This window comes from Carassius gibelio, chromosome A6 (assembly GCF_023724105.1).
Source record: "Carassius gibelio isolate Cgi1373 ecotype wild population from Czech Republic chromosome A6, carGib1.2-hapl.c, whole genome shotgun sequence".
Taxonomy (NCBI): Eukaryota; Metazoa; Chordata; class Actinopteri; order Cypriniformes; family Cyprinidae; genus Carassius; species Carassius gibelio.
In genome coordinates, this window is record NC_068376.1 from 19,691,251 (window position 1) to 19,835,429 (window position 144,179).

Consider the following 144,179-nt stretch of genomic DNA (forward strand, 5'->3'; position numbering starts at 1 on the left):
AATGAGAAGGTGTGTCCAAGCTTTGTGTGCCTGTACTGTATGTATGTATGTATGTGTATATATATATATATATATATATATATATATATATATATATATATATATATATATATATATATATATATACTTACTAAATAAATTAGTGTGTCTCTATTTCTATTGATCAGTGACATTACATTAAGTTGAATATAAGGTTTTCATGTCTATTTGTTGATGAGCGATTTATGGACACTGTAATATTTTCAGATTTGTGGATAATTTATATTTAATTAGCAAAGAACTATTCCATTATTAAATTTATTAAGATCATTCAATTTGATTTCATAGTGCTGCTATTAAGAGATATTTTCTATTGAAATGTGGGCAATTAAATATTTAGATATTCATGTACCTTTATATAAGTCATAGAATGAATGTACCTTTAGACAAATATTGGTTCTCTGTCATCAGATCCTCTCTTCTCCTGAATAGGTACTGTTAAGTGTTCAGGAAGGGTTAGGAAAAGCACAAAGACTTGCTCAGACTTCACTTCACTTCACTCTTTATCAGGCTATCGGGTTGAGTCTGCTGGCAGCGTGTTTTTGTCCAGTCACACGAAATCTGGCACAATCATTTGTGAAAACAGAGCACTGGGTCTCATTACTGTTCATTCAAAGTCATTCTAGAACATTATTACCTTGTAATGCAACTGGATTTAAGAACAATAAAAGCTGTGTTACCATGTACTGGTCACTCCTGGTGTTCTGGACACATTATGGATTAATGAGCTCCTTCTTGTGTCCTTTCTTTGAACTGCAGATCCTATGCATTAATTCATACACACCTTATAAGAAAGATTTGTATATATTTTTTCACGTTTTGGAATGAATTAAAACTGCATGGATGGCAGAGCTGAATTTCTTGTCTTTGCTGAAGTGCACCACCCAATGGAGAAGTGCATCAGTCAAATACCGCAGGAGTGTATGATATGAGCATTTTTGGTTTAAATACAGAGAAAGGGGGAGACTCTTACAGTACATGAGCGGTGATCCTGGTCCTTGACTCTGTGTGTGCTCATTCAGGGAAAACACTTTAGGCTCACTTACTGATGTACACGAGAAATTAAAGTATCACATACAGCTGGTTGCTGGCTTCATTCTGTCACTCTCTATTCACATATACATCTCCCCCTCGCTCTGTTTCTAACTAAACTCATTTTACGCCTCTTTATTTCATGCTGTTTTTACGCTGTGAAACAAAATGTAGATTCTAATTGTTTAAAACAGTTTGGTAAATCTTTGTGCGTAGTAATTGTACACTTCTAATATAGTAAAAAAAAAAAAAATTGGTTGATTATTGTGAGAATTCATACAGTAAGTGCAAATTTTAACTGAATTGGTCAGGCAACACTGGAAGCTGAACTGGTATTTAATTCAAATGTGTTGTTTTGCATAGGTCCATTCAATTAAAGTGAATATATATATATATATGTGTGTGTGTGTGTGTGTGTGTGTGCTGTGCTGCTTAATTTTTATTGATGAACAGAGAGTTCATAAGAACAGAGTTTATTTAAAAAAAAAAAATTGGGGGTAATATTAGTTGAAAGAATGTTTTTTGGGTAATGTTTTTAAAGACACTTTTGATTAGCTGACCCTAAAACCTTGAACGGTAATGTTTATGAATTTGTTATATATATATAACAAAAATCTGACTAAATCGAGACAATTGAGCAGCTTGCCGCAACACTTTGGTTTCTGTTCTGTTGATTAAAGCCTTCTATTCTTTAAAATTATTTTTCATAACTATCAGTTTTGTAATATTTTCGCAGTAGCCAACTCTCAATAACCATTTTATAATGTACAGCCATTATTAAAGGAAACACTCAGTGTATCCAGAAATCACTTGCAAATCACACCAGCAAAAATGCCGTCAGTGTGAAACAATGCAAATCTGTTGTTGCAGCTGTGCAGCTGTTTCTCCTATTTATGTGGCACAAAACAAACCTCAGGGTATAAGAAAGAAGTGAGATTTTGCGGATGGGGTATTCAAAGTGTGTGTATGTTGGTATGTGGGTGTGATGGCTTTTGGCCAGGTCCAGTAGAGTAATGGAGCAATTGATTGCTGATCGACTCCACATCACTAAGGACACTTCTTTCTGTTCAGCCAGTGCATTATACATATTTTTATTTTCATTATGGCCACACAAACCCAGATCTGCAACCACCACCCACTCTGTGACATGTAAAAGGAGTACAATGAGACTAAAGAGTTAACTTACCATACTCGGTAGCCTGTAGTTGTGATGGAAAAAGTCGCAGAGAAGAAAAGGAATAAAATGACCTTAATCTGAAAAACTACAGCTGAGACAGTGAGTGGGGAGAACTGAAAAACACGTGATCAAGGGTGCAAACACAACAGAGTTGTGTGGAAAACCAAATGGATGGATCTTCGTGAATCAGCGAAAACACAACCTCTTTCTGAAGGTCATCAGAGGTCAATTAACGCCTGTAAAACAAAGAGTGAGGAGTGAAGGACAGGCTGAATCTCAGTCATTTCATAATTCTGCTATAATATGATGACCATACTTTCTCTCCAAAGATGTGAATAAAATAATATAGGCTATATCAATATATATATATATACACACACACACATATAATATTTTTTTAATTTTTTAATGAAACTACACTAGTACCTACAGTTTCCCACTCAATATTATAGTGGCTTTGATCCAAAAGCCAACATATTACCAATGGTTTATTCGCCTTTTTGTCACTTTTTATTTACATCCATTGTGAAGAGGATGGTAAATCAAGAGGATAGATAAAGAGAGGGGACTTTATTCAGGGTAGATGCCATATTTATTCATAAAAACAAGATGTATAATTCAATAAATGATACTGTTGTGTCAATCATTCAGCGGATGCAAATATGTATTCATAAAATATTTTATTGAAAAATTCAAAGAAAAGTGTTGTGGAAAATATATGACAATTTAAGTTTTCATTCATGCATTGAATATTGTGTCTTATGGTGTCTATCCTCCTGACTAAGGTTTGAACCCACAACATTTTAATGAGCAACTTTTAATAAGCAACACTGTTACTTCTCAAACCATTTTTTTTTCAACCCCTCAATTCTTCAGCATCCAGACCCCCAGAATGTGCAGTTTATTGTCATTCGACACCTACACAAAAACACTGCCTTTAGAAATTTTGTTTTTAATTTCTTTCAGGGTTCCAGGACCAATTTACACCCAAACCCAAAGCCAGAGGGAGTTCCACGTGTACACTGTTTAGCTGTAGCCTGTCAAGCTGGGACGTGATTGACAGGAACTCTTTCCACACACTAATTGGCTGAGTGGGAAAGTCTGAAAAATCCAAATCTTCATAATCAGGCACGGTCCAACATTAGGAGCCATTTGTTTGTTTGTTTGTTTAGTTTATTCTCGGGTGCACGGAAAAAAAAATCGCGTGCGTTGCAGATTTTCTCCCTGTGATGGCATGTTTTTCGCTTTGTCTATTCAGCACACAGCGTGTCAGCGTGAGTGTGCGTGCAGGCGCGCGCGTCTGTGTGTGTGACAGCCGGTTGTGCAGCGGCGAAGGGTCGCTCACTCACCATCTGCAAATTGCTTTTTTTCAGCGGGTCGGTGCTGCGCAGTGGCTCCGCTCGCTGTGTGGGGGAGCCGTTCCGCAGTAATGAGTTTGTCGGCGTTTGGGGAACGCGCACGGCGCGCGCCCTGGGTCACTTATTCAATCCTGAGAGCGTTCTAAATAATTATTAATACCTGCTAAGCGTTAATAGAGCTTCATAGGCGATTCATCAAGCTGTCGATTTGTTTTAGGGGTTGTGACATTTTGTGTCTTTGATTTCAAACACGTCCAATAAAACGTGACCAGCGTGCAGACCTCTAGGGGATGCTTTTTTTGCAGCCTATCGAAAATGGCCATTATGAATTAAATTGTTAAATTAGCTTTCCATTTGACAACTACTATAATGTGTGAATGATATAGGCCTACATATTGCTTTTGATTCTTGCTGTATTCTTTCAAATAATTTCAGCATATGTATGCCCACATCTAAAATTAAGTTTATGCATGTGCACACATTACAGTTTGTACACATTTCCAAAGTGCCCTCAGGAGTGTGTGAAGTGCATTGTGTGTGTGAGAAAGTGCCTCTGCCTCTCTTGTAAACTGAGCCATAGAGACGCTGACTACAGGGGAATCTCATCGGCAATGCAGCCTAGACGCCAAAGAACACACTACCTCTTCCTCTCACTCTCTCTTCCTACTTGCCTCTGCCTCTTCTCCCCTCTTTCATTAAATACACCTTGGCCTAGGGCTGCCACCTTGCAAGATCAAACTTGTTCCTTTTGGTACCATCCATACATCTTCAACGTAGAGTCACAGAAAAACAGAAAAGTGTATATTAAGAAGACACAAAGCAGGCATTGTCCTTATTTAGACTATTCAAATTCACTTGTGCATTAACAGATGTTAATAAATGAATTCAAATAAATATACACATGTCATTAAGAAGAAACACAGTGTGTGCATGTCATTCTGGTTCATGGTCGGGATGAAGTGATGGCTGTCACACACATTGTCTCCTCTGACAGAGCAGAAATGAGAGGAAGTCAGGAGAGGAGTGGGGGATGGGTCTGAGGGCACGCTGAGATTGTGCTTCAGTCTGGGACGCTGCCTAAACTGAACAAGAACAGACAGCATCTCAATGGCCACCTCATGCTCTAACCAAACATGGCCTGTTGTGTGCATAGCACAGAAACATGACAAATGTCATGTTTAGCAACTCACTGTGTCAACCAGACTGAATTTCCGTTTGAGAAAGATACATGCCGGACCTCACGACTTTTAGTAGAAAAAAAAAGCATCATTGTCAGTTATACAGTACCAATGCTTGCACAAAAAGACAGCAGCAAATAAAAATGCTCCCTTGGACTTTTCAAAAAAAGAATGAAACAAAAATGATTAAAGTATTAAACCACTTTATATAGAACAACATCCTTTTGTATTTACACATTACAGAAAAAAAGTGATTTAGAAAGAAAAAAAAAACATTTTCTTTTAAATCAATAGGCCTAACTTAAAGTTTTAAGAGAGACATATTCTTGTATGATTTGGGCAAATATTCCAGACACCGCTCGTCAGAGAACCTTTTTGCTTTTTTAAAAATTGCTCTATAGATCCGCCACACTTTGTTTATTACCAGACAAACAAAATGCATGTTAAAAAAAGCACAATTGGGATGATGAACCCCAGTGTTTCTCCCTTGGTTTACTTTAAATGAGCTGAACGGCATAACACTAGACCAACTAAGTCACACATACAAGAATACAGGTCTCGTTATTCCAACAAAACCTTCACCTGATGGGTTATTCAAATTGTATTAAAAAGTACAAATTATTGTAAAAAAAAAATGAAAAGTCAAATACAGACACTATACAGAGAACATGAAAAGGTCAATACTGGTCAAAGTAACACTGACAGAGAGTTATACTGACATTTTGGTTACAGCAATGTGTAAAAATATCTTTTGAACATTTGGGATTTAATTGTATTAATCTTCATATGCTGGGCGAAATGGCTCATAAGTGGCAGACATGATGGAGAAAAAGGAATGCAACATTACGCCCACTGAAACATATCAACTTCAAGTCATGCCAACGAAAGTGCTGGACTTTAATATACTCACACATTTGAAAGCATTTTCATTGCTCTTTTCATCAGTGTGAATTAATGGTTCTTTGAGAGAGAGCAGACAGCATGTGTGATGGGTGTTTTGTAGATTTGCATGTAACTGATGTAAGAGAAAAGAACCTGTACCTTGCCCATTCATGCATGTATTAAATCTGATATCATCTGAGCTTTGAAACTGGTTTGTCTCTGACATTAAAAAAAAAAAAATATATATATATATATATATATATATATATATATATATATATATATATAATAATACAATAAATGCCAGAAGCAAAAGAGGTTAAGAGAAACACTAAGGGACTAACCATCCACTTTAGACTTTAATACAACAACAGGTGCAGAGGGCCGGGTAACTTCAACAAAAAAAGTTCAGCCACCAACAGGCTGTTGTCATCTTCACATAGATTATGCATCTGAGAGAGAGAGAGAGAGAGAGAGAGAGAGGAGAGAGAGAGAGAGGAGAGAGAGAGAGAGAGAGAGAGAGAGAGAGAGAGAGAGAGAGAGAGAGAGAGAGAGAGAGAGAGAGAGAGAGAGAGAGAGAGAGAGGAGAGAGAGAGAGAGAGAGAGAGGCTGAAACAGCTTAGAACCCCGAAATTAGAAGATGAGGAATCTTACGTTCTATCACATCAAACTAATCTTGTACAGTCTAGTTCAAAGCATTTAGTAGGCTATTAGAAAGCAGTTTATTCTGATATAATAATAAAAAATTGAGGAACATTTAGTGCAATGTAAGGGGAAATTAGTAAGAAGTTGTCAGTCAATGTCAATGATCATAATACTGTCGCGAAGTCTGTATAACCTTAAGCAGTCAATTGCGGCTCAAACTATTACAATTAATTAGAGTTTAAAGTTTGCCATTGTGAAAAGAATTTGCCATCGCATACTTTTAAGCTTCATTTTATTACACGGGTAAACTAAACAGTGATCGCGAGCTTTTAATTATCATCGATTAAAAGACAAAGTGTCACTCAAAATCATTTTTTTTTCTTACTGGTCCAAACATAATAGGAATAAGGAAAATAGTGTGAAGAATATAAGAATAAAATTCTTATTTATTTTTGCTTGTTTGTCTAGCCTACGTATCTTTCGACTTTCCTCTAATAAATAATTTCCTTTTAAACGGGTAAACAAAAACGTTTTAATTTTGTAAACGAATGTCACATAGGCTATCAAGCAATTATGAAGTTGTTCATTTTCGATTGAAAATAAAAATCACCATTACACATCAGTATTAAACCTCTGTAGTTCATAGTATCAAAAATATTTTTTGAAATAATTTTTTTCAAATGTAAACATAACAGATTGAGCTTTTGAAATGGTACGATTCGCCATATGCGCATTGAGGCACTTTATATAAGACACAAATCATTCCTTGCCTTATTTTTATTATTTGAATTTAATCTGTCATTTAAGACAAATAGATGTCATTGTAAAAATAACATTTTGTTTTTGGTGTAACAGGAGATCACATATTTTAGCCGTGAAAAGTGATTGGAAAACAGGCTGCTGCATTTGACAGGAGTTTTTATTAAACATTATGAAAACAAGATTTTGAACAACATTCCATTTCGAAACATTTTGGTTTTTTATTTAATGACACGTAAGGACATTTATCATTTCGATAAATAAATAGAAATTATAGGCTATGTACAGTTTTTCTTCAATTTTACTTATTTTTTTTTTTATTTTTTTTACATAAGACAGCACACGTGACAGCACATATGGTTATGTAACCTCAAGCCGCTGTGCCTCAAATTAGACCAATAGACAGAGAGATTTCTTCATAACGAACTGTATCATAATTCATAATTTAACCGAAGAAAAAAAAAAGCCAATGTTAACAGTGGTTTCAGGCGAGATATCAAGCAGATACTAACCCAGGTAAAGGAACATACCTGGACATCTTATTTTAGAAGTCTGGACGATAGATCTGTTAGGAATCTAAGCATACAAAGGTAGGAAATAATCTGAAAACTGATTTATGACATTTCACGTGCATTAGATAATCCACTTTGGCAACTTCTTCATTTAGCCAGAACAAGATGGGCTGTATTTCAACCTCAAATGCGCATGATTATTTATAGAGAAGTTTGCACACAAGCCCTATTAATGTGGAATTATATCCGCATTTAATCTCTTGACATCTACCTGTAGTGTAATTCAGTATGGTCGGTAGCCTATTATCATGACAATGTTTTAATGCAAAACAATAGGCAACTGCTTTATACAGAGTATGCTACAGTTTTATTATGTCACAATAAAAAGTTAAAACAACCATTCTTGCCCTTACGAAGCTTGACATATATTTGAAGTATGTCGTTCATCATCCAGTCCATTAAGACATATATATCTTTCTTCAAGAGGTGATCTTAGTTATGTCTAACCAGTTTTCTACATACCTTCATTTATTCTGAAGTACAAAATTCACATAATCAGAGCTTCTGTTAATTGCTTTTGAATTTGGTGCATAGAATATTAGCAGCAATTAAAGACCTTGTGTTTATATGCACTTTAGATCGACTATGTCCACCATAACAGCAATTCGATTAACACAGAGGAAGCGAAATGTTATATAAATCCCAATTCTTCGAATCGTAGTGCAGTGGACTTCCTTTGAAAATGTACGTATTCAATAGGATGAGAATATTTGTTATTTGCATGCTACTACATACAAACATTGTATTAAGACGTTTTAAATAATCAAGCAAAAAGGACTTTAAAAAGAAAGTTAAATTAACACACCATTTGACCTCTACATATGTACAAGTGGGAATAAATAACTCTGGCTCAGGTCGGTTTTTCCCCCTTTGTTCTTATTCTGTAACTTTTAAACAACAGCAAATAAATGCAAGGACGGATTTCATGTGGTTTCGCAGGTACGCCTGAGTTCCTTCAGATACACGGCTTGTGTCGAGCAGATGAAACGAAAAGAGAGAAAGAGAGAGAAAACAGAGAGTGGTTAAGGGCCATGCTTTTCATCCAAGTGCTGTATGAGGAAGAGAGAGAACTGGCGCGTTTGGAGTACCATACATGTCCCGCATGCAGGATTATGGGGTAATGCAGACTTGAGCAATGCTTGAGGGCCCTCGACGTTCATAAAGTCCCATCAACCTCAGTTCTTGACTGAGAAATGTCAAGAATGTATTGCCATTCACCTTTCTTTCTAATAAATGTTTTAATATGATTATTGTTCCTTGCAAGGTCCCTTCACAGGCTGGAGTTTCGTTTCCAGTATGTTCTCATCGCCATTAAGACTCGTAAATCCGCTTAAAAAAAAAAATAAGGAAGCAACTGTATGTTTAAAAACGCGTCGGACTTTGCAGTTGACCTATTAAAAAAAAAAAAAAAAAAAAAAAAAAAACAGAATCCAAAGCTGATAGGTCGTTGAAGGTTATGCGTGATCCCATATTTAGATCGGAGGTGTTATGAAGTAGAAGGGTCCGTGCAGTAGGCCTGTCTCTGGAAGATAGTCCTAACATTACACTAACTTTAAGACTTTTATGGTACAGTACTATATTTATACAAATAATGCGCGAAGACTATAAATATGTCGCTGTAATGTTAGACTCTACACTCTCAAAAATAAAGGTTCTTTAAAGTTTCATTTTAGCACTTTAAGTTCAGCAAAGGACTTGCTTGTCAGTAATCGTTTTGGCGGTAAAAGTGGGCAGTTCTTTGGAAAAGAAGTGCAGGATGTTACATTATGGGTTCTCGATTTGCACATTGGGTTTTGGGTTCTTCAAAACACCAAACAGATGTTTCTCTAGAGTTCCTGAGAATCAAATATTTATTTGTGGAACTTAAAAAGGTTGTCCTATGACATCAGACCTTTATTTTTAAGAGTGTACGATCTTAAGTGGACATTGTGAGTAGGCTATTTAAAATAAGAACTGCAAATTAAATTCACTCTGAAAAACATACAAATTAAGGTTTAAAAAACGAAAACGTAGGTGCGGGAAAAAAAGTCTTTAACAAGAATCACTCTCACATGAAGAATTCCGAGGAAGTGGTTTTTCCGTGAGTGCCGCTGGACGGGTCCCGAGTGTTGCCGCCGCCGTTAAATGCTCGGCTCGCGAGCTTTTCGTACTTCTCCTTGTACAGGTCCCGCTCTTTGATCAAACGCGACACGTCTTGCTTGAGTTGCTCCACCTGGCTCTGAAGCGTGCACTTTTCGCTCTCGAGTATGTGGCGCTGCTGCACGCGCTTGTAGCGGCACGACTGCGCATAGCCGCGGTTCTTCAGGGTTCGCCGTTTCTGCTTGAGACGGATCACCTCTTCTTTGCTGAAGCCTCTCAGTTGCCGATTCAGCTCGCGCACGGTCATGCTCACCAGCTGCTCGTCTGAGAAGCGGTCCTCGAGGCGCGCGTGCGCGTGGTGGCCGTGGTGATGATGGTGGTGGTGGTGCACCGGGTGGTGGTGACCGTTCGTGGCCGTCGAGAGGTCTTCTCCGACGTATTGCTGACCGCGAAATCCCTCGTAGGGCTGGTGGTGATGGTGGTGGTGGTGCGCGTTACCGATAAGCGCTTCCACCGCGTCCTCGGGCGTCAGGTTGAGGGCCTCTGGACTGATGTGATGCTGGTAGTTGGGGATCCAGTAGAGATCTTCCAGCTGCGGTTTGCCCGATGAGACTTGGTTGTTGTTGTTGCCACCGTTGTTACTGTTGACACCATTTCCGAGGTTCTGTCCAGGCTGCGATCCGGGACTGGGGGCACAGAAACTGGGCGAGGAAGGCACCGAGGAGCAGGGTGTGCTGATTGGGGTGGAGGATAGCGAGCCCGGGGGCAGGCGGTGGCAATAGCGGTCGGCCTCCGGGGGCTCTTTCTTGACTTCAAACTTCATGAGGTCGAAGTCGTTGACATATTCAATAGCCAGGGGGCTGTTGGGCAAATCTGCGCTCATGGCGAGATCGGTGGCCATGTCAGTCCATGCGAAGACACCTACCCCAACAGCCAAAGCGACACGCGTGGGTTTCACTGGGATTATAATGAATAGCCTACTGATGAAGATGAAATGGCCAGGGTTTAATACATTAGCACGAGCTTCTATTTATAGTGCAGCGAGACACACATATGCCCATGCATGTAAATGAACTTATACACCTGCCAGTTTGCCTCTTGTTGACAACTTATCCCAGGTCAGATTCACGCGTTAATATCACTGGCCAGGGTGGCAGAAACTTGAAACTCGTGAACTCAAAACCACCAACCTGACTTATCCTCGCTTCACCGTGTTAAAGCTTACATGGAGTTTCAGAGAAATCGTCCTTTGAGTAACAGAGACTTCAGATATCCTTCTTCACCTCCTTGTTTTAAGTCCCGTTCAACTGGAGGCTGTGAAGTTTAAGCTTACATGGGAAGAAGGCGAGAACTTTCCTCACATGTCGCAGAAAAGTCCGCGACACAACAAATGCGCGCGCATCAAGTCGAGAAGACGTCAGACTTTACCTCGAAGTCCAAAAGGAATGATGCTGCTGCTTTTCTTTCTTTCTTTTTTCTCACAGTCACCAGCAAACGCGCACCGCAACAATGTGCGTGACAAATCTCAGTGTAAGTTCCTCTGGTGGGACGCTCCAAAGCAGCTCGACGAAGGATGCGGAATTCTGGCTGCTAAATTCACCTCCCTCCGCTGTCACTTTTAAAGTTAGATGGACTGCTGTCACCGTTGCTTTACGTTTACGACTAGAGCTTCCTTCTGCACTGTTGTCCACCGCTAACACGCAGTATCACTAAAGCACTGAAAGGGGCAATGTATACCACTTTATAGACATGAAGCGTCCCACCCAGAGAACGGAAAGGACCAATGGGAGGAGGCGTAGCAGGAGACATATTCCTGTAGCAAAGCATCTGTGTAGCAGCTGGGCCGAACGCGCTCAACCGCCCCCTAGCGACGCCACCCCCCGCAACCGCACGTGGAAGGTGAGCGCGAGGAAAGGCAAGAGGCCCTGCTCATCTTACTTAGAAAATGTTTATTTAGAACAGAGCAAACATTTCTTAAACGTTATATGCAATGCAAATGCTGTAGGGATAACTTAAACACATTTATAAAATGGATTGTACAGGTTAGAATTTTCTTGACCAATTTAATTATGTATTTCATAGACACACATTAATTTATTTTTAAATGATCATATAATTAGATTGATTTATTTGAACTAAAGTCAGTCTTATGAGAAATTGCAATAGGCTTGCAACGAGAACAAAATTAATACAAAATTAGAGGACAATTATGACACAATAACACAATGTTTGCTCTTTTAACACTTTGCTACAGTAAGTTATTTGCTCATTTAAAAAATGTAAATGTGCTTCAGTAATCTCCAGTGCAACGACAATTATGAACAATTTAAACTAACTATGCGTAGGCTATTTCACGGAGCATCACATTTCCTTTCACAACGATTATTTATTAACAATTAATTATTTGTTAAGTTAGTATTTATTTATAAAAGCGTGCTATCGTTTAGAATCCAGGAGATATGACATATGAGATACATATGAGATGCACATATATAACCTATATATATATATATATATATATATATATATATATATATATATCCCTAATGTGTTTGGACAGACCGTTTAAAGTTTAAATTTATTAGATAATTATGTATTAAACTGCATATTTCCTTAATGTGTTGTAACCCCGTGAACAGTCATTCAGTGTATTGATCTAATAGGATAACACACACGCAACTTTCCTCCCCGCTTATGACCTATAGGCAGTGATGAACTCAATAATGCGTGATCCAGCAATAAAATCAATCCACATTTCCGCCGGATAAGGAAAAATGCTCAATTTGTGCGGATGAGTTAATTATGATCCGCCTCGCCCGTGCCAGCCACGCTCCAGATTTCTTTAGCAATTAACCTCTAATTGCATCTCGACTCATCTGCGCGGATCGACAAATAATTAAGCTCCACGCAGAGCGCGCCTTCATCACCACAGCATATGTCTTATTCAGACGAGCCAGTCTCGCGCAGAAAGAAGTACCCAAAGAAGAGGGTCAGTCTATTCGAGGCAAAGTCCTTATTGCAGTGTAAGGATACAGAGGAATGTAGATCAATATAAAATGTTTGAAATATTTAATAGTGCTTTGTTAAAAAATAAAAAATAAATACACGAGGAGGAGAGACACTAAAAGGAAAGGTTCACATAAAAATGAAATTTGTTGAAATTGTTCTCATTTCAGGCCATCCGAGATGTAGATGAGATTTTCTTCGTTTGAACAGACTTGAGTTATTTATAACAACATCACTTACTCACCAATCGATCCTCTACATTGAATGGGTGCCATCAGAATGAGAGTCTATACAGCTGATAAATGCATGACTCCGGTCCATCAATTAATACATTTTTTTAACTTCAAACTGTTGCTTTTGCATAAAATATGAGTTGTCCATCTATAATATTGCTTTCTCCAGTGAAAAAGTTGTCTCATCTGAATCAGGAGAGAGATATGCACAGATCAAGCACTGTTTACAAGCCAAAACAGTTCTAAACAAATATCTCATTTTGATGTGAGAGAACAGTTGATGGACTTTTCTTTACTGGATTTCGAAGAATTATGGACTGATATTTTGGTCAAAAGTGACGGTTTAAATTTCAAATTGATTATTTTTTTTTTTTTTTACAAACACGCTGCTTTTCACTTCATAATTGATAGCCTGGATTATTTGTGGATTATTGTGATGCTTTTATTAACTCTTATTCTGACTGCAGATTATAAATTTGTGAAGAAGATATATAAATGTTACATTACTCCAAATATGTTCTAGTGAAGAAACAAACTCATCTACACATGGATAGCATGAGGGTGAGTACATTTTCAGCAAATTTTCATTTATGGGGGAACTATTCCCATAATAACGGTGTTTGACAGGTCTTTACTTTGCACTACTCACTCTGTAACTGGCTGAGAGGCTTAATACTTGCCAGTTTGATTTAATGTATGTGTATTTTCTAGGCTTCAATATTAAGATTAATTATCAAAATAAAATCTGCTGTATAACTTACATACTTCTTACTACATCCGAGACCTCTGCTAACTTTATGTAACATGTTAAGACTTTCTTTCCAGGTGCCAATGAGTGAAATACGGACACGCTTGAGGCTCAAATCTGCCAACGGAGGGGAAAAAAGAAAAGCCAAAGAGGACGGGACAAATCATATCAAGGTATTTAAAGATGAAGGTGCGCTAAGTCATTATGGAGGTTTTATCAAATAAGCATGAGTGGACCTCAAAGTCCAAGCTAAGCAGTCTGCTTTGAAAATGCCACATTTAAGAAGATCTGCCATCGTCCATTCAGTGATCGGAGGTGGGTGGGTGTGATGTGGCCGAGGGCTTGAGACATAAATTTTGAAGTCAGGGCTTTCATTGTGCCTTTGCATATTGGGAGTTAGCTGCTGGTGCAATTCTACCGATTTAAGCAAAATGGACATCAGCACGTCCAAGGAGTAAAAGAGTATGAGAATGTGGAAGAGAGAAGGGGGGTTTGGACTAGACATCTGTGAAAATGACTGAGACGGATTTGTCCGGTTAACCCTTCTTTAGCCAAAATTGTTGAGAGTTGCGAGGTGGAGTAGGGGGTTATCGGAAGAAGGTTTGGAAAGGAGGTTTTTGTGTACCTCAGAATCTCACAAATGCCTGTTCAAAGACTCAGCAGTAATCATTTGACTACATTCAAACTAACAAGTATACAAAGTTCTATGAAGTTCTCAGCGAAAAAGTGAGTTAGACAGAGCAAGATGACAGAAAATATAAGCATGTTAAGTGTTAAAGAGGAAAATAGACTGATTCCTTCAAGAGAACCAAAAAAGTTGAAATGGACAAAGGAAGAGATTTTATAAAAATGTACTAAAAATGGCATACAGAAATAAACCACAAGCAGAAAGATTAGAAAAAGACAGCAGCATGAAAAAGGACAGAGGACAGATATACTAATGACTACTTGCACAGAAAGTATGATCTTTATTGATGGGCTGGAGTCTTTGCTGAGCTGTAACAAGTTTGTCTTTTTTATGCCTAGGCGATCTATAGAGGTAGAGAAATATTACACTTGACCTTTCATGCTTTCCTTTTCTCATTCAAGTGAGATTTTCCTCGAAAAAATGTGAATGTGTTTCCTCTTTTCTCTCTCTCTCTCCTCCTCCATTCTCTTTCACATGTGCTTTTACTAAAAATTGAAATATTGATCTTAATTAGAGTTTGCAGAGCTCAGCAGCTCGCGTTGAGCTTTGAGACAAGCGGCAGCAGACATCTGTCTAAGGCACTTACATCTTCGCCGTCGGAGCGAGAGAACGAGCGGGAAGGGGAGGGTGAGAAAAGAAAGAGTGATTGCTACTTGGATTTCTCTTTCTCTTCCCATGCAGATAACAGAAACTGGTGAGTGACCATAGTTAAAGAGCATCATGAATACAGATGTGTGCATCACACCTCACATTTTTTTCCGCCCTTCTGTATAAGTCATCTTAAGGATTATGACTTTACTGTACAAACTCTGTAGTTTTTTAGTTCTATGGTAAATATTTAGGGGTTATTTTGTTTGATATATGTATTTGTATGTTGAAGATTATTCTGCATAATGCTGCATCTGAGACTATGAATGAGAAATTCACATTTGTTTTGGCACCTTTAGAGATGACAAGATTATAATAAAAAAATCCTGTACACTAACTCTAAACGCATGTATTGTTTGAACTGTAAAATTGTTTAAATAATCATTTTAGGGTTTTATGCATCATGTCTAGGTAACAAAGTTGCAAATTTGAACTTTACACAGCAAAGGTTAGTAAGTTGATAATAAAAGAGAACACTGACTGATGCGTTTTGTATATAATTGTGTATATTATTTGAGTAGTAAAGTTGTTTAAATTGTTATTTTAGTGGTTATTGTAGGGTTTTAGGCAAGTTGTAAACTGGACATCAAACTGCAATGGCTTGTAGCTATATATTTGAAAACATGAGTATTTTAATGTTAACATTGCTAAAATCATTTAATGTGAATTTTTTCAATCATAGTCTCATGTATGACGAGTTAATTTTATGGTAAACAACATTATGCAATATATTCTTAAGTTTACTCTCGTGTTAATACTTGTTAAACCTGTGAAGTTGCTTAAATTGTAATTTAACAGTTATTTGAGGGTTTTAGGCATTATGTTTAGGCAAAGTTGTAAAACGGGACAAAACTTTACATAGCAAACGTTAGAAAGTGAGTCATGTTAACATGACTAAAATCATGTAAACCGATGTTGTTTGAGACTTGTGGCTATATATTCGAATTTGAACCCAGACATTCCTTTAAAATAAAAATAAAATCTGACAGCAAGAGCTGCAATGCAAAATAGACAAATAAGCTAACAGGCGTTAGGTGATGTATGACAACTTTAGTTGATTTTACCACCCCCAAATCAACATGCATTCTTGTGAAGTATCCCTTCATGCATGATCGATTAAATAGGGGAGAAAGATAGACAGAAGTCAGATGAGGGAGTGTTTTCCTTCCCTCCATACCTCTATGTCATTGTAAACGTGGCTCGCATCATGAGCATGGCCTTTATCTCGTTAACACGGCGGCAGGCTTGTCAGTGCCAGCGAGTGTGTCGTGTTCCGCAGCGAGACCCTCGCCACGGTGTATTAATGCCTCCTGTCGTTGCTGCCGGTGACTGTTAACCAGGTTTCCCGTCGTGACCAGCAGTCGTTTGTCACAGAGCACGGAGCACGACGAGGCCTTGGTTCAGCGGAGCATTAATAGTCTGAATATCAGCAGTCTCCGCACAGTAAGGAGCGTTCAAGGGATTACGGCTCCCATCATCCCCTCTGTTTAACACTCAACATACTAATTACATTATCAAATAGAGAAGAGGGAGAGGAGGAGGAGGAGGCGGAGACAGGCTCATATACGAACGGATCCTCAATCAAATCATGCATTTTGGGAAAAGACAGGCAGAAGAAAAGGAAAATGACATTGTCAGAAATTAGTTGTGATGGATTTGGTCTGACAGCAGTTAGAGAGGAAAAAGTGCGAAAAGAAGAAAAATGAGTTTTGAGGAGTGTGAGGAAGGCATAAGGTTTTTTTTTTTTTCGTTTTCTATAGATTCTTTAAGACTCAATTACAGTGACAGACTTGCAGCCATGAGCAATGTTCTTTACATCCACCTGCCTCACAACACGTGTAGAGAAATGCCGATACTTTTCACGTTAAATCATGTTATTCAGAAAACAACTTGGGAGTGAAGTGGTTTGTGATGTTATAAGGTTTAATAACTGAAAAATTGGTTAAATATGGTTAAAAAAAACTGAAAAATGTAAACTTATATATGCAAACATGCTCGCAAATAAAGACACAGTCGTGCAAATCACAAAGCATTTTATTTAGTAATTTTTTGAAAATACATGTTCACAATACATTCGAAAGGATACAATTTATTTGCATAACAAACCACTACAGAAATCGTAGTGGCTACAGAACGTCTGCAGTTTTTCAGAACAGTATTTGGTTATAATGCATACATTCAGTTCTGTAATAGTGAACACTTATGAACATATTCAGAGAAATGTTAAAGGAATTCTTAGAATTGCATTTCTTGAAACCAAACATATGACTTCACACCAAGAAGTGGCTGTAAAACTCTCAAATAAAGATGTCTTTGTAAACCATTTAGTAACAGTTTAGCAGAATTTCACAATTTTAAATAAAAATTAAATAAAAAAAATATTCTATGGTGTATTACCATTACCAAAACCCACCATCAACCCTCCTTTGGCAAGCTTTCTGTCTGTGTTGTAGATAACAATCGTGGCTTGATATGTAGTTTCTTTCCTGTAAAAGACAGAAGAAAGGAGAGGAAAAATTCCTCTAGGAAACAGTCATTTTTCATGTTTTTAAGGAAGTGTATTATGATTTGGTTCCACAGCAGTAACTGAAGCTAAAAGTGAAAGAAGTTGAAACGTTGATTTGTAAAAACAAGACAGAAAAGAAATGAATAGCACCTGCTATATAATGGCAGGAGTAGCTATTGTTCTGTTTTAACTGATAGAGGAATGACACAGGAAAGTGTGATTGTCTTAGGGTGAGTGATAGCACAGAGTCGGAGGGATAAAGAGAAGATGCAGGCAGTGATGCATAGAGTTATGGGCTAATTTTTGCAAAGCAGAGAGAAGAATCGTCAAATTCATTAAACCTCATGCTATGAAGTTTTGAATTTGAGAGCAGTCTGTGTGCAGCAGATGATTTCAGACAACAGGTTAAGAAAGTGACGTGAAAAGCCATGGTGGTTTGGTGGGCACCTGTGCTATTCTGAGACACAGGGCTGCCATCAATGATCCCAAAGGAGAACTGATCTGGAACTTGGCATGAGAGATATAGGAAGTTGGCAGAGGGATGTGCGTGTGTATAAAAAGCATAAATTTGTACAAATACCCAGACATGATGCAGAAATACACATACCACCACTTACGAAAGCTTTGGAAATGCAAGGAAACACGTTTAAGTGTTCATGTATAGAGAGAAGAGAATGAGTGTATGGCATGCTTCAGTATGACCATATGACTCTGAAAAGACACTGTTAGGATGTAAAGTCAGATGTTAATCACAGCAGTTTCTGTTCCGCTGGAACTAATTTAAGAAAGGAAGTTTGAAAGCATGGGAAAGGAGAAGACTGGACAGTTGAAAAGCGTTCAGATGGATTCTAAAAAGTTAGAAGCAGTTTCTCAGAACCTTTAAAAGAAGCTGATCATTTCTTGCTGGAAAATGACGTGTGTGTGAGGGCAGTATATCATGTTTGTCTTTTTGAGTGTGGAGAGAGAAAGACACTGTTCCATAGGGTGCGGCTGGTGTGTGTGTGTGTGTCAGGATATAGGGGCCCCTCTCCTCTAATCCTCTCAGTAAGACTGACATGCCAGCTTCAGCTGTGCCTGTCCTTAACAACAAACCTAAATATTAGTAACCCTACAGTAAGTATTATATACCTCATGCAGCCCCTCTCTTAAATAATATCAACCCCCTCGATATTATTAACCCCATCACTGCGTATTGAGTAACCCAACTATGTACTCCATAAATATTTATTACCTCCTTGCTCTTTATATAAACAGTGACCCCAAAAAGTATTTGGACTCTTAAGCCACACTTAACAAGCCTATTTTAAATTGATATCAGTATGGTATTGCAATGCATTAGACACAAAAACATAAATCCAAGTGGCATCTGCAATCAAATTTTGCAAGACTTTTTCTTAGGATTAAGTTGATTTTTTGGAGCCATATATTTCTAATGACTTCTATTTTTGGTGTGCTTATCAAGTAATTTCCTAATTTCTTTCACACAGGCATCCAAGCAGAGTAACAACAGACGTAGTTATCCGTCACATTAACTTTGGACATGAAAGTGCCCAAAAACATTTAATCTTATTTTTTTAATAACATAATTATAATTTAAAACCTAGGAAATGCAAGTGTCTTTTTTTGTGTGTGAAATGTTTTGTTATCTTTCTTTAAAGGAACCACCTGGTTTTATATTTTACTAATGCAATAACATTTATACATGAGCTTAAGTGGTCATATACTTTGGGTGCCAATTTATGCATCTCATCTAGTATATGTTACAATTATAATTTTATTTTACACTGAAATTGTTTTCATCTAAAGTCCTCTAGACATGTAAGTACACACCTTTGGCATGAGGGCCTGCAGCAGGAGGGAGCTTTGGGGTTTCAGGGTTCTCTGACATGTCAATAGAGCTGGACAAGGAGATAAAGGAAGGCAGCTTTTCAGGACCCGAGCTGGACGGGCCCTCATCTGCCTGTATGGACTCTGTCTGAAGAGTCTGAACATCATCTGAACTGAAAAACACCAAAAATTATAAGATTCTTATAAGATTAACAAGATTTTATTTAATTTTCAAATTAATTTATAAATAATCTGCATGCTTATGGGAGATTAACATGGTTATTCAGGTCACTTCCCTATAATAATATATTTAAATAATCATAACTATAATGTTTTTGTTTTTTTAACTGAACAGAAAGGAGTAAGAGAACACCTCTTCTCTTGTATCAGTGACAATTAAGAATCATAATGCTATATTAGTTCCTGATCCTGACCTCTTTAAAATGTCTCTAGTATGGGCTTTCTTGGCTGGTCCAAAGCTTGCGCTAGAGCCAGTACTTTTCAAGCTCTGTCTGTGGTGCAACTTGCATTTGGATCCATGGGGACACACGCCGGTACTGGAGAAGTCTGGACACGCCAGTGTGTGTTTCTTCTTACACTGTGAAGACAGCAAAACATTCATGCTTTATTTCTTTATATCCAGAGTGACAATGGATGTTTAATGGATTTGTTATGAACACGTGGGACACTGTCAAGTTAAAATCAAATAAAGATTTCATGTGTGCCCCACTCTGTAGGACTGCACTGAAATTAGCAAAAATGAGTGTTTGTGCGTGATCACACATCAGTAGGTGCATGCATCTGATATGTGAGAGAAGGTGAGCATGTGTTTGTGTGTGTAAGTGAGAGTAGGTGAGAGTGTCTGTGTGCCTGTGTAATTTGGGCGTAAATTGGTAGTTTAATTCTTCGGGAGACCCGATCCCTCCCACCTGTCAGAGGAGCTAATTATACCTCACTATGGGGTGAGGAGAGCGAGATGTGTGTATAAGTGAGAGAGAAAGACTGGGCGAGTGTGGGGCATGCTGCTCCAGAAATAAATAGAGAGAGTGAGAGTGTATGTACTGTATGTGTGTGCTGAAGGGAAGGGTGGCTGAAGGATCATGTGTCCGGGAACACTGTGGACTCCCTGTCAACCCCTGGGGCAGACTGTCCAGAGACACTTTCCACAACAGCGATCAGGTCAGAGCCTCAAGCGGCCTAAAATCACCAAATTTACAGCTATTAGGAATTATTTTTTGGTGCTTGGAAATGAGATACATAAACTAAACAGTTTTTGTTAAATTAAACCCCCAGGGACCGTCCACACAGAAAAAAAAAAATTTTGTAATCCAGCTGACCGACTTTTTAAATTGTTGCACATGTGTCATATTGCTGTTTTTTTTTTTTCAATGTCTAGTAACACAGGCACCACATTTTTAGATTACCAAAATGCTTGTCAAGACCCCTAGTAAAGCCTTAAGGTAAATAAATCCAGTGTGCCCTTTAGGAGGTCAAAAGCACAAGATAGATATGATACAGTCAAGATGAAACAAAACAAAAACAAACCAAACTCACACTCATACCAAAAAACAGAAAGAAAAAAAAAACATTGGAGTTTGTGTCATAGACACTGTAACTTACTACGTAAAGACATGTATAGTGTGGCTATGGAGTCTTTTTGTACTATTATACAAAAAACATTAAACATGTATATATTTTATCTATACACAAACAGTCTAGTGTAACTGGATTTTCATGAAAAAAAAAAACCAATGGATCTGGGTCTCTAATGTCCTCTAAATCATCCTATAGACAACATCATCACTCACCACACTCATGGCTAATTGGCCCAATTTGCTAAATCCCTTGCCACTTGAATTCAGTCGATTCCAATTCCACCCCATTTCAGAAGAGCATTTGGGACCTTTCTTTTTTTAAACACCCATTTGTTTCTTGTTTGACTGATAACATCCATGTCAAGCTTTAATCATTCAAAGGTCTGGTGAAGGCAGATAGAACCCATGTGTAAATTGTGAAAAATTACAAGCATTGTGAAGTGCGATAATCTAATCAAACTGCATCTGTAATCTTTAAGGGGTCATATGATGCTTTTTTTTTTTTTTTAAGATCATTACTTTGTTATTTGGTGTAACAGAATATGTTGACTTGCTTTGATGTTCAAAAAACACGTTTTTCATATACTTTACATTATTGTAGGTTCTCTATGCCCCGCCTCTCTCAAACTCTCTCATCGTTTTCAAGTTCCTTCTTCCGACAAGCGCAGTCTGCTCTGATTGGCCAGCTGACCCAGTGCATTGTGATTGGCCGATCACCGCAAGCACTTAAAAACAACAACACTTAAATTGCCTCTGCTATGTTGGGCCCCAATATCATGGCCAATATGGCACATTGCATCTGCCCAGGCTGTTTTTCAGTTGAATTTACCTACTATCACACTGGCCTCTCTGGGGCATTTATAATTCAGCAACATTGACTGCCTCCATCGAGTCTACTCTCGGCTGCCAACAGACTATTTGATGCACATTGACAACTTAGATGGCCAGAGCTGGTTAAATTCACCATTTCAGACTTTCTGGTTATCTGCTATGCTACACCCTGAAATTAGGTGCAAAATTTTTAATCCGTCTTTTAAGAGGAAAACGTTTTTGGCTATTAGTTATCAAGCTGCCACAGTGGCCTCTTTACAGTGACTATTTCACCCAGTTTGCAAGGTTCATGACATCTTTTTCAGATCTTTTTCAACAAATCTTTTTCAAGAGCTAGAGCTCAAGTAAATAATATTTGGATTTCCATATTGCTGTCTTTATATTCTTTTGTTGAGTCTTATTATTTGAAAGTGCTGACATTTTGTTCCACAGCAGTTTATTATTGTGGTAGCACTGACAGATTTACCTGCCTCTTTTATCCCCTTTTGAAGTGGGAGGAGTTCTTGGCCAGTACAATCCAAAGTTTATGAGATCAACTCATAACTTTCATTTTATGGACAAAAACAATTCAAAAGATGATGACAGCAATTTCATTTTTGGGAGAAATATTAGTAAACAAAAATATTATAAAATAATAATGTCTACACACTTCTAATAACGTGTCGTATACATTTTATGCTTTTGCTTACATTATTTGCATTTTTGCTTTTGCTTTATAAATTAAAATGTAATTAAATATATTTACTTACAGTGCATTCAGGCTATCAATTTTATATTCATGTGTTCCCGGGGAATCGAACTCCCAATCTTTCACTGAAAGTTTTCATTATACTTTTCATTATTGATAATAATGATCAAGAATATAGTCTATACACTTCTACCAACATTTTATTATTTAGGATAAGCAAGCAAACAGTCCTAATCCCATTCCTTACATTCCCACCAACATTCAATTTCTACAAATTAGTGGAAGCTCCAATATGAAAAGTATGGGTGATATAAATCTTATAAACTTATAAATTGATTGGCTATTTGGAATCATATCTAATTAGACGAAAATCCCACTGATGGGAGGTGGACGCAGTACTGCGAAGGCTCATTAACTTTGATGTTCACAATTATGATCTGGGCAAAGAAAACACCAAAGAGTCCTCCCCAACTACGCTCTCTCATCCATTTTAATTTACATAAAAGCAGCAAAACAGAGGGAAAAGAGAACAGTGTGAGAGGGAAAAAAATAGAAGTGGTTGGAACATCTCTATATCAGTGCAAGTTAACAATTTTCCACTTGATTTAAGAAAGGCTGGGAAGTCTCTGGGGCCTATTAGAAGAGCTTTCTACTGGCCACAAAGCAGAAAGAGTCAGCACATTTTACATTACTGAGACAGAAAGCAAGGAAGAGAGAGAGACAGCGAGAATGTATGGTGGTGTGAGCTATGATAAAGAGTTAGGAAATGAAAGTAGTGACAAAGTGATAGAGAGATGAGAAGAAGAGAAGGAGAATCAAGAGAAGAGTGATCAGGATGAGGTGTGAATGGATGTGCCCAGCAAACAAAAGAAGAAAAAAGGACAGAAAAACATGGGAGATGACAGTCAGAAAGAGTGAGCCAGAGAAAAAGAACAGAGAAGGGAGAAATGAAGTCGATGAGAGTGTGCTTTAACCCTTGCTCTGCTGGCGTATCCATTGCTGGCCTCTCTCCTGTACTGCTGTCATCAGCACTTTTTCATGTCCATAATTATGGTGTGCTATCCATCATATCTAAGACAGTGCTTTTGGGACGGTGCAAAATTACAGACCTAAGCACTTCAGCTAATAGAATAAATATTAAGATCTCTCTTCTTATATATTCTCATTCTCACCCCAAATATTTAAATGAACCCTGACAGCGAGAAAACGCATTTGTTACGATGAAGGGAAAGCAAAGAAGAACAAATGGATGGGGAAAAAAACAGAGTGAGAGACAGACAGAGACAGAGAGAGAAGATGGGAGAAGCAGAAAACGCTGCGGAGAAACAATTCATTAGAATGAGACAAATCCTAGGAGGAAGAAACTGATGGGGCGACGATGAAATTTTTTGTGTATCCTTGAACAATGAAGGGAGGCATACTGTCAGTTTAAAATAATAAATCACTTTTGTTTTGGAATACATTAATTGTTATCTCAAAAGCTTCCGGTTTTAAAATCTATAGCAAAATGGTAGTACAGAGGCACTCATTAGTTATTTATTTGTAGACATGGCAGTTGTCTTGGACTTGTCTTGGAAACTGTTTGATAACAGCAGAAAAACAGAGATAATAATAATAATAGTGTACAGAGATAATTATTCGGTTGGTCGTGTGATCTCAATATGGACACTTCCACGAGGCGACCCACACCATGAGACATTAAAGTGCTTTTATTAGGCTACTGATATGACAAGTCTTCTGCTGCCAATGCATATGAATTGTTTTTGTATTTAACAACTTGTTTGGTGTCAATTTTGTTTCTAATATCAATGAACTGAACCTTACTGTAAAGTGTTACTAACTTTTTTTAAATAAAGAAAAATAACTGAATGCACTGTTAATAGTAAATTCGCTGAAAATGTACTCACCCTAGCATATTGTGAAGTGCAAAGTTGTGTTTGTAATACAAAAATGTAAATAAAAATTGTTGATTAATTGAATATTTTTTTTCCAGCTGTTTAAACTCTCATTCTGACAGTACCTATTAAATACAGAGGATGCTTTGGTGAGCAAGTGATGTAGTGCTAAATTTCTCCAAATCTGTTCTGAAGCAACAAAATCATCTACATATTGGATGGCCTGAGGGCGAGCAAATTCAAACTTTTTGGGTGAAGTATTCCGTTAAGCTAACATTTCTTAAATATAACAAAGAACAAGACTAGCACAGGTAATACACTGTCATGATACAAAAAACAAGAATATAATAAGTACTACAATGTGACAGTGGCTACACCTGTGTCAGGCAAGCAAAGGTTTATATGCTTCTGTATGGCTTAATGAGACTGAGGGACAGGTGTGATGGGGGACAACAGAAGCATGTGTGCGTACACGTGTGGGGGGCAAAGCTGGGGTGAGGACATAGGTCACGGATGGGTTGGATCCTGCTAGATTAAGGGTGCTTGGTAAACACATTTGTTAAATGTGGGTCATGTTGTCCTCTCTTGTTACTGCCCTCAATATGTCACTCACTCACTCACAAACATGGAGGAAACCAAATGCAAATGTCATGCACCATGATGAAGGTTCAGAATAACGTTAGGAACACGGTCAACTTTTTGGAGCTCTATTTAAATCTCTTTCAATAAAATCATCACCAATAAATGACATTCATTCATTAAGACATATAAAACTGTCATCAACTGCAAAGCACTTTAATCCAACAAATGTTATGAATGTCAACCTACATGTACACTAAAATAATGAAGACCTTACAGCATCTATGTGGATGCAAGTAAAAGTGAGATAAATTTAGTTGACAGCGATGACCTGAAAGTTGAACCACAAGTGTTATTTGCCAAATGCTATTCGCAGTTGTTCTCTCTCCATAACAGCACCATTTACCACAAAATTCTTTGAATACATGTGGGTACTTTTTCAATGTTTTTTTTGTTGTTGTTGTTGTTGTTTAACTTCCCCTCTAAAATAAATGATACAATAAAGTGTTATTGATAAGGAAAATATATTCTTTAAACATTTCTCTCAATTCATTTACATAGTTCAACTCATTTTCATTTTTATAGCAAATAATATTGTGTCCTGTATAGCTGGCATTACATCACACTAAGTATTTCAAGGTTTTCAAAAATAAAAAAATACAAAACGGAAAGTAGGTGCTTCTCAAATTAGAAGTAATTCAACTCAAATTGTGAAACTTGTGTATTAAATAAATTCAGTGCACACAGACTGATGTATTTTAAGTCTTTGGTTCTTTTAATTGTGTTGATTTTGGCTCACATTTAACAAAATCCACCAATCTCAACAAATTAGAATACTTTATATTAACAATAAAAAGAATAATAATAATTAAAAAAAAACATTTTTAGTTCATTGTTGGCCTTCTAGAAAGTATGTTCATTTACTGTACATGTACTCAATACTTGGTAGAGGCTTCTTTTGCTTTAATTACTGCCTCAATTCGGCATGGCATGGTGATCAGTTTGTGGCACAGCTGAGGTGGTATGGAAGCCCAGGTTCTTTGACAGTGCCCTTCAGCTCATCTGCATTTTTTGGTCTCATTTCTCATTTCCCTCTTGACAATAGCCCATAGATTCTCTATGGGGTTCAGGTCTTGTGAGTTTGCTGGCCAGTCAAGCACACCAACATCATGGTCATTTAACCAACTTTTGGTGCTTTTGGCAGTGTGGGCAGGTGACTTTGGTTTTCAAAAAACAAAATGGACCAACACCAGCAGATGACATTGCACCCCCAAATCATCACAGACTGTGGTAACTTAACACTGGACTTCCAGCAACTTGGACTATGAGCTTCTCCACCCTTCCTCCAGACTCTAGGACCTTGCTTTCCAAATGAAATACAAAACTTGCTCTCATCTGAAAAAAGGACTTTGGACCAATGGCAGCAGTCCAGTTCTTCTTCTCCTTAGCCGAGGTAAGATGCCTCTGAGGTTGTCTGCAGTACATGAGTGACTTAACAAGAGGAATACTACAACTGTAGCCAAATTTCTTGACATGTCTGTGTGTGGTGGCTCTTGATGATTTGACCCCAGCCTCAGTGCGTTCTTTGTGAAGTTCTCTAAAAATCTTAAATCCAGTTTGCTTGACAATCCTCATAAGGCTGGGGTTCTCTCAGTTGGTTTTGCATCTTTTTCTTCCTCACTTTTTCGTTCCACTCAACTTACTGTTAACATGCTTGGATACAGCACTCTGTCAACAATCAGCTTATTGGCAATACATTTTTGTGACTTACACTCATTGTGAAGGGTGTCAATGATTGTCAGAGACCATTTTGAAGGCTCAGGAAACCTTTGCAGGTGTTTTGAGTTGATTAGCTGATTGGCATGTCATCATATTCTAATTTGTTGAGATAGTAAATTGGTGGGTTTTTGTTAAATGTTGGCCAAAATCATCACAATTAAAAGAACAAAGACTTAGACTACTTCAGTCTGTGTGCACTGGATTTAAAACACAAGTTTCACAATTTGAGTTGAATTACTTAATCCGTTAAGTAATTAACTTAATCGAGTCGATTATTGCATATACGCATTATGAGTCATTTTTGCCTGATAACCCTGAAAATAACTTAAATTACACTTTCAGTTTTGATCGTACAGATAAGAGCAATACATCAATCGAATCTGTAAAGGGTCTACTTTTTTGCATAGGTGTGCTTGTCTGCAGCCTTTGTCTGTGCTAATCTTCATTAAGACATGTGTAATTAAAATGAACTGTAACTCAGGAAATACTCAGCGAAGAGACATGAGAGAGATATCTATAGAAAGCTTGATATGTCTTTTAAACTAAACACGTACTGCCTAAAACAAATATTCTGTGATAAAGTAATCCATTTGAAAACAACGCGATGTCCGTTTTTCACGTCTCCCTTCATTATCTTCTAATGCGACCATGCCCCAGCGCTGAACGCTCTATTCAGATTCTAATGCTTCAAACTGAAGCGTGCGGCTTGAATACGCCCCACAACAGAAGACAACACAGCGAGACTGTTCTTCAAGTTTTTTATTTTACTGTTAGCTTTGCGATGAGAGGAATAAGACATAATTCACCCCAAAAAGATGTGATGTGGTTGAGAATTTGAGATTTGGATTTCCTCAGAAAAAAAAGAATCAAGCACTTTATTCAGCAGAGATCATAAACATGAGTAAGTCTCTTTTTATTTATTTATACACTTCCACTAGTTTTTACATAACGTGTTAACATTTTACTAATTAGACTTTTTCCAAACTATAATTCCTGACTAAATGTATAAACAAGTGAAACATTATGAAGTTTCAATAACAATACTCACTACTATACCATTCAAAAGCTTGATGTAAATAATATAAATGTAACAAATAAATGTAACTAACAAATGTAACAAACAATGCTGTTCTTTCAATTTATGACCCCCCCCCCCAAAAAAAACCTGAAAAATATTTTCAGCTCTTTTCAAAATTAATAATAATAATAATAATAATAATAATAATAATAATAATAATAATAATAATAATAAATGCTTTTTTTTTTTTTTGAAAATCAGATTAAAATAATTTCTGAAGGATTGTGTCACTGGAGTATTGATGCAAAAAATTCAGTTTGAAAGTCAGCTTTGATTGTTCCTAATAAACTGTTTAACTGCACTCGCAAGTGGATATTAAATTATGTTGTGGGATAATTAAATATATTCTAAATAAACTACAAACATAAAATTACATACATTTATATTGTCCTCACATTCTTTTTTGTAACTCCTCCCTCTCAGTGACACAGCTGACTGAAAAGCTCATTATGCAGCTCATTATGCGGGTCTTTGTCTTCTCAGGTGTAAATCAAAATGATATTCATGATAGTTGACGCCTACTCACATATGACTTTTACCAACAAAAAGTGTCTAAGAAAATGTTATTATTATATTATTATTATATCAAAAAGTATTCAAACTGCCCCTAAGTGAATTTTCAATCATGTGTTTGCATAAAAATAATTGAAATGTCTTACCTTATCTCCCTGTGGGCAGTAGCCTCGGACAAAGTCTTTGCACACATCGGCTTTGCGAGACACATAGACATGACTGTAAGGACAGCTACTGTTATTACAGATCCCCTTCAAAAAGTACGAGCACACAGGCATCTACAAAGAAAGAAAGAAACGACGATTTTAAGAGCTAGAAACCAAACTTTAAAGCTTGAGTAACCACAAACATTAAACCAACCTCCAGCACTGAACAGAATGATTGTTAATGAATATGGTTAGTTTGAGAAATCAAATTGTAACGATATGATCTCCATACTCATCGGGAAGAAGGAGGCGGGAACCGGCGGACAATCAAAATCAAACTTTAATATTCAAAATAAATACAAAACAACGCACCAGCCCCTCGCGGACGACTGGTGCGCGCAAAATAAAAAGCAAACATAAAATAATGTCCCAGGCCTGGCCCTCTCTCGTCCTTCACTATAGTCACTCCAGTTTTATATCCTTCCATCTCCTACGTGGGACTCGATACCGGCGGTGGGGTGCAGGTGCAGCTCATCTTCAATCACTATACCTGGCCTCACTCCTCGTTCCCACGCCTCTCGGCCCCGCCCCACTCGCCACACAAATAATTTATGAAAGGATAAAAGCAGTAACAATACAGTTTAGCCTTTAAATTCACTTTCTAACAGATGTGTGTCAATATAAATTAAGTGTTGGGAAAAAGTAAGTGAGTTACAGATATGGCACCTGTATTATATCACGCACATATCTATCTATTGAAGTCCCTGTCAAAACACGCATTTATCACACATTGTCTAATCAGTAATTATGTGCATGTGTCAATGGCACAGATTTGCACCTACTCCTTGTGAATATAATCTGAATGTATGAATAATCTGAATGGGACTCAGTGCTCTCTGGGTTTAATATATAATGTGAGATTCGCACACAAGTGAGAGGGGAGCCGCTGCCCTCTTAAGTGGAATCTAATTTCCATGGGGGTCATATCATTTCTGCTTAATTAACTGCAACAGAAATATTGACCCAAGTGGGGCGTCGTACCACCTGCATGATGTGTTTATGTGCAGGGGAGGGGAATGGATGCTTAGTAACCACTCGGGTAAAGGGGTTTGGGGGTTGGGTTGGGGGTCTTGTTCCTCAGTTATTTGGAAGGGGAGCTGGATCGTTTTCAATTGCAGTCGTGATCTCAAGCCATGCTTCATGGCATAAACATGGATGACACAGGGTGCGGGGTTAGATTGAGCCCCAATGCTTCTGGAGGAATAGGAGAAGGGGGCTTTTGGGGTTTGGACTAGCAGGTGGGGATGCACTGCGATGAGGTGGCTCTACTCCTTTAAAACAAGCAGACAGCTGGTTTCTTGGTGGACTAGAGGGGTAAAGCGTGACGATTGTCACAGGTGCAGTGATTCGGTGTGTTTGTATGTGGGGGGCGGGGGTGTTTGGGGGTGGTATTGGATGAGTAGGGCCTTGGAAAGAATAAAAGCAAAAGTCTGAACAAGTGTTAGTACATGAAAAGAGGGAGAGAGAGAGTGGAGCAGAGAGAAAGTATGTGTGTTTTACAGTAAATGATATACTCGCAGTCAATTTATTTTTCATTCTTCGCTTAGGGTTTAAAAAAAAATAAAAATGAATGTTTTACACTTTATAGAATAGATTCCTTAAAAGCAATCAGCTTTAACATATTACACATGAAAAACAGAGTCAGTGTCATTTTCAATTAGAATTTTAACTTTCATTTCTACTGGGAAGCAGCTCTCCAGTGTGTTGATGATTTTACTCGTGATGTCTGACCTTAACAGACGCAATAGAGGAAATTAAGTTTTCTGTGTCAAAGGTGGCGGAACAATAGCAATAAAATAACAAAGGTCGCAATAGTCGTTGGAAGGTGTCGGAAGTAACTTCGTTCATTCTGGCAAGCTGATTTGAACTCCTAAAACAAACTTATTTTAGCCTCATATTGTTTGAGATGTCACACCAGTTAATTCAATTTTGCTATATAATGAGCTTTACAGTTTACGAAGTTTAAAACAAAACTCCCTTTTTTTTTTGACCAGTAAATGTTCATTACTTTTCCTGGACATTTCCAGTCAACTGTAATTACTGGATACTTGATCTGCTAGTGTCGATCTGCAGCTGAATCATTTAGAATACTTTGTGAATTAAAGGGTATTAAAGGGTAGGTCTAATGCGATTTCATGCATCCTGACTTATTTACAGGTTAATAGTGAATATTTCTGATATCTCATGCTAAACATGGCCAAACCTGCACAGGACTTACTCAAGAAGGTTTTGTCATTTTGTTTTTAGACCACAAAATCAACAATGTCACCAAAGAAGTGTGTTTTTAATTGTGAGGGAAAGATAACCTTGTTCAGCTTCCCAAAGAACCCTGCGTTAAGAGAACAATGGATGCAGTTTGTTTCTTCGGTGTGGCAACATAGTGCATCGAACAGATGACCGTTACACAAAAGCTTTGCACATTCAAGACTCTTTAGCCCCTCCCATGGCACAGGAGCTTGACTCTTTTCAGACGAGTGGGTTAACAAGGTGAGGAAGCAAACTCTGAGACCAAAGAATCTTGACCATGAAAAATATGACCATACCCTTGTGTGTGCCTGTCTGAGATGGGTAGGTAAGAAATGAGATCGTAATGTTCACTTCAGGAGAATCTAGACTAGTATATAATGGGTCACATGTTGCTTCAATACTGATCCCATTTCCACCTGTGTCCATGACGGCAATGCCTAAGCAAAGATCTCAAAGAATTTAACGCAGGAATCTAGTCAGATTGCCTCACAGATATTGAGACTGTAACACACCATCATAACCTGAGAGAGAAAGCTAAGAACCTGACATCGTATCTTTAATTATCACCCCACAGGCCAGCAAGCCCTGAGAGTAACCTGATACTACCACATTTGGCCAGTCATGACTTATGTTAAGAATCTAATGGATTTATGCATACATCCAACTGTCAATACTGCCCTACAAAGATAAAATACAGTAGCTGCACATTTTATGTTTGAGTTACGGATGAAATTGGGTCACTTAGTTTAAGATCTGCTTATCTCAGATAAATCTGGTTTAAATATGAAGAAAACAATTATAAAAACTTACACCATCTGAACAAAACTCAGTCAAAACTTCGAAGAAGCATTTTGATTATCTAAACATGCACTAGATTGTTAACTTTAACTTTTTGTTTAGCATTGTACATTAAAGTGTTCAGTTTTTTGAACGCATTTTTTACAAACAGCTCGTTAGAATGCTTAAATGATTTTTTTTTATGCTTTTGATAGAAGATCCTTTAAAATGTATCCTAAAAACGTACCTTCTCTTTGGCTACTTTATGCGAGAAAGGACAAGTCCCATCTGTCTGCTTGCAGGTGCCTCGGAGAAACCTTGCAAAAAAAATACGTTTCATTTGTTTAAAAGTTTAAAGTTTAATTTGAAGCTGGCTGTCAAAGAGTTAGACATATTGTATAATGGGAGAGTGTGCACAGATACTCAGTACCTGGTGCAGACGGCCACTTTGTCAGGGTCATGGATGTAGGGGCAAGTGTCGCCATGATTACACTTGCCGAATCGGTTATAGTACATGCAGTACTGCTTGGCCTTCTGTTTCTTCTGTCGGGCCTGCCGTATTATAGCTAAACTCTTCTGTACAGCACGACTGATATACATAAAAAAAAAAAAAAAAAAAACAGTAAACAAATTGGCAGTCCTATGTTTTCTATTGTTATGCACCTATTACGATACTAACCTGGCTATGTAACGTGTGGCTGATGTTCTTCCCTGATTACCAGTCGAAGAAACATATGGATTGTACCACTCTCCTATAGTATAGAAAAAATAAAAATTATAGAAGATGACTCAATACACATCAAAAGACACATTTTATGGAGGTGTATGACTTTGTTCTGTAAAACACAAAAGTAGGTTTAGCAGTGCATAACAAAGTATACTCTGTAGTCTGTTTGCCACACAAAACTCATATTTCATATAAGTCTGATGGGCTATTTTCATGATGGTTTTGTATTACTTTTTTAGTGCTTTTATGGCATTTTTTTTGGCACTTGACAGTCCCTGGTCACTTAATGCTTTCAATGTATGAATGAAAAGAGCAGAATTAACATTCTGCAAAACATCACTTTTGGTTTTAAATTCTTTGGTTTTGTGTTTGCCAATATAAAGCCAATATAAAGCAATGTATTATGTCTTTGTGAATGTAATGTAGATATTATAGCTTGAAGTGAGCTGTAGGTCAGTGCTTGTTTGTTCGTCTTGCCTCATCCAAGCTAGTGCACAAGCATATTTATTTATAACAAGCCAGACTAATAGCATGTAATTAAAGGTCAACACATTCATTGGTAGTGACGGAGGCCAGCAAGTACAACTAAGACAAGATACCATATGCTGTTTATTTCTACGTCAGGGCCTGTCAACCATAGCCAAATGGCAATCTGAGAAACAAGTAGATATAAACACTGTACTTTATGCAGCACTGAGTGATACAGCAATGAGGGCAGAGCACAAGGAATTTAGGATCCGAGTGCATGTGAGAAATGGCTCGCTGGCTATGTGGGATGCAATTGTGAAGTCCATGTGAAAATGTCCATGTGGTATTAACTGTACCAGACTTGTGTGTGGTGAGACTACAGTTTGTTGGGGAGATCATAAATAGATGAAATGTGTGTTTGTGTGGAACTCCTGTCACAGAGCAGGGGCTGATCTTTAATTCCACTTCTGACTAGGGCTTTAGGGTTTAATCTAGGCCATTCACCATCTCTCTCATTCTCTCTGTGTCTCTCTCTCTCTCAACCTGTAGCCAGTGACAGATGACAGCTTTATTATTTCAGAAGGCGACTTCTAGCCCCCTTCCACTCTCTTGCTGGACGGGTTGATAATCTGGAATGTGTACTTATAGACAATAGATAATATATACTGGCTCTTGAAAGCCTACAAAAACACAATTGTAATAACTCTGGGGCACTTGTTCATGTGTGCAAAAAAAGTGGGCAACACACACTTCAAATGTCATTTTTGTGTTTAAAATATTAGCAAACTAGTCAGACAGTGTATATTGAAACAGGTAACGATCTCTGCAAAATGGTTACCTGGTCTACTGTTAGTTTTGCAGGTGGTTTGAGTGCGAGAGAGCTTATTGGCCGAGACGCTGTATAGCATTCCGCCTATCCATCTCATGCTTCGTCCGCTCCACTGCCTTTCTGAAGCTGTCCTTAGTCGATTCTGCAGAAGGATTCTGAATAAAAAAAATTGCAAATAGACTTAGACAAATTACAGAAACATTTAAACAATAATTTTAATCCACATTTTAAATCAATTAATGATAATTATAATATATATATATATATATATATATATATATATATATATATATATATATATATATATATATATTTATATATATATATATATATATATATATTGCATTGCAGCAATGCAATGCTGTTTGATAACCGCCAGCAGAAGAACAGCGAATGGCGAGAGTTCTGAGTGCAGCAATGCAATGCTGTTTGATAACCGCCAGCAGAAGAACAGCGAATGGCGAGAGTTCTGAGTTGCGCACTTGAAAACAAAGCCCACTACTAGACAGTGACCGTGTGTTGATTCTAGTGTTGTCACGGTACCAAAATGTCAGTATTCGGTACAGATACCAGTGAAAATCCACGGTTCTTGCTACCTAAGCAAAACACAAAAATATGCTAATAAAAAAAAAAAAAAAGAAAATTATATATATATATATATATATATATATATATATATATATAAACTTTTGAAAGGCAGTGTATAAAGTAACTATAACTTTTCAAATAAACTTTATTCCAAAACATCAAGGAAAATGTGACTTCTTAAGATCTGCCTTCTTTAAGAATCTTTGTTTAAATATATCATGTCACATCACATTTCGGAATGAGGGCAGCAAGGCAGTTATTCTTTTTTCCCCTCTTATTGTCCCTTCTTCAACACCCCTTACTAATCTCATCCTCACCTTCTCAAACATTCCCACACTCTCTCTCTCTCTCTCTCTCCTGGCTACTGTGTCACAGCACTCTGGTAAATTGCTCCTTTAATGGAGGGGACGAGCATGTGGAAATGGAGAGAATTGAAAAGAGGAGGAAATCATTGAGATAATTGCCAGGGCATGAGGCCAGAGCAGAGAGACTGCCCCCCAAACATACTCCTTGATGCTTCCTCTCCCTCTTAAGCACACACGCACATGTGTAAAGGACACATCTCTCCTTCTTATTTATTAGGAAATATATGTGCAAAATGAACAGAAATACATTTAAATGCTTCAAACCTATTAATGATAATTACTTCTAAAAATAACTGCAAGTGTGTTTTCTTGTGTAATAATTAAATAAGACCTATTCACTGCTACACATTGACAACACTTCCGTCAATGCTACATGCTTATTATCATACTAAGTATTATAGATCCAATACCATATAGTCTATCCCACCTTTCAAAGGATATATTTAAGACTGACTGTGGGGGCAGTTCTGTGTGAAGGTGTGTATGAGAGTAGCTACTCTGTATTAGGAGACATGAACTTTAGTGCAAAACGTTTCGAGAGCCCAACAGCAAATCACCTCCAACATCAATCTACACCCAATACAAGAGCTTCAACTACACAACCTATTGCCTCAGGCCAATATGTCCAACCCCAGCCCACACATAGAGCACAGCATCAACATTGAGCCTGAACACTCCTACATACACAGAAAGTATCACTAGCTTCTAGACAAACCCACATTGATAACCAAAAGACCCCATGAACTGCCATGTAACAGTACTCTTAATAGAAATAAGATATAAATAATCTTCTAATACTGCTAATTCATTTTTTAAAAACAAATTCCTAAATGAGCACGCATATACAGACAAACAAATAAATAAATGAATCTTTTATTTTTGGTTACAACAACGTCTACTTTCACTTCTGTTTTGCACTTCCACAGAAGAGAGGTTTGTGTTATCTTGTGATGCAGCAATATGGCTTGGGAACATCCTTCAATGTATATACGTCAATGGGGTTTTATTGTCCATTTTAGAAATTAGAATAATAATAGCAAACCTTTTCTCAATGAGCTTCCAAAGCTTTCATATTTTAAAGGGATAATTCACCTAGATATAAAAATTCTGTCATCAATTATTCATCCTTGTGTTTCTCTAAAACCCATAAGACTTTCGTGGATCTTTGAAACACAGAAGAAGATCTGTTTAATGAATCCTGTGATTTGTCACTAAACTGACTACCCATTCCTCCAAAACTTTGTAGAGTAATACAGCTAAGCTTTTTGGGGGTAAACTAATAATTATCCATTACACTCGGATGTATCTAACAAAATAACAGATCTGTTGATTTTTCAGTTTTATTGTGACTTTAACAAATTCACATAGAAGACCAAAGTGTCGAACAACCTGTAATGCATCTACGTCCTTTTAGCTGTAAGAGCATATGTCATACATATATCATAACCCACAAAGGTCCACAACGGCTCGGCAGCTGTGGGAGCCATAATGAGGCGTAATGGGAGAACAGTTGCTGCCCTCATTGGAGCTCAGGCAGGGCACCCAAGAACCATAATGGAGCCTAATGTAGCCATGACAAGGACATGGAACATGCGAGGCAGTTAACCCCAGTCATACTGAGCCCATGTGACAAATGGATAAAATATATTTAGCCTAAACTCGGAAGCAGAGTACATGTAATAGCATGCAAACGTTCCTCCACTGGGTTTTGTCTAAGAGGAAGTGAGGGGAAAGCTGTAAACACAAGATGCCTTGTGACCTCTTAAATCTCCTTTTTAACTCTGGAAAAGATGGAAATAAAAGTAAGAAAGAAAGCAAAGAGGAGAGCTCCATCATCCTTGGAGCTCTCAGCCAGTCGTCCTTGACCCTTAAACGGTGATACCTTATCTTCAGCAAACCGGCACTCTTTAAATCACAGGTCACCACAATATACATGCTTTTAGTTGCTGTTCTGGTATCAGTTATGTTTGTGTTTCCTGTTGCCGCAGTAACTCAGGCTGGAAGGCGAAAGAGCTGATCCTATATCAGAGGCAGAGGGAAGTGGCAATGCTAATACATGGGGTCTGGAGGGACATATCACATCGTCCCATGTATCACTTGAATGGCAGTGGGGAATTATTTTTATGGGACACACGATGGGTTGTAATTGCACTGTTAGAGTAGGACGTGATTTAGCATTTAGGGGCTCTGACCCTGAGGCTATGATATTAAAAGTTCTTTGTGCTCTTTCTGAGGATCTGCTGGGGGATATGAGAGAAGAAGTTTTTACTGAAATCATGTCAGGTGCACCGTTTTTTTTTTTTTTTTTTTACAGTGCACCTGACATATATATATATATATATAAGACCAACTTAAACCGACAGATTTAACCCAAATTGTCAAACACTACTGTCTGAACAAAAACAATACTTTTAACAAATTCAACAACATTGCTGAAATGTTAAAGGTTGGTGAATTCCCAGCATGCATGACACCATACATAAAGTATATAATTATTGTATGACTTTTTGCTGACTTTTGTTTAAACTTCAGTTGTTGTTTTGTCATTAGTGTTAGTTGTATACTGTATACTGCATGTATATGTATATGTATGCATGTATATATATATATATATATATATATATATATATATATATATATATATATATATATATATAAAATACAAAAACACACACAAAATGGGTAGAGAAAAGCGTCTTCTCCTATAAAATAATCACATTTTGTTGCTTTGCAGCATGAAATGAAGCTGGACACAATTTGTTTTAACCAGCTCTATTTACTAAGTGCAGCTTAAAACATCCAACTGAAAGCTATAACATTAAAATGTCAGTTTAAAAAAAAATAAGGAAGAATTCAGTTGGAAGCTGAGGATTTTGTTGAACCACCTTTAGCTTTAATTACAGCCTTTAGTCTGTTGGGACATGTCTCGGTCTCTGCTAACTTTTTTTACATCTAGACTTTGCAATATTTGCCCACTCTTCTAGAACAGAACTGCTCAATCTTCAAGTCATTTCACAGTTTTTCAATGGAGTTTAAGTCTGGGCTCTGACTAGGCCATGTAAGGACCTTCCCCTATTTCTCCTTAAACTGCTGTATGCTCCATAGATGTACAAATTGCCCTAAAAAATCTGTATTTTCCTTGAATTTTCCTTTATTTTCATGTCTGAAATAAAGGGAACAATTTCTATATGATGATTTTAAGACAATAGCTGAGAACCTAAAAATCAGACTGCATCAAAGTGCACTGATTTAAGATTTTGCTAAAAAAATATTGTGCTTACATTAAGGATGCATGAAATGTAAAGCTGAATATGCTGATGATGACCCATACCTCAAGGGGCCGGAGCGAATCTGTGTTTTTGTCCCTTTAATTCATTCTGTCAAAATAAACTCTTTTACAGCAAACATCTCTGAGGCATCATGATTTTTATCACTCCCACTAGACACGAATCTCTTTTTTGCTAGTATGTGGCATATTTAGGGGGCACAGTAAGCAAACATCAGCAAGGATGAGTGCGGGGGACTTACACCTGTGTCAAGAAAAAAAAAAACCATCAGTACTGGTGCATGTGATGGTTGAGGAAGAATGCATATCCTGGCCAAACAATTAGCATGAGTTAAAACTTCTTAATTGTATATTTAAAAAAAATCTACTCCGACAAGTTAGCAACATTCACCAGTCACTTTCAATCATACAAACTATTCTCACATAAGAGCATGTGCATGCCAGTATGTGTCTTGTTGGGTTTCGACCGCAGGGTGAGCACAGATGAAGGAGAGAGCGAATCAGCACTCCGGCAGGGTGATTAACGATGTGACTTTTGTTTTGGTGACGGGGAGGAATTCACAGGCCGCACGGGCATTCACAATAATGCTTGTCTTGTCTATTTGGCTGCAAAGAAAGCATTAGTAAGCTCATCCTGAAGAATAGACAAAAAGAGTTACCCTTGAAATGAGCTAGCTGGTTTCACTTAACCAATTTTCCTTGTGTAAATGAGTTTTTGCTTGTAGCAAAGTAGATAATGAAGGATACTTAAGTGATAACCGTATTAAAGACTATAGACAGAAAACATCTAAAATGTTTGAAAAAAAAAAAACTGCTCAAGGACAGATAATTGGGAAAAAATGAATAAATGAAAAATAAAAGGGGAGAGGACTGAGAGACAGATGACATGGTCAATTAGACGGGTGTCATGAGGGTGGGAAATTAACACTTGCCACCAGCCAAATGCTGCTATTTTTTGCAACGGCGGGTATTTTTGCTTATTATTCCAGACATGTGGCATGTTTCAGACTGGCCTATGACAATAAATGCTTTTGCTTCGTAACATATTTGATTGCATCTTAAAATACTTTAAATGTAAAGTTAATGTGAGGCAAATCTCTATCACTGTTTGGATCTTGATTGCCATCTGCAAGTAATGCACTTTGCTCACAGCACTGTCTGAAAACAACAAATTAACAAACAAAAACCTTCTGCTCTCGCTTTTGTACTACACTAGCTTATACTTAGCATAGTGGTATTACAGATGTTGTTGTCTCTGTGGTCAAAGGTCTGTGGTCAATAAGATATATATTTTAATAAAATTATTACTTCAATAAAGTCTGCATTAAATTGAAAACAAAAAAATGACAGTAAAGACTTTTACACTGAAAAAAACACCTTATTTTTTATTTTAAACAAATGTGGTCCTTTTGAAATTTCTATTCATTAAATAATCCTGAAAAAAAAGTGTATTACAGTTTTCATAAAAATATTAATCAGCGCAATCAATTTCAACACAGAGTAATAATGAATAAACAATAAATGTTTCTTGACTACCAAATTAGCATATTACAAAGAACTAACACTGAAGACTGGATTAATGGCTGCTGAAAATTCAGCTTTGCCATCACAGTAAGTAGTGAATAATTATATAAAATGTATATATACACAGTATATATACACAGTATATATACACAGTATATAAACACCAACTGTGAACAGAGGTGGTCATTTTGATTAGCTCAGCGTGAAAAAAAGCTTTCCTGGAGCATGTTAGTCCTTGGTAGTGCAACTGAAGCAAACAATCAACTATAGATGGGAAGACATGGTCAAAAAAACTCTGGGATAAAGTCAGGAGATGGATACATACAATTTCAAAGGCTTTGATAATGGCTAGAAGCACAGTGAAAACTATCATTAAGAAGTGGAAGGCATTTGATACAACACAGACCCTCCCCGGATCAGGACGTCCATCCAAACTGGATGAAAGAGCCAGGAGGAAACTGGTCAGAGAGGCTACCAAGAGACCTGCAGCAACTCTGAAGCAGCTCAGGAAATTATGACAAAGAGTGTGACAATGATATCACAATGTCTCCAAAAATGTGGCTTGCAAGAAAAAAGCCACTCCTCAAGAAAGGCTGCATGCAGTCAAGACTGAGCTTTGCCAAAATGCACCTTGAAGATTCTGAGGCAGATGAGACTAAAATTGAATTATTTGGCCAAAACACCAAATTATATGTCTGGCAGAAATCCAATACAGTTCACCATCCAAATAACAGCATTCCTCCAGTAAAGCATAGAGGTGGTAATATCCTATGGGGTGTTTCTCAGCAGGAGGGACTGGAGCACTGGAGTCAGGATAGAAGGAAAACAGATGGGCAGATGGGGGAAAATACCATTAAATCGATATGAGCCTGTCGCCGAAAATTGCCACCGATATGACTTTTTTTTTATTTTTTATTTTTTTACAGAAGATATAATTCTGACAAAATTATTGAAATGGTGTAATTAATTGGTTTGTCCAGCAAAGCGCACTCCATTGTTTGCTAATGGCGAACTTGATGAAATGCTTTAAAGCTTAAGTCTATGTAAAACCACTGAAACTTTGAACACCCAGAGGATCCCTTCAGCTCGAGTAACCCTCTTGAATGCATATCTAAAAGGCCCCATTTCGAATGATACCACCCGTGGTTAAATGAGTTGCTGAGTTACAGGTGGTTAAATTCGCGGTCCGGGGACTGATCTAGCGATCCTGGGGGGTACCAATGCACGGAGGGAGGCATTCAAGAGGGCTCGTTGAGCTGAAGGGATCCCCTTTTTTTGATGGAGATCCACCGGCACATTTGCAAGATAGTGGCACCAGTCAACACTTTCCCTTCAGTAAGGAGGTTTCTTGTTCAGGCAGCATTCAAGCACGTCTTATTCGAAAGACTTCACATGAAATTCCACCATGATTCCAGTTCAAAGGGAATGTACGCATTACATTCAAAGGGAATTAAAGCGCACGAGACATGAATTTATATTGTATTTATTTACAGCAGTAGGGTAGAGCGGGGCACAAAGAATTTCTCAGTTAGTGTAAATCCAAATATGGTTCAGAATAGGGCTGGGCGATATATATATAAAAGATATTTCGATATTGTCAAAATTTTTACGATATTCGATATATATCCCGATATGTTTGCATTTGCATTTAAATAATAAAAAAAAACATGATTTTCTTTTGCCCCATAAAAAAAAAAAAACTTGCCTTTCCTAACTAACGAGGTCTTATTGTAAAGTGATACCTCTTGGTTTTTATAGTTCTTTTGCACTTTAACGTGTAAAACATTTCACTTTTATATATCTTTTTGTATTGCTTTGTTTTAAATGTTTCGTTATTTTTGTTATAAGAAAAAAGTTATTTAACCTGTTATACTGTATTATGAGCACTTTTCAATACCGTGATAATACAGTACCATATATCGTGATAAAAGCATTATCAATTAACTGCAACAGGAAAATTAGATACCGGCATATCCCTACTGTAGTACCAGTCAAATGTTTGGACACATTAATGGGAAAGTTTCCAAACTTTTGACTGGTACTGTACTATAATATAATATACACAAAGAATATCGGCCAATATATCTATATTGGCCATTTTTTTTACCCCCTAATATTGGTATCGGCCCCAGAAAACCCATATTGGTCGGGCTCTTGTTATTATCTCACATTGTATTACCACTCAAACATTTCTGGGTGTTAATATCTGAACTCTTACTGAAGACCTTGTCTTTTAGCACTCTCAATTCGCCTCTCTTGTTCCTCCTGTTCTCACTTGTGATACCCTCCCTTCTCTCCCAGAATGGGTGGATGAGACGAATAGAGAGATGATAAACAAGAGAAGAGGAGAGGGGAGCAGTGCTTCAGCATATCCTGTGCTGATCAATACTAGAGCACTAAACCTGATGAGGGCCACGCGGGCCACTCCACCCACACTGAGAGAGTGCAGGACCGCACGTGTGAGAGTGAGTAGACCAGCGATATCAATAAAAGTTTAATAAAATGTGAAGATTAAAACTGTTCTTTTTTTCAGAAATTAACAGTGGTATTATACAGGGGGGAAAAGCAGGTATTATAACACAATAAATGTATTAATGTTGGGGTCATAGAATTAACTGGAAAACTAATCAACATTATGATTAATAATGTTTGATTAAAGGTCTCATCACTCACATGTAAAAAAAAACAATTTACTGCTGTATAAACAAATAATAGCAACAAATGAATTCAGTTTAATTAATCAAATATTAATTATATGAATGTACATATATAAATTAAATTCCAATAATATAATATGAATTAATGTTGATTTAGTTAATATTATATGAATCATTATTGATAAAAACAAAATGAATACAATAATATAATTAACATTTGTGATTACAATATCAAGAGATATATAATTATCACAATCATTTTATTGTAATATACATTTTAATCATTAGTTTAAATACTATACTATTATTTAATAATATTCAAGTAACACTGGAGTAATGGCTCCTGAAAATCAAAAGAATAAATTAAATAAAATAAAAAACTGTAATTTTAAATAGTAATAATTCAAATGTTTCACCCTTTTTATTAATTTTTTTCTCAAATGAATGCAGTCTGTTTGAAGATTTATTTTAAAAAGCAAAAAAAATAATAATTCAGTTTAATTAACCAAGTTTTTATTAAGTATTTTAATGTACATTTATTTTACAATTATTTTACAATTAGTTTCAATAATATAGTATGAATTAATTATACTGATGTTGATAATATTATAAGATTCATTACTAATATAAAACATTAATATCATGACAAAATTAATATTATTAGAAGAAATATAAATACCAGAATACTTTGATTAATTTAAATAATATATTAATCTTGATATTGATAATATTATACGCATCATTATTAAATATAAATATTAATAATATTAATTCACATTCATGTTTAAAATATCAAGAGAAATAAAATATGATCTTAAGAGGTGGCCTGTTGAGCCAAGTCCAAGAAGAACTGAACTCTACTTTCACAATAATAAATGAGAAAATCAAGAAAAGAAAGAACAAAATGCAGAGTACACAATGGGAGGAGGGCAGTTTGTATGCGTATGTGTGTGTGCGTGCATGCATGCTCGTGTAATTTATGCCCTGGCGTCCATGCTTTACGGCTTTCTTAATTCAACTCCTGCTACTATTAATGTAGTTAATGTTGAGATTATATCTATTTTCTGGTGGCTGCCGGGGATTTACGAGGGCCTTTTCTCCCCCACCCGGTCCCCTCAAACACTCAATCACCTGACACAGCTGCACTGCTGACTACACACTCCCACCGCTCTCCAGCTCGCTGCGCCGGACGCCGGGTCAGTGCACCGAAGGGTGAGGGGCTAAAGAGCCCCATGTCTGTCTGCTCATGTGTGAGACTAAGAGGGGCTCCGTGCTTCTCCTGCTTGAGCTCTTGGGTGGTGGACTGTGTTTGGCCATCTGTGTGTGTGTGTTTGCTAATAAGCATTTTGTGTGGCCATTCTTTAGCTCTCAACTGGTACATTGACAACATCACCGGTTCAATAGCCTTGAATTGCATGCACTGGTAAAAAGCATAACTTAAATGCACCACAAGTCGCATCACATAACAGCGTAAATGTAATGTCTGCCAAATGTGTAAATATAAGTATGTGACAGATGGCCATAGTCTAAAATACTCTAAAATAAGCATCACCAACAAATGAATGAATGAATGAAAGAGAGATGGATCATTAAAAATCTTCCCTTATCTTCTCTACACTGCATGCTATTTCTCTCTCTCTTTCTCATTTCTCTCTCTCTTATAATATTTCACAGTGCGTCACAGAGGTTCGAATTGAAAATCCCTTGATGAATCAATATTTATTGCAGGCAGCTAAATGAATGGCGGTAAGTCACCACAGCTCAAAAGAAGTCTGAAGCCAAGCACGCGTCTCACAAAATCTGCATTACACAAATGAAGCCCCACAAACACACACTCGCTTATCCATTAAAAACCAAAGAGCACTGCCCTAGCAAATCTAAATGAGATGAATGAAGTATCATTGACCTGCACACAAAGTTGCAAAGATGTCTATGTTGCATAATATATAATATTTTAGTTGGTGACAATAATAGTTTATATTTTAGGGTAAAATCTGGATACCTGTACAAAGCGTACAGTATTTTGTAATTGCTCTAATTGGTTCAGATTTCTTGATCAGCGGGTTATCACTATTTTAATCATCTTGTAGAGAGAGAATACACAAACATTTGTACATTTGAAAAGTATTTCAATAAAATGAACTGCAAATAGTCCTTCAGATTAAAAAAAATAATTTCCAAAAGTAAATAAGCATATATACATATACCCATCTATGTGTGTGTGTGTGTGTGTGTGTGTAGTTTTGATCAAAGCAATTAGGCTATACTTTCAGTATGATATTCGTTACTTAAGTAAAAAAAAAAATACCAAAATAAAAAAATACTAAAAACCTATACAGTACATAAACCATATTGAATACTTGTGTGCAGGCCACTGAGGTCAAAATGTCAGCATCTCTTCAGTAATGAGCTCAGATGAGAGCCTGACCTGCATCTATTTCAAGAGCTGTTACATGTCTGCAGACCAAAATGTTCTCAACTGCCATGTGATGACTACATATATCAGTAGTTTTACTACATGGGACACAGCATTATGTTTCCTTGCTATATAAAATTCAATAACATATGTTTAAGTAATATATGTGTGTTTATATATATATATATATATATATATATATATATATATATATATATATATATATATATATATATATATATATATACACTCACTAACTCACTCACACGTGCGTGTGCTCTTGTTTTTGTGGCATATCAGGACACAACTCTGTATAATGACATGGGTATGACACAGGTATTACAAGGAAAGGGTGACTTATGAGGACATAACCCATGTCCCCATTTTTCAAAACGCTTATTAATCATACAGAATGATTTTTTTTGAGAAAGTAAAAATGCACAAAGTTTCCTGTGAGGGTTAGGGTTAGGGGTAGGGTTGGTGTAAGTCCATAGAATATACAGTCTGTACAGTATAAATACCATTACGCCTATGGGATGTCCCCACTTTTCACAAAAACAAACGTGTGAGTGTGTGTGTGTGTGTGTGTGGTTTGATTATCTCTAATCCTTTGCTCATTGTTCTCAAATGAGATAAACACATATGCTAAGCACATATCCTCAAGAAACTATTATTAGCTCTTACAAAATGAACAGGGATAACTACATTAGTTGATTTAAAACCCATGGACATAAACAGATCAGCTCCCCCAACTTTCTCTCTCTCCATTAACAAAAAGTTACAGCTGCTTAAGCAGCCAATCAGATATTCAGAGTGATATCATGCACTGAACCTGCTTGAAAGGACGAGAAATAAGTGGTTTTGTTAAGCGCTATCCAATCAAGGCAGTGTAAAGCAATAATCAATAAGGTAAAAGAGAGCAAGAGAGATAAAAGAGAAGGTTATTTTGTTTAAAGTGGCACCCTTCTTAACATAAAACACCTATAATCCACACTCTCTTTTTTTATACATGGCTAAGCCAGGCCCACACAGTAGGGGGATTAATGAAGATCATTTAACTCTGTAGATAAGAGGGGAAATAAAAAATTTACACCCATATGCATGAGTGCTTCATTTACGCCCTTAAGTGAATAGGATTTTTTTTTAGGTGGCCCCTTATCAGACTAAAGCTAATGCCATACAGACACAGCAGTGACCCCTCTTCCTTCTCGATGTCTTTCCAAAAGCATTCACAATCCAGAAGCTTTCCAACATCTTTTAAATTTGTTTTAAAGGCTCATAATGTGTGAACAGAACCACAGTGGAGAACTAAACACCTCATATTGTGCAGCAGCCATTCTCTTTCACACAAAAACTGCTAGACTGCACAGACATATCAAATAATATGTTTGTCATTTGAATCTAAGCTTCTGCCTCCTGCATTAACACCATTGCTTAAACACTGTCTGCGGCACCTATGCTAACTGTTAGGTCATGGATTTAAAAGGGAAAGCTAACATGCCAATTGTAAATCAATGCAAATTTTAATTACAATCTCCTGTTCATCTATTTTGCATATCACTTAGGGGTCGTTCACACAGAATGTTTTTTTTTTTTTTTTCAATTGACTGTATTTCTTTTAAATGGTTTATCTGTTAAAAAATGTGCTACAATATGACTTCTCGCTCAAAAAATAATAATAATAAAAAAAACTCTTTAATTTTCTTTCTTCTCTTCCACTTACCTGTGTCTCAGTTTTTTAAATGCAAAAACAAGTTGTGTGTGAATTGCCCATTACCCTTAAAATAAAATAAAATAAATGTTACATAAACAATTTCAAGACCCCATTAAAAGCTTCTATCTCAGTAACTACCCTCATGTCCACGCGAACATGTGGGTCATCCCGTAGAACATCTTTATGGAGTAATATTATGGTTCCAGTAATAGATTACCATGACGAGCAGCACCTTCTTCTCTGCCATCATCAGGGTTGATGAGGCAGTTAGTTATGGTTCTATGTGGCGTTATTAAGGGCCAGGCGGTTATTTAATGATTTATTAAGCACTGAGACACTGATAAAAACACTGAATGTCAACAGAGAGGTTTTAATCAGTCTGGTAATTGGTTGTGCTGGGCTGAGATTGTGAGCGGGATGCACGCACATGTGCAAACGCACAATTTATGATCGAATAAAGCCATTGAAATGAGCATTGTTGAAGTGGAGACAAACAGGAAGTGGATTAAGTGCTGGTCATTTCCACCTTGACCAGAAAAGCTCCCATCACTTACCTGGAAGAATGTACTCTCTTGACCCTGTAGGTAAGAGCAGGGTTGTGGTGGATTGTATGCACTCTGCGTGTGTCTATCTTGTAGTGTGTTTTGATGATCCTATGTGATGCCGGGCTTCGCACTGACAAAGAGAAGGGGCCTGCAAAGAAACAGACAGATCACGGTAGGGAATTACTAGTTGACGTGTCACTTCACTGATCAATAATTTTTAATCACCTAATGATGCCCACATGAGCTATTACGGAGTCATTAGTTAGTCAAACTATGGTATGCATAAACTCTGGTTAGTGATAGATACTGTTTATATTTCACATACGCACACACACACACACACACACACACACACACACTTTTACATAGTAAAAATGTGTTTGGTATCTTGATAACTTGCATTTGCAAAATTGGCAATTGAATTTACATAGAAGTTGCAAATAAAATAAAGTAAAAACTGTATTTACAATATTGATAGAGATTATTTTCTTCATTTTTGACAGACTGAAGAAATAGCTTGTGGTTTCAGTGATTCAATCACAATGTGTCTTGGGTGCAATTACCCATGGCTTTTAATGTGGTTAAGTGTTATCGATTGTGATTTGATCACTGAAAACCCCTGATATTAATGCCAGGTCTAAAGGGAGTCATTGCTAGACATAAAGATACGCCACTGAACACAGACAGAGGGTGTCATCTAAACTGGCTCTGTGAGGTCTGAGTCTTCCTTCTCCATGGGACACACACATTTAGATATACACCCACTGGTGCACACAAACTCTTCCTCTGGCAGGTGCGCTCCTTAATAAGCTGCACATGGAAAAAAATGACTGAATAACAAAGGCTGAATTTTTATCAGCCTAATAAATCATATCCGTCTCTCCACCCCAACCCTTTCTCTTGCTCTCCCTCTAAGTCTTTTTCCTTATATAATTTCACAGATCCACCAGATATGTAGAGGAAAGGATGCGCGGGAGAGAATAAGTATGCTTTTTATTTAATTCTTTCTCTATTCATTTATTCATCATGTTGCTTTATGAATGGCTGGGATGAAGTGACATGCATGCATGCGGGTGGAGTAAAAGATGGACTCGGCATGGCAGCTTTCGCTCATTGCCGCTGTACACTAGAGCTAAAAACCTTAAAGATGTATTCCCAGCAGCTACGATTTCGTATGTTAGACAAGCGAATGGGAAAATGGAATTACTTCAAGATTTTAAGAAAACCATAGAGGGTTAGTGGAGGAAAGATACAGAGCTGAATGGCTTTGGCTGAACGTTTATTTTACAAAAAAAAAAAAAAAAAAAAAAAGAAAGAAAGAAATTTATTGTTTTGGTAATACACCTTTCCCTGGACATTTAAACATCTACTCTTTCCAGGGTTCAGTGGCCATTCCATAATGTTATAAAAGAAACTCACATTTCCTGGTGCAATAGAAAACCTTCCTCCTTTTATTTATTCCATGTCTTCTACTCAAGGGAATTCTTCTCCATTTATCACTGGACCCACACACACACACACACACACTTCAGTATCAGCCAGGGAATTCATCTTCGACAAACATTTACCAATTATCAGATCCCGGCCCAGTATGGCACACAGCAGAGGGATGTGTCCGACTGTATGACTGTGTGTAATACAGAGGATCCTTTATGAGCGTTTATGTCTGCTTTATGTGATGGAGTGTTTGAGCAGTGGATTATATGACCAGACTACATAAGCGAGGGGGCAAATGTAATTGTGTGTGGGCCTGCGACATGCGGTCGTGTATGTGAGGCTGCAAGATTAGTTGTCTGGCTCAAAGTCACTTTTTCACACTCCTCTCATCTGTACCGCAGATGTCGGACCTGCCTGCGTCCCAGCAGATGACAAATACGGCTTGTCAGAGAGCTTGTGTCTTACACAGCCAGCCGTATACTATGCACTTCGCTGTACTATTCCACCTTACCTATTGTTCAATGATAGCACCACAGAATTTATGCCACCCATGTCTTTGTGTGCGGCCGGTTTAGTGTAGTACTGCCCGCTAGGTACCAAAGCAGAGGCTGTGGTCCCTGTCACAACCCTTTTATTGATGTGTGTACTCGCAAGTGTGTGTATATGTGTGTGGTAAAGGCCTGTCAGTGGCCTATTAGAGAGAAGATTGAGACTCCACTCGGCACAGACTCACTCAACCAACACAACCTGCTGGGCTTTACAATCAGGCCTGGGGACTCATCCATCGCCTGCTGACGCACCAGCCCAGCACCCGCGGCTTTTCAGACGGCCGATTATTTACTCAACTCACTTCGGCTTCAGCGCAGCGAGCTCACACCTTTATCTATCCCTCACTGTCACACACACACAGACTCATTTTTCTGGCAGGTTCCCATGTTATTTTTCTTTCTACCCTCTGGACTTTACGTTGAAGGGCTTGTGATAACTGAGTGGTGATGTTAATGTTGAAAGGAAAAGCTTTTTTTTTGGAAAACTACACCTACACATACACTCTTGGAAAGTACATGACTGTCACCAATTTTAAAGTTGCCAGCTATTCAAGTTTAGCATCTCAGATGTTTGAAAGAATGGAAGGCTAAGGTAGATAGATAGGTAGGAAGGAAAGAAAAGCAGAAATGTGCAGGGAGATAGGAAATGAATGAAGGAGGAAAAGAGGGAATGAATGAAGATGAAAATAAGGAAATTAAGGTAGGCAGGCAAGTAGGTAGGAAAGAAGGAAAAGAATGATGTTTGAAATGAAACGAAGGAAAGACAGGAAACAGGATAGGAAGGAAGAAAGGTATTTAAAGCAGAAATAAAAAGTACATTTTTAAAAGGACAGAAAGAAGGATGAAAGGAAGGGAGTAAGGTAGGAAAGGGTCAGACCAGACAGGCTTGTGGGCAGCACTCCGACAGGGAGAACAGTCGCTCTTCGGCCGACCTAAGTTCAAGCCCTGACTTGTGCTCTTTTTATTCCCGTCCCCTTCTCTCGTTCCCACTATACATTTTCTCTGAACTCTATTTACTATCCTGTCCAAATAAAGTAAAAAATGCAAAAAATACATGTTTAAAAAGGACATGAAGGATAAGAGCTGGGGAAAGGAAGGAACAAAAGGAAATACAGACATTCAAGCTGCACTCCTGTGCCTAACGTGTTCTCTGAAACTGAAATAGAGCAACTCATAGCATGATAACTGCTACAGTATTTATTTCACACTTTGTGGAATGTTCCCTACACTCCTCATCAATGTTATAACAGGGCAGCAGTGACACTCTGCATCCTCTTAGGGATTATCAAGCCGTGTCATCTCATGTTCTCTGATCCAGTCTTCAAATTTGACAACTAATTCCGTTTAACAGCAGTCCGATTCTTCACCGTTCCATCTCTGTCACATCATTAATCTCATTATTGACAGCGAGAGATACCCCTCCTGCTTCTGCAAGCAATCCCCTAGGGGCTCATCCTCTGATTCCCAGTGGGACGGCACAGCTGCCATTAAATGCTTCTCCGGCAAACCAGCAACACTTCACACTGCTATCAAACTAGTGTTATGGCAGCGCAGAATCTCATGGGACAGAACAAGTGTGGCAGAAATGGAGTGTTGCATAGCTCTGGATCATTCTCTTGGCAGGGAATGGATCAAAGGGGAATGTGAGTTGTGGACTATTGTCTGATTGTACTCTGCAAGTCTATCTTTCTCTGAGCAGTTGCATCAGTGATTCTAAGTGCCAGCTGTTTAACAGGCAGTCCTTAAACCATATTTAAAGGCAGTGTAATCATATCATAGTTGGCAACAAACACAAGTTCAAATGGAGACAAGGGGATGCAGTTTAACTCCCCCAGTTGGAGACCCTGCAAAGAAAATACTGTTAAAAACAGAATTGGTATATTTACTTCACTCAGGCCCGCAAACAGTCTGTGCTATGTAATTTGCAGCAAATGCCGCTGATGTCCACATACTCTGGGGCTCATTCACTAACTGTGGGTATATGGATGAATTAGTGTGTGAAATCTGCATAAGAACAGTTTCACAAACCAGTCACGACTGGCTGGCTGGATAAAGTAAAGGCTATGTAGAAAGACCTTATATATAGGTTTGGGACTGCTTTATGCAAATGACAAAGTTTGGAGTACAGAGTCACTCATTTAGCCTACTGCAAATTCATTAGCAATGGAACGAAGATAGGAACAAATCCTATCTTTTTTTTGCGAGTATTTAAAAACGTAGAAATAAAACTCAAATTTAGACTTTGTCTGGGTGTGTGCTTACATATGTCATGCAAGTAAACAAATCTGTGTAATATGGTGACATTTGCTCCCTTGAGCAGAGTAGGAGGAATTAAGAGGAACAGTCAGTGTATGACTGGAGGGAGGCCACTGCACCCCGACCCAAAATACCAAGATGCTTCTTTTCAATCCTGGCACAAACTACAGAGCTCATCTGAATGTACGTGTCTGCGGCTTTTAGGTGAAGCGTGCCAACAAAGATCTCTCCCCACCTCTGAGACCTGTTGTTCAGCCAAGTGTTTGTGCATGTGTTATGGATGGGATGCGACCTTGGGAAGTTTTAAAGTGCAGAAATATAAGAAGAGCCCTCTGAGGCTCAGAGGATCTGCTAATGTAGACAGACACATAGCAAGATGGGCAACAAAACTGTTGATGTACTTTGGAGAGATCCGATGAGAGACAGGGTAGAAGAAGAATCTCCTCACCATGAACCAAGGACCAGCGGACGGCTCCGTGGTGCCATACCAGCCAAAATCAGGAAAGGCTCAAGTGTCGCCCACAAGGCCAGGCCTCATCAGTCATTGGTACCATGCTATCGTCACGGAAACAAACAACACATTAACACACATAAATACTCACCCTGCTTCTACATCAACTGATGACTTGACCCAAGATGGCCGGGGCTAATAAGAGCAACCCGATCTGCTTTGAGCATCCCTGACTGATTTTAAATCCAGAAATGGAGGTTGACAGTCATAATTCAAAAGTCTGCTGCAATTTTACTTTGTGTTAACATTTAAGTTACATTTGGATTCAGGCTAGAAGCCTTTCATAGGCCGTCAACACCATCGAGCTTGCATCATGGAAATGTTTCCATATTCCTAATGTTTAATCCATTGGGATTTCAGCATTGGTTTCTCTCCACATGCACGATGTTGTGTCACTGTTGGTTAGAGACCGAACAGGAAAAACTTGAATGTGTAATGACACCAGCTTCCTTACATACAGTACTGCTGTTTTCATCAAGTCATGGCATTAAAGGCATGAATAAGAGATTAGCTGAAACCATTATGACCTTGCCCTTAGTCTGAGAGCACTGGACTCTTATCTAAACAAAACTGTGTGTGTGTGTGTGTGTGTGTGTGTGTGTGTGTGTGCGTGTACACACACACACACACTATTCATATTCATGTTGGTTTGATGTTTTATGTAAGTTTATGTTTATGTAAGTTTACTGCAACTAGTAAAAATTAATGACTTTTTCACCTTTAACATGTGCGTGTACAATGTCCTAATTCATATGCAAATTTCATCAATCTTAATTTCAATTAATATCATTATGTTTGGAGAGACAAAACAACCTTTTACAAGCAGTAGCTTGCAATTTCACAAAAAGATAACTTTTAAAAACAAGAAAATGAATGAACAAATTAATGCTAGATCAACCTGCACTGATGAACAATAGTCACTGAGCAAATGCAACAATCTGATCCCAAAAAATTATATATATATAAATATATATATATATATATATATATATATATATATATATATATATATATATATATATATATATATATATATATATATATATATATATATAATTATTATTATTATTACATTTACAGATCCAGACAAAGAAAAATAGCAACTTGTCATTGACAATCATTAAGTCCCATGAGATTCATACTCCAAGGAAGTGCCTCAGGGTTGTGACAAGGTCAGACTCAGAGGAAACAAATGTTGAGCCAAAGATTCAAAGAGTTACATATTTATGTCATGCATCTAATGCACAAGTGCCAAGTACAAAATAGAGCACTGGGGATCTGAAACCATACCCATCACGGCTGAGAGCTGTATATCTTTTGAGAGATGGAGGCATGTTTATAAAAACATGGAAGCATGTGCATCTAAAAGGTACACAAAAATAGGGAATACAAATTTAGCAGACAGAAGATTATACTAGATATCCAAGGGTGTGATTATGCCATCTGTTGACAACAGAACTACATCTATTCACAGAATGAACATGAGTAACTTACATGTGTGCATTTGTTTGGTGACAGAGTGAATAAAACTGACTGATGCATTCTGGTTTAAGGGAGTATATCCACTGAGAGCAGAAGACACTCTCACAAACTCTAACATACACTTCACCTGTCAGCCACCTGTCCGCTACCAAGGACACCTAAGAGTCTGGACAAAACCCTGGGCGACATTCTCCTTGCAGGGCATCATTAATCACTGGGTGTGAATAAGTGTGCTGCTTAAAGGAGTTGGTGTTTGGCTGTCCATGCTCAATCAAGTCTGAGCATTTGACTGACTAAAAAACTTGGGTTCCACTCACTGAGTGAGACATTGAGTGTGACCGAGCAGTCAGTAACCCTGTGCTTGTGAGTGTCGATGGCTCCCTGAGTGACTTATGGAGGTCATGAAAATGTCATTGTGGTAAACACTCACCTAGTAGGAGGGGGAGAAGCTTGAGATGGTCTTGAGGGCTGAGTTTCAACCAAGCAGGATCGTAAATTATGGCAATTGGAGCCAATGAGGCCTGTAATCCAATGATGCCTGTCCTTCTTTGGAGTTCGAAATATTCCCTCCGTATTGCACTGGGTTTGACATCAGTTACAGCAAACTTAAATGATTCTCAAAATCACTGACGCTTGCTGTTCTTAAGCCACCATATTTGAATAAAAGCTTTCCTCACACTAAGCTATCATACTGTTTCAGAAGGGTTGCAACTAACATTTATTTTGGTAATCATTAATCTGCCCATAATTCTTTGTTTAATCTGATTTAAAAAAAAAAAGAAAAAGAAAAAAAAAAAGAATTTTCTTTTCTTTTCACATTTGGTGGGTTCAGAGTAATGTCAAATTTGAAGACGAGCAAGGTGAGGGAGTAGTTTGACTAAGAAGACATTTAGTCATTTTAACAATTAAAGGGTTAGTTCACCCGAAAATGAAAATTAGCCTGTTTTACACACCCTCAAAGAATCCTTGGTGTATGTGACGTTCTTCTTTCAGAAAAATCCAAGTTATATTAAAAATTGTCCTGGCTAATTTCAATAGGGGTAAAGCATGTGTTAGTTATCAATAGTTCAGAAGAAATTAAATATAGAGCGAGTGAAAATACAACCCAATGAGCTGTTAATATAAAGAAATATTACTGCCGGGATATTATAGCTTTTTTCAGATTTGTATTATATATATATATATATATATATATATATATATATATATATATATATATATATATATATATATATATATATATATCTATCAAGGTCAGTCTGCTCTGATTGGCCAACTGACCCAGTACACTGTGATTGGTCAAACACCGCAAGCACTCCGGAAATGTAAGACCCCTTTCCATAAGCTAGCTTCATCTTTCAAAATAAATGTAGTTTAAAAATAAATGTGCTAAAAAGACAGTTAATAATGTCCTTAGTTTTACCATCAGTTCAAGCCCGAATGGGGAACAGAGTCAAGTGACAGACACAGTGATGAAGCTCTATGTGTTTGCAGTACACAAGCCACAGTTAAAACAGCTGACTCCACTGGGATGTGACCATCTCTCTCTCTCTCTCTCTCTCTCTCTCTCTCTCTCTCTCTCTCTCTCTCTCTCTCTCTCTCACACACACACACACACACACACACAGCGCGCAAAACTCCGCATTTGAACAGTAAATAGCAAATACTTCCACTAATAACAAAACATACATGATTCAGAAGCGCCTGATTGTGGTAGCAAAGTCAACACTAACTGCGGTTACTGAAACCATGCCTTCTTTCTTTGCGTGAACATTTGGGTTGCATTACGCAAATATTTCCTGTGTGTATAACAATATCATGATTATCCCTCAACATGCTATCAAACAAAGGGCGCAAAAATCAGCTCACTAAAGGTTAGGTTTCACAAGGGAAAGGTCAGTGGTGGACTGCCAGGCTCAGTGATTGCAAAGACATTTCTTGTAGGCCTGGGCTATAAAACTATCGATATTTATCAATGGTACACCTTCTTCGATAACAACAGAAAAAATCTTAGGCATGTGCTATGAGTGACGCATACAGCACACAGAAACAGAAACACATGCTGAAATGTGTGCTGTGCCTGCGATGAGGAGAAAATATATTAGTCGAATTTAAAAGAAACATTTATATTTGAATGCAAAAAATAGTCAAATCAAATGTTAGGTGTGCTTTAGGGAGCATCATCAGTGGCACACGAGAAGCAATAATGATGAAGTAACGTTTTTGCATTTTAATGTTTGATGGTCTAGCCCATGAGACGCACAGTTACTGCATTATTCATTCAAAATATTAGAGAACTATAGTAGCTCAATGCGTAGAAGATATTGATTAGGTTAAAACCGAAACCAAGCCATTCACACAGAACGCAAATTCAACGCATTTTTTAGACGGACAAATATGACTGCTGCACTCACTTCTCACACAAGAGGGCTGCATTCCACTCCACTTTTAGACAACCACTCACAAACTTCCTTACGCACTTCCCCTCGGGGGAATCCCTGCTGCCATTTTGAAGTGTGTTCCACTTCCCAAACTGGACGGGGGAAGTTTATATGACAGATCCTTGACTCCCTCGATTTTGACCAAGCAAGCAAGACACGATTACGTCATCGCATATCCCGTTACATTTATCCCCATCCCTAACAAGTCTATAATATATAAATGATTTTTTTTTTTACTTTTATAACAGCCCAGGAATACCTATATACTTATAGAATGCTGCACCAAACAAATTCCACAGGGGACAAAAGTAAATAAACCAAATGAATAGCTGATTGCACTCATGCACTGTAATCACTAGGTGCGTTTACATGGACACTTTTTGCTTTACGAATTTGAACGTAGTGTTTACATGAATGCTAAATAAAGTGATCTGGCTGAGTGATCTGGCTGATATGTACGTTTATATGTCACAAGCTTCTGAACGGATTTACTCTTTTGACATGCGCACACTGCATGAATATACAGAGTTTCCCCACTGTTGTTGCATTCTGTTACTTTGGGTTCTAATTAGGTGACGACCAGCACATAAACTGTTGTGCAGTGCTGCTAACTTTAAAAAAGAATATATGAAAAGTGCCCCTTCCTGCACCAAAAACCAGTGCTGAGAGTCTTAAACAAGAACTCTGGTGGAATGTTGTCCTTCTCCACTTCACAGACGCTGAGTGAAAGATGAGTTTTATAATAACAGGATACTTATGTCACTTTATTAGCCACAGCTCGTTCCACGCGACATATTATGCTATTTCAATGTCACTGTGCATGCACAGTACTTTCCAGATTCGGTTTTCAATCCGATCAAGTGTTTACATGTTCTCTCGCTCTGATTACAAATTTTAGTCGGATCTGGACAATTCAATGTGTCTTTTTTTCTATTCTGATTGTGCTTCTTGTCCTATTAAGATCGGATTAGTAAAGTCCAAGTAAATGCAGCTAATGACGTGCATCTGAGTAAGCCAGTAAACGAGATGGAGGGCAGTTTGCGAGTGAAGGACATAAAAAAAACAGAATACAGCAGAGATGAATTTGTGGAGGTTTATTCCTTTTCACTTTGCTCATTTTTTTTTAAAGGTAATCTGTGTAATGGCCGAATTGGTTCTTGTTTTAAGTAATGCATAAATACATGTTGCTGTTTTGTTCCTAACGGTTTATGCAATTTACAAAATTCGATTTGATTCATGAGAGTTAATTTAGATGTAATGCACTTTTTTTAGACTGTTATTTAATTGCGTTGACAATTTAATGCACTGCATCAGTTTGCTCATTGCACCCTCCTGTGGCCTATTTAGTCTGCATATAAAACATTGAAATTACATATTTGTTTGATTTTTATTTTGTGTTTGACTGTAAAACAAACAAAAAGTACTTGCTGATTGTCTCAAGCTGGGTTCATTTAAAAATACAGTGGTTAAATTTAAAAAATAATAATAATTATATTGCTCTTATTTAAAAAAAAAAAAAAAGGTTATAAAAATGTCAATAATTATCTATCCCAAACAATATGAATCATTATATTGTTGATACATTTTAAGCTATAATCGCCCAGCCCTACCATCTTTACACCTAGACCTTTGAGTGTCAAGCAGGTATTAAGAGGACAAAATATCATCTCAAGTCTCTTCACTTCTCTTCATCACTTCACACTCCACCTTCCGCTCTGACTGGCATTGATGCCAGCAGTTGCTGTAGGCTTAATTGATCCCTCTGGGTAAGGCTGGCACGAAAGGGAACAGGCATCTGTTCCGAATATGCAAAGAGGAGAGCACCTAACCGCTGGAGCAGCTGCCCTCAATGTCACCAGGACAACTGCAAGGGCGTTGAAAAAGGGTAAGCCACTGACCTTCAGTTTATTCACACAGCTGGCCTCAAGCGTGTCATTCGGGAGGAGTTCCTACCAGATTTCTCACCAGGGCACCTGCAAGGCATAGGATCTGTGCCAGGCAATGGCAAATCTACCACATTTTTATAGGGAAAGAGAGGGAACACGAAAGAGTGAGAGTGTCTAGTCACTGTTGTAATCGAAGAGGCTTCGCTTCAAGTTGGTCATTAATATCCACAAACTCGTTAAGTCGAGAATGCCATGAAAGGGGATCTGGGACATGACAAGTGTCCTGGCAGGACAGAGAGAGGGACAAATCACTGGCGCTTAAAATAGGCCAGCTGGTATTCACTAACCCTAACCGCACAGCTGCATCAAGGAACAGTATCATTTAGACCATAAAAAGATCTCATTACATATCACACAATCAGTTAACAAGTGTAACAGTTAAAATTAACACTTTAATTCAATATGCAGCATGAAACTAAATACATTTTTCTATTGTTTATCCCATCCGACATTCATACCTGCCAAGTTGAGGCCTGTTATAAAAAAAAATATAATAATAATAAATTGTGTTTCTCTCAATGGTATAATCTGTGGTCGGTGCTCCATTTGAAAAGGCCATGATTTATGCAACATTAGATTGGACTGACTGTCGCATGCCATAGGACTTATGATAGGACTGCCTGACTATATCTATTAAACAGCTCAGATATAATATTAACAAATGCTATATACACCAAATCAACAAAAAAATTATATATATAAAGGATCCTAATGATGAATCGCACACCAGTTGTGTGAGGAAGGGACGATGCAAAACATTTAACCACTGAAGCCACTAGTGTTTAAGATTGATTGACCACTACACACAATCAATAGTATGCCATCCACCTAAAAGGGAGACTCTTCCGCCTCAGTGCTTCACACATGGGAAACAGCGTTAATGTTAACATGGGATCTGCTGTCACTTTTTACATTTACAGATGTCCCAAAAATTTGCATTAAAGGTGCTGTAGGGAACTTTTGTAAAAAAAATATTTTTTACATATTTATTAAACCTGTCATTATGTCCTGACAGTAGAATATGAGACAGATAATCTGTGAAAAAAAATCAAGCTCCTCTGGCTCCTCCCAGTGGTCCTATTGCCATCTGCAGAAACTCCATCGCTCCCGGTAAAAAATAACCAATCAGAGATGCCGTCCGTAACTTTGTTTGTGTTCAAAATGTCGAAAAATGTATATAATAAGCGAGTACACCATGAATCCATTTTCCAAACCGTGTCTTTAGCTTGTCCTGAATCACTAGGGTGCACCTATAATAAGTGTTTATATTCGGACTATTTTAGATTGCTTCGGGGATACCGCGGCGGAGTAACCCAGTACCTTTGTGATTCTTCATAGACATAAACAGAGAGAAGTAGTTCCGGCTACGATGTTCTTCCGCAAGACGCAAGCAGTTCTGTTTATTAACCGCTAGAGCGTCAAAAGTTCCCTACCGCAGCTTTAATGCTTTAGCCAGCCATACTGCACTGATCAGTGGTGTACCATTTGCCAGCATGATATCAAATAGATACCACTCTACAAATAGAACTTACAGAAATTGTAATAGATGGTTTTTATGAAGATTATTGTGATGATATCTAAATGATAGCCAATAAGAAATAATACAAGGTTATAACGTTCATTACACATTTATTGCTGAGCTTTGTAAATTTTAAGATGATTAAGAAATATTCTGGTTTATTACACGAATACACCATTAAAAGGCAATGACCAGCATTGATTTTATATGTTAAATGTTAATATAATTTATAGAAATGAAGTAAATTTGTATGTAATGAGTGATGTGAGTGAAGTTGTTAGTGAATAATTTCGAAATCACCCACCCAACAATAATGAGCAGACAGTAGGAGGAGACAGTAGAGAAAGTATATTTGCAAAGCCTGATCAGATAAGTGACTATCACTAACCAGAATAGAACCCAAGTTGCTCTACAACCACCGTGACAGGAGACAAACTAGCTATTTCCCACAAAGAAACTCACCAGGGACAACAGAAAATGAACTGGCCCTGATCAATATCATTCATCTCTCTCGCTCTCTCTCTCTCTCTCTCGCTTACAGAGAAAAAAACAAACAAATGCACACATACTGTAACACACAACATGATGTGCAAAATCATAGCAACAAAAAATAAAAACAAACAGGTTGAGGTTTTCTTTTCTTTAAATCTACATATGTTATAAAATCCCCATTCATAACATATTACACAATTGCAATCTTAAAAAGTGATCACATTGTGATTTCTACATTAAAGGAAGTTTTTTTTCTTCATGTCAGTATGTATTGTGATGTTACTTCGAATCTGCATGATAGACTTCTTCTGTTGGGGAAAATAATTAAAATATTAATAATTATATTCTGAGGAATTTTCATGCAAATTGTAATGTTTAGGCCTATAATGGTTGGTTCTCTTTTTATACTCCACAGAGAGAGGGGAGGGACAAAACAAACAAACTAATGATGATGTATAAGAGTGACATAGTAGATAATTTCTTTCCTTTTTATAAGGGGGTGAACATTTCTCCATTTTAAATTAAAGCATGTATAGCAGTAAACTTTATTATATGAGAGACACTCATGTAACTTGTAAAAAAAACTAAAAAAGAAATAACAATAAACAGACTAAAGACACTCGTCTGTTAACATTTAAGAAGTTACTCTGGAAGACAAATTTACTAAAGGATTCGACATATGACCTTTACAATCTTTGTGTGTGTACTACTGACCAAATCATCAAGTGGTTTAAATGATCAATGGGCCCTTGTAAAAAGGCTCCCTCTACATGTGATGATCAGTAATGGAAAAAAAAAGATAGCTCACACATTTAAACCTTAGCAAACATAAAAATATTGTTTTTGTCCCTTAATATTAATAACAACGTTTGCCACAAAAAAAGCCTTGATATAAGATATTTCATACTTGGTAATACTGGATATAACAGAACTATATAATACAAATCATGTTTTTTATCTAAAAGAGAAGTACCTATGATGAGCTTAACTACAAAAGAAAAGCAAAGACATCGAAAATGAAAAAAATCAACGCCTAAAACGAAGCCAAATGTATTGGGTCATTTAAAGTGCAGCATGGCGACAGTGAGCATAAAAATAAATGGACAACTCGGAGACACTCAGAGAAATGAAAGAGGATCTGGAATTGTTTTGGCAGATTTCCCTGACCTAGTGTGTGCCGATGTCTGCATGCTGTGCGGCTAACTGATACAGGTTCAGAAATAGCAACAGGAACCATGCGTAACACTGTCCTGAGACAGGTGCAGTGATTTTGCCAGTGGGAATAAAACCAATAGATGAGCTACATTAGTGGAAAAATCACTCTAGCACTCCAGTTTGCCTTTTAAAAAAAAGTGGTAAGAGAGATAAAGGCAATGGAATCCGGACATGATATATGTCCGACTCAAACCTCCATCCTCCTAAACTCATGTGCAGGGAGTAAGGATTCCAGTGTAAGTAATACATACCCATACAGTAACATCAGAACTGGCTCTCCAACCAGACTGGACTCAATCACTCTCTTAGTTCAGAGCAAATCTTACTAATTAAATACGCTAAGCATTAATTATGTAGCCTGAGTGGGAGCCTATAAAACTATACCCACCAATCCCAGCCAATCAATACTCCAGCAGTTATCTTAAAGTCCTTTAACAACATTGTAGGCTGACAGACCAACACAAACAATCATCCATAATTAAACGGGACACTCTCTCACAAACACACACTGTGGTGCATTTAAGTAAACTAGGAATGAACTAATACCATTTTTTGATAAGTTTGGATGTTATAAATTGATTATATTGTTCTCCTCTATAAAACGTTGAAGTTCTGGAGCCTCAGTCACTGTGGTTCTCAACTGGAGGGCCACAACCCTAAAATACTGACCACATAATTAAGCAGTGGCTATAAATAAACAGTCTTATTACATTTTAGGAAACAGAAAAAGTATAAAATCCTTTGAGCTGTCATTTCGTTTAAGTTACTAACTTTCACAGGTTACATGATATGCCCATATCTTCAGTCAGTGAACAGTCTTATACATTTTTGAATCCAGAAAAATGTTTAAAGAGATGGAGGTTCGAGATTATTTAAGAAAATCAAGAATAAAAAGATATTTAGGAGCCACACTGGTCAATCTTTCTAAAAGTCAATCATTTAAAACTGTTAATTACTTTGCATTTTATTGAATGTAATATATTTATTTATATATTTACAGTGTGATATATTTGTTTAATTGTATACAATAATTATGATATACTGTGTCGAGCTGCCATTTGATGTCCCATGTAAAATCTGGTTGAAGCCAAACAAGTTGAGAATGAAAGATTGCAATTTACAAACAGTAAAATTGAAAGAAAAAGAAGCCAAAAATAAAAGATTGGATGAAGAGAAAGTGAAAGAGAAAGCTAGGGGCATTCTGTTGACAACATTCACTTCCCAGATCTCATCTGTCCATCAGTCTGTGAGCTTTGTGTGTTAAACAAGCTCCCACACATTTCCCAGGATAACACACACAGCATGCCTGTGGTTTTAAATTCGGACAGCCACCTGTGAGGATGACTAAGATAGCTTGTTGGAGCAGCCTGTGTCTATGCCTGTGTGTGTGTGCACACACAGGTTTTATGGAGCTTACTTGGATAGGGGGTGTTGAGCCAGGGAACTTGCATGCCAATATTGGCCAGGAGTCTCTGAGAGACCTGAAGATACTTAACTGCTCCCTTGAGAGCAAAATAAAGATTTAGTCCAAGTGAGAGTGAGGGAAGGCATAGAAAATGGATGTGATGGAGTGAAACTTTGGGCTGTGCCAAAAAAAGCTCATCACAAAACAAACCAAGCAGCTTTAAGGACAGAAAATGGACCAGGTCAGAGATTAAAAACAGTAGAGAAAGGGGAAGGCGAATGAAGGGATGCCTGAATGGTTTGTTGGCTTACTTCTCAAGCCCAGAATAGAGTGTGAGCTCCAATGTCTGAGCCACTTCGACAGAAATGGAAAGTTAAGAGTGATTAGGGTCAGGTTTCTCAGTTCACCCCTCTGTCATGGGCTGTGGGCCAGGTGGAGCGGACTGTGGGTTTGGGAGGTATGTGTGTACTCTAGCCCCTGGATGGCCTCTCTGGCCAGCATACAGCTACAGCCAGCCAGTTAATTAGGAGAATTTCATCACTCCATCATAGACAAGGAAAGACGGAGAGAGAGGAAGGGACAGAAATATACCATCAGTCTATGGTCACAGAAGTTGATTCAAACCCATATGGATGGCGATGAGAGTAACACAAGCTCTGCTTTAACTGAACTCTGGTTTTTTATTGACATCCTCCTATTGATGGTTTTCCTTTTTCTTTCCTTTTTTTGCATAATTCATATGTGCAGTGATATGCACACAATATGCTTAGGGCCACAGGGTCAAGTTTGTTTATTGTAAACAAGTCAATCAACCTCTTCACATGTACTGGATTGAAATTACAGATTTACAATATTTTGAATACAGGAACACAATATGGGAACACAAACATATAAGCACACTACCAGTCAGCAAGTTTTGGGGTCGTCAACACGTTTTAAACATTTTTGTAAAAAGTCTCTTAATCTCACAAAGGCTGCATATATATACACACACACACACACACACACACACACACACACACACACACATATATATATATATATATATATATATATATATATATATATAGACGGGGGCATTTTAGTAAAATGCTTAAAGGTGGGTGGGGCGAGTGGGGCAGGTCCGAGAGCCGTGGGAATGGGGCGAATTGGAAATGAGCGACACCTGCACGACCCATCGGTCTCGAGTCCCACGAAGGAGATAGAAGCATATAAAACAGGAGCTACGACAGTGACGGAGGCGAGAGGACCAGGCCTGGATTTTTGTTTGTGTTTTGGTTTTGTTTGTACGCAGCAGTCGGCCGTGAGGGGCTGCCACGCTGTTTTGTGTTTATTTTGATTATTAAAGTTTGTTTTGATTGTCCGCCGGCTCCCGCCTCCTTCTTCCAGATGATTATGGAGTTTTTATTGTTACAGTGGGGTAAGCGATTGAAATCACCAAAACAAACACGCCACTACCCCAAAAGGGTCTAGTCCCCACACATACGTACCGAACCAAAGCAACAATTAGTTCTGTGAAACAAAGCAAAACGAATGTAACACCGTGTCTTTACCGGACACGAGTGTCGCAGCAAGACAAAATACTATTGAACTCATTATTATCAGTGATGCTGTCTACACCATAGATATACAGTATATACATATCTATGGTCTACAATGGATGCGGTGCAGCATGATCCCAGACAGAAAACTGCTGCTGCGTTCTATTTATGACAGACATACACAAATTTCAAATGATTTTCAACATTGTTTTGTCGCATCCTGTGTACTAGACAGACTTTAGTTGTTGCGGCGCAGACACGGTGTTACTCACCTATTGAGAAGAAACAAATCCTCTGCATCCGATCACAAACCTTCTACTCCATGAGTTCTCTCCAGTGCTGGAAAGCTGATCCGGTATTTTTACGGGTCCTTTTTCTTTTCTTAAGCATTTTTTTGTTCTGCAGACATTTTCCTCTTTTTTTTTATTTATTTTTTTATCAAGCGGCAACCTTCCGATCTCTTCTCGTGAAGCAAACACGGAAGTGACTTAAACTAATTAATCAACTGGCTGCTTGAGGCTGGCTGCAAAAGGGAGTCAATCCCATAGACTCCCCATGTTAAAATGCCCAACATTACAGCAGAAAAAAAAACATGTTTACAGCCTGGTTCAAAAAATTATTTTGGTCTATATAGCTTATTTTGCCCTTCAAACTGAGAGGGAGGTAAACAATTTTTTTTATAATTTTATAACTCATCCATTTAAATTATATTAAGCATTAAAGTTCTGCATAATTAAGGTCATTTGAGTGACAATTGGATTGCCGCTGCTGACACTGCTGTCCAGCTAGGTGGACATGGCTTCATCAACCAGCCTTTTTGCTTATTTTCAATTATCCAGGTGTGACATGCTGCCAAGATGGCGATGGCCCGCTCCAACCAATTTGAGCTTCAATAACTCTCTTCAGAAAACTATGGGTGAAGTCACGCAGGGGTGGCCCGTCTAAACTCTGGCCACCACTAGGATGATTTGCAGTGGGTGCTATAAATTTAAATGCAGAATGTAAATTCACAATAGTTTAAGAAGTAAAAATAAACGTGCAGCACCCGCTGCAGCCTCAGTTTTATGTCTCTGAGCAACATTAAAGTGTTTCGTTCGGTTCAGTCGCAATGACTCACTTATTAACAGTGACTTGCTGCCACCTATTGGTGGTTTTAATTCCACATTTTAGGTACTTTTTCATTTTTTAAATAATTTCAAACATCAGTTTTCAATGTTTTATCTTTTGCTTGGAAACAGCCCAAATGCCAGTATTTCACCTAAAAGATGGTGCACACTTTTAGAAAAAAAATGGTGTAAGGGTTAAAAAAAAAAAAAAATCAGGAGTCAGCTGTCAGCACAATTAGAAATAAGACATCAGCAAAATAGTCCAATTATCGTTATCAGTAAACTCCCACAAATCACAGAGATATAACTTTTTGTCTATATTGCAAACCTTTAATTTTATTTCTTTATTTTAATGTGCCACCCCAAAATTTACTGTGGCCTCATCTGTAATTAAGATGAGGCCACTCCTGTAAACATTTTCTGGGAGCGCCACTGATAACAAGTCCATGTTTTCATACAGTCTGTTTTTTTATCCGCCATCTCTATCTTTCTGTTGCTCGGCTCGGCTAATGTCCGTCCTGTGCACTGAATACTCTCTCCTCCACATCATGAGTAGACACACTCCTTACTGATTATTGGCTACAAGTTTGTTGTGCTACTCGGCTCGAATCAGTTTTTTTCAAGTGTTTTTGAAAAATCGCTTAAAACCAACCTTTAACCTGGCTTAATGAGTTATTTCAGAGTGTTTCTAAAAAGACAAAACTCGAAAAATCGCATGTGATTGTGATCTTGTCAGTAAAGCTGATTCTGTAATTGCTAAGCAATATCGCATTCCTAATCGCAGAGGAATTGCATTTGATTATGAACACGATACTGTGTAGCCTGTCAGCGAACTATGGCTTAAATGCCGCTCCATCTGAACACACGTGATAAAGATTTACTAATAATCACAGAACTGGCTTTACGAGATGCGCATGACAATAACATGAGATTTATCATGCAGATAGATTTATTATGCAGCCCTACTCGGTATACACATTCTTAGTAATTCATACTATGTACAGACAAGAAGATGAGCCCATAATAAGAACACATTGTGTTGAATTCCACGTTACGCATTTTCATCCCATAGAATACCTTACAGACAACACATAACATAGCTTATTGTGTTAAGGCAGGTGTTTTTAAAATACCAAACTCAGTAAACACATCATTAATAAAGCATTCTATGTACAGATGAGCAAACAATCCCACAAAAAATAATGCAATGCGTTTAACGGGTTAAGTATTTTACCCAAAGAAAACAGTTAGGCTATAAGAAAAACATTTCCAGTAAGCTATGATACAGTGTACAACTTAAAGCTGAAGATCTTTGCCCGAACCCGACGGGACCCGATGGGTTCAGGCTTAATTTATATCATCTTAAGCGGGCTAAGGCTGGGCTCGCGCTCCGGTTTGCGAGGTGAACGAGCGGTCATGTGATGTGTTACGATTAGCGCGAGAAAGTGGATGGTGAGTAGGTGTAATGGAGGCTTGCCTCTGGCGCTTACGTTTTGGTTACACCAGCAACTAAAGCAAAGTCTGAGGTGTGGAACATTTTTGACCATGTTTATAATGAGTGAATAATGACACAAAAACATGTAGGCTTAGCCTAATCTCTGTGAGTAAAGGTTTTTCAAATGATAACTAAATATTCATTTAGTCCTAAATGCATAATGTGGACAGAGTATTTACGCTAATGTTGGCATTATTCTTTTATTAAATTTCAGCTGCTAGTGGCGAAGAAAATCCGGCGGAGTGCGTTGGTCTATTTATAGGCTGAATGAGTCTATGTCTATCTAGAGTGCTGAGATGTTACGATGTTACAGAGGACTTACTTTATTTCTTTATTCCAACTTCCAAGTGGTCTAGTCTACGTTAGTTATGAATAAATTGTTAAAACATGTAAAAATGACTCATTCTTGACAAAAGTCAAAAGAGCTGTGTGTGTGCGCACATTTGAATAATGTCGGGCTGTAAACGAGTTTGGGCTTTTAAAAAGCTGTCAATCAAAATGTACTTGTCGGGCTCAGGTCCTCTCGGGCCTAACTTTTATGGCCCGATTACAGCTCCAATACAACTCCTCAATCATAGTTCTATGCACCTGCTGGCACAGTTGTGTAAATGAGAAAAACTCGTTATGTTGAGATCACAGGAAAAATAAGTCACGATAATGAGAAAATAACTCTTGTTATGTCATGATCATGAGAAAATTAAGTCATGATAATGGGAAAACAACTTTTGTTGTTTCGTGATCATGATAAAACAAGAAGAAATAAAATTATGATGCATGGCCGCTTAGATCTTCCATAGAATAGAAAGTTTGAAAGGACAGCAAAGTTAATTTAAAGTAAAATCTTTAGGCCCTTTAACCCTAAGAACCTGTCCCACTCCAATCCACTCTAAAAGAGGGCCAAAAAGACTCATTATGGGTGTGTTTGTCTGGCCTTAGACCGCAGAGTCTGCTTCCCACACAATGCCAGTTTGCTGTGATTATTATGGCAACACTTCACGCCGTGTGGACAGATGAAGGGAGCGTGGGAGGGGCTGCTAAGATCAGATTACTGGAAAAGGGAAACTTAAAGGCTTGGGCAAGAGGTAATATTATAACGTGCCATTTGTAGGAACCTAGCCATGGTCTTAAAACAACTAAGTGAACTTTGTGTTGTGCTACATAAGACTGACGCAAAAGCAACAGTGCTCCGTGTCCAAAAAGTACACTTGAATAACAGTTACACAAGGCAAGCGGTGTGCTCTAAAATATTAGTGCTAAAAGTTATAAATAGTAAGGAAATACTAAAACAACATTACAATAATAATAATAATTATTATTATATCAATATTATATTATATGATATTATTAAATAAATGCTTTCTATTGTTGTTATTATATATTAAAAATACTTATTGGATATAATAACAAATAAAAAAAAATATATTTAAAATTAAAAATGACATATCACAATATTACATTTCTATAAATAATAATAACAATAATAACAAGCATTAATATTTTTTTGTGATTACAAGTCATTGTAATTGATGTACAGCAATTATTAATCACTACAGAAACTAGATGATGGCGATCACACGTCAACATTAATTAGTGAGGTAGTTATTATTGGACTGACACAATACTAATATATCGTAAAGACAAGCACATTTTTAAGTCTCAAGAAACTGGAGTCATACCTACACAATGCATGTGTTAGAGGTGGTAAATTACGTGTATGTTCTTAAATAATTATCAGGTGTGTCCTGTTTAAGGTTACTGATTTATTCTGTCCCTTGAGTTACCGGAGACCCCTCAGGATATCAAGAAAACATTTACCCCCAAAACGGGGAAGGAAAGAGTGTAAGTACAGTGTCCCGTTTCATTGGCGTTTGGATTACACTTTTCATCACTCACCCTTCAACTGCTGGCACAAATACTCAACGAATGATCTCACACATCAACCCTTTACCGCACAAACTCAGAACTAGCTCCAATGTGAAAATGTGTGTAAACAGTTTGACAATAAACACATTTTCTATTTCTCCATGTACTTTTACATTTCCATGTGACTAAGTGAAACTAAGTGGCCTCATCTTCATCCACTTAATCTGCAGGTGCTCTCATGCAGTTTACACATAAGCGCGCAGGGGGCGGGTGTGCCAGGCAGGTGGCTGTTAGTTGTGTTGCTGCCTGGGTGTGTCACGCAAGGCCAAGCAGAGAGAAGCTTTAATTATGGCCAGCTGACAGTTTGACAAGGGAGCAGACAGAGGCCCAGGCGAGAGAGGCAAGTCACAAGAGCATTGGATGATGCCTCTCTGTCAGTGGCTGTACACTAATTACACACTGGGAATCCATGTCGAGCACAGGGGTCTTTTCGTTAAAGAGTTTGAGGTTGATCAGTTGTATTGTAGCTGTATACTGGGTGTTACCATGGTATGCTCCAACATTCTGACCAATTTGTAAACAACTATTTATATAAAGAAGCTGCCCTGCTAAAATATTTTTGTGCTCTATGATGTCAATTGCCAAAATGGCATGGTAAACCAATTCCATTCTTCAGATTTTTTGAAGTCATATTTATTTTTATAATATTAATATTCATTATATATTTTTACATATGATGGGAAGATTGCGCTCCAGTCAGTCGTGAATGCACTGAACCTCTTGCCCAGGCTGTGGATTAAACGTAATAATGTACTTTTTTCTTTTTTTTTTTACACAGACCGATCGTTTCACTTCGTATCGTATCGTCAGGAGCTACGGGTATCGATTTGGTCTTGTCTGATTATTACCGAAGCCATAGACGTGCATTGTATGGATTGCCAAGGATAATGGTTTCACCTAAAAATATTCTATACTGTTCTGCTGAAGAAAAAAAAAAGTGACCTACATCTTAGATGCACCGAGGGTGAGTAAATTAAGAGCAAATTGTATTTTTTGGGTGAACTATCCCTTTAAGTATACATATAAACAGCCAGGACAAAACTATATTTTTTTGAGTAAATTGTTGAGTAAATACAACCGACGTGTCCTGAGAGCCAGTACAGCACTTTTTTTTCACATCACACTAAAAGCTATTTATGCGTCAATGTGCTTTACAATTATATTTTTCCACATTAGTTCTCACAAAAGCTTGTAAAATCTTGAACTTTGGATGATACCTTTTAGGTAAAGTAAAATAAATGGAACTGGAGAGAACATGGTGAAAGTTATTGGCAGTTGTACCAACACCAACCGGACAGAGAGAAACTGACAACAGACAGCTGAGGGACAGATAAGTTGAGATATACTGAACATCCACCCACACACACACACACACAATAGCTGTTAACAGGTGGTGGGTGGTCCTCCCAAAGACAGGCCTCCTGGACACATTATGAACAGGTTGGTGTGTGCGTGCCGGGACCAGTACAGAGCACGAATTTGAGTAGTTGGATGTTTATCCAGTGGACACTGGTGGAGGGGAGATATTACCCCATTAAAGTGCAAGTTGGCCCATCTGTTTGACATGCAGGGCCTGAGAAAGTGATGTGGAATGAGCAGAATGTTCGGCCCACAGACTGAGGGTCGACGGTGTGCGAGTACAAGCGTGACTGACACAGCTGATGAAACCACTGTGGCATTGTGGTATTTAAAGCAAATATATCTCGGGTGACAGTTGAGAGAAGTTAAGACACTATGTTGGCCCATGTAAATAACTTCTATTTCTTTTAGGTTCAGATTCATCTGCCATTCAGGTTATATTTGCTTTAATTTGTGCTTCGTATCCCTATTGGATTTCTCCCTTTACACACAAACCTGGTCCAAAAAATAACAAAAACAAAACTGTAGTATTCATGCAAATGCAATACAACTGAATATCCATAACTAACAATACTACACCACAAAGTTTAAAGGGAGGGTTCCTGTTTTGCACCGCAATGCTAACCTAGGATCAGGAGGGCATGTGGATCAAGTAAACCAGGGTCAGCCGACACACATTTGTCATAAACAGGGTATATATTACTGGAAAGGAGCTGGGATGCTTACTCAATATGGCAGAGGCATATTGTAAGAACGGGAGGTGGGGGTGGGGGGTCCGGGAATGGGATCCGGCAGATGAGGGAGCAGCAGTGGTGTGAAAAAAAGTGGCAGAAACTAAAGGAAGTGTGAACTAGTGAGTGATGCAAAAAAACAAACTAAAATAAACAAACCACATAAGGAACGAATGTTTAAAGGCAGGAGTAGACTGACGCACTGGCTGTCACCTCTAAAATTTACAATGTGTGTTGCCAGTAGGGGGGTTGAATTGGGTCATGATAATACAAATGGTATTCTAGAACTAATGCTTGAAAAATTATTGTCAGTTTGTTTGGCAGTTCATTGCATTTCCTATACACTCCAACATCCAGCTTTGTATGCACCGTATACATACATACACACACACAAACACGTTTGTTTTTTGTGAAAAATGGGGACATCCCATAGGCGTAATGGTTTTTATACTGTAGAAACTGTATATCCCATGGCCCTACACCAACCCTACACCTAACCCTAACCCTCACAGGAAACTTTGTGCATTTTTACTTTCTCAAAACAAACTCATTCGGTTTGATTTCTAAGCGTTTTGAAAAATGGGGACATGGCTTATGTCCTCATAAGTCACCCTCTGCTGTGTCATACCCATGTCATTATACAGAATTGTGTCCTGATATGTCACAAAAACAAGAGCACGTGTGTGTGTGCGTGTAAACACATTTATATATTATGTATGTATGTATGTATGTATGTATATATATATATATATATATATATATATATATATATATATATATATATAGTTAAATAATACATGCTAAACTTAACTGATACCACTGAACAAAACCTTGCTTGTTGTATAGGGAGCAGTGAACACTATGTAGGGACCCTGTGAATTAGGCTGCAGCTCTGAATATAATAAAATACCTCTACACAGCTCCTCCAAATTGTAAAGATTTGAACGATATATAATGTGAGTTAATGACGTAAATGACCACAGATCTCATAAAAGCTCTTTTACATAGAAACACAAAACTTACACAACAAAAAAGATAAAAAGCTAAAAGATTAACATTGCAATATTTAGCTACTGTTGGCACTTTCGTGTGTGGCTGGCCACCGACTGCATGTGTGTAAACTTTACGTGAACTGGTGAGGGGCAGCACCATCAGATCGAGTGGAAAATAATAGCGAGATCAGAGCTGTGAAAGACTGGACAAGTGATTTATGGGCAAATAAAAAGGTACCCCAGGGAGGTAGTCAGGGCTAAGGTGTGTATATGGGTGTGTTTGTGGAATTGCGGTAAGATGACTATGCAAGTATGCATTTACGAGAAGAGTGACATACCCGACTCCAGCTTATTCGTAAGCCTTCCATATCAATGCCTGAGCAGGTCAGCATGTGCATGTGTGTGAGCTGAAAAAATATAAATGCTGCCCTCTGATTCACATATTAAAATACCAATGGTTTGCAGAGATGTTAAAACTTTGACCTAACAGAGTGTATTTGTGTGTGTGGAATGGGAGGGGGTAGGGTGGAGGTGTATATACATCATACCAAATAAAGCCACAGCAAGTCACCCTCAAGTTAATCACTTAAACACATGGGAGAAAGGCTGCCTGCACAAACACACATGAGGGAGAGATCTGAAGTCAGTTATGCAGATTAAATAACCCACATAAAGATTCTACTTATTCCTTATACTATACTAATATACTAATGTTTACAAAAAAAAAAAAAAAAAAAAAAAAAAAAAAAAAGAGACCATTGAATTTTTCTTTATTTCTTATTTCTTTATTTTTTTATTATTTATTTTAAATTGAGAAAAAATTTTAATAAATGTGTTAATATGATAAATTGTCATCTAGGCAGTAATTTTGATTTATAAATAATTACATATATAAACACCAAAAGCAGGAGATATTTCAAGTGCGCCAACCCAGCAAAAAGCCATAGCAATTGAAGCAGATGACAAAAAGCTTTCAGTGCTTTGTCATATGTCAAACAAAGACGTTTATTTTTTGAAAGCAGTCTCTTATGCTCACCAGGCTGTATTTATTTGATCAAAAATAGTAAAAAATAAATAAATAGATAAATAAAATTAAAAGGGAGATAGAATGCTGTGAAAAATAATTGCTTTAATATATTTGTAAACTGTAATTTATTCCTGTGATGGCAAGGCTGGCTTTTCAGCAGCAACATGATCCATCAGAAATCATTTTAATATGATGATTTGGTGCTCCAGAAACATTTCTTATTATTGAAGTTGAAAAGGGTGGTGCGCCTTATTATTTTTGTGGAAAACTGATGAATGTGAAAATGTGAAAACAGATTTAATAAAAATATAAGTATTCTGTTACATTATAAATGTATCTCCTTATATAAGTGTATTTTTAAATTTCACTTTTGATCAGTTTAACACAAAAGTATCCATTTTATTCAATACATATATATATAATTAATTAATAAATACATAATAATAAGCCCCTAACTTATGAACGGCAATATTTGTCAGTGAATCTATTACTTACACAACCTATGCACAATTTGGGTTGTTCAAATGTGTTAACCAATGGTATTATCTGAACTTTGCTTGATAGTGCTCATGATCGTGAAAAGCTGGGGGAAAAAAACAAGTACGTAGTGTAGCATTTAGCCACAGCAAATCATTGGAAGACCTTGTAAGGGTGTAAATGCATCCATAAAATATATGAAGCTGCTCTGTACTGAGTGAGGACTAATCAGACCACACTAAGTTCCATTTATTTGTCTATGAACCCTCAAGAGTCCTAAGCCAAAATTCTGTTTTGAGACGCTTCAGGCCGCTTCATTCCCTCTCTTCTCCTTTTCTCTCTCCCTCTCATCTCCTCACTATTGTGTTCTGTCATTTATCTATTTTATGGGATTATCGAGGCGCTTCTCCCCTGCCCGCAATTCATTACACTCCTAACTGCTCACTTAGGTTTATGCCCCTTTAAATCCCCCAACAGATAACCAACCAGCCTCAGTAAACAGATAGAGCGGGAGAGAGAGAGAGAAAGAGAGACATGTGGTGGGCACTCATCAGAGAAGGAATGTGCCGGTGGCCATGGCAGTGTAGAGGAGCAGTTAGTAGTGTTTTTAACGTGGCTGCCCTCTTCCTCTTCATTAGTAATTCAATTTGCTCTTTATTAGCCACTCTTATCTCCTGCACAGAGTCCCTCTGGCTAACCCCTCCATCACTCGCCCTGTCTTTCCCACTTGCCCCCTCTCTCTTCACATCCACCCATAAAAGCATTACCTGGCTGGCACAAGACAAAACTTCCTATTACAAGACCTTGGTAGGAATAATATCGAAGAGACACGGGCAATTTACAGGTATGCAAAAGGAAGACAGTTTTATGGTAATACTGCTATTCTAATGTGCGCAGAAACAGACCGCAAGCGATTACAGTGAGATTGTGAATGGGGTGGAGCTGGCTGTAAAAACAGTGATTGCTTTCCACCAGGTTGGGCTTATATTCTCCAGTTCGTTAAAACAATCCAATTTGCAAAGGGATAATTACGCATTAGCTCCTTTTTATCTACTGAGCGAGTGCGCTGGCAGGGTTTGATAGTGTAGCCGTATTCGGCATGCCACTGCTGCAAATTACCCGCTATCGGCACATGTACACCATCACGACCCGATTGGGCAATTAATTAACTCCTCCTATCCCCAGCGGATATGGGCCATTACACCCAAACCTACTCCCTCTTAAACCAATCAGGCTGCTGGGAACATGCTGCCCTCTATTGGAGGTGTACGGTCATAGCCAATAGACTTTATTCATTATCTTCCATAATTAGGAAATGTCACAATAGAAAAACAAAAGAAAAAGAAATAGGTTAAATGTGTTAAACAGTATTAAAGTCTACTAAATGGCAAATGAAAAAGCTACCTGAAGCAGAGAAGCTGTGAATTTTGCAGCAATATCACAATTATATTCTCACAAAATGTGATGCAGGTTTAGGGATGTTACAAACACAACAAACTCACACAGAAATGTGAAGAAATCTATATTTATGTAAGTAGAATGGATAATAAAAGGGTAGGCTAAACAGATCATTGTGGTGTGCACACTTGCAAACAATATCAAGACAATAGACATAAATGTGGGACATATAGATGGTATATTAAAATATTTAAAGTACATATCAGAAATAAAACTTGTAAGAAATATAAATTTGAAAAAAAGAAAAATAAATAAATAAATAAATACAGGAAAGTATGTGACCGACTGGAAGATTTCCATGATCTCATCTATGTTAAGATTTTATTTTCATGACAATACCCAGTGTACTGTTCATCTCTGCTGCAGCTTTGTGCTTCCATGGGAACATAAAGCTCATCTCAACCTCTCTCAGAGGAATACAAACAAAGCAGCGATAATTAATTTTCCAGAGACTGTTTTGTGTTAATTACTAATTAAACCAATTAGTCACAGAGGGGGTAAAAACAATCAGTTCATTTAAAAAGGGCAGAGGTAGAGTTGCATTGTGTTTTGAGAGAAGCAAAGCATTTTGTGAATTGTGTGATCATAGTAACTGACCTGGTGTTGAGGTCCTGGGCGAGGTGGAGGTCAGAGGGAGACGGCGGAGCTTGTGTCTGCCAAATGAAACCAGCACTTTGGGCTGTGGTTGCCTGGCATTGGTTGGAGTCTTCACCGGAGTGTGTGTCCGTCTACGCAAAGAATACCTGCTCCTTAAAGTCTGCACAATGGGGCAGTGTCTTCTCTCTAAGGAGGGACTGCATATAGACATATAAAAAAACATACATGAAAAAATAATAAGAATAGGATTTGTAGTAAGTTACAGAAGTCAATAAAAGGTAGAAGTTTGCTCATTTTGTTTAAATGAAGTGCAAAGGAAATTTAAAGAACTAACTATGTGTTGCCATCTAGAGGACAGTTTAAGAACAATATTGCCACCAGCTGTGACATTTGCAATCATTCTACATCTAAAAAAAGGCCAAAGGGTTTCTACAATTTGTGGTAAAAGACATTCCAGGACATTTCCATGTTTTCTATGTATTTTTTTTTTACCTTTTGTGTTTTGTTTATTTATAAATAAATAAATATTTACTTTTAAAGTTTATAAAGTAAATAAATTAATAATAATAACAATGATAAATACAATTTTAAACAAAATAGTATAACATTTTAATATTAATAATTTATCAGATTTTGGCCATAGCATGATCAGGCCAGCCAAAATGTTTATATTAGTGCATGCCTAAAATTAATTCTGACTTCTCACATCCCCTGGCATAAATGTATATATACACACACATCACAATCTTAACAAAGCAGAAGTCTCACTTGCTAGCAGATCTTCTAATGATCTTGGTTTGGCTTCTGAGTTTAAAACCTCCAGCTGACAGTGGAGTGGTAGTGGGGTTCATGTGGGTGGGGGTTGAAGACAGAGCAGATCCCTTTTCCCTTTTTTGACCATGCTTGTTAGCTGTCCATCGATAGACTGTGCCCTTATGGGTAGTCCTAGAAGTTGAGCTAGATGCATTTGCTGTTGTGTTTTGTCCAGCTGCCTTCCAGTGATAGCGGCTGGCATGGCCAGCATGGGACGTGGAGGCACCTTTAGACTTTTTTAATAAGGTTGTTAAAGTTGTAGCACATCTCTTTTCTTTCTTCGGTCCCTCCGGTCCACCTTGAGATGTTCTTACAGGGATTTTAATAGATTTGGGTGCAAGGGGTTTGCGTGGTGTTTTCGTTGAAGTGTTTGCTTTTCCAGCTGTTGACAAGGAGGAAGATGAAGACACCCAGGCGTATTTTGAGGTCTTAGGAGCTCCACGGGAAAGATTAGGCTTGCGAGACCCCCTCCTATTGCAGCTGGAAGCTCGTTTGACAGTGGCTGTCCCAGGAGAGCATCCAGAGGTCACTGGCTTAAGCGTGCTTTTTATATTTACCATCTCTTGGTTTTTCACCCATGTAAACTGAGATCTCTTATGACATGGCGAGGCTACTTGTGTCTGAGTTGAGTCTAGCTTAAGCTGGAGCTTTGTGGGACTCAAGGAAGCCCGAGGCTGAAGGTTGGAGACAGAAGAAGCCATAGTACAGTCTCTATTGGCTGTTGGCATTACAGTCCTATTGGATAAGGCAGCAGTGGAAAGGTGTGGTTTGACTTGAACTAGAGCTGGAGGTTTCATGGGTGAAGGGATAGAGGGATTGTTCACAGCTGATGAGGTTTTTAAAGTGTGTTTTATCTTCATTTCAGGGTCTGATGTTGAAGCAGAGTCAGTTAGTGCATGGGCAGATGAGCAGAAATTATAGTTTTTTCCTGTTGAAGATAAAATCAAAGTCCTCTTTCCACTTGCTTTACTTTTCCTCTCCTTTGAAGTCTCACTCTGGACACTGAGTGAAGACGTAGATTTATCTGCGGTTTGCTCAGCTGGTAACTTTTTAAATAAAACACTGTTGATTCCAACAGTTCCAGCACTATTCCCAGTAGCAGTGGCTCCAGGTGTAGTGATGTGGTGATGAGGCTGGTTCAGGTGGTCCACAGCTGGGTGAGACACATGCCTCCCAATTGTCCTGAGGGTCTTTTTGTTAAGCGAGTATGTTTTTCTCCAGCTGCCAGAAGAATGAGGCACATACGGTTGTGGCAGTGATGAATATGATTGTGCATAGTATGAGGCATGACCCCGACACTGACCCCTCCTTGAATCATGTCTGGCACGACCCCGATGGGTGGAACTTGAAGAAACATCACCATGAGTACTTTTATAGTCATTAATGAGGTCTGCAAAGTAAAGAATAAGCAATTAAGCATGTATGGTTATGTTAAAACTAAACTGAACTGAGCTGATTATTTAAAAATGAGTAAAATGGACTGTAGTAAATGTAATATATGTGTGTGTGTGTGTATGCACATTTAGAATTGCATTTTTTTAATTCAATGTAAAATATTTAGAATTTTAAATAAGTGAAATATATTATTCAAATAAGTATTCGTCCTAAAATAAGTAATTATAAATTCATGAATCATTCGAATTTAGTAAAAACCATACAAATGCAATCATAAACAAATATAAAAAATATATGCACATGAAAATATGGGACATTTCTGTCCCTTTGGTTGTCACTTTCGCTAAGAGACTGCTCTACAACAACCAGCAATAAACCAGCAGCAACGACGAGGAAAAAACGAATATGCGACAAGTCAGAAATTACAAACATAAACATCTTAAAATGAGTGAATATATTAGCTTATGTGGATAACGGTTAGTTCAGCCACGTTGTTACTGAATACTTCATTCACGAAGTAAATGTGACTTATATCGAATGAAGGGTTTTGGGAAAGGTTTAAGGTCTTCACTTTGAACCACGCTAAAATATCGCAATAGTAATAAAGCAGTCACACTTACTTTGCAATTCCTCTATTTCTCTCTTTAGCGTTTCACGTTCAGCCATCTTCACACCAAAACACAGATGTCATAAAACCGCGACGACGCCTGTGATTACGTGTACAGTCACCATCCAATCAAAACACAGCTCTCACCAGACGATTCTATAGGTTTGTTTTGGAGCTGTACTCCTCCTGAACTACGGCTGGCTGTTCGAAACTTTATAGACCGACTGTAACTGTGTCTGGAGAGTAGTTACATTTAGAGCAGGATTATAAACATCACTGTATTTATACTAAAAACATTTTAACTGTTTGGATGGAAGAGGACGAAGACTGACAGTTTTGCAGTCTAACGAGATTCGTTTTGGGATACAGAAATCGAAAGTAACGTTACTAACTTACTGGTAAGGAATTCCGCACAATCAGATCGAATGTTTGCGCTATTTAATTGGGAATAATTAAGTTTATGAAATCGCTTCTGAGTGCTAGTTAAATTATTTAAAAACTTCGTTTTAATAAACATATAGTGTGCCAGATCAATATATCAATTAACTACAAACAAACAAAAGTTACTAGCATTAACTTTAACTGTTGGCTTTTTTTTACAGAGGGTGTCTACGCAGCTCCTTCTATCTACCGTCGCAGATGTTTTACATTTTTTACGTTCTGAGGGTATTTAAATGACGAAGGAGAGAAATATGCTTTATGTAGAGGAAGTGAGCAAGTGACTCCAAGGCTTTAGGCCCATGCCAACACTGGTGTAAAGCAAAAGCTTGACGTACTTCAGTTTTCCAAGTGACATTTTCAAGAAATGGCTTCAGCTGACAACAATATATACTTCATTATAACTGCAAATCCACCTTCACCAAATAGCCACATAAACGCTGGTCAAATATGCTTCATAGGTAAACAGCGATTTGATTTATGGCAAAAGAGAAATGACAGAAATATGCCTGTAGTTTGTATGGGCACACCATTCGATGTATACCTTAATGAAGTTCTTCTGCAGCAACTGAAGCCCAGATCAGCAGAATTACTGCTGGCTCTTGAATCAAATGAAATGCGACTCTTGGCACTGAAAGATCCTGAGGCTTTAAAGGAGGCGTCAAATCTGTCTGAAGGCAGTCAGGTTTACGTGGAATATAATGGGCAATGGCTCAAAGGTGTGATTCGATATGTTGGCGGTCTTTCAACTTCATCTTATATGTCTGATCCTATAAGAGGAGTCTTCTTTGGGGTGGAACTGCAGGTGAGTAACCTGTTTGCATGAGTGAGACTGTCTGTAGTATTGTTGAAAAGAGAATAGAGGTGGAATAATATGAGCAACCCACTAAGGGTAACATGGTCTTATAATAAGTCGAAAAATTCTCATCTATTCTCAGGGGGAAGATAAAGAAAAAGGCCAAAATGATGGTTCCTACCTCCACCAAACATACTTCACATGTCCTAAAAACTCAGGCATTTTTGCCCCTTTTACAAGAATCAAACCAGTGGATCATAAACCATCAGCACCGCTGCTACCAACTCAGTCTTCCCTGTCCATGACATCTACTGAACCTCTCAAAGTTGGAGACAGAGTTACCTTTCTTAGTGACATAAATGATCACCATGGCATGATTATGGATATAAAGGACAGCCCAGATGGTAAAATGGTTCTCATATCTACTGTGAGTACTGACTTCCTTTTAGATTGAATAAAATAAAAACAGCATACAGGTTAGATTTGCTTGTTAGTTCTGCTTTTATCTAAAGACAAAAGCAAAACTGGATTGATAGGATAATAGAAACAAGTCCAAAAAAATGTATAATAATAATCTTAGTGTTCATATACTGTAAATAACAGCCCCACAATAAAATTATATCTCTTATTAGACTTAGACTTAAATAATATATACTTTATTAAGCCTGCAAGGGAAATTGTTATGTCACAGCTGCAAAAAAAAAAAGGTAAGCTAAATTATATTTAAAGAAAATTACACATATGAGTATTACATATTGAATAAGTAAAGATGTATGTAGAGGAAAAAACAAAACAGTATGGACAGATTAATGTACAATAGTGAGTTCACCTATTACACAAAGATGAGCTATCGTACAAAGTTATAGTAAGGAAAATATCCTAAAATGTTCCTTTCCTCAGGATAGGGATAAAGAGGGGAAGCAAGGGGGTGAGATGTTGGTCCCATTGGATTTTGTAATTAAAGAGGAGCCATTAAATAAAGGCAATTTGTTTGTACAGGTTTCTGTGTACTTATAACACAGAAACAACACATACAGTAACACAACTTAGGTAAAAGCATTTGGGCATGGACACTCGTGCAAACAATTTATTTTATCCTTTCAATATAGTGGTGTTAGTTTGATGTGCGTTTTGTTTTTTCTTGTGAGCAGATGGAACTGAAAAAATGGACACTTCTCAAGGCTCCGAGATGGGGGGTGTTACTGATTTTGACGAAATTACTGTTGGCTCCCTAGTGCAGATCCTGGGAAAAGAGCTAGCTTATGGAATTGTCCGCTGGGTTGGCAGTTTACCTGATTGTCTTGAGACGATTGCTGGACTGGAACTGGTATGTCCTCTATATGCCAGTGCAGCTCGTCATCTTTCAAAAATTCCTGTAGTTTTGAAATGACATACAAACTTTAAGCCACTTTCACAATTTGTTGAACTAATTTGAAATACTGCAATATATTTATTATTTTTTTCTTAGGAGAACAGCAGTGCCGGTGTGACTGATGGGACATATAAAGGAAAACGTTACTTTAACTGTCCTCCTCGTTGTGGTTTATTTGTGAAATTATCATCTTGTCGGCCTGATGATCGTTTTTCTGGTGCAAAGGAGCAGCACTTTAATGGACATTCTGGTAAGACCTGGTGATACAGTTTGTGTGACAAAATTACAATGTACTGTACCTAATGTGGGTGTGTCAGGTGTTCACCAGTGACATTTTCACTGGTAGATTACATCCACAAATATTATGTTGCCACCTAATGTAGTGTAACTTGTAGAACATTACATGTGTGCCTCATTCTTCTTCTCTGTAACAGATCATAATGGGGCAATTGTATATGAGGAACAGGAGAATGTACCACCTATTAGAACAGAAGATGTGTCCAAGCGATTGATTGGTAAGAAGAAAGGCATTCAGGGTCACTGCAACTCCTGTTATATGGACTCTGCCCTGTTCAGGTTAGAACTCATCATCTTAGACACGGCACACACATAGATTTTATTTTTACATCTTACATTTAATCTCGGAATATTTTTATTTTTTTATCCAGTGTGTTTTCCTGTTCATCAGTACTGGATTCTATGCTTTTTAAGTCTACCGAACATGAAACCATTCAAAACATTCTGCTAAAGAACATTGTCAACCCTCTCCGCAAGTGAGCTTGTGGCCTGCATTTGGCTTCTTATTTCTATAATTTTTTAGTCATTATAAGCAGACATTTCAATCACCCTTATTGTACATGTATGCATATGGGAGAGCTTGAATAAACTAATTTTCTCTCATTTACAGACAAGGCTTTGTATCAGAGCGCAGTGTGATGAATCTTCGGAAACAATTACAGAATCGGGAACACTGCCCCACTTACACCACAGATGAGAAGGGTATGCTATCTTTTATGTCATAGCCATATTCGGCTAACAATGTCAAGTTTCAAACAGAATATTGAAGGAAAATGTCCAAATTTACATTTCTCTTCAAGTCATCAAAATGCAGATCCAAAATATTACACAGCTGTTTCCACAAATTATTTATATCTCATTATCTATATAAGAGATCTTGGCTGTTTTATAGAATTGCACAAAGCGTAGTGTTTTTCTTGATGTGTGCAGATCCCGAGGAGTTCCTCTCTCTCATCATGCAAGAGATTCTCTCTCTAGATCCGCCACTCAAACTCTGGTAGAGAGCTTTTTCATTGATTTCTTTTTTTTTTGTCAGTAGGGACATGAGTCATAAGGAATTTAGCTATTCTAGTTCCTTCATGGTTTCATTGTTTATTCTTAGTAATTTAAGGAAGTACCAAAATATTTATTCTAAAACTATTATACCATGTAAAGGGATAGTTCACCATTTATTCACCCTTATGCCCTTTCAAAAATGTATGAATTTCTTTTTTTCTGTTGAACACAAAAGAAGATATTCTGAAGAATGTTGGTAACCAAATATTTGACTGTAGCCATTTACCCTCATAGTATTTTTTTTTTTTTTCGGTGGCTTCTGAGCTATTTAGTTACCAGCATTTTTCAAAATATCTTCTTTTGTGCTCAACAAAGCCTGGGTGATCTATCCATTTAACACACACACACACACACACATTTGTTTTTGTGAAAAGTGGGGACATCCCATAGGTGTAATGGTTTTTATACTGTACAGACTGTATATTCTAAGGCCCTACACCAACCCTACACCTAACCCTAACCCTCACAAGAAACTTTGTGCATTTTTACTTTCTCAAAAAAACTCATTCTGTATTATTTAGAAGCATTTTGAAAAATGGGGACATGGGTTATGTCCTCATAAGTCACCCTCTCCTTGTAATACCATTCTAGCATGATGATCTCTTTGCCAAGGTGGAAGATTGACATTCAAGAACCTGTACCCAAATTGAACATCATGAAAATTATTATTTTGTATATTTTGTTGTCTTAGCATTTTAATAGAATGCCTTCTAGTTAATTATCAAAAATTGGGGGGAGATTATGCATTAATGTATGTTTATCACTTTATCTGCCCTGTATCTACCTTTAGCAGCCATTCGGGAAGTAGACAAAAAGTGCAAAGCTGTTACTACTACCAAATCTTTATGGATCATAACCACCATTTAGTCCTGCCAACAGTTCAACAGCTACTGGAACATTCGTTTTACAGCAACAGTCTCAAACTAGCAGAGGTATCATTCTTCCTTTTGTCTGTGTGTTTGAGATTCTGCTTTCTGTTCCTCATTTGTATTATTTTGGTTGGAGTGGACATTCCATGGTTGACCTGCAGATGGTACTGTTTCTCTCTACTATTTATTGTACCATTTCTGGTGTGACACAAATGAATTTACTATAGGTCTTCAGACCCTGCTTCTGGGGACCCACTGTCCTGCAAAGTTTATTTCCAAACTGCTTCAACACACCTGGCCTGTGACTTTTCAAGTGATCCTGAAGAAGTTGATTAGCTGGTTCAAGTGTGTGATTAGGGTTGGAGCTGAACCAACCCCAGGAGCACGGGCGAAGACCTATGGAATACACTGTACATCCTGCATGTGCTTTTCTTAATATCTTATTAAAATGGATCCACAATCTAGATGTATATATCATTGTATGATCTACCTGTTGCTCAAAGTATTTTTTTCTCTTCCTTATGTCTCCAGGTGCCTGCCTGTCTGATTCTTACTATGCCTCGCTCAGGGAAGAGTTTCAAAATGTTTCCAAAAATAATTCCCTCTACAGAACTGGACATCACTGGTCTTCTCGCGGATGGTAACTTGTCCTACACATCTTTACAAATATTAATGACTTGGGGGGGGTTCCTAGTAATGTGCATCCCTCTTTCTGTGTGCTCTATTAAATCATCTGAGGTGTGTGTTATATATTTATTTGCTCATTAGGTCCTCAGCAGTGTGTGTTGTGTGGTCAGCTAGCAAATGAGGAGTGTGCTGAGTGCTTCAGAGACACAGTGTTCAGTGATACAGGATTCAAGTATTTCTGTGAGAAATGTTCCACTCAGGTAGGGTGTTTAACATGCATTTTGCATTTATCGTAATATTCTTTAAACATAAATTTATAATCCATAAATGCAGTCTTTTCTCAGGGGTATTTTCATAGGTTTGATCAATATTACATTTTTCTAATTATTAGAAGGGATTATTTACAGTAAAGTAAATCATGTACTGTATGTATCAGAAATCATGAACTTCATATAGTTCCTACATTTGAATGCAACGTAATATGTTTAACTGATTTGTTTGTGTAGGTGCACTCTCACCAGCAGCGTCGATGCCACAAGCCCAGGCGCCTGCTTCTTCCTCAGGGCTTCTCTTACTCACAGAGTTCAGGGTCTGATCGCCGCACGCCTCCACGGGAGAAACTCGAGCTGTTTGCTGTGCTGTGTATAGAGACCAGCCACTATGTCTCTTTCGTCAAATACGGACCTCAGGATACTGACTGGATCTTCTTTGACAGTATGGCTGACCGTGTTGGTAAGTAATTGTGTGTGTGGACTGTGTGCTTGAATTGAGTTCAATACTTTTGCTGGGTTTGCACATGTAGATCACACACTTACCTGTTTGTAGGTGAAATCGATGGCTATAATATGCCAGAAGTGCGGGCATGTCCTGAAGTTGGCCAGTACCTACATATGCCTCTGTCTCAGCTGGCTAATCAAGTGCCCCGAGAGATGAAAGGTGTGGCGAAGAGACTCTTCTGCGATGGTTACATGTACCTTTATCAGAGCAGGACCATGTCTCTATATCGATGAGTAAATCAACACGTACTGTACATGTCAATAACTGAGAATGTGCCATCTGATTGTCTGTGACTATGCCTGTTTAGTCATGGATTCTAATAATGTTATTTTCAAAGGAAATCATGAAACGATATGCTTCTGCTCCATATTTGAGCATTTAAAAGTCTAAAATGTACACTTTCTGTTGGAATTATTTTGGCATTCCCGTATTGCATTGCCTGGGTGGGTGGTGCATACTCTTTTAAACATGCTGGATGAAGACGGTGCAGCTGATATCCTTGATTTAGTGACTTAGACTTGAAAAAAACTACTCAAATGCCAAAGTACCTTTTATGTTTATAAGAAATAATAATAATAGCATTTTCTAATTGTACTAAAATGGAAAGAGTTTTTATATTTTTTATTCCAATGCGTATTGCTGGGCTGTGAGCAGACCTACTGTAGCTTGCTGCCTAATTCATGTTCACAGAAAAGGGGGTCAAGACATGTTTGTTTACATTTAAAACTGGCAAGATAAAAATGTTGTTCCTATAACTATGAAGATCTATGAAGTTGATGACTTGCATAACTTAATTGTAGTGGTTCTTGTGGTCCATTTATTAATTCTGTATTTTCTGTGGCTACTGAATAATATTGTGAGCAGTACTGAATGTGATCACTGCGTCATCAATTATCAGTTAAAGTATTTTGATTACGTTTTCTCTTGAATTTGTTTGTTTTAGTGTATCTGGTTTAATTCCAATGAAAAAGATCAACCAAAAAAATAAATATATCTTGACAGGAATTACATCCTGTACGTCCTCTTTCTCTCGTCTGGTGTGTGTTTGTGTGAGAGACTAAGATCTCAGCTCCTTACATTCCTCCCCTTACCAAACAGGGATAAACCTGGATGAGACTTTGCTTGTTTGTGTTTTTTGTTACATTATCATAAACTGTAACTGATGGTACAGTAGTTGTTGTTTAGACTGCAAGAGGTGGAAGGGACTCCACTGAAATCTTTCCTTAAGACTGGATAAGGAAAAGTGATTTGGAATAATCTGTGCTGTGCTGCTGCTAATACACTTGGATAACAGGACTTTAGGTGCCTTAAGCAACAGGCTTCACTGTAAACATTTACACTAAGTTATAATATTTATCTTGTTCCCATATAGAGATAAATGACTTCATGACTGCTGCTTTAAATCACTAAATAAAAAATGTGTTTAAGCATCACAATGTTATGCACAATATAGGAATATTTCTTAGAATAAAAATAAAGTATTACTTGATGTGAGATGTCAGCAAATGCAATATAAATAGTGGAGATAAATGGTGCAATTGAAAATCCAAAATTGTTTTATATGATGCATTATAAATAAAAAAATAATAATAATAAAAAAATCTTTAAAACAGACCAATAACTGTTGACATATCTGCATCCCACATTCTTCCACTCCAAAATGTATCTTGATATGGAAACAAAATTGGTTGTGAATGCGAAAAAAAGAAAATTGCATTGTATTGGAATTTTTCACTCCGGAAATTGCTCATATATTTCAGAATTTATTACATAAGAACAGCAAGTCTCATTGAATTAAATGTAAAATGTTTAAGTAGAAAGACTGAAAAGGTATTTTCTTGTGAAACATAATCATTTTAAATAATGTGAAATACAGTTTATTATATCTTAAAGATGAGAAATTGATTTCTGTTAAACAACTAATAACTAATTATTTGGGGTCAACAATGTTCTCATATGCACTTCCTTTCTCTCTTTATTTATCTTTTATATCGATGCTGTCATTGTGAATCCTCTTGACTTGGTTTAGAACAAAGAGAATGCGTGAATATGTAACCAACACATGTTGAATTCACAAAGCAATGTCAAAAACACAGGAAAGAGCAGACCTGTGATCAGCAAATACTGCTTTGCAGGCACAGTGAGTGTACTAATGCCTGACTCTAAATCAATAAAGCGCTGGGTGCGTGATGACCTCATTATGCAGACAGAGCTCAGCACTGTGGGTCGAGTCAATTTCAACTGATTTCACCCGACAAATCCAGTCAGTCAGTTAAATAAGATTACCTGTTAGGAATAGTGCCAGGATATAAAAAATGTTCTAATTTGTGTCGTCAGTTCATTGCATTAAATTCATGTGTTGTGACATTCTTTGCCTTAATTGAATCAGAAGTATTTTTAATGCATGACGGAGAGCACTGGTCCCTGATGAAAATGAATTAAAAATGAATTAAAGATTGAATACGGTTTAGCGAAAAGAAGTTACCAAGGAAGCCACAAGGGTTGCAATAGGCCATCAGAAGATACTCCACTCACATATTAATGTCACTGAGGTTCCCATATACATGACTGCTGCGACACTAAATAATTATTTATGAGTAAAATCTGATATGGACATTTCTGATTCTATCATGCAACCCATATTGAATAACAAGATTTTCTAAGGCTAATTCTGTTTAGTTAAGATGTTTTGAGGCCCCGAGGAGACCTAGAGGGGATTATGACTCTCAAAGAGGCAAAGTTTTGTGAAATTAAAAGTAATTGTAGAAGCCCTGCAATGACCAAACCAATCCCCCTCCGGCCATCCAAAATGCTGAGGAGTTTGTTACTTCATTGGAACAGATAAGGAGAAATGTAACAATCCTTCACTTATACGAAATGAGTGCCGTCAGAATGAAAGTTGATAAAAGCATCGCAATAATCCACTAGTAAACCATGCAACTCCAATCGCTCAGTTAACGTCTTGTGAAGAGAAAAGCTGTGTGTTTGTGGGAAACTAATGCATCATGGCATTTTAACTTTAACCATTGCTTCTGACTAAAATACCAGTCTATTGTCCATAATAAAGTTTGCTGCAGTAAAAGAAAACCCTTTTTGTGCTTGATCTGTGCAAATTTTATCCAGTTTGAAGTTCAAATGTCTTAATGATGAATTTATTACAAACTCACTTCCTTTCCTTTCACAAGATGTTAAGTGATCGACTGGAGTTTTGCTTTTATCAGCTGTTTGGACTCCAATGACAGCACACATTCAGTGCAGAAGATCCATTAGTGAGCAAGTAATATAGTGCAAGAATTCTCCAAAACTATTAAGAATTAAGAAAGGAACTCATCTACATTTTGGATGGCCTTAGAGTGAGAATAATTACTGCAGATTAAAATTTTTGGTTGAACTATTTATTTTTTTACTTTAACATAAAACATTGTTGGGGGCTTCACACATTGCACTGTAACAGGAATGCACTCAGTCTTATCTTCTGATGGCTCAAAAAACAGGCAGTTCTTGGCCAGAATTGGTTTCAGTGAGGACTAGTCTGGCTATACGAATCTATGAGTTAATAACCTGATTTAAGGTCTCAAAACCAAAGGTAGGATGAAAATCCCCTTTAATCCCTCAACATGTTGAACGAAACAACTGTCCTTTATTATTCAACAAGACACTTCTGTGGTTAGAATCAATGAGGTTTTTTCAGAGGTTGCATAACAGGTTATGTGGAGAGAGCAATCATTAATGAGTATGACACTTTCTACACTGCACACCTGGTATGTGCAAATGCTGATGTTCAGAGTGTTGCTTCAGACCATGGCTGCTGTGTTGGTGCAATTGAGGGCTAGACACAGAAACAGGATCTTGCCTTTGTGCTGTGTCAACAGCTTTGGAATAATGGCATGCGTAAGAGGGAGGATGAACAGGTGTGTTGTGCATACTTGTTTCAATTCTCATTCTTGGTCAAGTCCTTAGATTCAGTTGTTTTATCCTGATCAGTCGAGGTAGAGGAATCCTAAATCTGTTCTTAGGGAGTCAGTAACAGACTGAAAGAAAGACGTGAACATCATTGTGGGGGATTTAATATTTTTATAATATGTCATTTAATTATATATCATTTAATATGATGATAATATGTTTTCAACGTGTTGTGAGATTTATTTATTCTTTTTTTTTTAAATGCCTTGTTTATTGCATTTGTCTGTTTTAAGTTGAGGATGATTTTATGTTTGTTGTTACATTACAATTATTCATATCTATTGCTAAAAAAAATAGACAATGATTAGGTCCATTATTTGAATCTGAAGAGCAAAGTATGCAAAGCCTATACTTCCAAGACCAGCGACAAAACAGAAAATAAAAAAATAGCACAAAATTACTTAACAAAAAAAAAAAAAAATCAAATCACATTTACAATGTCTGTGGCACAAAAAAAAAGGTTCTAGATTTGATTGTTTAAAATGTTAAATTATTACTTTAATCGTTAAAGTAGGTGGCAACAAGTGTCTTATTGAGTCATTGAACCATTAATTCAAACCGATTCATTCATTTCAATGCTAAATAGTTTATTTTGCTGTGGCTTTGTTTAAAACACAGTCGTTATGATCATCGTGTATTGCATAACGCATTATATATTTAAAAGACTGCACCATTATTAATCAAATAGACCCTAAAACCAAGAAAATTTTGTTCCAAGGGAATTTTTATGCCATACAAGAAATATATATTGACACTATACTGAACATTCTTATATCTATAGCTACAGACCTTTTAATTTATTTATTTTTTGTTTGTGTGTGTGTGTGTGTGTGTGTATGTGTTTCTGCCTGTCGCCAAGTTCCAGTGAGTGTAGTATTACAGTTACTTTACATTGGGTAACTATATTAGTTCAAAAAGTGGATTCATTTACAAAAATGAATCACCACTGTGTAAAAGCAACAGTTCCTTTGTGGCTTTAAAGGTAATATTTTCTTTGGCAAAATTGAGCAAAACAGACAACATTATAACCTATCTAAAATATAACTCAATATTAACTTCTTATTTGATACTGATATTGTATAACACAATCTCCCTGAACAAAGCAGAGGTCACTCGTTTTGCTGATCATAAGCTGAGATACCTAACGGACATCAAACATGTCCTCCATTAATGTGCATAAAGAATAACTCCACAGATGAAAGAAGATGAAAGTCAAGAGACTGATAAAAGGAGCACATGCATCGGTTTGTTGCACACATCCCAATAAATGCTGACATTTTCTAACAGAAAAGTGCTGATTTTATGGTAATAGCATTTAAGTGCATGTTTGAACTGTTCAAAGTGAGAGATTCAAAAAGGTCTGAAAATCATTTTAAATTGATAAAGATGAGAACAGGTCAAGGACATCAATAGAATGATTTGGGATATGCTAGAGTAATGTACATTATTCTGATTTAAGGGGGATTTCAAAGTGTTAATGAAGCCTCCAAAGCACTGCACAAATTGGATGATTTCTATTTTTTATTTTTTATTTCATTTATTTATTTATTTTTTTACAGATTAATTGACTTATAGGTTCTCAAAGCTTAAACTCATAATACTAATATAGAAAATACTCAAAGGATACTAATAAAATCTGTTTTCTTCCCATTATGTAAAAGCATCATTTTTGAGGTGTTTTTTCAGAAGCCTCGTCAGAGTCCCACTGCAAGACATCTACTTAAAATAATGACATAAAATAATGTTGTTGAGGTAGCTGCCTATCTGCAGTGTTAATGAATTAATTATCATCTCTGAGATGTTTGCATCTTGTGCGGGAAGCAACATTTTCACTGTGTCTTGGTCCACCAAATCTCTTCTGTGACCCACATTTAATTTATACAAGAGTGCCACAAACCATTGTACAGTTCAAATTAGAGCTTAATATTTCCACTTATTCATTTAATTATTTATTTTTGTTTAACAAAAAAATACAACCCCAATCCTTTTGCACATGCTATTGAATATTAAAATTACTGCACTCATATTGTTTTTGTACAAAAAAAAAAAAAAAAAAAATTATATAATTTTACTTTTCTTCTAGTTAAATCAAGCTTATTGGTAAGTATATTATTATTGCACTGATGTACTAACACCATTAACAGTCAGATATTGTGGGTTTGGTAACCAAGACTGCACAGATATTATTCAAATCATCAGGTAATAAAATATATATATATATATATATATATATATATATATATATATATATATATATATATATATATATATATATATATTGTATGCATCTATTTTCAAAATATGATGTACAAGTTCAAATATTTCTATTTATTAATTCCTATTATGTTCTTTAATTTGCTGAATTGAAATTTAGGGTTTCCTGTTTTGTATTAAAACTAATCCAGCATCCCCAAAAAACGTTTTTTTTTTTTTTTTTTTTTTTTTTTTTCATTTTTCTGCTTTTTTTTTTTTTTTACATGTCAATACCTTTGTGTTTCTACAGAATCTTCTGATGATTCAGAATTTATTTATTGTTTTCTCTTTCTTCTGGGTGAGATGTTTTTGTTGTTTGCTATATAGAGAACAAATAAGAGTGAAAGTGGGAAAGAGATTGAGAAATATAATAATGGTCTGTTTTTCAGTGGAATAGTATGGAAACTGAACCTGTTTATCACACAGCACAGTGGGTGTTTACCACACAGTCTGATTGGTCAGTATGTTTAAATCCGGTTTCTTTTGAAGACAGCTGTCATGGAAATGAATATGGCGATCTGTCCTTAAAACTAATTCTCTCATTCTTTCTCTCAGCATGACAAGGCAGCTGGAAGCAATGGGGGTCTGCTGTCCAGCTAAGAAAATATTTTCCCTAGCTGGGTAAAAACAATTAAATACATATGCACATTGTAATTTCACTAAGGGACACAGATGCTCAATTGTGACCATACGTTTACTTGTGATAGTCTCTTCTGTTCATTAAATAAATAAAAAAAATCACAGTTCAGAAAATGAAATTTAAAAAAGGTCTATGATATGACCTGATAACTGAAAAGAAATATAATTTAGATACAGAGGGAAAATACATTGGTGATCATCATTACAGCTGTGAGAGGCATGCATAATTGATCACAATATGATATTTTATAATTAACTGACCCATTATTGAGATGAGGTGAGGGGCTTATCTCCTATCTTTCTTGTTCCTCCTCAAAATACAAAAACATCTCCAACCTGAGGTTTTGTTATGCATTTGTGCTATCACTTGGACACTCTTTATACTGCTCATGAATTTAGATCATTTTAAATAAGTGTTTTAGAAGTTTTAATAGATTCTGGAAGTAAATTTCTGCTGTGCCAAGAAAGAGAGTAAGCACAACTGTGTGAAGTTTCGAAAAAGTTGACTTATTTAGAAATGGGTCCTAGTGATTGTTTAAAAATAAATAAATAAATAAATAAATTATGCACAGGCCTTTCAGTATGCACAGGCTTTTCTCCACCTTTTTTTATTTTTTATAAAGTCCTCAAAACAAAATGTTAACATTAATGTCTGTACAGTTTAGCAGCAATAGCCTATGATAGGTGGGTAAGAGCTGGAAAATCATAAGTATATTGCAAAATTAAATATATTTAATATAAACAATAATATTTTACTATTTCAATAATAACTGTATTTCAGGAGTTCATGATAACTGTAAGTATCTTCGCTTGGCGTCCCATTCTCTCGCGACCAGTTTGGCTATTTGGTTTGATTACTCTAAAAAAAAGTTTCAATAATCACATGAACTGAAATCAGAGTTTATCTAATGAGTGAAGGACACTGGCGTTTTGCGCGTAAAGGGGAGGCGCACCGGCACCGTGCCTTCATTTCTCCGCGCGCCACTCTCCTGCCCAGAGTGTGCTGGGAACCCACAGCGACAGGTTTTTTATGAGAAAGAAGATTCAATTACGAATATTACGAGCTTCATACGACATTATGTAGGACATTTGTGCCGAACGGCAGCGAGCAGTATGTTTGGAGACATCGAGACTTCTGGAAAACAGCCAAAGATCTAACAGAGGCTCGAGCGTTATTCGGTTAGACACTAACAAGCCTCATTCTCTCCTATTATACTGGAGTCTTAATTATGTTTCTCTTCAAAACCTGGTCAACTGTAAGACTGGTCGCTGTCTTACTGAGTTTGGGGATTCAGCAGAGCACATGGAAAGCAGTAAGTTATCTACGTGAGATTCTATTATTTAAACATTATTATTTTCATGTATTTTTCTTCACAAGTTTTATGATTATCTTAAGAAAAGTAGTTGCAGTCTGATCATTTGCAGTGTAGCCTGTGGCCACTGTTGTGGGCAGTAGGATGGGGAAAAAATATATAAATATTTCACATGTAAAGAGTGGAATGATAAAGGTTAACAGTGTTATTATGTCCCTGACATAAAAAAAAAATTGTTAGGCTAGTTGTAAACCATGCCCATAGATTGATTTGTTACACTGCATATATAACTATGAAATAATTACAAATACTGGTTAAAATTGAGTATAGCTTATGAAAGCAAAACAATATGTCGACTTCATGATGCATTTCATGGCAAATAGCATTTGCTTTCAGAATCAGGTGAAATTTCCTTGAGATATATTTGCTGTTTGAATGACACATCTTACAAGTTAAAAGTGTTTTATAATGGCCATGACATCAAAGTGCATTTTGAATACTTTTCCAGATTCAGGTGAGATTTTCTTGAGGGAGATTTACATATTTATTTTAAAAGGCATTGCACTGCACCACTGACTTAGAAAATATATAGTGTATGCTGTGCCTGTTTGGGTGACAAATCGTAGTTAAAAGTGTTCATAATAGCACTGCCTCCAGATATAGGTGAGATGTTTTTAGAGAGAGAATAAATATAAAGATAATTTATATATATCTTAAAAGGCATCATACTGAGCTAATGATGTACAGGAAGTATAATCAGTGCCGTTTGATTGCCACAGTGTCCTCTAGGGATCGGTCCAGTGCTATATTTAATGTGCTGATGTGTCACAGAAGTTGATTTGATTAGCGGTACTGACCTGAGATCCCGGCCTTCTTTTAATGATGTTTTGATGACCATTTCCAGTACAGCTACACTGTCATGTTATAACCTGAGCGACAAAATTAGGTTCCGGTCATGAAAATAAGCGTGCAATTCATGTAACTAATTAGCCTCCAATGCAAACTCTATCCAGGTTTACCAAGCCTCTGTGTTAAGCAAATGCAAAGGTGGATCATCATTCCAATTTCTGAGGAGCACAGGCTTCACAAAAAGAGCACAAATCAATGTTGTAATTAAATGTAGTTGTTGTTTGGAAATCACTCTAATGATATGGCGTTCCTTTCCTGAATGGAGGTTCATTTCCTATAATAATGAATCCATGTGACATGTGTTTGTGAGCTTCTTCCTAAGGGCCACTGGATGCTATCTGCTATCTGACTAATAACAGGATTCTTATCTTATTTTTCTTCTTTATTTGTCCTAACTTTTCTGAGCAGGTCACTAGAGCATTTCAGGTTAGAGTGATTAAAGACAACAGGTGTCTATTTACTTGTCTGTTTGAGATATTTAGATATGTAGCCAATGGATTATTTAGCACACTGCTGACCCATTCTTGCGCCAATGATACATTAGTACAAATTTGTGTGGAGAGAAATGGAAGTGGCCTTGGACACCCTTTATTAGCAGATGTGCCATAATTGGTTTGGCTGAGATAGGAGACTTGACCTTTTGGGGACCTTTAGTGCCACATGGGAGCATTCAAATCCTGTGGATTGTTTAATTGAATCCAAGTGCTTTATTGCCCAGGTGTGTCACCAGTGCTGGTAGGATACACCTACTTTTGTTTTCTCTCTTTCTGCATTTCTCTTCTCTCTGACCCTTCCTGGGGACTATGAATGTAACTCTAAGGTCTGTCACTCAAATTAAATTTGTTGGAGTGATGCATCGATGTCTTTTCTCATCTCTATTCCGCTCACAGTTTCTATATGTCCAATTTGAGCCTTGGCCTTGGCTTGAGAAAACTCCAGGAAGATTTGTAGTCTCTGGTTGGGTTTAATATGCTGATTGCATGCAATGTAAATATAGGAAAATAGGTTATTAGCATTCAGCGGTGTAACATTTTTAAATAACCGCAGCAGTTTGTCTTTTCAGATTTTTCCACGCGAATCTCCATCAATCTTTTGAATATGCATACTCTTTATAGATACTCACAAATAGAAAAAAAAAGCAAACTTGGACACAATGTGCATCTGTTTTAAAATAAAATGAGCTCTTAGGAGAGAATTGACTAAACAGTTCAGTTCAAATCAGCATTTTATTCCCTAACTACTAAAAGTCCAGTTTTACCAAGTACAATTTTTATACAAATCATATTTTGATCGAATGCAAATGGAAAATGTCATTCTAAATTGTATACATTCAAATGATAATTGTCAGGTTGTATCTGAGCAATAGATCTGAACAAATCTAATTCTGTAACCATTTTGTTTCGCCAAAAATTGTGTCATATTCAGTTCATTTCGGAGTAATTGTTTTGCTTACCTATATCAGCTCTATAAAAATTCCATACTGCATTCCAAAAATTGCATAGCCATATGAAAGGTTCCTTTCTGACATAACGGTAAAATCTCAATCACAACACTAAAAACCAGCCACCAGGATTGATGCTAATAACATCAAACTCCATTGACTCTCATATATCTTGTGACCAATTGGGACACTTTGAATGTAGGTTCGCTCTGCCTTCTTATTACTCATATTTAGCAGAAGTCAAATGGATTACTTTAACTTAAATTTTGTAATCATATAAAAAAATGGCTATAATATAATCTGCGGAAATATTACCACAGCAGTGTTTTGGTGGTGCACAGATTCATGCACAGCCATGGATATTTTTCCTGTGAGTCCATTCAAAGTGTCAATCAATAACATTCTTTAAAATATGGCAGGTTAACAGCACCCAGCTATTATTTTTTAAGTTATTCATGTTTTTAAGCTTTATCAGATGGGTGTTTTAGGCTAGGTATTTGAAATCAGTTGTCCACCCTGAAGATTCAGCTTGAGATATTCGTTTGTGAGAGAGATATGCAAGACATGTTTGTTCTTTTCTTTTGTTGTACAAATGCACTGCATCTAACCCTGAGAGAACTTCCCTAACTCATCCCCAGTCCCTGCTCTCTTATCTCACCTGCCAGCAGACGACAGAGGTCACCGAAACCAACAGTGCAACCATCTGTTCTGGTTTTGAATTTGGAGAGAACACAAGCACTAACAAGCACTCTTAAGCAAATATACAGGCAAACACGCAAACTCTTCTAAACACAAACAGCCGTAAACACATTCACATAGGCGTTCTCACTAACTGCATCAGCTTATATAGCAAGAACATTCAATTCTGCCTGTTAGCTCAGTGAAGGGGACATAAACGCGTCCTTCACCACTGGATGAATAATAATCAACATAGCTGGAATGTTTATCCTTGATTTCCATGCTGACGTCATACTATTGATTCGATTTACACGATACGACACACAGTCCCCTGATGCGTTCCTCTACAATAAATACAACAATTCACCTTTTTTCTGGTATTGTCATGATTCACCATTTTTGTTTTCCTTTGGAGGTACGCAGGGCTGTTTCAGGAAGTTCTGAATCTGTACTCGTTCCACCGTAATCTCAGGCTCAATCGGATCATTAGCAGTCACCAACCTCTGACTCTCTCTCATACCCTCTCAGGAATAAGTGGGCAGCCATTACAGGTCTTTTTATGCAGCAAAGAGGTGAAACAGAAGCAACTTTCCCTTTTTATGTTGTCGATGAGACAGCATCCCACACATTTTATTATATGTTTATTCTCTCTTTACTGCTATTTCTATCTCTAATACATTTAATTATAGTAAATGATGGCAAGAGAGACTCAAATTGGTTCAGTGGCTGCTTCTATCAGCAATCTTCTCGCTCCCTCAGATCTTCTGAAAAACTCTTCTTGCATATACCTGGGTCTTGCTTTTTCTGTAGCCGCTCCTAGTCTTTGGAAAGGCTTACAGCTTATCTGTGGCTTCCCTTCCTGTTTTTGAATCCCGCCTGAAGACTAATCTGTATTCCTTGGCATTTGGATGAAATGTATGTTTGTGTTGGTTAATGTGTTTTTGTATTGATTGTGTTTTGAGTCATTTCTTTTTATTCTCTTAATCTCTATATTTACTTTAATTTGTATATGTACAGCGCTTTGACATACTCTAGCAGTTTTTAAATGTGCTATATAAATAAACTGACCTTGACCTTCTGAGATTTTACAGACTAATTTTGCGTTGTGGCTGGGATTTCTCGACGAGATGTTTCTAAGTCTCAGTATGATAAATAGTTATTGAAATAGATAAACTGTGTATTTTGAATCTGTTAACCCTCAAAACAACTATTCTGCACCCTTTTATCTTTCCAAACCACATGTGATCTTTTTTTCTGTTGAATGCAAATCTAGTTAAATGAATGTTCAAGCTGTTAGCAAATAATATTTGAAATGTCAGAATTTTCCTGATTTTAAATTTGACTTAATGGCAAGTGACTGAAATTGTGAAATTGCTCTTTAATCAGCTTTTTCTAATGGGCTCAGCATTTTTATGCAGGTTCATAATATGTGCTGCAGTTTGTACTTTCATTTGCCTCATACATTTTTTTTAAACATCATCAGGTGGAAATGATCCATCCAGAATGTGATGTGGTGGCTGAGCATATGAAGGCTCGAGAGCAATGCATTCACACTCAAAGACAAGAGGCCCGCAACAGCAACAATATCACTGGTGAGCTCTCCCATCTGATCTATTATAATCCTTACTACTTTACATCTCTTTGCGACTTTAATGTCTACCCATTTACTGATTGGCAATAGGCTTTTTTTTTTTTTAATATATAAATGACACACTGATTAACATGATTTGCATACTGGGAGTATTTCTGATTGACTAGCAGGCTGAAAAACTAGGTTTACAGTTTTATGCGTTATACTTTCCTATATAAGCCAGGTCAGGCAAGGTATTTAAATGATGCAATCATGTGTAGAGGTTTAAGAGATTAAAGGCAGTTATTCCAACATTAGCTGTTCAATTCTGGCTACTGATGAAGGGTGAGGATCAATAAAAAGGATCAATACAACTACTTGTCTTGTGCTTTCATTGTCAGTGATCAAAGGATAATGAATCATAATATTTTAGGTATGATTCTGTTCACTAAGGTTTTAAGTTACATTAAACTTAATATTTTTTAGTGTCAGGGATCTGCAAGACCCAAATGCAAGTGATCAGATAAGGGTATTTTATCAATGAAAACAGACTGGAACAGCAGGGGGAATTTGCAGTGAAGGGCAGACAACAATATGGGCAGGAGGGACGACCACGGACTCAAGCTTGGAGGAGGCAGCTCCAGAGGAAGGACCAGGCAGGCACACAGGAAACACGTAGCTTTAAGTGAAAATCAAATGCAACACCAGTCTAGTCGCCAGGTAGAGTCTCACAGAACCAGAGACTTAACACATGAGAGGTGAGCTGCTTCCAGAGAGTGGGGGTCAGTAGCCAGGGAATCTGGGTTTGGGAAAGACAGGACAAAACATGAAAACAAGGTGAGACTAAACACCACAACAAGACAAAACCATTGAAAATAAAATGTGAATGAAGCAAAAAGAAATAACCAAAACTTCTCAAAGATATAATCCAAGAGTAAAAACCAAGATCCAAAAGGGTACTGGAATTGCAAAATACAAGAGTAAATGAAAATGTAAATCAAAAGAGAAACAAAATTAGATTAGAGTGCACAAAAAATAAAATAAAAAAATAACTAGACAGAACTAGAGAAGACCAAAAAGGAAATGAGGATATAAAATAACTTTCACAAGATCAGAAGGCTCCATTGTGTTCCAAGGAAACAGGTAAACATCAAAACAAACCAGCAGACACGCAAGGAAAGGCAACCCAATATATGGAGCAGCACACACAAGGATCAGGTGAAAACAATCAAGCAGACATGGGCTAAAAAAAGAGGGTGTGACCAGAGGAAACAAGGAGGTGGGACAAGAGGAGCAGTGGCAGACACAGAGACAGAACCATGTGCTTAGACACAAAACAAACAACAAAACATTAAACAAGGACAAGACTGTCAAAGGAGGTTCCTGACCGTTAATATTTGTTTATATTTGTCTATTAGACCGAGGGAAAAAATTTTTCAGGGAGATTGTTTCTTTGTCTTGTTTTACATTTAATCTGTAAAGCAATTTATGTATAAACACTTTATGTGAAATGTATATATATAACCAGTTGAACAAAGGAGATATTGTTTTTGATTAAGGTAAACTTAATGGGTGATATATTTAAACTCTTCCAATTATTCCAGTATGTGGTTTTCCCTTTTTACTTTTGTCGGTTTACATTACATTCAACAAAACATAAATAAAATATAATTTTACACGTATAAAGTGTTATAAATTAATTTTAATAAAATAAAAAATACTAATAAATAACATTTAAAAGTTAGACAAATAGCCATATAAATAAACAAGATAGATTAGATAGACAATTGGAGGATTTTTAGTTTTATCTATAAGACATAACCTTGGTGAAAGTCATCTTAGTCCTCTACAATTTAAAAGGAAATTACATTTTAATACCTAAAAAGTCAGGATCTCTATATGAAACTGCCCATGTAAAACCTTATATTAAATGTAACTCTTGATTCATTGAACCTTCCATTGTTAAACAAAACTGCTGAACAAAAGAGTACATGGAATATGTGTTCCATTTCTGAGGCCTTTTCACTACTTTGTTTACATTTGAGTTGTTCCAAATGGACTTCCTTGAAGACTTCCCCAGAGTATTATATTGTTTTCCATGAATTCAATGTTGACCTCTGCACCACCCTTAGTAAGCTAATGAAATTATTTCTATAGACAGGTTTGGACACCCAAGTGCTCTCAAATCTTAAACACACATCACAGCAGCAGTAAGGCTTAAGCACATGCATATTCATTGCTGTTTAATATTCAGATTGGTTTATTAAACATAAATGACAGTCTTTTCAGCGAAGCTGCCTTCAAACTCTGGAAGGATTTGACAGTAAATTATTGCACTAAACCCTTATAATTCTGCATATTAGCTGCATGTTGTATTTGTATGTTTTTAGTGATTGTGTAGACTTTGAGCAGAGTTTCATTATCATTAGTCACTGTTGGCATTTAAACTGTATTTAGCAGAGTTTAAACTTATACAATGGGTTATAAATTACACTGAAAATCGATGCTCCTGCATAGGGAAATGTCGTCCCTGTAATTTTCATGACCACAAATTGGCCATAAATTGGATCTGTCTTTGTAATGTAGCAAATTAATAGAAAAATCTATTATAATGAAATTCTGTGCGTATTTGGTCGCTTAAGCTCAACAAACCACGACGAAAAACTCAATATGACACTAGCGAGGTGGCTTTGTACATGCACACTATGCCTGTGATCGCACAGAAAGCTGCGGTAATAAGGAAAACGATGCGATATACACATAGTCCCCCACCAAAATTCAGGACCTGATTAAATATAAATCTACATAGATTTGTGAAATGAACTATGACTTTTCCAAAAACTTTTCCAGACCTGGAAATTGTGGTTTTAAAATTGCATGGCTTTTCCAGGTTTTTCATGATCGTAGGAACTCTAATAAAAGCAACAGATGTGCGCTCAGTAACTTAAACTAGTCCACCAATGTGATTGCATGAATGCTCAGTTAGCTCTCCCTCTTCTATTCACATGCTGGATCCGTTATCCCGCTTTGTTCCGGGACCTTGCAATTTACAAATGAAGCACTGCTCATACCTGCAAGTAAAAGGGTACAACTGAGAAAGCAGCCTCTGTGGGCATGACAAATGTTGATGAAACAAATATATTTTTTAATTCTAGTTAGTTGAGAAAACACCATTCAAAAATTTAGAATACAAAACATAATGAGTGTCCTATAAGCTATTAAGAATAACTGATTATAACTGACAAGAGCTGAGCACCGAATCAGCATATTGGAATGATTTCTGAAGAATTATGTGACACAGAAGACTATTAATGGCTTTGCCATCACAGGAAAAACATTTTACCTTTTAAAAAATATTCAAATGGAAAAAAGTAATAATAATTCAGTATGATTATTTTTATTGTATTTCACATAAATGCAGCCTTATACCAAACATTGCTTTTGTCACATCTTAATTTCACTTAAAAGTGTAAAAAAAGTATATTTTCCGTTAATGGTCATTCAACATATCGTCTCGGTTACGTACGGTAACCCTCGTTCCCTGAAGGACGGAACGGAGATGCCACGTCGGTTGCCGACGAATATGGGATATCGCTTTGATAGACCAATCTACTTCGAGTGTAAACTAAACGAGCCAATGCACATTGGCTTGCAATTATTGCATCCAGCTGCTGCTGATCACTGCGTGAATATAAGAAGGCAGCAGGTGCAATGCATTCCAGTTTTCCGGGGACCTGGCAGCTCAGTTGCGGTACAGCAACCATGGCGACGGGACGTGGTTACCATACATAACCGAGACGTTCCCTTTCAGTCGGTCACTTTCAAGCCACATCGGTGACCGACGAATATGGGATCCCTATCAAAGCACCATGGGTGCTGCCCCTTCCAGTGCCTTGTGCAAGGGCTCGCCTGCGCCCCTATTAGGTGTAGGCCGGGGATCAGAACAAGTAGCTCCACTCACCGTTGTCAAAGCACTACCTCACTGGGTGAGATTGGATAACACTGGGAGAACGTACCCGGTCTGCTTGGAACCGGGACGCTGCGGAAGCCCCATCCTTCCGGAAGAAGGTCTCGGAGGCAAATACACATATAGCATCCGTTTAGGAGTATACGGAGAAATTTGAGGTGATTAAAAACCCTCTTGGGAAGGCAGAAGTCTGCCGGGGAAACACAGGCTCTAAGGCTATACCGTGGACTATTCACATACGAGTACCGCTTAGGTCTCAATATGGAACCCACCCTTCCATGGTTCTCACAGATACATCATGAAGGCCTGGCGTCGGACGTTCTGCCGCGTCCAGCTGCTTAGGGTGATGGAGGATCTCAACAGGGTCTACAGTATGGACACTCTGGAGCAGTTTAAGCAAGCCGACACTAACCGGGGCCTCTCAGTGCCACTACCCGTTTGATGTGAGAACACAGGAGGATACCGGCTCTACATGAAGGCTATAGAACCTAGCGAATGTGTTAGGGGTCACCCAGCCCGCAGCTCTACAAATATCTGTCAGCGAGGCTCCACGAGCCAGCGCCCAAGAGGATGCAACACTTCTAGTTGAGTGAGCTCGCAACCTGAATGGGCAGGGCACATCCTGAGCCCTGTGCGTATTTGGTCGCTTAAGCTCAACAAACCACGACGAAGAACTCAATATGACACTAGCGAGGTGGCTTTGTACATGCACACTTTGCCTGTGATCGCACAGAAAGCTGCGGTAATAAGGAAAACGATGCAATATACACATAGTCCCTCACCAAAATTCAGGACCTGATTAAATATAAATCTACATAGATTTGTGAAATGAACTATGACTTTTCCAAAAACTTTTCCAGACCTGGAAATTGTGGTTTTAAAATTGCATGGCTTTTCCAGGTTTTTCATGATCGTAGGAACTCTAATAAAAGCAACAGATGTGCGCTCAGTAACTTAAACTAGTCCACCAATGTGATTGCATGAATGCTCAGTTAGCTCTCCCTCTTCTATTCACATGCTGGATCCGTTATCCCGCTTTGTTCCGGGACCTTGCAATTTACAAATGAAGCACTGCTCATACCTGCAAGTAAAAGGGTACAACTGAGAAAGCAGCCTCTGTGGGCATGACAAATGTTGATGAAACAAATATATTTTTTTAATTCTAGTTAGTTGAGAAAACACCATTCAAAAATTTAGAATACAAAACATAATGAGTGTCCTATAAGCTGTTAAGAATAATTGATTATAACTGACAAGAGCTGAGCACCGAATCAGCATATTGGAATGATTTCTGAAGAATTATGTGACACAGAAGACTATTAATGGCTTTGCCATCACAGGAAAAACATTTTACCTTTTAAAATATATTCAAATGGAAAAAAGTAATAATAATTCAGTATGATTATTTTTATTGTATTTCACATAAATGCAGCCTTATACCAAACATTGCTTTTGTCACATCTTAATTTCACTTAAAAGTGTAAAAAAAGTATATTTTCCGTTAATGGTCATTCAACATATCGTCTCGGTTACGTACGGTAACCCTCGTTCCCTGAAGGACGGAACGGAGATGCCACGTTGGTTGCCGACGAATATGGGATATCGCTTTGATAGACCAATCTACTTCGAGTGTAAACTAAACGAGCCAATGCACATTGGCTTGCAATTATTGCATCCAGCTGCTGCTGATCACTGCGTGAATATAAGAAGGCAGCAGGTGCAATGCATTCCAGTTTTCCGGGGACCTGGCAGCTCAGCGGCGGTACAGCAACCATGGCGACGGGACGTGGTTACCATACGTAACCGAGACGTTCCCTTTCAGTCGGTCACTTTCAAGCCACATCGGTGACCGACGAATATGGGATCCCTATCAAAGCACCATGGGTGATGCCCCTTCCAGTGCCTTGTGCAAGGGCTCGCCTGCGCCCCTATTAGGTGTAGGCCGGGGATCAGAACAAGTAGCTCCACTCACCGTTGTCAAAGCACTACCTCACTGGGTGTGATTGGATAACACTGGGAGAACGTACCCGGTCTGCTTGGAACCGGGACGCTGCGGAAGCCCCATCCTTCCGGAAGAAGGTCTCGGAGGCAAACACACATATAGCATCCGTTTAGGAGTATACGGAGAAATTTGAGGTGATTAAAAACCCTCTTGGGAAGGCAGAAGTCTGCCGGGGAAACACAGGCTCTAAGGCTATACCGTGGACTATTCATATACGAGTACCGCTTAGGTCTCAATATGGAACCCACCCTTCCATGGTTCTCACAGATACATCATTAAGGCCTGGCGTCGGACGTTCTGCCGCGTCCAGCTGCTTAGGGTGATGGAGGATCTCAACAGGGTCTACAGTACGGACACTCTGGAGCAGTTTAAGCAAGCCGACACTAACCGGGGCCTCTCAGTGCCACTACCCGTTTGATGTGATAACACAGGAGGATACCGGCTCTACATGAAGGCTATAGAACCTAGCGAATGTGTTAGGGGTCGCCCAGCCCGCAGCTCTACAAATATCTGTCAGCGAGGCGCCACGAGCCAGCGCCCAAGAGGATGCAACACTTCTAGTTGAGTGAGCTCGCAACCTGAATGGGCAGGGCACATCCTGAGCCTGATAAGCCAGGGTTATGTCATCCACAATCCAGTGGGCCATCCTCTGCTTAGAGACGGCACTCCCCCTCTGCTGGCCTCCGTAACAAACAAAGAGCTGGTTTGAGGTCCTGAAGCTTTGTGTCTGGTCTACGTAGCACCTTAATGCTTGGAAAGGACAAAGCAAAGCCAGGGCTGGGTCTGCCTCCTCCAGGGCAGTGCTTGCAGGTTCACCACTTGGTCTTTGAAGGGTGTAGTGGGAACTTTGGGCACGTAGCCAGGCCGGTGGCCTCAGGATTACCTGAGAGTCAGCCAGCCCGAACTCTAGGCACGAATCGTCAATCGAAAAATGCATGCAGGTCCCCTACCCTCTTGATGGAGGCCAGTGCAAGCAGGAGCATAGTTTTCAAAGAAATAAACTTTAGCTGAACTGAATGTAAAGGCTCGAATGGGCCCTGCTGTAGTGATTTAAGCACTAGAGACAGATCCCAAGAGGGTATACAGGGGGCCGGGATGGATTTAACCTCCTGGCCCCTCTAAGAAACCTGATGATGAGGTCATGCTTACCCAAAGACTTCATATTCACGGGGTCATGAAATGCAGCAATAGCAGCAACCTGGACTTTGAGGGTGGAGGGAGACAGCCTTCACTCCAGCCCTTGCTGCAGAAAAGACAGCACATCTTCGGGCGTCTTCTTGGCAAGAAGAACACAACTCGACAAACGGGTTCCACTTCAAGGCATAAGTGTGTCTCGTAGACAGTGCTCTTGCGAAAGTGATGGTGTTCGCTACCCCTTGGGGTAGGTCACCTAGAACCTCCGCGTCCCATCCAGGGAGCAGACATGGAGTTTCCAAAAGTCTGTACGTGGGTGCCAAATGGTGCCCTATCTCTGAGTCAGTAGATCCTTTATCAGAGGAATTGGCCAAGGAGGGGCTGTCGCAAGGAGCACTAGTTTGGGGAACCAGGTCCTCGTGGGCCAATACGGCGCTACTAGAAAGACTTGCTCCTCATCCTCCCGGACTTTGCACAGTGTCTGTGCGGGAAGGCTCACTGGGGGAAACGCATACTTGCTTAGATCCCGCGGCCAGCTGTGTGCCAGTACATCCGTGCCGAGAGTTCCCTCGGTCAGGGAGTAGAACAACTGGCAGTGAGAGGTCTCCGGAGAAGCAAACAGGTCTACCTGAGTGGCCTCCAAATCAGTCCATTCGGACAAGCACATGCTTGCATCGTAAGAGACCTTTGAGATGGTTCAAGGCAAGGTGCGCTGCTAACAACTCTAGGCAATTGATGTGCCACTGCAGCTGTGGGCCCTTCCAAACCCCTGAGACTGCATGCCCGTTGTACGTGGCCCCCCAGCCGGTGGTGGAGGCATCCATGTAAACCACAGCATGCCTGGAGATCTGCTCTAGGGGCACCCCTGCCCAGAGAATTGCAAGATCTGACCACGAAGTGAGGGTTTGGCAACAGGCTGGTGTAACTTGGACCCAGTGAGTGCCATGCTTCCACGGCCACGTCGGGACTCTGCCATAAAGCCAGTGATGGAGTGGTCTCATGTAATAGGCAGAGCGGTGTAAGTGCCGCCACGGCTGCCATATGCCCCATGAGCCTCTGAAAGAGTTTCAGTGGGACCGCTGTCCTGCTCTTGAAAGTATTCAAGCAGGCTAGCACCGACCACGCACGTTCCCCTGTGAGGCGTGCTGTCTGTTCGAACAAATCCAACTCCATATCGAGAAAAGAGATCCTCTGCCACGGCGAGAGTTTGCTCTTTTCCCAGCTGACCTGAAGGCCCAACAGGCTCAGGTGCCAGAATCACCACATCCCTTTGCTCACACAACTGATCTCGAGACTGTGCTAGTATCAGCCAATCATCTAAGTAGTTGAGAATGCAAACACCCTGCTCTCTGAGAGGAACGAGAGCTGCCTCTGTGACTTTCGTGAAGACACGGGGAGGCCGAGACAGCACGCAGGTCCAGACCTTGTACTGATATGCCAGTCCTTCGAACGCAAACCGCAGAAAAGGTCTGTGGCGCAGAAGGATGGACACATGAAAGTACACGTCCTTCAGGTCGATCGCTGCAAACCAATCTTGGGGACGGACGCACCCAAAAATGTGTTTCTGTGTCAACATTTTGAATGGTAGCCGATGGAGGGCCCGATTCAAAACTCGCAGATCCAAGATTGATCGTAACCCGCCGCCTTTCTTGGGTACAATGAAGTACGGGCTGTAAAACCCCATCCTCATATCGTCTGGAGGGACCGGCTCTATCGCGTCCTTCACTAGTAGGACTGCGATCTCTTCCCGCAAGACTGGGGTATCGGACGCTTTCACTGTAGTGAAGTGGACACTGCAGAGCTTGGGGGGATGCCGGTCGATCTGAATCGCATAGCCGAGGCTGAAGCCAGCGAGACGGGCTGGGTAGCGCTGACCAGGTGCTTAAAAACCATACAAGCGGGACCAGCGGAACCACAGCCCAACTTGGGCAGCTTGTGAGCAGGCCGGAGTGTGCAAGTGTGAGTAGGGCCTTTGTTGACGCTCTCGAACCGCCCACTGCTGCCATCTGGCGAAGGAGGAGGATGAGTGAGGTCCGGTGCTTGGCCATCCGCAACTCTCCGTGCCCCCCTGGGACCCAGAGAGGGAGAAAACTGCTCTCCTGTCGAGATTTCCTGATGCTCCGCCTGGCCCTCCTCCAGGGGAGGGAGAGGTGCCTACACCTTCCCCCAGAAAGCAGCAACCTCTCTCTGGGTCACCCGTCCTGGGGCCTCTTGCTCTTCTGCTCACCGCCAAGTTTGACGGGGGCCGGGACGGGAGGGGCAGCCTGCCTGCGCCCAGCTCCACGGCACCACTTGGAGGTTGCTGCAGATGCGGCACGTGAGCGGGCGCGGATGCAGGGGGCTGCCCTCAGTGACAAGCAGGCTGGGGCACTGCGGCCGGCGGGCGGGTGGAGGCAGCAGCTGCCCACCGGGGCAGGATGTGTCGGATCACCTCAGTCTGCTTCTGGGCAGCCGAGACTTTCTGGGCCAAGTTCTTGACTGCGTCGCCGATAAGGCCGGTCTGAAGGTAACCAGACACAGCTGAGCAGAGTTATACTAATGCTGGGCTCCGAAGCGAAAAGCTGGAATGCATTGCACCTGCTGCCTTCTTATGCTCTTGCAGTGATCAGCGGCAGCTGGATGCAATAATTGCATGCCAATGTGCATTGGCTCGTTTAGTTTACACTCGAAGTAGATTGGTCTATCGAAGCGATATCCCATATTCGTCGGTCACCGACGTGGCGTTGAGAGTGACCGACTGAAAGGGAACTGTGTATTCTGATTAGATAAATTAATTAATTTTCATACAAATATTTAAATAACTTTTTTATTACTATTTCTTTAGTATCCAACTTGTTTTAGAGGGCTATAAAAAGTGTAGAATGGACATTGTGGATATTTTCCCTGTCTCCTGCCAGACTGTGCACTTTCTTGATGAGCCATCAGCCAATTAGCATTGTCGAGACATAATTTCCTTTAACTTTACAGAGCCATTTATCACATTCCTGCCTCAGGTGAGTGCCTTAAAGCAAGCTGGCTGAAAAACTGAGCTGGGATTGAGATAAATGATAATGCTAGACCTCCTTGGACTAGAATGGCTTTATGGTGTCTCGTTTCCACCTTGACTGACTTTTTAGAGCATTGGCAAATGTGGTTTAGACATACTGAGGTTTTTACAAGTCCGTACCGGGAATCAGTGCAGGTGTAAGTGCTGCCCTTGAGTTCTTAATGGAAACCCACGTTGCTCTGCTTGTTGATCCACATAGACTTTAATTAACACTGATCTTTCGGAGGGGAGGAGGGCAGGCGCCATGCCCCTCTTTTGATGTATTACAGACCAGCATAGGCTTGACACTAAGTTAGAGAGGAAAGAATGATACCAGGACTTATGACCACTTCTTAATGGTCAGCCAATCAGGTGGGTGTTCAGTATAGCATGTTTCCCTGCATGAATTTACTGTCTATGGAGAATAATAGGATATAATAAATATAATGAGAAAATTATACTATGAAAATTGTTTTGAGAAAATCTAAATAGAAAGACCAGTTCAGGTAACTGTAATATCATTGATAATCAGATTTCACATGTGTCATCCATTGTGTGGACCTTTCTGCCCCTCAACAGATTAAGCAATAAAAAAAAAATATCAATTACCACAATTCTGTTATTTATAACATATCAAGATCTACTGGAAGTGATAGAGGAGCCCTTAGATTATATTCATCCTGATAGCTTTTACATCTTGCCCTTGTATGCCCCTTTACACAATGCATCTCGCTGGGAGAGGCATCATTGTCTATGGTGAAAATAAAATGGGTATTTATGTTATCAATATCATATAGAAGGCCATGTTCATGATCATTCTGTCAAGCTGTTGAAAGCAATTGGGAATATGTTTTGATTGTTTGTTTTTTTATATACTAATTTCAGAATGGTCATAACAATAAAACTGTAACTGCAATATCTATCTTCAACTGGCAGTGAACAAGCAGGACTGGAAATGTTGGAATATTTTTAACTGCTTTGTTGTTTTAGGGTATTATCATTAGGGTTTAAGTGGTGAATTAGATGTTTGGTGATAGATCATGGCAAGCTGGTATATATTTGTAGTAACCTAATACATAATTTATTATCAAAAAAAACAAATGCAGTTATAAAAGATAATGGAGCAAGAGAATAAAAGACAGAAAAAAACTGAAATATTTCTGATAATTAGTTATGATTATGAGAGTTCAGGGAAAATAACATATTTCATATCAGGATCAATACATAATATCATATTAGTATAATGCATTAAGGTTATGTGATTGAATACAATGTAAGAGGCACAGCCATTTAGTTGTATTTCAGTGAAATGAACTACTGAGAGCTCTAAGTTCTAAGCCTAAAGCAGTTTGAAAGAATTTGGTTGAATTATGTGTGCGATTAACTTGCAGTTTCTGCCACAGGGTTAAGACTGATTCAGTTACATTGATGGCATTTATGTATCCAATCCATAGCTGTTAGAGCTTCAGATATACAGTATAGGTGCCTAGAACATTCTGCAACATATACATTGAAGATGCGCTTTTCAAAAAAAAAAAAAAAAAAAAAAAACAGAATAATTTTACAATTGTACTCAAAAAGTCTAAGTAAAATGTTTATATTTCTTGAATCATATCTGATAAATCTCTGCTTGTCCTGTCAAAGACTACACAGGCAGTCAGATGGCTTGACCATAAAAAATGTATGCATAGCTTTTTTTTTTTCTCACTAGTGCTTTGATAATGCTTACATTAATGAGGTGGCATCAGGCCTTCAAAGTTTTTCTCGTTCCTGTAGGGACCAGCCCAAGCTTCCATAAATGTCTGTGTGCTGGAGAGTTTCACACTTGTTCTCATATACTTTTCCAGCTCTTTCTATATGACGAGTCTTACTTACTCAACTTAATTGTTGATAAATAATAAAATAATTTAAGATAGATTCAATCAAAAGCTTAATGTTTAAAAAAAAAATGCAGCATCACACCATTGGATAAAATGATCTACCAACGGACCATGACTCCAATCTGACTCAGTGAAGAGAGACACGATCACAGAATCATCTGCAAATGTAATAATGTGTCTCCCCTCAAAAACACTCTGACAATTATCAGTAAATAAAGAAAACAAGAGAGGGGACACAACACAACCCTGTGGGGTTCCAGTCGAAGACAACAATGCATTGGACAACACCCCATTAACACATACTACTCTTATCTCTCTCTCAAATATTTCTCCATTACTGGAAAGGCTGGGGTTAATGTCAAGTGTTGTTGTGGTCTACTTAGATGTGATTAATGAATAAATCATTTTAATAACATTATTATTATTGTTATATGCATAAAGTGAGAATATGGTAACGAGAGAAAAGTAGTTGTAAGAGAGTAAGAGACGGAGTTGGTTTATATCAGAAAATGCTTTGAAAAGCTGAAGCAGGCTTTAGTTCTGTCAAGAATTTTTATTAACATTATTGTGGACCTGCTGGATTTCAGCCACAGTTTTTAGTGAGGATGAATCTGTTCATCAATTAAATACCTATTTAGGTGTCATTGTTAGGGCTATGTCAGTATTATTTATATAATACATTAGAATTTATTAATATTTAAAATTAGTAGTGTTTTGTTTGTTTTCATAGTTTTGTTTTGTTTCAAACTTTTCATTAAGCAAATAAATTCTGAAAAATGTAAATATTTATATTTAGCTAATTTATTTTTAAGTCAGTTTTTGTTTCATTGATTTAAGTAATTATATGTATTATATTTCAGTTAGTTGCCAAGGCAACATTTCAAATATAAGTTGCTGTTTTTTTAATCTAATAATTATATTTATATTATTTCTGCTTTGTATGAAATAATGGAAACAATTTTTAATAGGTACAGTTTTAGTTAATAACAACAGCGTGTCCTTATGCGTATAATATACTGAGGATATAGATATGCAAGCAGCAGAAATAATATCTGTTGCTTAGACGTCGCAGTCATATGTAGTCATGACCAGATATGATCCCTGTGGCTCTCATTACGCTCAAAGTCTTCTTTATCCATCCAGCTTCAGTTTCCACAGTTCTCTTATATTCCTCAAACAGATGCTCACCCGTGAAGACTGTAGCTTATCTAAACCTTTTTATCAATTCTGTGCGTGAGTGTCTATGCCCTCCTTCACTCTCTCTTGCCATGTTAATGTCCATCATCTGCTTTTCTGTGCATCTGTTCCTGTCAGTCTGGCAGAAGACCATCTATCTATCTATCCAGCCATCCATTATCTATCTAGCTATCTAAAGCTACTGTATCTATCTAATTAGATTTCACATAATAACTCAAATATCTTCCAGAACAGTTTTAAGGTAATATTTGATGTGTCTGTTTAATAGTTATTTATTTGTTTTCGTGTATCTCAGGGTGTCGTACCGAGTGGGATGATTTTTTGTGCTGGTACAGGGCAGAGGTCGGACAGGTTATCAACATCTCCTGTCCCGAAGTGTTTCAGTTCTTTGTGATTAATCATGGTAAGCTACTGCTATCCTATGCACCTTTTTATCTTTATTTTTATCTTTATTATTATTATATTTTTGTCCCTGTTATCAAATTTCAATGAGAAACACGTTTTTTTTTTTTTTTAATCTCATTTTGAAGACTGAATTTACTGACTGAATAAAATTGTATTTTGGTGGATTCTGACCACATAGACAATATTATGAGAACCCTGAGAAGCAGTCAACATAATGTCATTTTAAACCACTGCCAAAAACACACAGTTTCATCTTTTACAGCACATTCAGTGCCAGATCTCACCCTTTGGCTGGTCTCTTGCGTGCACTCAGGCACAGCGATTGGAAACACAAACTGTTTAACAGTCTTCTCTGACACACCAACCCAGGGCAATAAAAGTGTCAAGACAAACACACACAGAGAAACATCATGAGTGTTCCGTAAATTCATAGCTGGAGCTCTGAATATCTGGATATCATGTTAACTAAATTTAATAGTTGCTAAGGGAAACTGAGTGTATTTGTTTATTTCTCAATGTCTTTCTATCATGAGAGCAAGAAAATTGTACTCATGATTGCTTATAAATGTTGTCTGCGGGAAATTGGTAGCAAATTTAACCTACTGTGTATTAAATATCAGAGTTCCTAATCGGTCACAAGATGAGAAATGTCAAGCAATTTTACCATCCTGAACGCAAAGCTGCTGAATGATGTGACAATCACCACTATTCCCAATATTCTGGATGGGTTATTTTAGTTATGAGGAGCAGGATTTGGGGCCAGTGAGATTTCAGGGTGGGCAGAGCTACCCTGAGGACAATAAAATTATCATTATTAACTTTATTGTGTTTATGAAATGACTATGACATTTATTTAAAGTGCATTTTTATATTAGTCTAATAGGAAATTATAGGTTAAACATTTAGTTTTTCTTAAAGCAAATAACACTCACCATAGAAGAAAATTAATAGAAACATTTAGTTTACATAGCATTTTGAGAGTGTTGATGTTTGGAACACAATATGATTGTGGGTTTTATAAATTTTTCTGGTGTTTATTTTATTTTTATTTGTTAGTACATAACAAAATATGATGCCTATTCTGTTGAAGTAGTTATTACTTTTAATAAGCAAACAAATTGAAATTGACTAACAGTAATATATATATATACTTATCTAGCTTTAAGTAACATTTTGGCTGGAGAAAATATTATAAGTATGGTAAACTGACAAATGTTTATTTATAAAATGTATACTTTTATAACATCTTTATTTATTTACTTTCAATTAATGTATTTCTCTATGTGCAATCCAAAATTTGGCTGTAATAAATTTGGGGGTTTATTTTTCAGTCCACCATAGGAAGTAGGAGATAGACATAAGTTACGCACATTGGCATTGAAAAACATTTAACAATGATGAACCCGGCATATCTGCTCCAGGCCTTTTTAGAAATCAATAGAAAGGTTGTGGAGGCTAAGAAAAATCAACACACTCATGATGACAACTGCTATCTGCATCATGCTGTTCTTCCATCCCCCACACACCTCTATGAATACGCAATACGCAATGGACCTGCAGATATCTACATCACTCTCTTCCAAATCTTGCTGAAAATGTGCCAAGAAAATAATACAAATATTAAAAATCAAAGCAGGTTAAAGCAGGCATTATAGCAGTGGCTGTTAGCGCTGGTTGCTCCATCTCTTCAATCCCTTTAGACCAATGCCTGACATCTCCAGCAAAGAAAGCAGCAGCGGTCAGGTCCTCACTACTCTGTCTTCCCCCACTGTGGCTCCAGGGAAATAGACTTATAGTACATGATGAACTGTGCTTTATGGTAATGCTAGAAACAGCGGGTGGAATGAATTCCTACTGGCAAGCTAGCACTGAACCACCTACTTAGAAGGCTTGCAGAATGGCCAAGATAAGTGTAGGTGAGGAGACAGGAGGTTATAGGTTAGCTGTGATATCAAGCCTTACAGAGTTAACTAAGGAATAGTCCAAATGAAGTATACCACGCAAATGCATTCAGAAGTCTGAGCTTATTTTTAGGCTAGTTTTTCCATCATTCCTCATCATACCTTTTGCTTTTTTTTTTTTTTTTGTAAAACATTTTTAAGAGTGACTAGATTTACAATTTGATGTTAATCATATTAAGATCATATTTTAATTTAGGATTTTTAGAATTGTAGTATAATGAAGCTGGCGGGAAGCAGATGTTGATGAAGGCATAGAGCACCCAAGTGCAGTTATTTACAATGATACAGATCCAACAAACATGCATATGAGCCAAATTCTAGATAGCAATATTAACATTAACATGGGACAGCTTAACATAGTTCAATATGTGAAAACACTGGAACACTGTCAAGACTATTGGGTAACCACATGACAAACAAAAATGTCAAAACATGAAACAGGAAACAATACATGACTGAAACCAAAGACATGATTCTCTTCATGAACTGAAATCATGAGACATGAACAAAAATCTAGACAGATGTGACACAAAGTGTACTTCAATCTCTTCCCTTGGAGTCTTCCTCATGTAGTTTCCCAAAAATGTTAATAGAAATAAATGCAAATTATATTAAAAAGTACCATGTTGAATTGTACAGTATTTAGAGATTAAATACAACACACTTCATTAAATACCTTGCAGGTTAAACATTTAAAAAGGCAAAAAATAAAATTATATATACATATATATATATATATATAGTGAATGCTCACATACTCTATTAGTAATCACCTCACTGGACTGACCCTTTGGGTTTACATTTCATCTCACTTTATCTCAGTAACTACTTTGTAATTAGACACTCTACTCACAGAACAAACTAATCATGGATGACCGTGCATTTCTACAACCCTCTTCAAGGACTCAGCAGAATCAGATTTATCAGGTTGACCAAGTTAGCTGTGTCCCTTAGTGGCTGGTGGCCTCAATACATCAACTCCTGATTTAATAGAATGTGATGCTGCTTATTTTAAGAACTATTTATTATATATATAAAGCTGATTGGTTTGATTCATCTGAGCTCGCTATCCAAATGCTTTAGCAATATTTCATGAAATGTAAAAAAGGCATAAGCAGACTAATACAAATATAATCCTTTTACAGTCAAATGTTACTGAGAGTTACTGTGCATCACTGTAGCAGAGAGTAAAATGTGAAGTTATGGAGCTGAAACAGTAGCTTTATATATCATTTCACAATGTGGCATAAAATCTAGAACAAATGAAAACTTTACATTTTTTTTGACTAATTACAAAGAAAAGTTCTAGACATATCGGTTACAAGCAATGTAATGAGCAGCTGTTGCTATCTGGTGTTTTACAAGTCTCTTTGCAAAATGATGTGTCAAAATGTAACCTGTAAAACGTTGAATGCTGATCATTATGTTCAACATTATTTTAATACAGGTTTCATAATTAGGAATTGCACCAAGAGTGGCTGGACCAAAGTCTACCCATCCTATCAGAACACTTGTGAGGTTGTGGAGGATGTGGAATCAGAAACTGAGGTGAAAACTTTACCACACACAATACTGTACACATCCTCAGAGAATTTTGGTTTTTGGGAATTTCTCATTTACTGCACTAGAGGTTGTGGCACAAATAACAAGCAACGGAATGAAGAAATTGTATTATTTAATATAAATTTGTTTATTTATTTTGCTGCACACTATCATTGGTTAAAATAAAAAAAAATCTGATATAAGATCCATGAAATTTCAGACCTTATGGTATCTAGCCTTTTTTTTTGGTATTATTTTTAATGTAAGATCATTGCATAAAGTCAAAACCCTGTTGTGCAACAACAAGCTAAATTTATTTCTGCATAACAATTTCACAAAATCAAACTGGCACATTCAGTTCAGTGAACAACAGATTTATGAACAATCTACACAGATATTGTCTTTGTCAAGAATAAGCTTTAAGAACAATAAAAATGTTTTGTTTTTCAAATCAAATTGAAAATAATTGCTGTTTCTCTGTTATATCTCTTGATAAAATAACTAATTCTATAACTTTTCCTTTTTTTTTTCTTTAATTTCTTCCTATGCTCCAGACCACATATTACTCCACTTTCAGGCAGGTGTACACTGCGGGTTACGCTACCTCTCTGATTTCCCTCATCTCTGCCATCTTTGTGTTCACAGCCTTCAGGTACATAAAGAATCCTCACAAAGCTCATGCAACCAAACACATTTTATAAATGAATCACTGAGAGGTATGTGACCATTTGGCAATCTGTTTGACTCTGCCCAAAACAGGAAGTTCCACTGCACAAGAAACTACATTCACATTAATCTCTTTGCCTCCTTCATCCTGCGAGCCAGTGCGATCTTCATCAAAGATGCAGTTCTCTTTGGCGATGACAATCTGGACCACTGCTTCATGTCAACAGTGAGACTCACCAGCTCATCAGCTGTCACAAGCTCATGCTGAATTAGTTTTTTATAGACGTCATTCCAACGGATAACCTAATGCATGCTATTCAACATGTCAAGGCTCATGTTCCCAATCAGTCTTGTGGTCAGTGAACATATTAGCTCACAATGTATGATGCTGCAGCATCTATCTGGAACAGAAAATAAGTGTCTAAGCTTTACGCCAGTTTCTGTCAGCACAGTGACACTAGCTTCATATTTTCTGCATCCTCTCTTCTGCCCCTGTCAGTATCATCTGACTCATCGGTGCCTTAAAGGCACACTTTTCAAGATCTGCCTCTGCTAGAACTCACAAACACCTTCTTTGAAGTACAAAAAATACTTCTTACATAGCTAACACTCTTCTTTAAACTTCTCTGTGATGCTATTTGTGCTGTTTCTTATCAGCGCTATTAATTCAACTACCCTAAAATTAAATGTCTGAGCACTGCAACAATATCATACTTTCATTTGCAATGCGTAGGTCTTAAAATTTGCTCCATGCTGTGGCAATTGCCACTCAGACAGTATGTTTTATATCTTCTGTTAAAAGATATGTATTCTAGGAACATATTACCTCTTGACAGAGCAATTATAGCACTAATACTGAATTCTGAATGTTTTCCTCTTCAGACCTCTTGCAAGGCGGTGGTGGCTTTCTTTCAGTTCAGTATCCTGGCTAACTACTTTTGGCTGCTGGTTGAGGGGATGTATCTACAGACTCTTCTAGCTCTAACTTTTGTCTCACAAAAGAAGTATTACTGGTGGTACATACTTATTGGCTGGGGTAAGTGTGGGTACTATAGAAGATACTTAGGAACATATTGTTATATGATATATAATGTGATGATATATTACTAATTTACTCAAAAAATTCTAATAATTGTGATCTTTTTACATATAAAAGTAGTAATATTGTGATTATATTGTGAGTTTAGGTAATCGTGGCCTGTATTATGTATTATGTTCCATTGGTGACACCTGTAGGCATGAAATGGAAAATAAACTTTTTTTCCCCTAAACATGGATTTTTATAGGAAATCGCAGTATTAGATATGAATACATGAAACCTTTTCTTGATTCTGTGTCAGCATAGTAACAGACATGTTTAACAGTTTGATGAAATTTGATTCATTTAGTTTGGCTGTCTGTGTCCTGTAGGTCTACCGACACTAATACTGACCATCTGGGTTCTAGCAAGGAATTTTTTTGATAACAGAGGGTAAGTCTAGTTTGATCTTAACCCTTTAAACAAGTGTTTGATACTGATATTTGATGTATAGTGATAAATACTGAAAAATAAATTTCAGTGCTGTTTGCGAAAGTGCTGGTCTTCTTCGAAATAATCTTGAGCTCATGTGAATGTTGTAGGTGCTGGGATGACACAGATGTTGCTTACTTTTGGTGGATTATCAAAGGACCAATCACAGGGTCTCTCCTGGTAAAATACGGCTGATTTAATATAAGACCACATCTGGAAAATAATGGAAAACCTGGCTGCAGTAGAATACAGTATAATTTTTTTTTTTTTTTATGTGCCAGAATTGTGCAAAATCAAAATAACATTTTCTAACATCTGAAAGTAAAGCTAAAAAGTTATGTAGGACAGTCTCTAATGCTCTTAAATACTTACATTTTCTTTTGCCCTAGTCATTTTGATTGTTTCTTTCTGAATATTTGAAAACACAGTATGTTGAGGTGTAGTGTTTAGTAAAGCTTTTGCCTTCATTTATTATACAGAAACACCTTCTTTTATTTTTTTGATCTGTAGATCAATTTCCTCATCTTCATAAATGTGATCCGGATTCTTGTGCAGAAGCTGAAGTCTCCAGGAATGGGTGGAAGTGATACCAACCACTTCATGTAAGGAATAAAAAGCACACTCAAAACAGAGGCAGCAAATAATGTAAAAATCTTTGACTCATACTGTAGACAATTAGCAAATACTTGAAGATCTGCGCACATGCTACTGAAGTAATGGATCATTGCCATGTCGAAATTGATTTACTCCCACACACAGCATGCTGTGTTAATTTACAGCCATCACAGTTGCTCAATGAAAAAGCTTGCTCCCTCCAAAATGTACATTCATTGTTTTCAACTTTATGCATACTTGTAGGAGACTGGCCAAGTCTACCCTCTTCCTGATTCCTCTGTTTGGCATGCACTACATGGTTTTTGCCTTCCTGCCAGAGAACACAGGAGAAAACGCTCGCCACTTTCTTGAACTCGGCCTGGGTCCCTTTCAGGTGTGTACAGCCCAGCATCGGTGGAATTCACAGAATACTAATGCTAATCAGTTGTGGAACTGTCTGATGAGCAATATTTTGATATCTCAGATTATAAATGATAATTTGTGTCATATATAAAATATGTACAGTAACTGTATTGATTGAGTAAATGTATTATACAGTATATGTCTGTAAAGTATTATTGTCAACTAGTTGATGTTTGACTGAATTGAGATGTACTGTAATGTGCCCAGTGACTGACTGTTATACTGTGTTTCTGTACATCTCAGGGTTTTGTTGTGGCTCTTTTGTACTGTTTTCTCAATGGAGAGGTAAGCCACTAGTGTTTCCTAATAATAAATAAATAAACTAATGTTCAAAAGTCTGGAATAATTAAGATTTGTACAATGTTTCTGAAAGAATTCTGCTATACTTCAGTTACAGTTACAGTTTATTAAAACAGTGTGCTATTGAAGACTCGAGTATAATCAGCTTTGCCATCAGAGGAAGACATGACATTGTAAAATGTATTAAAATAGAAAACATTATTTTATCGATTGTAAAAGTATTTTTTAATATTACTGTTGTACATTACTTTTCATCAAACAAATGCAGGCTTGGTAAGCATAAGCGAGACTTCTTTCAAGAACATTACCAAATCTAATCTAAACATTTGACTGGTATTGTATGTGTAAAACAGCAAATACATCCCGCTTTCAACAATGCACATACATTTGTTTCTGTTTTCAGGTACAAGCAGAAGTGAAGAAGAGACTGTGGAAGTGGCAGACACAAAATTATTTGAGATACAGTAAGAGAAGACGAACCCTCTTTACTGAGAGCAGCACAGTCACACAAATCTCAGTTTTAGAGAAGTCCAGCCCTAAGGAGCTGCCCTTAACTGAGTCCCACAACAGTGTGTCATCTGTCTGAAAATCAAGCTTTACATTCCTCTCTTTGTCTTTCAAGAAACCTCTTAACAAAGGTCCTCCATTGAGGTTCACTTTACCCTGATTAAACACACCTGCCTGTAGTTTTTCAGTAATCCTGACTACTTTGATGGGCTTGTTTAGGTGTTTCTTTGTAGATTGTAGTTAAAGGACACATAGGCCAGGTTTGAAGAACCATGCTCTAAAAGATTAAATTCATTGAAAATTTTCAAGTACATGCCAATTCATACAAAAATGTGTTGAAGTTATAATATGGTTCAAACATATTGTTTTTTCGACACATTACTGAAACAAGCTTTCAAATTGATTCTGATACGAAAATACTCTCTATTTTTTATCACAATGCAGAAGCACAAACCATGTTCTTTAGTTTCCTCTACTAATTTAAATCAGATGCGCTGACTACTTACAGACCAAATTAAAGGGACAGTTCACCATTTTAACCCCCACCCACAAAATAGCAGCTTGCCTTCTTTAGCAAACGATGATCATAAAACTGATTTCTCCATAATTTGTATTTTTCACTCCATTGTTTGTCAGTTGAGACATATTGTCTGCTTGGCTTGAAAGTTGAGATTGCATAGATATATAAATGTTAAACAAAGCTAATTGCCTTATAAGAAACAGAGACCTCATTTTGGATTATCCACAAACAACAGCTAAAGTATTTTCATATTCATAAATGCATATTCATAATCTGTTTAGTTTTTTTTTTTTATCGTATATTTCAAGGCGACATATTGCACAGTGCACTGGCCCTGTATATATATAAATAAATGTAATATTTATACAGGGTGTACAAAGTATTTTTCTTGAATAACAGGTATTTTCAAGATGTTTTATTCATTAAAAACTGTTTAAATGTTTCAATTAAATAAATCATTATGATTTATTGATTGTGTAAAAGTTTTATTGGAAAATACATGAAAACAATCAGTCTTAGTACGAAGAAAAGTAAAAAAAAAAAAAAAATATGAAGATGATTAATCATATTGATTATGACTATTATAATGAATAAGACGGTTTTGAAAATGGCCTGTTTAAGAATCCTTTTGCAGTGCACACATCTGGAGCACTAGACTGTAAAGTTTCTTGTTTGGTAGAAATGTTATCTTGTCTTATTGTTGCTAAGTGTGTTTGTGAATATATGCTTACTGTATAAATTTTACTTGATGTAGTATGTTTGCCGACATTTGTGCTCTGTTATTTGGTGTTTTAATTATACATATAAATTCATAAATTATAAATTGAATCATATTGACATCTATTTTCTGGAATAACAATTCTAACATAATTGGTTTGGATTCACAAATTAGTAGTGATATATTTTGATGACTCTTTAGCAGTTATATACTGAATCTGACTAAACTGATTCTATATGCTTTTAACATATTTATTATTATATATTTATTTTATTTTATCTTGCAAAATGAGTGGATACAATATGAATTGGGGACCATGAATTCAAAAGCATTCAAAAAAAAAAAGAGGACTGTGAACTTTCTTACATATGGTTACAGCTGAAATGTATTTATTCTCTAATTGTTTTTAAAGTTGAGCTGTATATTGTCTTTTTCAGCTTGTGAAAATGTTACCCATTCAGATAACAGTTGTCTTGATTGTACGCATTGTTGCTACGTTCACCAACCTGCCTTAATGTATTCAGATGTGTATTAGCTTTGCTGAATGTTAAATGTATGGAGTAAATATTTTTATTATGTGCTTTGTGACGTATTATTATCATGGTATATATGTTAATGTGCAGCAATTATCTTAATGGTCCTGGTAATGACATTTTAATGTGAAATTTAGACTTTTTTTTTTTTTTTTTGTAAGCAGGTGCGCCTACTCTTACTGTATTTTTCCACAAACTTGACATTATTTATAAACTTGCATAATCATCTTGAAGACACACTAATATGTTTTTTAACATCTACCATTATACTGCCTTTAATATATTGTGTCCTACTACAAAGGGATTATTATTACAAAAGTTCAACTCCATCCTCACTTGTTAAAAACCTTTAATGATGTTTCAAAATGAATAGTCTATAATGTGCAAAAAGATTTACCATACATACATCCAACAAAAAAAATCATTTCACATCACAATCAGAGACATACAATGTGCAGAAAACGTAAATCTCTCCACAAAAGCAAGTTAAGCTGCTGATAACATTATCTAGAACATTCAAATGAATTTAGCCAATACACGTCTGTCAAACCACTGTATTATTAGTATTCTAAATACTATGTTCTTGTTTTCTGTCATATGTTAGTTTAAAATCAGAAACAAATTTTCCACATATAGTTTACGTGAGGTGTCATGAAGTAAATCATACTCCATTAAAAAACAAATGTTCAATAAAGCAACATTTCATATATTACATGTAAACCCAGTTTATTCTACAGTGAGCGTGATTTGACCAAGTACAACATGTTCCTGGACCAATATCCTTGTTGATCCTGGAAAAACACTCCAATCAACCAATCAGAATTTAGATAAAACTTTTCAGGAAATATCATCTGTTTTAGGCTTACAATCAGGGTTAGGTGCTTCTACACCCTTGTTAATCAGCTATCATTTCCCACTGATTTTAAGAATAAATTATGGGTAGGGTTGGGCTTAGAGATAGTGACTGGACTAAGTCTATATTTTTTGGACAATAATGTTGATCCAGGATCATCAGAAGATCTTATTCTACATTATAACTTGTGATACATGTTCACTTTGTATCTATATTCTAAGTCATTTGTAGTTTAAATGCGCAGTGGTGATTGCAGGCTCGTGCTGAAAGCTCAGTTATTTCTGTTGAATGTTGTATGAGGTATAAAATGTGCAGGCTTTCTAGTTAAGTTTCTGTGTAGAATCTGTGCCTGCACTGCAATCCCATGAATGAGAGGTATTAGAGAGGTGTTTGTTACGACCAAAGTGTATCATTTAAAAAGTTCTTAACCTATTATACAAAAAGCACAGTAATAATTCCCAGGATATAGCCTAATAAAAATAGCTAGTCATTATGTGTTTTCAAGAAAGTGCACATGCTTGTTGGTCCTACGGGTAAGACTTACTTATTTTTGTGATTGTGGTGTTCTCTTTTGAAACAATAATATTGCTGTACATCATTTGTAATATAACAAGCCACCCACTTTCTTTGTGTGCTTTAGCGCTGAACGGATCACAGGAAATGCATGCATTGTTTAAGAGGAATATAGACAGCAATGCTAATAGCTACACATGTAAACAAAATGATCACTAATGACGTAAAATGATCCATTTTTAAATAAAACCCTTAGGATATGTGAAACAGCTGCAAGTACAAACTCGTTTTTGTGTTATTTTGCGAGTACACTAAAAAGTATTACTTGTTTCTCTGCACACAATCAGTCTACAATGTATTGCTAAAGCTTGTTTACTTTATATTACTTTATCAGCTTGTTATAAGTGTCCTACAAGGAACTTTTTGAAACAATTGTAGACACTAAACATTCCACTTAAAGTTAAATTAAAATGCTCAATAATTATTAAAAATAATCTATAATACAGTGTAATTTTACATATAAATAAATATTGATCATGTAAAACATTAACTTTTTTTGACCTTGTGCATCTTTTTTGCAGTTGTCGTTTGAAAAAACAAGGCATTTGTTGAAAAAGTAATGCTTCACAAAGCAAATGGATACAATTATTCTCCGTTTTTGGAAGTGGTTTTTCAAAGCAAATTACATATGACATTTTTCTCCCCCTTAGCATTACTGAAATTGAAGGCCTGTAGAAAGATACACCAAAGAAAAAGGAAACAAAACTAGCTTGAATTCTCTGAAGGCCTCTTGGTTTGCTGAAGCATAATAAAAGCACTTTCACAGAGTGGTGCAGTTATGTGTTGCAGTTTGTCTTTGTAAAACCCAACAGATGACTCTTTTGTGCAAAAAAGGCACTTTGAAGAAGCAGAAAACATCTTAGAATGAAGTGACATCAGTTGCAAAGACTTGCAAACTTGTACGGCAATTGACATCTTAAGGGGTCAAATATAAATAAAGTGCACTATTTGTAAATGCTTTTATGACATGAAAATACAAAACGAGCAAAATATCAAATATGAGTCAGAAAAACGAAAAGAAATTGCTCAGCTTTTAACTGAGAAATTTAACTCATCACTCTTACAACTGTAAATTCACGGTGTGACAGCTACTAGTCATAGACATGTTTTGGGGAGGAATCAACATCCATATCACATGTCTATTACACCTCTATTACCCAGTATTACTGTATATTAACATGCCAAATATTGCGGCATGAGCTTTGATGTATTGGTGAATTCTAATTGAAATTTTTTGTATTAGCAGCTGTTTAAAAAAATAGGAGCACATGAAGTACAAGAGGAATCCACTCGTGAAAAATATTTGAAACAGTAACTCACTGTTTTAATGAGGGTTCAAATGCTAGTTTTTCTCAATGTTAGTTTAAGAAGCGTCCACATTGTGTGTCATTGTCCTTAAACTTGATGTCTCTGCAGTCCATCATTCTACAATTACAACATTTGAAAATATTTACACATTAAATTACAGTACTATTGGGAATTGGGAATCAGTTAATCATTTAGCTCCATGTGTGAAATATGTGGTTTCTTCTCCTTCAAAAATGACTCATGTCCCACATCCCATTGTGGTGAGGCCGGCTTCTGTCTTCATCCTGTTTGACAATGCTTTGACGATAAAATGTTGAGAATCTCGAACTGTCACATATTTGACAGCACAGAAATGAGAACATGAGACAATCATGTGATGTTGACATGTACAAAACTATCCACCTTGTTCACGACCTTTAGCTTTCTGGATGAAAACATCCTAAATACTAGATTGCTATGGATTCATTATTTCCCCTTGACCTGTAATTCCTTTCAGTTCAGATCAAATCTGATTCATCCTCAAGTGCACATCAAAAGTATCTATGTTTGCTTTGCACACAATAGACCAATCGTTGTGAGCTCCTCAGAGTTCCATAGCAAACGCCTGTCATCTATGAATGGTTGACAGATATTACAGCTTCAACCGACACAACGGTCAGAAGTTATTTTGTAGCTCTGGTTCTGAGGAGCTTGGCCTTCAGTGTGCTCATCTGAGTGCTCATGTGGCCGGTGTTTCAGCCTGCAGGCCGGACATGCGGATCTGTGAGCTGCTCTTGCTGAGGATGGAGAGCTGTGTGCCCCCATTCACACCACTGCTGGCCAGGGACGGATGCCTGTGCTTTATGTCCACCGCAAAGTACCGGTTCACCGTCCAGCTTCGCCATTTTCGTTTGATTTCTGACTGCACCTTTGGGGAGAAACTTCAGTGGGTTATTAAGCTGACTGGATCCTACAGGAAGAGATCTGCAGATCTCTTTCCATGCTGGTCATGGACGAGCCTGAATTTAAAATCCAGCTGGTTAATAATTTACGTGTAAGGTTGATGTAATGAGCACTGCAATGAGAAAGGGCCTCCAGAGACATTGCTTTATGCAAATAGAATCCAATTGCAATGTTTTACTAGATGGAATTTATAATAATAAAATCAGATTTTCTTAAATCCAAAAAAAAAAAAAAATTTTAAAATTAAAATATACATTTGCATTTATGCAAATATCATTTTAACAGATGATTTTATCTAAAACTGTTACTGTTACTGAAAATGTTTTTCAAGTAGCTAAAAATTATACATATATTTTTTATTACATTCCTCACTTGCTATAACATTTTAAAGTGTTTTTCTTAAAAAAAAAAAAATAATAATAATAAAAAATGCATTGTAAATATATCTTGATTTTTCCAATAGTAGTCCATTCGTAAATGTGGAAACTGGGTTTTGTTTTCTCCTATAACCAAGCTACAGACATTATTTATCTTTTTTAATAACACTTAAAGGACTTACCTCTCCATTAAGAAAGCAGTAAAGAACAGCTACTACAAAACCCTGAGAAGAAAAATGGAAATTGTAAAAACAGTTGGTTATGCAAAATGAACCATTTTTATAATATTGCTTAAGATATGAATGATATCTAAATATAATATATTGGATAAATAAAGGTGGAATAAGTAATACTTTCAATTCAAATGGACAATGACATGAAAATAATACAGTGCATACCTAAAAATAACAAATAGACTGCATGCATTACAGTACACAAAATATACACAAAATAAATAAATAGATAAAGTGTAGTGTTAGTTCTGCCAAGTCACATGACTAAAGCTTGCATCACCTGACTCTCAGCTGATCCACGTCTGCCTATAAGAATACAACGTCTATCAAAGCATTCCTATGTAAGGTATATTCAGTTTTATTCAGCAGCTTTATCACTTGCTCAGGAACAAATTACCCTTCTCCATCCCAAACTCCACCTTCCATCACAGTCAGGAATCGGCTTTCTGATACTCCTAATTGAATCAACTTCCTTTATCCTTAATAATGTTTTTACAATGAAATGTCATTAAGAACATTAATAATGTCTTCTGTTCGGTTTACTGTTCGGGTTATTGCTGCTTATTTCCTGACAGGCTGCATGGATGGGCAGGGAGTTTTTGCCCAGAAAAGGACCATACAGCCAATCCAAACTGCATGCTAAGTGTCAATCATCTTTAATGATAGAAGTCCTGACAGAAATGAAGTTGCCTTTTGTACAAATATTTTAAGTTTAAAATATGAGAAGACAAAATGTGACTTCTACCTGAAAAGAACCAAGACCAAGTTCAAACACAAGTCTTTCTCTTTTGCTGACATCTTCTGGTGTGAATGCAAACACGGTATAGTGAATTCCAAACAGAGGAATGAGGAGAAGAGTGGAGCGGGCCAGACGTCTGTCAATCACACAACACCCCAGTCATGTCATAAAAAAGACTGAACATCTCGAAAGTAATGGTATAAATCTGTGTACGTGTATTTGTAAGTGTATTTTTAATGTGTATGTATGTGTATGTGTATGTGTATGTGTATGTGTATGTGTATGTGTATGTGTATGTGTATGTGTATATGACTAACAGATAAATGCTGGACTCATTCCCTCCAATATCGGGAGACTGCAACTTCTGCACCAGGATTATAATGATGCCAATAAAGAGTATAAAGTTGATCTGAGAGTAAAAAAAAGACAAGATAATAATGCAATAGCTTAATATTACAGTCAAAAGTTTTTTGAGATAGAAGATGCACTTTCCGTACCATGATCGAGGCGAGAACAGGACCCTTGATCACCCACCAGATGGCAGCATGGTCATTAATATCCCAGCAACTGCAGGCAATGCCAGACATTTATCAGATTTAAATGTTATTTTTTTCATTTAATAAAATATTAATTATATATATATCTTACCCAATGTTATCAAAATGAGCTCTTAAGACTGCCCAGACAGCCACACATATTGTCGGGGTACCTGGGAAAACATGGGCAATTTAAATAAATATATCAATAACGTTTTTTTACATGATTGCAACTTGTATGTGTGTGTGTGCACTTTGTGTATTTTACATATTGCATGCATACATATTTTAGATTTTTACACATTTTAATTAATTTATATATATATATATATATATATATATATATATATATATATATATATATATATATATATATATATATATATATATATATATATATATATATATATATATATATATATATATAATTATTAATTTTACTATATAAGCTATAATATCCCTGGTCTTACCCCATCCAATAATGGTGTACCAGTAAAAGTATCTTTTCTCAGGAAAGAATGTCTCAACAAGAAGTGTAAAGAGATATAAGCCCTCGATGAACAGCCAGAAGTAGTTTGACAAAACAAAATAATGAAAAAATACCATCACTGCTTTACACTCCACCTGCAAAAAGTAAAAAAAAAAAACATGGAGTGAATATCACATTATCAGAATGTTTATTTGATTTTGATTAACTAAAGCATAATTTACATTTACATAATCTCACTGGACAGGTTTGGAACTACACAAGGGTGAGTAAATGGTACCAAAATGTTCATTTCTGAATCAACTATCCCTTTAAAAACATAAGAGTCACATTGCTGCAGAGGGAAACATTCAAAGCACATTTAGCTAGTTGGCCAAGCAAAAAGCAACTGTGAGGTGACTACAGAGACCTCATTATCTGAAGCAAATTAAAGCACATTACAGCAACACAAACGGATCATTCTGAGACTAATTCCTTCCTCAAAGAAATGACATGGGCAACCCGGGATGTTAATGGGCCCATCACCATGACTGCCCGGGTATTTTGTGTGTGATGTGAAGGAGAGAGAGACTGAGACTCACAGTGTGTATAAAGCAATGGTCGCTGTCCTCCTCTGCATATAAAATGCCATCTTTAATGAAGACTGAGATGGCCCTCAGGATGAAGGACACAAACAAGTTCATATGAATGAAATTCCTGGTGCAATGTAGCTTCCTGAGGGTAAGGCCAACCACAATAATGAAATATTAGATAAAACATAACACAATTGCATCCTATATATCTTATTCAAAAGTTTAGATTTTTTTTTTTTAAGAAAACCTTTGATGCTTACCAAACTTCCAATCAATTGATCATACAATATATTAGATAATAAGACAATAAAATTATTCTCAATTTTAATATATTTTGCATTTGATTCCTGTATATTTGTAATTAATAAAATTTGAAATGTAATTCTAATATGCTGAGTTTATAAGTTTACTTTACAATTGCGTATCCAAATGCCTGATGTCTCTCTAATACAGATACGCAGGTGTTTTTCTAAACACTTCACTCAGATAAATGTTTCCATATAGTTTCCTCTGGAGCTTAAGAGTCGAATGAATGCTCATGGCCTCTTTCTTGAGCCAGGTTGACCTCTCACCTGAACCTGCAGAGAATGACCATGGCAGTGGTGAGAGACACCAGTGAGGTGCTGTAGCCCACAGTATACAAAGCCTTCATTGACACATAATACATGTCCTGCAAACAAAAAGAAGAAGTGCTAATTATTGTCAAGCTAATTCAAACACTACAGTAAACGATACAGCCCACCTTTCTATGATGAATATGCACTTAACACAGATGCATTTCTTTAGAAATTTTGGAGGCTGAAAGACTTTAGGAATCATCTAAAGAAAAGGTGAAGGGCACTTACTGGACTTGTTCCATTCTCATTGAAAGGGCAAACATCAACGTAGTGAGGGAACATCTCTGACCAGCCATCCTCAGTGCAGTTACGACTCACCTTACCAAACTCTACAAAGGGCGCAAAAATCCAACATATTGTATGAAAAAAGTCTTAGAGATAAATAAGAGCCAAACGATAATAAAATCAAATAAACATTATTAACAAGCTGCGTTATTTTTAAATAAATCTAAAACTATAAAATTGTTTCCATTATTTTTTTTTTTTATGTGGTTGCTAAGGTATTCTGAGTGCAGTGGATTGTTATGGGGTTGCTAGGGTGTTCTAGTCTTTATGGCTCTATAATTATTATTTATAGATAAGGATTGATTCCCAGGCAAAGAAAAAAAAAAGTTTCTGATTACTAAATATCATATCTACTCAGTAAGCCACAAAATTTGAGCTATTGTTCATGTACTCACCATCATTTTCCTCACTCATGACCTCAAATAGCTCAGGACAGGGCATCCACACCACTTGACCAATTTTCGCTGGCTGCCAGCAGGTGAGGTTGTCCCACATCCATCGGCAGACTAGACGAATAAACAATAATATCATATCATAGAAAAATATCAAAGCTTTAAATCTCTACCTAGCCAACTACTACAAGAAACCCTATATGGAAATGTAATATATGACATATGTTACTCTTTTATCAAGAATGATATTGCCATGTTACCTATAAAATCCAAATGTTTTGATGGGCATATTTGGAAATTGTGTACATGTACATAGGCCTACAGTATATTGCAGTATATTACATTTGTGTAATATACTTAATAACTATTGTAATTGAAAAAAAAAAAAAAAAAAAACTTAAAATATAGAACTTGGGCTTAGGCTTAGGATCTCAACATTAAAGTTTTGTGGTAACGCTGCCTCTGAACTAGTTTTTATTGGGGTATTTAAAGAAACAGCCTAGTTTAAGATATATTTAGGTGTTCTACTTGACAGCCATTCCTATGATTTAGTGAAAATCGGTGCAAATCGACAAAAATAGGCTTCCATCTGCTTCAATAAGGCAATAGAGTGTAGGAATTCAATCAAAACAATGCCATGTAATTTTTGAATATAAAATATTGTATTTGCGTTTAAGGAATATGCTCAAACTCAGTTATTACATTTTAATAAATATTTATTTTTAATTAAATAATAATAAATCTTCAATAAATCCCTCTGGTGATGACGTATTCAGCGGCAAAGGAGACTTTCAAAGTAAACTAACCATGTGATGCTAAAGCATCTTATCATCTCCATCAAGGGTTAAGGATCCAGCGAGAGATAGTAAAGAGAGCAAGTGTGTGTGTGTGTGTGTGTGTGTGTGTTGATCTCAGATCTTGATTTACATGAGCAGACCAGCATCTGCCAGCTGTGTTTTTCCTCTGCTCTCAGCCCCCTCAAATTTTAGAATGTTTTTACAGTGCTTGCAAAATATTACCCAGATTTTCTTGCAAAGACTTCATTAAAACAACTAACAATATATTTTATCTAGTGGCTTCACAGTTAGTATTAGAGATTTTCTTTCTGAAGTCCGTTTGCATTCTTACATTCTTATTAGCAGGCTCATACAGAACACTCTTTCCTGCAACCCAATAAATCACCCAAGTGTACACTTTAAATTACATGCATAAATTCAAATAACGTAATGTTGACATTTTCTTCTTGGTGGTCTGTTCGTAAATGTCAAACATTTATATTAACAAAAGGCCAAAGGAGTGTTTTAAATACTGTTTTCAAGCCAGACACTCAAACATCTTGTCTCTTAAATTATAACAACCTGCAACAAAGACACAACAATGCTTTCAACATTTAAAATTAATAGTTCGACTGGATTGTTTCATTTTGGTTTATATCTAACATTTTTTGTACTTTCAAAATAAATGAATAAATAATGTTCTAGAATTCTAGAATGTTTAGGATGGAATTATCTATTCCAAATCCTTTAGCATCCTTTCATTTAAAACAGGAATAGTAAACCGTATTCAAGCATAGGACCCTTTGTAGGACCCCATGTATATAGAAATGATAAATATATCAATAACAACCTGTAATTCAAATAATTGCAATAATAATAATAATAATAATAATAATTAACTTCATGAATAATTTCAGAAGTTTTAAAGGGGTCATATGATGTTGCCAAAAATTAACATTATTTTGTGTATTTGATAATTTAATGTGTTTATGTGGTCTAAGGTAAAAAAAAAAAAAAAAAAAAAGACTTATTTTCCACATGATGTACATTATTGTTGCTCCCTTATGCCCTGCCTTCTGAAACACATCATTTTTTAAAAAGCTCATCGGTCTGAAAAGCGAGGTGTGCTCTGATTGGCCAGCTATCCAGTGTCATCATACTGTGATGCGTGTCCCGGACAGATCACCGGTGCTACAAGTCAAAATCAATAAAACCCATTACAAATGAGGCATTTGTTGCATCCAGTGGGGACATAATTATGGATTCTAATGACTTGTACTGTGTTTTTACGCATTACGTTGCATCAGGCCACTTAAACAAAACCATGTCTGCTTTTGTAATTGGACAAACGACAAGCACTACACTAATGTTACACTGCTCAAAACTCGCCTTTGAATCATCAGTGGCAAATCCTTTACATATGTACACCTTCATACAGACTGTGAGTCAGAACAGCCAGCATTGCAGTCTTCTCTAGCAGGATCAGGAAACAGTCCTCCATGAAATGCACTGCACACATCTGAATATTTGGGTTCTGTAACAGTGTTGTAAATACAGCTTAACCACTGATTTCCAGTTGTGTCCTGTTTGGGAAAGCCAAACAAAGTATTTTTGCTTTTACAACTAAATTTGGGCAGTGTTATGCAAATCTTCCCACACAGTGACGTAGAGATGTGGGGGCGTGTTTAAATGAGCCATTTTAGAAAGGTGTGGTTGACGTACATTTTATAAAGAATATCTCTTTGGGTTTGACACTTTAGTTTTTGCAACTTTACAGATCTTCTTTATGCACCAAGAGCTTGTAACACTCCAAAGAGAAAGTATAACTTGAAATCATATCATATGACCCCTTTACATTAATGTTCTTCAATATGAATTTACAGTGCATGACATTTCTAGTAATTAGTGATTACTTTTTCTTATTTTTTCTCACAAACAGCAATTTCTAACGGATAAAATATTTTAGTCCTTGACATATTCATTCTAAAAATGTGAAAATATTTCAGTAATTTCCATGACGTTTGCAGGTCTTCAAGGTTTTCAAGACTATGAGAACCCTAGATCATAAATGAAAATAGCCTTTGAGAGAACAAAACATTTGCTTACATCTTGATTTTTAGCTTATTTAAAAATGTTTGGTTTTATTATAAATCTTTTTTAAGCCATCTTGCAACCCACTTTAGAACCGTGCTTAGGCCCCCTTGGCCCACTTCTTTAGAGGATGCAAAGATCGCGCAGGGACCCCCATTACATACTGTGTAAAACTAGATGTGGCATTTTTAAGCCAAATTTATAATAGCATGTAATAGTGCCGTATTAATGATACCACGCTAACATTCCTATTTATGTTTAACCTACTTTTTTTTTTAGCTTTTAAATTAGCTTGAGATGAATAATCTGAATAATGAATAATGGATCTCTGGCAGGCGCATGCTTAAAGAAAACATGTAGGACTTGTATCACTCAAGGGCTGCCACTGAGGAGCCGTTAAAGACCAACATCTGTCAAAGACTTTTTATAGTCTGTCATGTTAGGTATTTATTGTATATTTCAATCTCAATCTCATTTTTTTTTTTCTGTAGCAGTGCCACACACAGAATCAAAGCAGAAGCTTGTGGTTGAGCAAACTCCAGAAGCTGAATAAAACCCATATAAAACAGCTGCAAAATAAAATAAAATAAAATAAAATAATAAAAGGACCAAAAATAATACTACTACAAATTCCAAAGCCTTGTCTGTTTAGTTGGCCATAAGCTCTGCTATAGCACAGACCCAAAACAGTGTTTTTAATGTTAAATGAGTTATGAATTGACTTATGAACTTATGAATTATGACTACTTATAATAAAAATAAATAAATAAATAAATAAAGATGAAGCAGTACAAATAGCTGCTGTAGCCCAAACCACAGACAGTTTCCAGTAATCCTGTGCGTTGTGTGCTTTCTGCACTCATTTGCTTTAATGTTATATTCAATCTACGTGTCCTTCCCCAGCTAACAGGTGACATTCTCAGAACTAACTTGACTTACATGTTGGCAAGGCTGTCTCAAAGTAACATTAATAGAACATTTGTTCAAAGTTATCTGGTTTTTAATAATGCTCTCAAAATGTTATTTATGCATTGTTGATTCTTTGAAAATGTTTTAGTTTTATGTTTATCCTACATATTTTTAAACGTTACTTCTTGTTTCAGAACATGCAGAGAACATTCAAAAGTAGCATTGTTCTTTAAGCATATTTAGCTGGGCCACCCCCTAAGTTTCGGCGTATAGCCTAAAACTACGGGTAGCTCTAGTTTCATGTTAACGCTTCAATCCATTCCCTAAGGACAGCTCTTGCCAAATCAAAATGTCAGCATTTCATTACTGACTGTGATTGTGACTGTCCAAAGGATTAAGATCAATGCCACATGCAGACAGCACTAGACAACATAGCCCCCCACACACACACAAACACAAGGTCTTATATTCTCCAGCTTAGTCTGAAAGCTTTGGGCTTAATTTCATCGCATATTTATTTCTGATCACTTCTAAAATTCCTAATCTAACTTTAAACTAATTTTAAAACTTATTTTAAATGTTTCTTATAATAAACATCTGCAAGCATGCTATATTTAGATGACTCAAACAGCAGTCTCTGGTAAATCTACTGCTGCCTCTTACAGTTAAACAGTTTACAGTTCTTACCCAGTTCAGGTTCACTGCTATGGTCATCCATGGCCATCCTTTCCATGCACTTCTCTTTCTCTAACTGAATGACACAGTCTGGACGCATGCAGTAGATCTGAAAGATAAAGTATGAGGAAGAGTGAAATGTTAGACACAACAGCTGTTTATGTAGAAAATGTTTGTTCACACAGCAATGAAGAACCAAAAATACTGTTTTGGTTGTGAGTCCAGAACATTTCTGAGTGTGGGTTTGCTTATAGAATGCTGCTGTCACTTTCTTAAAGAAATAGCTCACAAAAAATAAAGATGTGCTTAAAATGTACTCACCTTCAGGCCATCATTTTCAAGATCATTTAACATCTTGTGAAGTAAAAAGCTTTGTTTGTAAAAAACAAATCTACTCATAAAGGCATTTTAATCACCGTTGTTTGAACTTTCATTCTGACAGCACCCATTCACTGCAGAGGAAGATATGTAACGCAAAATTTTTCTACATCTGTTCTGATGAAGAACAAACTTAGGGTTAGGGTTAGGGTTAGGCATATATTGATGATTCTTCACTGTGATTTGTCACGTTGTTTTAAATACAACAGAGTTTGAATACAATGTTGATGCCTGATGAAGATCATACGATCGAAACGTTGCTATTAAAGAATTTATTTTATTGTTTTGCAAGTTGATAGTGTGGGGGATTTTCTTGTTTTCTCATATTTTGACTATATCAGTCTTTTTTCCTACGCACCTATCTATGACCTTCAGGTGTGCGACGCTAATTGATCATGCAAGGAGAAAAAAAAAATGTTCATATAAACTCCTGCCCACTCCTAGCAGGTCTTGAATATTGCTTTTCTTAATGTTAAACAGTTTTCAAATAAAGACAATATTACATACACCCACACTCAGCACACAAGACATTAAATATCTTCAGCCCAGGGTGGAATGACATTCTGAGCCAATTTAAACGCTTGCTCCTTCTTATCTCTCCCACTCAGTGTGCGCTTTAAACAATCGCTCCTTCCTGCTTCACGTATTACCAGGCCATTCATCTTATATCTTTGTAGAAAAACAAAATTGACTAATGTTCCACAGCATATATATTTCTTCACACAGAAAGTTGAGTTACCCTATCCAGGTGAACAGTTACATGAATTTTGTTGATATACTGTTATTGTCTGTATTGAGTACATCTTGACACTCAGATGTATCCTAGCTTTATTAATGGATGTGAGCAAAGACTTGTTTGTTGCCGTCAACTAGGTTACAGTTGTGTGTTTACAATCATAGTTAAGGCCTTTAATAAACCATGTTTAGAAATGTTTATGTATTAGAAATATGTTTGACAACCCTTTAAAAGCTTTGAGAAAACATAAAAGGTCAAAGTAAAATGTGAGAGAAAACGGATTTGCTTGTTAGATTAAATATAAAATATTAACACTTTTTTGGATGTATGAAAATGTTTCTTCATTGGAACAGATATGTAGAAATTCATTAAGGCATCCACAAAGATCCACTATTGCTTCTGGCCAGTTACAAGTACATAATCTATAATAATGTTTCTTCCAGTGAAACAGTCATCTTGTCTGAACCAGGAGAGAAATATGCAAAGACCAAGCTCTGTTTGAAAGCACAAACAGTTCTAAACAAATATGTTTTGATATCAGAAGACAACATGTGATGGACTTTTTCACTAGAGTAAGTGCTCTTATTATGGACTTGGATTTTGGCTAGAAGCGACAGTTTAAAGTTAAAACACCTTAAAACACCCGGTGATTTCAACCAACTGAACATAGCCCTTGAACATCGAATTGAGGTTTGCCTCCTCTTGCACTTGAATGAAAAAATACATTGGATACAATCGGATGAGTATAATATTGGATGCATTTACTATTTCTAATTTACTAGCTGCTGCCGGTGTCCTTAATGCTAATCCAAGAAAATAAAAGAGAGAAAATCACTCACTGCTCTTGAAAGAATTACTTTGTAGTTTTAATAAGAACAAATCTATAGCCCTATTCGGACAGTAATTGTTTCTCAGGGGGGTGTAAGTGATTCTCCCCATTTACATGGGGTAGTTGGTGATTTTAATGCTGTCCAAATATAGGATGTCTGTGTTTTTCTCTCACCACCACCCACGTAAATATCCCCTTTCCAAAATACTTTCTGTTTTTTGACAAACACCAAGGTTGTGTGGTCATTTATTTGCCGTCCGAAACCACATCTCTGAGTTTACGAGACTAAATCAATTCAAAATTCAGTGTTTTGAATTTTTTGAGCACTTCAGCACCATAAGGTAATGTTGTACTTCCGTGTAATTTGCATACACATTTATTTATGAAATTCTGTATTCAAGTATTTCGAAGAACAATACTTCATAACTATTGCACCACAGCAACTGGAAGCAGAAAGAGAAGGAAAGCACATAAACATTCTAAATGGGTCTTTATTATGGCAGCAGCAGGTATGAAATACAATTTTAACATTTGTATTATAAACAGATATATCACGTATAATTATATAACTAACTATAGCTTGCATCTATTTTCCTATTTTTAAACAGGCGATTTAAATAAATAATAAATAATATATTATAAAATATGCTTAGAATAATACAAATACAATTGACATAATAAGTATTTTTAAATACATTTTACAAAATAAGAATACATTTGTAAATAAAATTAATTTTATTTACAGCAGACAATCATGTGACTGTTTACAGAGCTCGCTCCTCCACTGTGAATAAACCACCATCAGAATCCATGAGTTTTATCACTGAGGTCCATATGAGAAACAATTACTTATATTTAATGTATTCAGTGAAGACCATTTAATGCTATTTTACATTTGATTATTTGGTTTCTGTTCCTTAAATACCTACAAACCTAAACAACAAACACACATTGTTTAATTTCTATATTTGTTCTATTTATTTATTTGTACTATTTAGATGATTTCAAACAGGGCCCATAGGCACAACCTGCACCGGAGCCCCACAAACCCCAGCTAAGGCCCTTGATGTAATGATAAAGAAACAAACTCCAAACTCTTGGATGGCCTGAGGGTGAATAAATTCTCATTTCTCATTTTTGGTGAAATATGCTTTTAAACCTGAACAGATTCCCATGTTAAAAGAAAAGTCCTTCATCAACAGAACTGCCTACAATGCACGATGGATATGAAATCGCATCATGAAAAATAATTAATAAACTAATCGCTTTTGAAACCCTCCTTAATACTGCTGATTTGAGACCTCTGATACTCTGGTTAGTGTAATAAGTGGTCTCAGAGCACTGTGCTCCTTGAGTATAGCCTTGAAAACATGAGTAAAATGTTCTAAACATGAGCACCTGCATTAATATTCATAAGGGCTGTGTAAGCTCTCACCCCTCACCCTGACTGCATCACAAAGCTGATTTCCATCATAAAGAGACTATACGCAAATCACTCCTACATCATGACAGCAACACAAATATTCATACAAACAAGCAAATCCTTAAAACTAGTTCATTCTCAGTATGTTTCTTTCTTTCTTTTTTCTACACCCTTGCTTATTTTGCTGTCAAAATTTTTTTTTGTCCTCTATATCTTTCTACACCATTAAGCCAGTCTTGCTGGCTTAAGTGTGGGTGTGGGAATGTCACATTGCATTTACACTCAGGTAAATGGAATGTGTGAGTGTGTGTGTGTGTGTGGTCTAATCAAGATTTATACTTCATCTGAATAAATAAGATGTATTTTTAAATTTGTTGCTTGTGTTTGGTGTTTTGTTTTGATTATATATATATTGTCATTTCAATGAGTTTATATAATTGAATTTTTGGGTCTTTAATCATTTGTTGATTATTATCAGTTTGCTTTTAGTTTTTGCATGTTTTTGAATCTGCTATTATCTTTCATTCAGCACTAATAAAATGCTAATATTTTTTTTTCAACAGAAGTAACACTGTTCATCCTGTAATGGTCTTAATTCAAATTCCAACTGAGACAGAGCAGAAGTACAATCTTTTGAAAACATTTACTGCAGTGCCATGCACTGCCAGCTTTTTGCGCTAACATAAAGTAAAATAAAACAGCATGGCCTTTGTTGCTCGGAGTACTCATTGTACCATAACTGTTTTGGGTCTTGGGCAGTTTACATTTGGCCTGTCTTGTGCCAATGAGCATTAGATGCCAGGAACCATCTAAGTGCCAGTGTGTATGTGACGTAAATTGCCCTTGGACGTTTGTTTCTCCTCAGCTGGCGGTACAGACAGTAGACCAAAGAGAGAATGGTTCTTCATGTAAACAAAGAAGGCACTTCTCCCCTCAGTTATGAGAGGACACCATGTGTATAAAACCAGCAGTCATCCAGAAAACAATAAATGCCTCTAAATTTGACCTATTGTATGTGGATTATTTACAGATTCCAATAACAAGAGCAAGAGCATGACAAAGGATGTGCAGGGGTCTCTTTTTCTCCCCAATACCCCACCCCGTCATAACATTTCTCTCACGCTCACTCTCTCTCTTCCTCCTTCTCCAACACAATCTCTCTTTCCTTCGAACCTTTAATTCTCCTCTTCAGAATATTTATTTTCTGAAGCCTTAAGCTGCGGTAGGGAACTTTTGACGCTCTAGCGGTTAATAAACAGAACTGTTTGCGTATTGCGGAAGAACATCGTAGCCGGAACTACTTCTCTCTGTTTATGTCTATGAAGAATCACAAAGGTACTGGGTTTCACGTCCGCGGTATCCCCGAAGCAATCTAAAATAGTCAGAATATAAACACTTATTATAGGTGCACCCTAGTGATTCAGGACAAGCCAAAAACACGGTTTGGAAAATGGATTCATGGTGTACTCGCTTATTATATACATTTTTCTACATTTTGAACACAAACAAAGTTACGGACCGCAGCTCTGATTGGTTATTTTTTACCGGGAGCGATGGAGTTTCTGCAAATGGCAATAGGACCACTGGGAGGAGCCAGAGAAGTTTGATTTTTTCACAGATTATCTGTCTCATATTCTACTGTCAGGACATAATGACAGGTTTAAAAAAATATGTACAGCACCTTTATATGTATACTAGGATGGTCTGTCTCCATTTTACAATTAGGAATGTATTGTGCTTTTCAATTCCATCATGTTTAAATCAGTGGTACTTTCATGCAATTCCGGCCCATTAATCCAATGGACTTGCCTTGTTTATATAAGATAAAATGTGCACATAGCTTACCAAAGGGGGTAGGATGAGTGCTACAAACAGGTGCTGACATTTTCTCACTGTGGAAGCCATTTTGTCTGGAGCACTGATGCGATTATTAGCAGAGGGGAACAACAAAGTGCTGGATGGTAAACAGGTACACTGGAAAAATGCTGCCGTTCTTCAAATCACCATCAGATCTGAAAAATAAATAAATAAATAAATAAATAAATAAATAAATAAATAAATAAATAATAATAATAATAATAATAATAATAATAATAATAATAAAATATATATACAGGTGCATCTCAGTAAATTAGAATGTCGTGGAAAAGTTCATTTATTTCAGTAATTCAACTCAAATTGTGAAACTTGTGTATTAAATAAATTCAGTGCATGCAGACTGAAGTAGTTTAATCTTTGGTTCTTGTAATTGTGATGATTTGGGCTCACATTTACCAAAACCCGACCCATTCACTGTCTCAACAAATTAGAATATGATGACATGCCAATCAGCTAATCAACTCAAAACACCTGCAAAGGATTCCTACACAATCATGGGAAAGACTGGTGATCTAACAGTTGTCCAGAAGACAGTCATTGACACCCTTCACAAGGAGGGTAAGCCACAAACACTCATTGCCAAAGAAGCTGGATGTTCACAGAGTGCTGTATCCAAGCATGTTAACGGAAAGTTGAGTGGAAGGAAAAAGTGTGGAAGAAAAAGATGCACAACCAACTGAAGCACAGCCTTATGAGGATTGTCAAGCAAAATCGATTCAAGAATTTGAGCAAACTTCACAAGGAATGAACTGAGGCTGGGGTCAAGGCATCAAGAGCCACCACACACAAACGTGTCAAGGAATTTGGATACAGCTGTAATATTCCTCTTGTTAAGCCACACCTGAACCACAGACAATGGCAGAGGCGACTTACCTGGGCTAACGAGAAGAAGAACTGGACTGTTGCCCAGTGGTCTAAAGTCCTCTTTTCAGATGAGAGCAAGTTTTGTATTTCAATTGGAAACCAAGGTCCTAGAGTCTTGAGGAAGGGTGTAGAAGCTCATAGCCCAAGTTGCTTGAAGTCCAGTGTTAAGTTTCCACAGTCTGTGATGATTGGGGGTGCAATGTCATCTGCTGGTGTTGGTCCATTGTGTTTTTTGAAAACCAAAGTCACTGCACCCGTTTACCAAGTAATTTTGGAGCACTTCATGCTTCATTCTGCTGTTACGCTTTTTGAAGATGCTGATTTCATTTTCCAGCAGGATTTGGCACCTGCCCACACTGCCAAAAGTTGGTTAAATGACCATGGTGTTGATGTGCTTGACTGACCAGCAAACTCACAAGACCTGAACCCCATAGAGAATCAATGGGCTATTGTCAAGAGGAAAATGAGAAACAAGAGACCAAAAAATGCAGATGAGCTGAAGGCCACTGTCAAAGATACCACCTCACGGTGCCACAAACTGATCACCTCCATGCCTCGCCGAATTGAGGCAGTAATTAAAGCAAAAGGAGCAAGAGGAGTACCAAGTACTGAGTACATATAAAGTAAATGAACATACTTTCCAGAAGGCCATCAATTCACTATTTTTTGTTGTTGTTGTTGTTGTTCTTTTATGTATAGTATTCTAATTTGTTGAGATAGTGAATTGGTGGGTTTTTGTTAAATGTGAGCCAAAATCATAATGAAAATATCCAAAGACTTAAACTACTTCAGTCTGTGTGCACTGAATTTATTTAATACACAAGTTTCACAATTTGAGTGGAATTACTGAAATAAATGAACTTTTCCACAACATTCTAATTTATTGAGATGCACCTGTATATATTTTTTAAACCACTCATTACCACCACATAATGGTATTACACACATTCATTATTTGGGATGGTGGAAATTGCATTGTGGTGGAAATGTTCATGATATTGAGATTGAGATCGAATAGGCTGTTTTCAACACACTCTATTGTAAATACACAGTATTACACCATACATGGCCACCAACTACACTGACCACAAACAGTACATGTGTGTAGCGAAAACCATATAGGTCCTTTTATTATTAAGTTGTTTATCCAAAATAGCCGTACGATAGAGCACAGCCTTATGACGCAGCTCACTGTATTGCTAGAATAATTCCTGATTCAATTCTGTTCATCACAAGCACCAATCTCATGAAGGCAGGGGACGGAAGGAGCTGTAGGGGAGACTTTGGTACACTTAAATAGGAGAATGAAAAAGATAAAGAGAGCATAAGTGTGATGGATGGATGGATACGTAGCTGGATGGAGGGCTGGAGGAAGAAAGAGTGAAACAGCTGCTCTGTAGCTCTCGCTGTAATTAGTGGGTATAATGAAGCTGACTGCCGGAGAACTCCCCCAGCAATTCCTCAAAATCACTGAGACATGCTAGACAAGGATGTTCGTAAAAAAAAAAAAAAAAAACACAAAGAAGCGAAACAGACCAACCAACCTGTAACAAAACAGAGAGAGATGCTTACCAGTGCCAAAGCCATGTAAGGGCAAACTTTGTTCTTCTTACTCCATTAACTGGATAAAGTATTAACAAATTCTAACTAAATGTCAAAACATCCAAAGAAATATAGGTGGGGAAAAATGTTTTTTTTTTTTTTTTTTTTTACAATGAATGTCGTCTCTAGGAAAGTGTAAATTTGAAAATGTATGTCTGTGCTGTGCATGTGTGTTTCCTCTGCCTTTGAAGTGTGAGTGTCAACATTTCAGAGTGTGTGCTCAAGCTATCAGAGACCACAGAGAGGCTGTATGCCTAAACACTTTTCCTTTGCACATTCTCCGGGGCACATTAGTCACAACAAATCCTTTCCACAAAAGGACATGCCTTCACAATTAGGTAAAACTGATTCTAATGACAGAACAAAATATGGGAGGTGGGCCATCCTGTATGAGGAACTGATAGGCAGGATTTTTTTTACCAACGTGTTTGAGTAGTTGATATTTTGTCTAAACTGGCAAAATATTATGTGGAGTGTGTTAGCATTTAGAGGTCAAACCCTGCTACTGACAGCTTGGCTAGCTGAAGGGCATACTTCAGGGACAGGTGGCACTTCATAGCCTACAGTATGTGACAGATTTAGTGCCATTCCTTAAGCATTTTCCTGGCTTTGAGGTCTATGACATCCAATGTAATTTCACTACATTCTAGACTGAAATGGGATTTATTTTCACATACCATCGCAGAAGTAATGCGATTTAGTTTTGCATATGTGTAAATAATCATGATATTTTTATCTTTCTATCATTTTGTCTGCATTCTGTTGTGAATTCTTTTTCTTCTTTTTTTTTTTTTTTTTGCTTATATCCTACCATTTAGAAGAAATGGGGTTGGTAAATATGCTATAGTAAATATTTTTTTTTAGTAAATGCCCACCCGGTCAGGATACATATATAAGATCAATAATACAATAAAATGGTAATATTAAAAGTTTTACAAAATGTAATTTATTCCTGTTATAGCAAAGCTGAACCTATTGATCTACTGAATCTACTGATGCCAAACTTGTAAATAATAGTGTAGGATTTTTATGTTCATTGGAAGTGTAGGTTTGTACTGGTTTTCATTTCAAATAGACAAGTCAAAGTCATCATATCTAATGTTGGGAAGAAAGACTTCTTATAATTGCTATTGAATTTGGCTTTTGCTAAACTTTTTATCCAAAAGATTACATTACTGAAACTCAAATTACAGAATTAAAAAAAAAAAAACTATTCTAAATAGGATGCCGGTGTAAACAAAAACAAGTCATGCCTGCTCTCCCCAACCTCTCGAAACCAGAGATCCATCCAAGGTTATTATCACACTCCAAATGACTTTGCAGAGGTAATAAGGCATGTCAGTCTGACCAGCTGACAACCATGGTTTTCACTGCCCCCAATAATATCTATTAACACACCCACAGCACAGAGACACCACAATGTTGCAATGTTCCAATATTGCTATATAGCTGTATTACATCTGCCCTGCTCCACTAGCTATTTGAGGTTAAAGTAATTTGTCCCGACACAATATATCCAGGTTTAGTGTGCAGAAAGAAAGAAAGAAAGAAAGAAAGAAAGAAAGAAAGAAAGAAAGAAAGAAAGAAAAGACCATAAATTACCAATATGCAGGGAACGAAAGGGATATGCATTGGATTTATTCATTTTCCTCCTTGAGGATGGATAAAATCTGTTGCACATGCATGAGATGGATCTCTGGCCATTCTACAAAAATGTGTGTTAATGCCAAACTAGGCTGACCAATAGTGAACTAAGTCACTAAAGTCTGCACAACTATATTTAGATTGTCATTTGCTGTTTGAAGAGGAAGGAGGGGGATTACCATTAACATATAGACACATTTCTCTCTTTAAAACACTGAGAGAATACATAGCATAAATCAGGAATTTGGCGTCCCTTTCTCTCTTCATTCTTTTCTCTCAGTACAAATCACAAGGTATTGCATGGGTTGACATCAATTACTGTGCCATGAGCCCCAAGGTATCAGAGTGATTAGTTATTATTAAAGAAGCACTGTAGTGTATGTGATACAAGCACAAATCATTTAAACAGGGTGTCAGTGGCTGAAAACAGGCTTGCGAAAACTGAATGTAGAATTTATGCCAAATGTCAAAAATGCTGAACACACAGGAAATAACGAGGTCATCAGAGTTGGCACTTAAACCTACATGGAGTAACCTAATTGTGTGTGTTTATGCCCATATCTGTTAGTGTGTCACAGTATGCAAGATGCACACATTACGATACAAACTAATGACACACTAATACTAACTAATTGTGTCTCACTACTGGATTTTGTAGGGTTAATTCTGTGAGTTCACCTACTCAAAGAAAATATGTTTACTTGTATATGTTTATTAACAATCAAAATATGTGACAATTTACTTAAAAATATTGTAATGTATGTACATTTATATTCAATAATAAACTTCATAATATACAAATGTAATTGTGACTATATCTCATACTGTGTGTGCATAATATTGTACTTTGTGTGCTTTACTACATTTTAAAACACACACACACACAGTGAGTAAACACATTTTTATAATATACCATCACACGCATTAGTTTATTTATTTGTCATTGCTTCGTTGTGCATGTTAATTATAAAATCATAAAAATGTGCTGCACAATCTTATAAACCAAGGACTTCAAAGTACAGCTGAAAATGTGTCTATGTACATTCTGATATTGAAAATAACAAAATGAGGTCAGCTATGATGAAACAAAATTATATGGGAATATACTTGAAAATATAATGCAATATATTAAATAATTTCCATCTATGGGAAACTGCTATTTATATGTAGCATATTTATCAACATACTGCAATATATGGAACACAAATTACTATATATTGATACATACAAAACATATACTGTAGCAGTGATAAAAAAAGTAAAAAAATATATATATCTGCACTACACTTTTACATGTAATGGCTTTACTACACAATTCATTAATTTCTCTTTTATGAGATGCATGGGTTTACATAAAGTTGTATACTTATCTGACTTTATTGTTTGTATATAGTTATACATTTTATATATGAAACCGCATGGAGTGTTTCATAAAGTGTTAGGTCTATTTATCGATGCGTACTATATGCAGACAATAAAGACCAATACTTTATGTAGTTTGAAAGTGATGCCATAATCAATTAAAATTTGTCTTAAATCAAGTGCAGAAAAGCCTGCAGTGCTAATATCCTGCCTCTTTATAAAAGGTGTTAAACTGGGATCTCAACTCAATATCAAACACATATAAACCTGTTCATCTGCAGTCCTTATATCATTAGAGGTGAGTGGTTGTAACTGAACACCATTTAATGTAGTGTAATTTTTAATGGTGCACTTGCAGAGGTCCATTAAAAACTGAACAGAGAGAAAAATTGTAAAACAGTTCATTTGCACATACACATGCAACAAAATAACGTGCTTTCAAAAGACACCAGAGAGCAACAAGAATAGAAATGAATACCGACATAACAGTTGCAGAGGCTCTGCAGTGGATATGTTATACTATCTAACACAAACAGGGAAAGGAAAGAGGAAGGAAGGAGAGAGACTGATCTCCTATTCACTGCAATCAAATCTTGTCAAAGGGTTGTTTATGCTGAGTTCATTTAAAATAGAGATCAACAAGTAATAATTACATAAATTATGCCTTTACTCAACAGTTTCAGAAATCACAACACAAGGGCTAGTAAACAAAAAAGCTGATTTAAAGATAAAAGGTGACTTCACACAGACTTCACACATTTGCAAATGTGTAAATATTTATTTTTATATAATGTAATGCATAATGTAAATTAAATATATTAATTATATTTATTTAGGAATAAACTATTCAGCAATGAGGTAAGAAAGGGGTAAAAATAAGACTGCTTATAATGTTAAGAATATATATATATATATATATATATATATATATATATATATATATAAAATTCAACACACTGAATGCAATTTATATATACATATGTTAAGAATGTCTGCAATATCTGCAATAAATGAAATGGATATAAAGTAATAGATATCTACATTCCCTTATAAGTTGCTGCTGCCATTTTGTGGCATAATAGTTTGGGTGGTGGCTATAGCAATAAGGTTTCAACATAATTCATGTAGGGTGAATAAAGCCTTGTAAGTCATTGACCATTAATACATCAAAAACGTGAATAGGAAATCATCATAATACGGTGGATAAATTCTGGGATATGCTGAACTGTACAATAAAATCATTTATTGCCTAATAATACTTTAAGTTGTGTTCTATCATACAAGCTCTTTCTAACGTGTTTTAATAACAACATGTGCAGGAGCTCCATGACAGTGATCAGTTCTTTAAAAGGGGCGATGTTGCACGCTGATCGTGTGTGTGTGTGTGTGTGTGTGTGTGTGTGTGTGTGTGTGTGTGTGTGTGTGTGTGTGTGTGTGTGTGTGTGTTTTAATGCATTAGATTTTATTGTAAGGAATGCACATTGCACTAAACTGGTAAATGTAACAATGATTCATTCGTGCAAGCCGCACAACTCCCAGCTGTCTACTTAACACACAATATATCGCAGACCGTCGTCAAATCACTCTCCACCCAACCCCATTAAATAGCATTTCGATCACCAAATTCGCATTAAACTGCATAAAAACTGACGTATAAAACGGAAGTATTCGCTCCACAATCCATCCATACTAGAGCTATTGATCCGTACTGCACATTCAATTTCAATACACATGCAGCAAAATGAATGAAATGCGTTTC

At 37.1% G+C, this 144,179-nt stretch overlaps 5 protein-coding genes across 5 annotated transcripts in view; 2 read left to right on the plus strand and 3 right to left on the minus strand.

Moving 5' to 3' along the window:
* Nucleotides 1-7,212: 7,212 nt before the first annotated feature.
* On the minus strand, nt 7,213-11,441 carry LOC128015636 (transcription factor MafAa). Its single transcript, XM_052599667.1, has one exon. It carries the CDS (start codon nt 10,620-10,622, stop codon nt 9,690-9,692), a length of 933 nt encoding a protein of 310 aa, XP_052455627.1. The 5' UTR covers nt 10,623-11,441; the 3' UTR covers nt 7,213-9,689.
* A 5,619-nt stretch (nt 11,442-17,060) lies between these two features.
* LOC128015637 (zinc finger CCCH domain-containing protein 3-like) lies at nt 17,061-77,622 on the minus strand. Its single transcript, XM_052599668.1, has 12 exons — nt 77,471-77,622; nt 75,411-76,845; nt 74,643-74,839; nt 46,694-46,832; nt 33,599-33,744; nt 32,245-32,317; nt 31,996-32,154; nt 31,813-31,882; nt 28,482-28,613; nt 19,812-19,975; nt 19,381-19,550; nt 17,061-17,530 (listed from the first exon to the last, which is right to left on the minus strand). The coding sequence occupies exons 1-12, from the start codon at nt 77,514-77,516 to the stop codon at nt 17,460-17,462; spliced, it is 2,802 nt and encodes a 933-aa protein (XP_052455628.1). The 5' UTR covers nt 77,517-77,622; the 3' UTR covers nt 17,061-17,459.
* Nucleotides 77,623-77,654: 32 nt separating this feature from the next.
* On the plus strand, nt 77,655-84,713 carry LOC128015638 (ubiquitin carboxyl-terminal hydrolase CYLD). Its single transcript, XM_052599669.1, has 15 exons — nt 77,655-77,855; nt 78,060-78,700; nt 78,834-79,118; nt 79,592-79,673; nt 79,843-80,018; nt 80,160-80,313; nt 80,498-80,639; nt 80,732-80,836; nt 80,971-81,062; nt 81,291-81,357; nt 82,210-82,348; nt 82,817-82,925; nt 83,054-83,172; nt 83,419-83,644; nt 83,738-84,713. The coding sequence occupies exons 2-15, from the start codon at nt 78,263-78,265 to the stop codon at nt 83,920-83,922; spliced, it is 2,319 nt and encodes a 772-aa protein (XP_052455629.1). The 5' UTR covers nt 77,655-77,855; nt 78,060-78,262; the 3' UTR covers nt 83,923-84,713.
* A 6,817-nt stretch (nt 84,714-91,530) lies between these two features.
* Nucleotides 91,531-119,385, plus strand: LOC128015639 (vasoactive intestinal polypeptide receptor 1-like). The gene is made up of 13 exons (XM_052599670.1): nt 91,531-91,857; nt 96,369-96,477; nt 109,956-110,063; nt 113,474-113,574; nt 114,123-114,220; nt 114,328-114,460; nt 115,117-115,270; nt 115,645-115,705; nt 115,855-115,924; nt 116,255-116,346; nt 116,603-116,732; nt 117,005-117,046; nt 117,465-119,385. Exons 1-13 carry the CDS (start codon nt 91,774-91,776, stop codon nt 117,645-117,647), a joined length of 1,365 nt encoding a protein of 454 aa, XP_052455630.1. The 5' UTR covers nt 91,531-91,773; the 3' UTR covers nt 117,648-119,385.
* Nucleotides 119,386-119,671: 286 nt separating this feature from the next.
* Nucleotides 119,672-144,179, minus strand: part of LOC128015641 (pituitary adenylate cyclase-activating polypeptide type I receptor-like) — a 24,934-nt gene continuing 426 nt past the window's right edge. The window contains exons 2-14 of the mRNA XM_052599671.1: nt 136,916-137,082; nt 131,717-131,813; nt 127,257-127,367; nt 126,805-126,905; nt 126,532-126,629; nt 125,969-126,101; nt 125,371-125,524; nt 125,013-125,073; nt 124,862-124,931; nt 124,682-124,773; nt 124,371-124,500; nt 123,575-123,616; nt 119,672-122,980 (exon numbers count right to left, since the gene is read on the minus strand). Of these exons, the coding sequence (XP_052455631.1) occupies nt 122,792-122,980; nt 123,575-123,616; nt 124,371-124,500; nt 124,682-124,773; nt 124,862-124,931; nt 125,013-125,073; nt 125,371-125,524; nt 125,969-126,101; nt 126,532-126,629; nt 126,805-126,905; nt 127,257-127,367; nt 131,717-131,813; nt 136,916-136,975 (1,338 nt within the window). The 5' untranslated portion in view covers nt 136,976-137,082 and the 3' untranslated portion in view covers nt 119,672-122,791. The remainder of the gene's footprint in view (nt 122,981-123,574; nt 123,617-124,370; nt 124,501-124,681; nt 124,774-124,861; nt 124,932-125,012; nt 125,074-125,370; nt 125,525-125,968; nt 126,102-126,531; nt 126,630-126,804; nt 126,906-127,256; nt 127,368-131,716; nt 131,814-136,915; nt 137,083-144,179) is intronic.

Bases quoted from the DNA above. Each gene is read 5' to 3' on its own strand.
- LOC128015636 (XM_052599667.1), bottom strand. From the start codon at position 10,622: ATGGCCACCGATCTCGCCATGAGCGCAGATTTGCCCAACAGCCCCCTG.
- LOC128015637 (XM_052599668.1), bottom strand. From the start codon at position 77,516: ATGGCTGAACGTGAAACGCTAAAGAGAGAAATAGAGGAATTGCAAA. The intron at 33,745-46,693 runs GTAAGTGATGGG...TTTTTTATTCAG, and splicing joins AAGAGAGTACATTCTTCCAG to AATCCTTCTGCAGAATCGAC. The intron at 28,614-31,812 runs GTACGTTTTTAG...CTTTCTTTGTAG, and splicing joins ATAAAGTAGCCAAAGAGAAG to ATGCCTGTGTGCTCGTACTT.
- LOC128015638 (XM_052599669.1), top strand. From the start codon at position 78,263: ATGGCTTCAGCTGACAACAATATATACTTCATTATAACTGCAAATCCA. The intron at 78,701-78,833 runs GTGAGTAACCTG...ATCTATTCTCAG, and splicing joins TCTTTGGGGTGGAACTGCAG to GGGGAAGATAAAGAAAAAGG. The intron at 81,063-81,290 runs GTATGCTATCTT...TGATGTGTGCAG, and splicing joins TTACACCACAGATGAGAAGG to ATCCCGAGGAGTTCCTCTCT.
- LOC128015639 (XM_052599670.1), top strand. From the start codon at position 91,774: ATGTTTCTCTTCAAAACCTGGTCAACTGTAAGACTGGTCGCTGTCTTA. The intron at 113,575-114,122 runs GTGAAAACTTTA...CCTATGCTCCAG, and splicing joins ATGTGGAATCAGAAACTGAG to ACCACATATTACTCCACTTT. The intron at 116,733-117,004 runs GTGTGTACAGCC...TGTACATCTCAG, and splicing joins TCGGCCTGGGTCCCTTTCAG to GGTTTTGTTGTGGCTCTTTT.